At 40.3% G+C, this 118895-nt stretch overlaps 4 protein-coding genes across 5 annotated transcripts; 2 read left to right on the top strand and 2 right to left on the bottom strand.

Annotated features, from left to right (window-relative positions):
- Positions 1-7948: 7948 nt before the first annotated feature.
- On the bottom strand, positions 7949-45679 carry LOC139478847 (regulator of nonsense transcripts 1-like). The gene is made up of 25 exons (XM_071261515.1): positions 45321-45679; positions 36802-36941; positions 35457-35546; positions 34038-34247; positions 33724-33862; positions 33302-33375; positions 32471-32643; positions 31114-31212; positions 30703-30811; positions 30326-30533; positions 29780-29926; positions 28070-28158; positions 27418-27532; positions 26929-27072; positions 23576-23789; positions 23135-23252; positions 22396-22552; positions 21971-22113; positions 21553-21595; positions 20757-20888; positions 20295-20367; positions 17830-17988; positions 13512-13654; positions 11034-11150; positions 7949-10713 (listed from the first exon to the last, which is right to left on the bottom strand). The coding sequence occupies exons 1-25, from the start codon at positions 45507-45509 to the stop codon at positions 10594-10596; spliced, it is 3345 nt and encodes a 1114-aa protein (XP_071117616.1). The 5' UTR covers positions 45510-45679; the 3' UTR covers positions 7949-10593.
- Positions 45680-45770: 91 nt separating this feature from the next.
- LOC139478833 (poly(A) RNA polymerase GLD2-like) lies at positions 45771-74240 on the top strand. Of its 2 annotated transcripts, none has more exons than XM_071261496.1 (13): positions 45771-45853; positions 47340-47829; positions 51504-51666; positions 53257-53371; positions 58455-58546; positions 58985-59048; positions 59690-59756; positions 60552-60628; positions 62390-62518; positions 64257-64303; positions 65195-65328; positions 70439-70548; positions 70805-74240. In XM_071261496.1, the coding sequence occupies exons 2-13, from the start codon at positions 47366-47368 to the stop codon at positions 70942-70944; spliced, it is 1602 nt and encodes a 533-aa protein (XP_071117597.1). In that variant the 5' UTR covers positions 45771-45853; positions 47340-47365; the 3' UTR covers positions 70945-74240. The 2 variants fall into 2 exon arrangements, with proteins under 2 accessions (XP_071117597.1, XP_071117607.1); XM_071261506.1 differs by having other exon boundaries at positions 45779-45799.
- A 3204-nt stretch (positions 74241-77444) lies between these two features.
- On the top strand, positions 77445-86348 carry LOC139464992 (TM2 domain-containing protein 3-like). The gene is made up of 5 exons (XM_071246655.1): positions 77445-77544; positions 82095-82345; positions 83793-83964; positions 84639-84714; positions 85233-86348. The coding sequence occupies exons 1-5, from the start codon at positions 77460-77462 to the stop codon at positions 85396-85398; spliced, it is 750 nt and encodes a 249-aa protein (XP_071102756.1). The 5' UTR covers positions 77445-77459; the 3' UTR covers positions 85399-86348.
- Positions 86349-86601: 253 nt separating this feature from the next.
- Positions 86602-106311, bottom strand: LOC139464985 (AP-5 complex subunit beta-1-like). The gene is made up of 25 exons (XM_071246644.1): positions 106177-106311; positions 105607-105698; positions 103925-104051; positions 103594-103722; positions 102968-103080; positions 102206-102254; positions 101318-101482; positions 100237-100311; positions 99873-100010; positions 98993-99140; positions 97569-97725; positions 95901-95990; positions 95030-95165; positions 94471-94606; positions 93983-94089; positions 93757-93829; positions 92607-92673; positions 92350-92402; positions 91463-91533; positions 90846-90924; positions 90189-90218; positions 89863-89926; positions 88988-89164; positions 87682-87764; positions 86602-87533 (listed from the first exon to the last, which is right to left on the bottom strand). Exons 1-25 carry the CDS (start codon positions 106309-106311, stop codon positions 87382-87384), a joined length of 2646 nt encoding a protein of 881 aa, XP_071102745.1. The 3' UTR covers positions 86602-87381.
- Positions 106312-118895: the final 12584 nt, after the last annotated feature.

The raw sequence follows: 118895 nt of genomic DNA, 5'->3' as shown, positions 1-118895 counted from the left end.
CTCTTTGTCAGTCTGTAATGTTCGTCATGTCTGGATCATATCTCTAAAACTAATAGGTATTCTATCATGAAACTTTGCACAGGTTGCTAAGACCAGGTTGTCAACTGGTAGTGCCTTTTGCTATGTGGGGATTTATAGTATTTATATTTTTTACGTTTCTATGTCAACAAGTTATGAATGTAACAGAAGGGAAATGTTTAGTGTAAACATATATATCTTTATTTCTATGAAGCTGCAACATATAAGATTTCATGAGTTTAATGTGAAAGTACGTTAACTATTGATAACTACAGTTGGTAATGCAACAGATAACAGCATAACCATGGAACAACAGTGGGACATCCACTAACTCTTTGCTTAATATATTTGCTTCAAAAAAGTCCTGACATACAAATACAAAGTTCCGAATCCCAGATCCATGGTCTTGTATGGACAGGCAGATTGTATAGGAATACTCTCATTAGTTGGACAGATCACTCTTGCTGTAACAATCAGATGATTTGGTTGCTTTTTCAAGTTTGTGGGTTACGGGGTAATTTGTGATCTTCAGATGCCTCTTATATAATTTCAGCAACAGGCTCATCAAAGACGGCTTACTTTAAATTTTATGAAAATGACAGTGTGACCCATTACTCAGGCATCTATGCATATGCTAATGAGTGATTGGATATGAAGTATGTGCAACAGCTCTCCAGTCATTGAATGTTGCTGAAACTCAAGGGTCAGTGGAGCCAACCTTTTGCAGTGAGCATGTTTCTCTCTGGGACAAGCAGTTGAAGCTGGTGATTAATACACTCTTATTGTGTCAATGTGGTTACCTTGTGCTTCACAGGCATGTTTACGTATTTAACTGCCAAACAAAAGTTCCAACAAAAGTTCCAACAAAATGTTAGTTTAAAGACAGAGTTATTGTTTAGGAACAAAATGTTACTGTTTCAAAGTCAGTGTACACAAACATTTAACATGTCGGTAATTTTGGTAGAGACAAAAATTATCATTTCCATGGTTTTATTATCCCCCGCCCAACGAAGTTGGCGGGGGATATAGAAACGGACTCTGTCCGTCCGTCACGTTTCGTTTCCGGAGCATAACTCCTAAACCGTTCAATATTTTTTCATCAAACTTTGCAGGTCTGTCAGGTACTTGCTGAACTGGTGCCTTTTGCTATTGAGAAATTTTAGAAACATTTATTTTCTATGTTTGCAAAGAGATGGACTTAGGTTCCAAACTCATCTTTTTTTTTATAATTTCCATGACAAGTTCCACCTCGGTTAAAAAAGGTTAGGGTTTGTTTAGATTTAATTATGTCATAAATTCTGCAACAAGGGCGAGGGATATAGCCACGTTAGTGGGAAACTCTGTGTTAACTTTGTACATCTACTTCATGACCAAATTTGAAAACAATCTTCAGGATTCAGTTAATCAATGTCCAAGAAAATGAAGTGATCTGATACCCCTGCAGATGGAGTATGTTCAGACTAGAAAGGTGGTTACCTGCATAAAACAGAATCTGACCAATCGCCACTGAATGACTTGATACATAACATGTCAACACATGCCGATCCATACCTTAGATGTGCAAGAAGAGCACATGCACTCCTAATTTCAAAAGCGACTATTGTAAATAAATTGTCAAAGGAAAAGTTCAGCAAGGTTTCCAAGGAAGGTTGTCGGCCAAAAAATCTAAATTATCTACTACTACTTGTACTGCTAATAAAGATAGAATGAAGGGGAAAGTGACTGAACCTGGTGTGGAACCCACCAGATAGACAGGCTTGGGTCTCCCCTATTGATAAGAGATCACGTTGCCCATCCCACCCTCCCATATTGATAAAGGCTATGATGGATCCTCTAGGCTTCAGAGAAGCAATGGAATACCATCCGATGCTACGATTCCCCTTTAACCTAGATGAGTTAAACAAATAAGATCACTTCATCCGTAACAGCAATAATTGACAAAGGTTTTAATTTCTCAGGAGTTATTGCATTTAAAAAAATAGTCTCTCAAAATGAGGATATGAGTTAATCTACCTGAATATCTGTTGATAAATCGTATGACAGGCCATCATCTTGGATTATGAGAATAGAAGGGTCATCAGCAGGCGCGTGAATCTTGGAGATCCACGTCTCGCCACACTTATCATATGGAAGGTCATGTGTTACGGGCAACCTATCGCAGCCAGCATGGGAATATATACCATTCTTAAATTAGACATCATCATGATGCCAGAGGTGTACAGAGATTATATCAAGACTGGTTTGTGGTGACAGCTCAGATGATGTTACATAGACAACTCAAAACGACAGATCCATGTAATCACAGTTCACCCCACTTCCTAAGGAATGGAATCTATTCCAGAGGTTGCATAAATGACTACATGGCCAAATGACTACATGGCCAAGGAAATTATGGACTATACCATATGTATACCATATGTCCTACACAAACAAGGCGACGTCTATGAGGTCGAGCGTCCTCCTGGAGAGCTGATGGTCTGTGTTCGATCCCTGGCTGCGTCATTCCAAAAGACCTTAAAAGATGGTACTAGTAACTTTGGCTCGGCATTAAGGGTCTTAACCAAGGATTGGTCGGCTTGGAGTTGGTATACTGTGTCTAAATGGGGTATTCATATGAAACTGTGGCATGGTATTACTGTGGGCTAGAATCCAGGCTAGTACAAGCAGACATACACGCACGCACGAACACGTGCGTGCGTGCATGCATGCATGCAAGTCGCTATATAAGTGAAATAATCTTGGATGCAGCGTTAAACCCCATTTCACCTCACCTCACAAACAAGGCTGTAACAAAAGCAGAGGAATTCCACATTCCAGATTACACCCAATCGAACATTTATGGGATGCACTGGATAAACAACTGCGAGGACGTCAGAAACAACCACAGAACCTCGGATAGTTGGCACAAGCACAAGTTGGTGAACATTCACCAGGCCACAATTCCATCAGTTTTGAATCCAGTGGTGGTCATACAAGATATTGAAAACATGACCTTCACCTTGTAAATATACTGTTCCATGTGTGCCATATGGAACCTAGATCAATGACAATGATGTGTGCCAGTTTTGAACAATCGTTACTATCTGTTGATTGTTTATATGTTGTGCAAAATATACGCTTTTCCGTTTCATTTCTTGGAGAGTATAGATCCTCTATGCACAACATAAGACCGCCTGCCGTCTATCTACAAGAGAGACTACAAAACTCATGGTGCTCCTTTCCCACTACATCCTACTATCATACTGCGATACTGTCAAGAAGATCAATGCCAGGATGCTGGTACATATGACTAACATGTTGAACATCAGCTTTTACATCAACTGGTTTGATGCAGGCATTTGTCACGTCATCCCTCTGACGAAACAAAGCACAAGTCTACCCTTAGCCACCCAAGCCAACATGACCCTGAAACCAGGTTGGATTCAAACATTCATATCCTGAAGAATCAGGACGACCTCCTGTCAGCGCAGATATGGATGTTGGCACAGCTCTTGCTCAAGCAATGGAATCATTTTATACAGCAGGTACGTCATATTCTCCCGGAGACGCTGAAGAGAATTATGTTGTCACAGCCTATTACAGCCAAACAGGTCTTCAAGAGCAGACTTAAAGCCATCAAGGAGGACATCACCAGGGCAACCAACCAGAGTTTCCAGTAGTCTGCCATGAGCATGGCGTCAAATTCAGAAGCGACCGGCAGACTACCAGAGTCAGTGAGATCCTCTCAAGAGAATATTAACTGTCAAAGCAAGAGAATAACCAGTCTAGATTATCCACCCACAAAGATTCCATTTAGCGTAAAAGGCAATATAGCTGTGAAAATTATATGAATGGAACACTAAAAATCAGTGATGACACTTGGTGTTTGCGAAAATAGTAAGCATGTCTTGACCTACCGGTAGCTCTCGCATTCACACAATTTGCATAAAAAAGTAAGTACTTATTGCCTGACGCAGCACAGTAGTACACAAACCGGAAAAGTTCTCAATGAACCAGAAAATCAAGTGACATGATGTTAATTTTGAATTACGTCTGCTGTGCACAAGTTAAGACACGTGATGCGGGGTGTGATTCTTTTCGTGCCCCAGTCTGGAAGGATAGTTCTTCACGTCCCAAGGCCAGAGTCTCCAAGAACGAGCAGCCATTTACACACAGCGTTGCAGAGACTCATCAAAAGTTCAGCACATCTATCCAAATCCTGTCTCACGGACATCGATACAAGATTACCAATATTCAAAAGAACGCCAATCCCGGGTCATGTCGGAGGTCATCTGATGCAGTGTGCTGAAAATTGGGTAGCAATCACAGACAATGCCTGGCAGCTCAAAGTCTTTTGATTCATCCAAGCTTCTAGACAAGGGAATCATAAGCACATAAGAAAAATCAGATACCACCTCCGGATTATAATCACCAGTCTTCCTGGTTCCAAGATGAAATACATTGGAAATGAGCATGAAAATCGATTTGGATCGACAAGGATTATCGGGTTTGGGCTCAGAGATTCGAAATGGAGTCGGTCACGAAATTAAGAACGCCGTCAGACGAAGCGATTGGTTGATAAATCATCAAGGTTACCATCACAACCTACAATTTGCAGTCCATGGGCAGAGGTACTAGTATCTGTTCAATGCTCTACCGTTCAGCGCCATGCCTGTTCACCAGGATGTATTGGGTTTGCTCATCTAAAGCTAGTAAGGCTACATGGCTACATCGACGACTTCCTTTTGGCTGATCAGGACAAGTTGCAGATCAAGCAAAGTCTCCCTCATCCAACTTCGAGCGCACCTGGTTTTCCTGGTTCTCCCCGACAAGTCATCGGTAGTACCCAGTCAAGACGCTGTCCTCCTCCCCACCAAAGAGTGAGGGAGCACGGTTTCTACGCCGTTTTAAGCAATATTCCAACAATATCATGGTGGGGGACACCAGAAATAGGCTTCACACATTGTACCCATGACAGGATCCAAACCCAGTCCTCGACATGACGAGCGAACGCTTTAACCACTTAATACAGAATTTGTTGTACAGTATCACGAAGGGGACATTTTCATCTCACATTTTTTTTAAGATTTAAAGCTGTGATCCAGATTTTTTTATGAAAAAAAAAGAAAAACACCTTCCAACGCAATTATATTTTTGAAGTCTGAAGCATCATTATTTTTTTCAGGATTTATTCAGGACAATTTATTTATTTTCAATGAAATCACTGCCCCCACAATGCTAAATTACTAATAGCTTCAAGAAAAACAAGTTTCCTTCTTGCTATGGCCTCTTTCCAGGGTGTCAGAACCACACACCATTGATAATTCTCAATAACGTACGCACAAGACTGGAGTACAATAGCTTTCCAGAATTTGTTGAAAAAAAACCAGTTATCAGCATTTAGTCCCCTCGGCCATGAGCAATATACGAAACCTGCCTCAAGTAGAAGTGTTAATTATCAGGACAGGCTGCTGTGTCCGTTCAGAGCTCTGAAAATACAGTTACAGAAATCAGAGATTATTCATTTCATGCAAGCCCAAATTTCTAAGGCTACTGTGGCAGGATGGCTCAGGGTTTGTTTGTTTATTGTTTAACGCCGCACGCAGCAAGATTCCAGCGAAATGACGGCAGTCTGTAAAAAACTGAGTCTGGACAAGACATACCAGTGATTGACATCATGAGCATCGATCTACACAATAGGGATACAAGTACAAGCATCAACAAAGTCAGCGAGCCTGACCACCCAATCCTGTTAGACCTTTTACATGGGTTGCGGAAGACCTGTTCTAACCTTGATTTTCACGGGTATGGGTGGCTCAACGTCACCATGGTAGATGGCCAAGCACAAATTACTAAACCAACATGGGGAAGCTGAAGAGCTCAGGCAACACGTCTGGCTCTGGAACACAGTATCCATCGAGGAAGTGGTGGCGATGCCAGCGGAAATCCCACAATACGTTTTCTAACTTGAGTGACTTTCGAACTGAACTGGAAGGACTATACTTTCTGGGACCCATTGTATCAGCTTAGGTGCCCTTCTTTTTCGGAAATGTGCATGCGTGCGTACCCGAATAACGTCTAAACATATTTAAATATCGCCAATAGGAAAGTTTGTCATATAATAAAACCTGCGGAATATGTGGAAGGGAGATCATAAGTGTGTGTGTGTGTGTGTGTGTGTGTGTGTGTGTGTGTGTGTGTGTGTGTGTGTGTGTGTGTGTGTGTGTGTGTGTGTGTGTGTGTGTGTGTGTGTGTGTGTGTGTGTGTGTGTGTGTGTGTGTGTGTGTGTGTGTGTGTTTTTTTCCTACTACCAACTATCGGGGGATACAAGATGCCAGATCCCACCTGTCACTCTGGTGTGTATTGGCTATGATGTCACACTCACACTCTGATCTCAGGCGACTGTAAATCTTCTCCAACCCAGATCAAACACAGTTCTGGCAATGGGGTAAAAGTGGTTTTGTATTCATAGGAATTATGAAACAACAGCTACCAATGTTAATAAGAAAGAGAAATCTAGCTCTATTACGTCAGGAGTAATCACCCCAATGATCTGCATCTAGGTTGCTGATGTTGGAAAGAAGTGTTTTTCTCACCTTACGCATATGCAAGAGGCTTGTGGGGAGATTCTATTTTTACCTCAACTAGTTATGGATAGTTGACAGTGAAGGGGACTTCTGTTGAAAATCTGAAGATTTTTTGGCAGTGATGACAGCCAAAATACAGGATTTGTGGTACTGATAATAGTTGTAGTATACACCTGTGCATAAGCCTGTTGTCACTGTGGCTGCAATGCATGACCGGCTTTGAACTCAATGAACATCCTCCATCATCACCAGAATGGGCACCTTCAGATTTCCATTTCCATTCCAAAGGTACCTTCTGGGAATGATGCTTCTGAATTTGCATGTACTGGACATTTGGTTAGTAATCATAAGCATTAATGACTGTATAGTCTTGATAAAAATAAATCTTCTTACTCATTGCATTTATCACGACTTAAATCTGCACATACAACCAATTAATACTTGTTTTAAGTGTACAATGCCAGTTGTGATGTAAAAAACTTAATTCCAGACAATGATTTTCAGACAAGTCCTAAATATTGGCAGAATATGGTTCAAATTATTGTAATGATTCCACCAAAATAGTAATGGTTGCCATCTTTGCCATCTCTCATCCTTCTTCCATGTCAAGGCATTATTGTCTCATGTTCTTTATCCGAGATGCCAGGGTCAAGGGCACCTACATCTGGCCCCACTTTGCATCAATGGAATTTATGGCACCAGCATACAAAGCTGGAGGGGACTAATCATATGATTTCTTTGTGGATCAGGTCAGGAGGGCTGAATTATCACAAGTTGAATGGTTGAGGTTCACTCCTCACTGCATTCTCTTCAACCATGGGTTTTGTTGGTGATTGCAGGAGAATTACTTGTAACGGTCAGGAGGCACAGATGCACCAAACACCACTTCATCACATGAAGGCAAAGACCTTAGAGATGGAGTTTCGGAAGCTCTCACAAGCTCCTTCAATCAAAGCATCAGTGGTCTTAATACACACTCCATGCTTTCTTTTCAAAGATACCCAATGTATGATGAGGTATTTAGAGATTATAACACTTATGTTGCGACATGGATGCACGTGTGTATGGGCGACTATATAGTGCTAGCCCACTGAGATACCATGCAGCAATTCTAACATGAATACCCCACTCAGATATAAACAGTATACAGACTCAGCTGACAAAACCTTGTTTTAGACCCATAATGACGAGTGCCAGGCAGGGTAACAAGTACCATCTTTTAACATCGACTGCTGTGATGCTGCAGGGGATCGAACCCCTGACCTTCCGATCTACCACTAGACCAGGGAGGCAGTCGAATTGTATTGGATCTGTTATAGCCAGCTTCAATGGTACACAAAACACAATTCTTATTCTGCAAGCATTTCATTTATTGAGACCACAATGAACACTATTTTCACAGTACGAGACAAAAAGGAAACAAATCATGATTCTAAATCAAGTTTTACATTCATTCACTTGTTATTGTAGAAAGCAACTGCAGAGTAAGCATAACAGAATACACCATACTTCAAAAGGAGGGATACTTGCGACTGGGCAACAGCTTAAAAAAGAACCATCTGATTTGACAACGACCCAAAGGAAATTAGCTAATGATAAGGTGTGGGGACTTGCACGCGGAATACTAGGGATACATAAAATAAAAACAATATACAATATCACAATAAGCAGTAGGGATTATATATAAAGAGCATTTCATTAGATAGCCAACATCTATAAAATATGCATCTACGGTGTTTATATATTATCGAGCATATCTTTCATCATTCACTTCCAACTTGGCAGCTTATGCGCTTTCTACCCGCATTCCGATACCTTCATCAGCTGTTCTAAGAAAAAGGTGACATCAATACTTTCTACATGCATGGATTATAAATGGATTTGACATTCCCCTATCAACCATGACACATTCCTGAATAAAGCATAACAAGGTTCACTGGTCTATCAAAAAGAGCTATATCTTCCAAGATGTGCTTCTTCTACAAGATATGATTCAGAATGTCATGGCAAATCCACCCAAATCCAGCAGCATGTGACTGGGCAAAGATGAATGAATGCCAACAATTACCTACTTTCTCCTCAGTATAGAAACAGAACAGACACAGTACAACTGATAGGGTTAATGTGCTCTCTCATGCATGCTCCCTCTTCGATGCAATGTGGTAATGAGGATGTCAATGTCACGTCTATCGCAGATCTCATGTTGTTGATGTTTATCTCACAGAGGGAAGTTCTTGCTCAACTCTATTCTACAGATTGTGTTGTTAGTTGATAAAAGCTTCTTGTTCTGGTAATAACTTTTACTTTTTCCTAGTATTCAGTCTTCAGGATAGTAAACTTTTGGATTGTTCAGAAAGAAAGACCTCCTCACAAAATAGGAGCGTAGGCTTATTAGGCTAAAGATCAAAATATCATTTATTTTTTCTATTACCGAAACTTTTTAGAATAATTACACAATATATATTAAAGAATACAACATCACAATCAAAGGTACATTCTACATTACTAATGTAATACTTTCAACATTTGAATAAGCAGCTGATGACAAAGAGAACACTGTAAGTGCCTAGATTGTATCTGTATATAACATGGTAGCAATGTTTCAATGTCTCTTGACCATCAATTCCTTTTCAAACAGAAGAACTCAATTCTATAACACAGAACTAACTCGACAACAGACACTAAATCAAAAGATCTTTCGGAGTTTTTTTACATTGCAATTTACAACCAAGTTCTCATGTTTCTATTTTAACATCTTACCAGGAGTTAAACATTTGCGCTCTGATATAGCATGAAACAATGGTATGTCTGTGAAATACAAAATTGATTTGCTCGTCTTGGTCAGCAAATGACAATGTAAAGGAACCCTCTCCATAACTGTTGTATCACATGAACCTTTCTCTAAGGAGTGATTTCAGTTACCGTTTCAGGCAACAATGCAACACGTGATTGTGATCACAGTCCTGCATACCGCCTACAGGCTTTGAAGGGCTGCATAGATTATTTATGATGGGAGTCATTGATAGGGAGATGAAATACTCAAAGTTGCTTGCATTTTTTTTGTACTGCTGCAAATGACAATATCCCCAACAGACTGATGTCATGCATAAATGACAGGCATAGTATTTTATTACACCTATTAAGATTGTTACTGTTGTCTCTCTGAATGTACCCGAGCTTACTTTGTCTAGCATTGTTCTTTCAACATTCCACAGGAATAAACACGTTCTTTGCTGCATTTGGTTCTTGCCATTTTCTGACTATACTGGGAAATTCCAATATTCCTCATATTCTTACCGTTGCATCTGAGTTATGGATTAAGAAATGGAAAAAAAAGAAAGAAAAAAAAGAATCTGTTTCCTTGCAAACCGTCTAAACTGAACACTGATACCCTGTACCTAGTAACCCCAGACCTGACGGAACTGCACACCAAGTCCCAAATCACTGATAGATTAGCTAGTCTTATAAACCATACAATTGGAAAAATCATGTGGATGTAACTGAAGCATTAAGACTGTAAGTCAATCGATAAAGAAAGTTACAAACGTCCCCAGAAGCCATTAGGTTTGGTCGACAATGACAAACCAGATTTTGCTCGATTCGTTTGGGCTGCCACCATAGGATGGCACACACACAGACAAAAATGTGGCTGTTACCAGGCAGTGTCGTTCCGTATTTAGAGTGACGATATTCAGATATTGCAGTGTCCACTTCTAGCCTTGGTGTCTCCACGCGCCCCGCTTCAACCTCTCAGCGCAGTCTCCACCTCATCGCCTCTTCCTCTCTCTCGCTGCTCTCTCCCTCCACGGCCGCCGTTGTGCTTGTTCACAGTGATGACGACAGTGACGTTACAGCTGCGACTGACTGCGCCTTTCAACCGACTGGCGTATGAACGTGTACGTGCGGGTGGCGGGTTGAGGACATCAGACACTGCAGATGGTACCTGACTGACTCTTCGTCTGCTGGTCACATAGCAATACCCACCATGTTGGTGTCGACTCTTTGGCCTCTAGTTGAAGGGCCCCTGGGACAGCTGGGAAGCGTAGAACATACGATCTCCCTGGTAAGTCGAGTCCTGCGACAACATGCCGTCAGCCTGCGACTTGAAGTCCTCTGCTAAGAAGCTATCCTGAAATTGAAAAATGTCCCAAACATTGTACTGTCAGACAAGGAATTTTATTGAAGCCAATAGTTTATAGGTGAATAAGTTCCAATCAAATCAGGATTATTATGTTCTTAAATCTTGATAATTCCTACAAAAAAAACCTTTGATACTAGGCGGACATGAAAAAAGTCTTTCATTCTGGTGTTTATGATCTTCGTATGTCACATGCATGATATTCAGGGGACCGTATTTCATATCATGTTATATTGTTACTTTAGATAATAATCATAATCAACATCTTGAAGCAGTGTGTCACTGAGAAGTATGCCTGCCCATCTACTCACCTGTGACAGCTCTGCCTGCGAGAGCCCAGAGAGCCCTGGCTGACTCATCTGGAATGGCTGACTCATGGACAGATGACCCTGGGTCAGTGGGCCCTGTGAGAATGACTGTGATGCATCCTGCAAATAAGTATAGAACCTGTAAACATCATATGACTGACTACATGCAGAGGCCAGCTGTACACACAGGTTCATACACATCTTTGCGGTAAAAATCATGCAATTAGTCACCAGAAAGTTCAGACGAAACATTTCCAACATGATAATCAATACAACAGTTTTAGAGCTTGAAGCTTTCACAATACTTTCCCCCGAGAGCCCAGTTCCACAAGGAGATTGGACCCCTGAAGTCAAATGCTAGAAAGGAACCAAGGTGCCATGTTTCTCCATATAGCAAGCTACAGGAAAGTAAACAAAGCAATGAAACAAGTAACATCTATTTTTGTAAATCTTTTAAAGGGGAAGTGTACACGCAAAAATCACTTTCTTTCTTTTTCTAAACAAAACGCAATTTTAGAATTAGTTAGTATTTGTGTTTGAAAATATACACTCATTTTTTTTCACAGTGAAAGTAGGAAGCTCACAATAGTGTGAAAGTGATATGCCGTTATGAGCAGGGGTCCGGAAACCGTCATATGCGCCGGACATGTCCGATTGGGAATCTCAAATGTCCGGTCTAAAATATTGCTTACCGGACATTTAAATTTTTCTGTCCGGACATTTTAAAAAGTATTGTCCGGACATTCTTAAATTTTGACCGGACATGATCAACCGTTAGGACTGAGCAATTTCTGTCTGCAGTTGTACACAATGAAGATTATCTACACTGACAAGCTTTGTTTGTTTTGATTGCTGTAAATACATCGTACCTAGAATGATAGTCCAATCGGTCAATCACTGTAATAGGCAATAAACTGAGTTGACACTGATTAATCGAGGATTTATTACTGAGAACATCTTGTTAATTTGAGTAAAATGTATTTACAACTGTACATAAATACCTTGCATCATCGATGTACCTCATTATCCTCACAATGCTACGATACGTAACCTCAGTCAAGAAGCGAAAGCGTGACGACAGCCAGTCGACCGATGCAGATCAGTCGAGCGGATCTGTCAAACCCTCAAAGTCTGAATGATCATTTTGTAAGTCGTGGCTAACGACTTTCACTTGGTTGACATACAACGAGGATTTGCAGATTTTATTGTTTTCAGTAGCTAGTCGTATATTGAATCTTGATTGACCGCCATTTTGCTTTCTGTGACGATCGATAACAAAAATTTTTATGGTCAATAATTAAGTACAGATGAAAAAGTATTCAAATAACTACTGCTATCAACGATAGTTTAGGATTTATGATTATATTATCTGTCTTGTTTTAAATAATCTTTAGTTAAAAAAAAAAACTTTTCCCGTGAGGTCACGTGATAACCGAATATGGGATAATAGTCTCGATCCAAATGTTACAATGCGTACACTCTAGCAGACTCATGAATATTAATTAGACCGTTCACGACGTTGACAGATCGTTATTATAACAGAAACAAACGAATGTTTTCCATATATATCTAAAATGATATTATTTGTTATTAATTGCCCGGTGAATTAAACAATTTAAATTGAAACAATTCATAATTCATCATATTATGAATACGTAACAACTTGTAATTTGTGTGTAAAAAGTCGTACTAAAACACGCTGTTTGAAGGGGGCGTGGCATAAATGTAAATGTCCGATTGGGATTTAAAATTTTCCGGACCCCTGGTTATGAGGCCTTCGTTTTACGAGCGAAATGGGCCTGAGTTATCCCCCTTAGATTATGACGTAATTGGTGCCAATTCAACTGGGTCCCTGTCTATTCTCAACGCAAAAGATATCAAGGACCAGTTTGCGGTAAAACAACATGGTCTACGACACACTCCGGCGCAGTGGTGACTCAGCATAACACAATTCTGGCTGGCATCTGAGATGCTAGAATCACAAAACTGTACCTACACCACGTGAAGCGGCTCTATCAAAGCATGATGACGTCATAATGTTTATCAATTGGCACCAATGACGTCATATTGCAAGGGACATAAGCCATGGTGTTTTTGTTATGGAAATAGAACACTTGGTAAATGTGAAAAATATAAATCGTTTTAGTGCAAAAAATATGTTAATTTGATATGATGTTTTTATATTTTTGTCTATGACACTTCTATGTTAACACTTTTAATGTGGAAAAAGTACAAGAAAAAAAGGTTCATTTCCGTGTGAACTTGCCCTTTAAGGGAAGTTTGCTCCAATCAAAATTACAGCACTTGTTAAGCATGTTAAGGACTGATAATACCATTCAAGCACTTTTCAAGCATATTGTTTGAGAAAGGGCAAATTTAAGTTCTTTAAATTAACAGGGCTAAATTCATGGATTTTTCAAGTTTGTATGAACCCTGTATTTAGACAGAAGGCATGGTTGAAACACCAGCTGATGTACTGACCTGACTAGCCTGGCTCTGGGACCCGGACAAGTTGAACTGCGAGATGTTCTGCTGCATGTTGCTGTAGCGCGGCGGCTTCTGACGACGGCCTTGGTTTTGGTTCTGACCCATACGCCGTGGGGGTGGCATGCTCTTGTTTCCAGCTGGAACAAAAAGTTCACAATCTAAGCTGGGACATCAAAGTGAAAAGGCTGATTGGGTTTAGTCAGCTAGGAAGCATCTTCACGGATTATACTGATTACCTAAACAATAGGGAGCATGTACTACAATCTGACTGGTTGAGATTAAATGGGATTAAATGGGATTCAAAACCTGAAAATTTCCTGGAGTATTTACTAGGCATGAATACTTTTCTTTTCTTTCCTCTATCACCAAATTGGAAATTCCTGCCACTAGGCGTGTTGAACGAATACCACATTAAATAAGTTTGATTAATATATATCGCAGAACAACTTTGATTTGCTTATTTATTTCCACATTCTGCTCGCCTTATAACATGTTTTAAAATTTCTGGGAATCAACTTTGAACCAAAGCAACCGAGATGGCTTTCGAAATTTTTACAAACCTGTAGAGGTTATGAATTCTCTGATGAGTGAGTGAGTGAGTTGGGTTTAAGGCCAGTTTTAACAGTATTCCAGTTATATCACGGCGTGCCAGCTTAATGTGGGAGGAAAGCCCGAAGTGATGCAGGTCTCAGACGTTTACCACCTCGGTGAAACCCACAAGCACGGGTATGGTGCTGACAAACCTAGAAACATAATCAGGGCGAACCTGGATTCGAACCCACAATCATAGGTTTCTGGCGTGCCCAAGGGATGCAACCCTGCACAGCGAATCACGGCGCCTTAGACGAGTGGGCCACCCGTGCCCGAATTCTCTGATGAAATCCTCCTTGGGGCACTTATTGCATTTTCCTTGCTCAAGAAAATCTACATGACATAGTTGTAACCATTTTCCTTAATAAAAATTGTTACCACACAAAAATTTCGTCACGCCAAGGGAAGCAACCCTTACCCAAGAGTTCAATAAATTGAACCAACCTTATCGTGAGGCACCACCGTTGAGAAGCGGGGGCTAGAGACAGGGCGTGGTCGACCATATACTATGAAATTAGCCGTTACTTGTGGCTGATCATATTGGAGAGCTCGAACAAGTGATATAGGGGCGTAGATCACGAGAAACTATAACCGCACTGAGCTAGGCCAGAGGGTCTCCGAGGATTCGAGGAGTGAGTGTGCAAATATGAGTATTATCGAGTAGTAAGGAAGGACATTTTATCGACCGCAGAAAATAGAATCTGGACTGTTACTGAGCAGTATAACCGGAGGGCGGTTTAAAATCTCAAGGTTCAATCGGCTAGAGATACAGAACTTTGCCCAGTTTGAAGGACTGAATGACCAAACCGAGCACACTCGCTTGAGTGTTTGTCGAGTTGGTAATGTTTGATGAACGTGCTCGGCTGGCTCCAAATAGCCGCGGAGCAGATCTCCTCAATGGGCAGAGCCGTGGCATAGGCTTGTGACGTAGCCACTGCTCTAATCGAATGAGCCTTCAACCTGGTAGGGGGAGTCCCTGCCTTGAAGGGTGTACGAAGTACATATAGTAGACACTATCCACCTGCAGATAGTTTGTTTGCTTGCAGGTGAGCCAGCCTTCCTACCGCCATAACAGCAAAATAGTTGGTTATCCTTACGGATACGTTAGTTCTGCTGATATAGGCCTTGAAGGTCCTGCGGACATCCAAGACATGAGCATGTCTTGCAGTGGTCCCCGACGAGGAAGGTTGTGAAAGAGCAGGTAGCTCAATAGGAGCCGTCACGTGGAAGGCGTGTACGACCTTAGGACGGTAAGAATCCGGCAGCCGAATACTGCCCCTGTCCCGGTGGAAGACAGTTAGTTCTGGATCGGCTGACATTGCGTGAATGTCGCCTACCAGTCTGCAGGACGTTACCGCCACAAGGAACGCTGTCTTCCAGCTCAACAGCTGAAGAGAGAGGGACGACAGATCCCGAAAGGAAGGACCGGACAGCCAAATAAGAACGATTGACAAGTCCCAAGGGGGACTGATTCGTCGTACAGGCGGTCGGATCCTGTCCACACCTGCTAAAAAATGCTGCACTAATGGGTGCGCACCGTAAAAAGCTGCGATAGTTGTAAAGTACCCCCGGACTGTCGATGTGGCCAGGCCGTCATCTAGTCGCAACTGGAGGAACTCAAGCACGGCTACGAGATCTGCAATCCCTCTATCGACACTCCAGCATAGCACAGCAGGCCCATCTATCTTCATACTGAACGTTTGTCGAATCCCTCAGTGAAGCCAGTATTGTGTCTGCAACTTGTGCAGGAATACCGCTCTTCCGGAAGGCGATTCCTGACAGTGGCCAAGCCACCAACTGAATCCTGGGATTCGGGTGAAGGGCCCCGTTCTGGGATAGGAGGTCCGGTCGTACGGTAATAGAACAGGAGGCTGAGCCAGAAACCTGAGTATTACTGGAAACCAACTCTGCGGCGACCAAAGAGGTGCCAGGAGAGCACAAGTAGTCGCGCAGGCTGAGTGGCTAGCTGAGATAGGACCTTGGGGATCAGAGGTACTGGGAGGAATGCCCACAGAATTCTGTCCGTCCAATCTAGCTGGAAGGCGTCCGGTGCCACAGACCTCGGGTCAGGGACGTTGGTGTCTGGTGATTCACCCCAGACGCAAACAGATCCACCTGGAACGACCCCGTGGGAGATAATCCCGAATATTCCCGGGTCGAGCCTCCACTTGTGAGGAGCGAGGATCCGGCGAGACAGAGCGTCCGTCGGACGATGTCAATCCCCAGGAGATAAACAGGTATCACCCTGATATCGTGTGAGTCGCACCATAGGATGAACTGCCACGTCTCCTAGAGAAGCGACGGTGACACCGTTCCCCCCTGCTTCCGGATGTAAGTCATCGCCGTTTGGTTGTCAATCTCTAGACGAACCACTTGGCCATGAAGCAGATCCAGGAAGCGTTGGAACACCAACCTGACCGCTCTCAGTTCTAGCATATTGATATGCAGTTTGATCTCCTGCTGGGACCATAGTCCCGAGGCAGTGTTATCGTTCAGAACGCCTCCCAGCCGGAGAGTGACGCATCTGTTTGAACTGTGAGAGACGGAACGGGAGTGTCGAGGGGAAGCCCCCGGGACAGATTCCCGACCTTGGTCCACCACTGAAGGTGTGTAATGAGCCACTGAGGAGTCTCAGGATCTTCCGAGTTCACCCAAAGTCGACGGAGTGCTTGTTGAATGGGTCTCATTCTCAAGCGCGCCCGCCAAACCACATCCATTGTCGTCGACATGTTGCCCAGTAACTGGAGCCATGTACGAGCAGTGTGTCTCATGGACAGAAGAAACTTGGAAGTAACACTTCTGACCTTGACTATGCGGTCTGGTGATAGAGATACAAGTCCGCTCCAACGCGAGATGACTATGTACCTCTGTCAGTTGCGCAGCCAACTCCAAAGAGTTGGCCGGCCCCTCTCCCACTAGCTCCCTCTGTACAGCAGACAGATAAGCGGAGTGTACGGATATGCGAAGTTGTTGGCATGCATTACGGTATAGCCCTTCAAAGCAAACGTAAGTAGCCTTCAACCCTGCACCGCACATGGGAAAGGGGGGAAACCGCCGGCCCTGCTTGGCCTTCGAGCCCCGCATAGTGACAGAAGTCCAGACGCACTCGTCGACCACTGGCACCTCAAAATCACCGTCCTCTGCCAACGGCTACCGCTTAATAAGTTCGGGCAGGTTGAACTTCCTGCGGGCACCCCAAAGCAGAGGGTCGATGACCTCGTGTGTCAAGGAGGACAAGATACGGAGCCGCACCTGGGGAGCCTTGCTAGGAGCAAAGGCGTCCCCCGGAAGGCGGAACTCGGTCAGATCCTACTCGGGCATAGGCGCCGCCACCTGAGGCAGTACCTGGACAATCTTGTCCCGTAAGTGCCTCACCGAGGATGCGATGGAGAAAGTTCCCGAAGCCTCGGAGTCATCCCCTCCCTCCTCCATCCACTCCTCATCTCTCGATTCCGAGCTGACTGTAATTGACTCGTCCTCGAGAGAGTGAGCGGACGAGGTAGGAAAAGGACGCCCAAAGGCCTGGGTCTTCTCATTCCCGGGCTGCCCCCGGTCCCGAGGTGCCGGGGGTTCAAGGGAACCCACCTGGCTCTGGGCCATAGATCCGCTTATTAAGGAAAATGGTTACAACTATGTCATGTAGATTTTCTTGAGCAAGGAATCTGAAAGAGAATGATAATGTCCTGCATAATATAGTAAAATCTATACATGTAAAAAGTACCTTGTGGCATTGGTTGTGCCTGGAAGTGTTGGGGAACTTGGGGGAGGAACATGTTGACAGGGACGGGCAGACTCAGGGCTGCTCCAGTGTAGGCTCGCTCTGGTCCGATGAAGCTGAGCTGGTCGTGAGTTCTCACCACAGGCTCACGGTAGCCAACAGCTGGAACACATTAACATCATAATAAGTTTGTTTGTTTGTCCACACTCAACAATATTCCAGCTGTATGACAAGATCTGTAAATAATCTGCTTCTTTGCCTTCATCACAGGAGCATTGGATTTGGGGGAGGATCAAGATTAAGTGACGGCCATGTCCATAGCATAAGCGACGTTATTTTTTCTTTAGAATTAACATATATTCAATTATTGGGTATTTTGTTATTTTGGCCTTGTCTACTCAAGTAGGGACAATGCAGTCAGTGTAGTTTGGCCTTGTCTAATTACATGGGAACAGAACACAGGTAATCTAATTTGGCCTTGTCTACTCACATGGGAACAGAACACAGGTAATCTAGTTTGGCCTTGTCTAATTACATGGGAACAGAACACAGGTAATCTAGTTTGGCCTTGTCTACTCACATGGGAACAGAACACAGGTAATCTAATTTGGCCTTGTCTACTCACAGGGGAACAGAGCACAGGTAATCTAGTTTGGCCTTGTCTAATTACATGGGAACAGAACACAGGTAATCTAGTTTGGCCTTGTCTAATTGCATGGGAACAGAACTCAGGTAATCTAGTTTGGCCTTGTCTACTCACATGGGAACAGAACACAGGTAATCTAATTTGGCCTTGTCTACTCACAGGGGAACAGAACACAGGTAATCTAGTTTGGCCTTGTCTAAGTACATGGGAACAGAACTCAGGTAATCTAGTTTGGCCTTGTCTGATTGCATGGGAACAGAACACAGGTAATCTAGTTTGGCCGTGTCTCACCACATGGGAACAGAACACAGGTAATCTAGTTTGGCCTTGTCTACTCACATGGTAACAGAACACAGGTAATCTAGTTTGGCCTTGTCTACTCACATGGGAACAGAACATAGGTAATTTAGTTTGACCTTGTCTACTCACATGGGAACAGAACAGGTAATCTAATTTGGCCTTGTCTACTCACATGGGAACAGAACACAGGTAATCTAGTTTGGCCTTGTCTAATTACATGGGAACAGAACACAGGTAATCTAGTTTGGCCTTGTCTACTCACATGGGAACAGAACACAGGTAATCTAGTTTGGCCTTGTCTACTCACAGGGGAACAGAAAACAGGTAATCTAGTTTGGCCCTGTCTAATTACATGGGAACAGAACTCAGGTTATCTAGTTTGGCCTTGTCTACTTGCATGGGAACAGAACTCAGGTAATCTAGTTTGGCCTTGTCTACTCACATGGGAACAGAACACAGGTAATCTAATTTGGCCTTGTCTACTCACAGGGGAACAGAACACAGGTAATCTAGTTTGGCCTTGTCTAATTACATGGGAACAGAACACAGGTAATCTAGTTTGGCCTTGTCTAATTACATGGGAACAGAACACAGGTAATCTAGTTTGGCCTTGTCTCACCACATGGGAACAGAACACAGGTAATCTAGTTTGGCCTTGTCTACTCACATGGTAACAGAACACAGGTAATCTAGTTTGGCCTTGTCTACTCACATGGGAACAGAACACAGGTAATCTAGTTTGGCCTTGTCTAATTACATGGGAACAGAACACAGGTAATCTAGTTTGGCCTTGTCTAATTACATGAGAACAGAACACAGGTAATCTAGTTTGGCCTTGTCTACTCACATGGGAACAGAATACATGTAATCTAGTTTGGCCTTGTCTAATTACATGGGAACAGAACACAGGTAATCTAGTTTGGCCTTGTATAATTACATGGGAACAGAACACAGGTAATCTAGTTTGGCCTTGTCTAATTACATGAGAACAGAACACAGGTAATCCAGTTTGGCCTTGTCTACTCACATGGGAACAGAACACAGGTAATCTAGTTTGACCTTGTCTACTCACATGGGAACAGAACACAGGTAATCTAGTTTGGCCTTGTCTACTCACATGGGAACAGAACACAGGTAATCTAGTTTGACCTTGTCTACTCACATGGGAACAGAACACAGGTAATCTAGTTTGGCCTTGTCTACTCACATGGGGACAGAACACAGGTAATCTAGTTTGGCCTTGTCTACTCACATGGGAACAGAACACAGGTAATCTAGTTTGACCTTGTCTACTCACATGGGAACAGAACACAGGTAATCTAGTTTGGCCTTGTCTACTCACATGGGGACAGAACACAGGTAATCTAGTTTGGCCTTGTCTACTCACATGGGGACAGAACACAGGTAATCTAGTTTGACCTTGTCTACTCACATGGGAACAGAACACAGGTAATCTAGTTTGGCCTTGTCTACTCACATGGGAACAGAACACAGGTAATCTAGTTTGACCTTGTCTACTCACATCTGTCATAGATGCTGCCTGGGATCAGCACCTCTCTTGCATCAAACATGGTGTTGCTCATGAACCTGCCTCCCTGTAAACCAAACAATCATCAGTTCTAGAGGTCTTATAAAAATAGTACACACACTTCTGAAAAAAAATAAATGTCATTATCTCTAACAACTAATAAAGTCAGAGAACCAATTTTCTAGAGTAGCATGCAACCCAGATGTAGGGAGCATCAACTGAGTGTTTATCATATTGTTCTGCAGTTGGCAGTATTCCAGCAATATCATAGCTGCTGATGACAAGATCACACACTCATCCAGGTCACAAGTATTAACCTCTTAATTATGATTGGTCAGTTTGAATGACAAGCATAGTGAAAGAATACAAACATTCCAGGTTGCAAACAGCAGTGAAACACATTACAAACACATTAATCTAGACTAATTTATGTTAATTAATAAATGTTCAACTTACAGGATTAGCAGTGTTGACGAGTTTGCGTGGCTTGCTAAACTGGATAAGGCTCTCCTTCAGGTTGTTCAGGGGGCCTTCCACCAGACACTTCTGTTCCTTGAAGTACGTCAACAGGTGGTTCCACAGGGTTTGCTGTGAAAGATTATATTTACATATTACACACCTTGCTAGACATAATACTAACTTTAATTACACATATATTTTGAAATAATAATAACAAAAGTTTGCCACTAACGTGGCTATATCCCTAGCCCTTGTTGCAGAATTTATGACATAATTAAATCTAAACAAACCCTAACCTTTTCTAACCGAGGTGGAACTTGTCATGGAAATTGTAAAAAAAAAAGATGAGTTTGGAACCTAAGTCCATCTTGTTGACATGGAAACGTAAAAAATAAATATTTCTAAAATTTCTAAATAGCAAAAGGCACCAGTTCACCATGTACCTGACAGACCTGCAAAGTTTGATGCAAAAATATTGAACGGTTTATGAGTTATGCTCCGGAACCAAACCCTACCCTCACAGAACCTGTCCATCTTGTTGCCATGGAAACGTAAAGAATAAAAATTTCTAAAATTTCTAAATAGCAAAAGGCACCAGTTCAGACAGTTCAGTTCAGTTCCTGACAGACCTGCAAAAATTCATGAAAAAATATTGAACGGTTTATGAGTTATGCTCCGGAAACGAAATGTGACGGACGGACGGACGGAATATGTGACCAGAGCTTTCTTCTTTGACTGATCATGGACAAGTGAAGAGAAGAGATCCTTCAATAATTATAAAGAGATAGCTTACCTTTGATAGCACTTTGGGGTTACCAACAATAATGATGCCGTATCTGAAACACACATGCAAAATATAAACAGTGGGAGGTTCGGGAAGTTTTCTACTTATTGTGTCCAAAACCAATGTCACTAAAATCAGACCTTAGTGCTCACTTCCACTACACAAAAATATGAGGACTTCCCATTATAGGTCACACCAGAAAGACCTTTAGTGAACTCTGAACGAACACTGAAATATAATTAAATGAAATGAAACAGAAAGATGACATTAAACAATCAGAAAGTAGCTTTAAGCTTTACAGCGGTTTCAAACTAACGACTTTTATTTCAGACTACAATCAAAAGGGTGTTGGGAACTAGATCCTCAATCTGACACATGAATCAAAGTAAGCCAATATAACAAAACTAAACTATCTGTGAGGTCCTACCTGGCTCTTGTAAGAGCAACATTGAGACGCCTTGGGTCATTCAAGAATCCAATCCCTTGGTGTTCGTTGGATCGGACACAAGACAGCACAATGAAATCCTTCTCTCGGCCCTGGAAAGCATCAACGCTTGCCACCTCAATTTCCTGAAACAAAGAATCACACATTTGAATTATTATCTCCTTACCAATGTGTAGCTTGCATTCAGCAGATATCTAATTGGAATAAAACAGTTGTTGACTTGAAGAAATCCAGACAGTTTCCACGCTTGAAAGCCGATTGAACAACATTTTTCAACCAATGAGATTATATTACAACACAAGATCTACTGATACATGCTATAAATATTACAAGTTCAAGAATGGGAGTTCTGTCCTAGCACAGAGATTCCTTTGTAGAAGCTAATGGTGGTGTGGTGTTGGAGCTACCTGGTAGAGCTTCTTGTTGAGGGCTCCACTGTACTGCATGTACTGGACCAGGTACGCCCGCTGGCCTTCATATGGGGTGATGATACCGATCTGCTCAGGCTTGATCCCAGACCGCAGAAACCGTGTCGTCAGCTTTTCAACATTAGCAGCCTCAGTTCTAGGGAATAACATTCATATATATTATTTTCAGAAATGATATTTAGAAATGTATTTTGAAATATACTGAGAATTTTTAGTTTCAGTAAATTATGGTTATAGCTGTGAAAATGCAATAGCTATATAGCATGAGTGCTGTTAATTGCTCTGAATATTCATAATGATAAGCAGAGGTATCACATGGATCATTCATTGATTGTCATTGTTTTACATACCATAAAAAATTTCTTTACATAACACAACTCGGGGATTGCTCAAGTCTCAATGCTACTTAGTCTGCTATGTCACATCACATTATTGTTCAGAACAATAGGATATGACATCATCCAGTGTTCTAAATGTCACAAATTGATGACATTACCTCACCTGAATAATTGGTTTGCTTCAGTGAAGTTTCCCTCTCAATAGTGTTGACACTGCATATATTTTTAATGCCTTTCTTACACTAACACTAACGTATAGAATAATCAACTTGTTATACCTTGTTGTTTGCTGGTTATTCAATAATTATTCGATTTAAGTGCTCCAGCACTCTCTAACTTGTACACAAATGATTTAATGAGTGAACGTGTAGAATAAGAACCTGTTGAGGTAGGATGTTCCAGAGCTTGAAATCTCTTCCTGGCCAGATGTACAGTAGAAGAACATTGGCTTGTCTGGCTGCGGGTAGGGGAAATCGAGGTTCTTCCTGCTACGCTCAGCTGGGAGGAAAATAACTTGCTTTAGTCAAGAAAAACTCCTTTAAAAGATCAACCAAACCTATCTATATCAGCTGCTCCACTGAACCACAAAGTTTCTTATTTCACCTGATGAGATGGACCCGCGATAAAAAAGATGGATCAGAAAAATAGTAAACCAGTTTTATGAATTCTTCTCTGCCATTAGACACAAGGACAGTCATATTAACAAGAAAGAAGTGAGCAAAGCTCACATACCCCCATTATCCCTGCTGGTCAACAACAAATAGTAAATAGTTAATTAATGAAATATAACTGTTGCTTTAAGTCAGAGGAACTACACTTACCTGCGGTGACTCCATTCTGCAGTGAGCCCTCGTAGAAGATGTTGGAGGGGAAGGCGCTGAGTGCGGGGTGCATACGGTACTGGACCTGCAGTCTGATGGGTCTGATGCCGAGGACAACCAGTCTCTCAAACAGGGACTGAGATAGACCAGCTCGTGCTGCTTTCTTGCACATCACGACTGGACCCAACTGGCAGTGGTCGCCTACCAGGATAAGCTGAATACATACAAGTAGAGAGCTGCAGTTGTATTGCAAGAAAAAAATATCAGCTCTATTAGCTGTTATTGTGAATTTCATAACCATAGAGGTCTTTGGCTCCCGGGAAGGTACAGGTTAGAATTGGTCTTTAGAAACCGATGCTGATGAGTGGAATAATCCTGAGTATGGTGTTAAACACCAAACAAGCAAATGTGTGTGGAGTCCAGCAATGTGCATTAGGGCAAGGTCATTAGATCATGTAACACAAACATCTTACCCTACCAATTAACAGATTTCAAGTTTTCAGCACTGTGACTTCCCTGTTGACAGCTTAGTACATGACTTCCTTGTGGACACCCTAGTATATGATTCCCTTGTGGACACCCTAGTATATGATTCCCCTGTGGACACCGTAGTATATGACTTCCTTGTCGACACCCTAGTATATGATTCCCCTGTGGACACCCTAGTATATGATTCCCTTGTGGACACCCTAGTATATGATTCCCCTGTGGACACCCTAGTATATGGTTCCCCTGTGGACACCCTAGTATATGATTCCCCTATGGACACCCTAGTATATGATTCCCCTATGGACACCCTAGTATATGATTCCCTTGTGGACACCCTTGTATATGATTCCCCTGTGGACACCCTAGTATATGATTCCCCTGAGAACACCCTAGTATATGATTCCCCTGTGGACATCCTAGTATATGATTCCCCTGTGGACACCCTAGTATATGATTCCCTTGTGGACACCCTAGTATATGATTCCCTTGTGGACATCCTAGTATATGATTCCCCTGTGGACACCCTAGTATATGATTCCCCTGTGGACACCCTAGTATATGATTCCCCTGAGAACACCCTAGTATATGATTCCCCTGTGGACACCGTAGTATATGACTTCCTTGTCGACATCCTAGTATATGATTCCCCTGTGGACACCCTAGTATATGATTCCCCTGAGAACACCCTAGTATATGATTCCCCTGTGGACATCCTAGTATATGATTCCCCTGTGGACACCCTAGTATATGATTCCCCTGAGAACACCCTAGTATATGATTCCCCTGTGGACACCGTAGTATATGACTTCCTTGTCGACACCCTAGTATATGATTCCCCTGTGGACACCCTAGTATATGATTCCCCTGTGGACACCCTAGTATATGATTCCCTTGTGGACACCCTAGTATATGATTCCCTTGTGGACATCCTAGTATATGATTCCCCTGTGGACACCCTAGTATATGATTCCCCTGTGGACACCCTAGTATATGATTCCCCTGAGAACACCCTAGTATATGATTCCCCTGTGGACACTGTAGTATATGACTTCCTTGTCGACACCCTAGTATATGATTCCCCTGTGGACACCCTAGTATATGATTCCCCTGAGAACACCCTAGTATATGATTCCCCTGTGGACATCCTAGTATATGATTCCCCTGTGGACACCCTAGTATATGATTCCCCTGAGAACACCCTAGTATATGATTCCCCTGTGGACATCCTAGTATATGATTCCCCTGTGGACACCCTAGTATATGATTCCCCTGTGGACACCCTAGTATATGATTCCCCTGAGAACACCCTAGTATATGATTCCCCTGTGGACATCCTAGTATATGATTCCCCTGTGGACACCCTAGTATATGATTCCCCTGTGGACACCCTAGTATATGATTCCCCTGTGGACATCCTAGTATATGATTCCCCTGTGGACACCCTAGTATATGATTCCCTTGTGGACACCCTAGTATATGATTCCCCTGTGGACACCCTAGTATATGATTCCCCTGTGGACACCCTAGTATATGATTCCCCTATGGACACCCTAGTATATGATTCCCCTATGGACACCCTAGTATATGATTCCCTTGTGGACACCCTTGTATATGATTCCCCTGTGGACACCCTAGTATATGATTCCCCTGAGAACACCCTAGTATATGTCCCCTGTGGACACCCCAGCATATGATTCCCCTGTGGACACCCTAGTATATGATTCCCTTGTGGACACCCTAGTATATGATTCCCTTGTGGACATCCTAGTATATGATTCCCCTGTGGACACCCTAGTATATGATTCCCCTGTGGACACCCTAGTATATGATTCCCCTGAGAACACCCTAGTATATGATTCCCCTGTGGACACCGTAGTATATGACTTCCTTGTCGACATCCTAGTATATGATTCCCCTGTGGACACCCTAGTATATGATTCCCCTGAGAACACCCTAGTATATGATTCCCCTGTGGACATCCTAGTATATGATTCCCCTGTGGACACCCTAGTATATGATTCCCCTGAGAACACCCTAGTATATGATTCCCCTGTGGACACCGTAGTATATGACTTCCTTGTCGACACCGTAGTATATGATTCCCCTGTGGACACCCTAGTATATGATTCCCCTGTGGACACCCTAGTATATGATTCCCTTGTGGACACCCTAGTATATGATTCCCTTGTGGACATCCTAGTATATGATTCCCCTGTGGACACCCTAGTATATGATTCCCCTGTGGACACCCTAGTATATGATTCCCCTGAGAACACCCTAGTATATGATTCCCCTGTGGACACTGTAGTATATGACTTCCTTGTCGACACCCTAGTATATGATTCCCCTGTGGACACCCTAGTATATGATTCCCTTGTGGACACCCTAGTATATGATTCCCCTGTGGACACCCTAGTATATGGTTCCCCTGTGGACACCCTAGTATATGATTCCCCTATGGACACCCTAGTATATGATTCCCCTATGGACACCCTAGTATATGATTCCCTTGTGGACACCCTTGTATATGATTCCCCTGTGGACACCCTAGTATATGATTCCCCTGAGAACACCCTAGTATATGTCCCCTGTGGACACCCCAGCATATGATTCCCCTGTGGACACCCTAGTATATGATTCCCCTGTGGACATCCTAGTATATGATTCCCTTGTGGACACCCTAGTATATGATTCCCCTGTGGACACCCTAGTATATGATTCCCCTGTGGACACCCCAGCATATGTGACCCACATGAGGACACCCTAGTATATGATTCCCCTGTGGACACCCTAGTATATGATTCCCCTGTGGACACCCCAGCATATGTGACCCACATGTGGACATCCTAGTATATGTAATTCACCTGTCGACATCCTAATATGACAGGGATCATACACTCTGGTTCTGTGGCTTGTGTGCTCTCATCAATCAGCACAGATCGGAACTGCATCTTGGCGAGGCGGGGATCACCAGCTCCCACACACGTGCAGCAGATCACATCAGCAGCCTGACAGGAAGCAAGCAATGATGAGATTACAACAAGTGCAACGGCAGCACAATCTTTGGCCTGTAGGCACAGGTCATTCTGCAGTTCCCTTCTTATTATGTTTATCAATCAGTTCAATGATCATGGTGGGAGGTACAACCTAAGGCCCTGTCCATCAAACAATAACAAACATGGTAGTTGTGATCTAACTATCACAATTCAGGGGCTAACCATCATCTTATGCCAACAAATGATACCTTTCATTTCTGATATGATTACCCTACTTACAGAGACTATGTTGAGGTTTCACACTGGACACAAATTACAACGTCTAGAAGGAGACAAATACAAAAATAATGAAGTTACCTGCAGTAGCTCCTTCTCACACTGTTTCTTGAGGGCACGATACCTCTTCTCATCCTGGGAGGACAACTCTCCTGTCTCATCCTTCAGCTGCTGCAGCTTCTGCAGCTCGGGCACACTGAAAACAGAAACAATGTCTTGTTAAATATTATGATGAAACATGTCAGTTCTAAATTTTTCAAAAGCTTTTTTTACAAGGCTCCCATCCTAAATGCAATCTAAAATGTACGCCTTGGGCCCGTCTTAGTTATGGATTCAGGAACACTAGACTTTGACAGGAGCAGACGATCATTGATCTGACTAAACTGACTAAAAATAGACCATTCACAAATTGTTTTCTCTGAAGTTGACAGATTTCAACAGCAAAAAGATCAAACCATAAAAAGATGCATTTATTTTTACTTGATTTGGGGATTGTGTAAATTCAAGGACATTTTCAAGACAATCCCCAGAATTCAAGACCTGTTTCAAACCTGTGGCTTCTCAGGCCCAGACCTGATTATGCAATGGTCATCATGACTTACATGTACTCAGTGAGTTAATATTACTTTACAATGTTGCAGGCTTTCTGCTGTTACAGCTCTTTCTTGGACAGTTTAGTTTTTCTGAAGCTGTCTAGTCCTCTACAGCGCCATGCTTGTGCATGCTGTCTCACCTTTCCATGTTCCTGATCTGATTGTGGAGAGCCAGGAAGGATACAGGTGAGTCGATGGCTTCCCTACTCTTTGCACAAAGTCGCACAACCTATATAGAAATAGAAAGTATAGTTAGTCAATCCTAATGTCTTGTGATGTTTGGAATTTAAACTGACTAACCAGGGCTCGATTTAAGGAACTTGATTTAACTTGCACCAGGAGCATATTGACATGAAAAGCAAGTTGTCCCAAACAAAACCAAGTTGCACCCTGTTCCCATAAATGTATGGTGCATTGCCGTAAAACATAATGGGAACATGCACACATAATCTTGAAGTACCCACAATTTGATGATACCAAGCTCAAATTACATGACAAATTACATGACATGACACAGGGATAAGTGATGTAGTATGGTAAATAAACTTTAGAGGTACTGAGTGTGTTCAACGATTGATTTTGTGTGGACAGGAAAGGGTCAGTCAAACGTAAATATGAAACTTTGGATGTGCACTAGTATGTTGACATATATTTTAGGTTGCATTTTCCAATAATAGGTTGCACTTGTGCATGTTTTATAAAACTAAATGGAGCCCTGCATATGAACAGACATAACACTACAGAGATCATGATAACATGATGCAAAGATTGTTGCCACATTCACTGACCGAGACATAGTCATGTGTTAATTGAGAGAAACACATATTCGACTCCAAGTCGGGTCTGATAATTTACGGTATTGACTTGAGTTACTAAAAATAGATTGGGAACAAGGCCAAAAATGAGCAGGGCTCACTAACACCCCTGACCTCGACTCAACCAGCTGAAGAACAATTTTAATATTGGAGATATATTGATGTCTTAATGTTTGAGCCGGTTTCTCTAAAAAGCACAAAATAAAAAATTGGTTGTCATTAAAAACTCTGAAATTCTTTTAAATGTTCAACAGTACATGTGTTCAATAATACATTTGAAAGAGAAAGTAACATTTGACACCGCTACCATCACACATATCTTGGAACTGCACCTGTTAACAACGTTAATTGCGAAAACAATCGATGCAGTAGTTTTCAACTAATAAGTTGCACAACTTTCTGAGAAAATCAACATATTAAAATCAACAAAGCATGGAAACTGTTCACAACATTTGAAGAGAATCCAAACAGTAGTTTTAAAGTAATGGTTTGCACAAATGTTTAAGTAAAAATATTCTAAGTAAAAAAATGAAAAATAGCTGCACTTCTTTCAGACATTCCAAATACTGAAATCAAACTTCACAATGTACCTACCTCTCCTATTGGTATAGAAAGTGTTCACCAAGTTTGAAAAGAATCTATGCAGTAGTTTTCAAGACATAGGTCGCGCACAAAAATGTCTTCAAAATGATGGCTGGATGGAATTCCTTGGTATAACTATAATATACCCCTGCCCTTGTAGGTCAGGGGTGTAATTTATCAGAAGTGGTATTCCCCAAACCTTAGTCAATCAGATGTACCCGATTGTTGAAACCTCCTTACATAATTGCTAACAGTTTGATATGTTTCATTGAATTTGTCTCTCTATTATATGACAAAAAAAACCATTTTAAACAATCATCAACTTCATATGAGGTCAATAGCTGTTTATGGACTTGATAGAAGCAATGTCCATGAAAACAGGAAATGATCTCGTATATTACATAGATGGCTTCTTCAGTGTTTTTTAAAGCATATAAGATCTAGTGGATGTACCTTGAGCCCTGTGCGATGAATCTTTTCAGTCAACTGATCCACGGCAATGTTGGAAGGGGCACATACCAGGACGGGACCATTGTTTTGCTTCACAAGGTGGTACACAATTGTAGCTGATGTCACTGTCTTGCCAGTTCCAGGGGGGCCCTTCAAAACACACACGCAACACGGGATAATTGTAGTTGTTTCTTTGTTTGTTGTTTAACTCTGCATTCAGCAATATTCCATCTGTATGACGGTGGTCTGTAAATAATGGAATCTGGACCAGACAATCCAGTGACTGATATCATGAGCATCAATCCACGAAATTGGGATACCGTGACATGCACCATCCAAGTCAGTGAGCATGACCATCCAAACTCGTTAGTTGCCTCTTACGACAAGCATAACTTGCCTTAAGCATGGTCCAGACTCGACTAATTACAGACCAACATCATAAGCTGAAATATTGTTGAGTGCGGCGTTAAACAAACAAAACAATATCAAAGGGTAACTATGAATTAAGCCTGGTACAGCAACAGGTTTGTCTGCCTAGTGACCCTCTACCTGGATAAGGCTGGTGGGTCTCTGCAACACAGTCTTCACAGCATACACCTGGGAGTGGTTCAGCTCGGGCAGGCCTGGGGCGGAGAAACGCTTGGGCAGCTGACACTTGAGTACCACATCCTCCACCTCATGACCGAGCAGCTTGTGGTAGATGTAGCCCCACACCGACGTCTCATCTACGGCAAATGTCTTCAGCGCTGCCTGCATCCTGCATGAGAGCAAATACAAATATTAAACTGCACTACTGAAACCATTCAGACATTGAATTCAGCATTAGTTGAGATTTTTATAATCTCTTTCGAAATCAAATAGTTGACTTGGGTTATATTTATATCAGGGAAACATCAGAAGCAAGCACAGAAACCAAAATATGTTACCTGTCAAAAGATGTTGACTTCCACACAAAATCCACCACAAAGTTATGAGTACACTCTGTAGGTACGCCTGCATTGCTCTTTAGTTCTATTGCAACTTCATCGCTGTAATCTGGAGTCAATGTAAGGAAATGCCAGCACAGAATGGGGGAACCTCCCTTGTCAATTCGTAACCTTCTTTCGAGGAAAAATGATTGAAAGAAGAATACTTGTCCCTTGCCTGCTGGCCCAAAGCAAACTGACTGATGTCAAAGGTTTTCTTCGGGCAAACAGAAATGGCTTATTTTTTATTTTTTGCCTACACGTTACCATAATTCTGTCCAAGAAGATACAAGTCTTTTTCTTTGCCTTATTGAAAAGGTCCTTGAAACCATTTCAGGTTTCTATAATGATTTTGTTTTAATACAAGGATACTGTCTGGTATCTTTATGACATGGCCAACACCAGACCATGGTTTGTGCAGTTCTCCGATGTAACGTAGCCGTAACTCGTCTCCATGCATCAGTTTCATCTCTGGAAGATATAGGTAAAACAAAATGATAAAGACAATCACATAATAAAAAACAAGACAAAAAGTGAGCAGGGCTCACTAATACCCACGACTTCCACTCCAACATATTTCTAAGTTCAAAACAAAGAAAAAATGCTTATCAAAATCTAACTTTGCACTGCACCTTGCCTATTGGTATAGAAACTGTATTAATTAGAAAAGAACCTGTGAAGTTGTTTTCAAGTTACAGGTTGCACAAATGTTGAAGTAAATTTTTTTCAATAACTTCACAACATGAAAAACATATTGTTTCAGAAAATGCATGTATCGAAATCAAACTTTGCACTGCACCTCTCCTATTAGTGTGGAAGCTGTTCCCTAAATTGGAAAGGAATCCATGCTGTAGTTTTCAAGTTTAGGATCTCATAATTGTTTAAGTAAAAAAATTGAATAAAAAGCTGATCTTTTTCAGAAAATCCAAGTATTGAAATTAAACTTAACACTATCCTATGGGTATAAAAAGTGTTCACCAAGTATGAAAAGTACCAGTGAAGCAGTTTTCAAGTTATAGGTCACACAAAAAATGTCCTCGGGAATGAGTGAGTGAGTGAGTTGGGTTTAACGCCACTTTTAACAGTATTCCAATTATAACGCGGCGTGTCAGCTTAATGTGGGAGGAAAGCCCGAAGTGATGCAGGTCTCGCATCACCATAGAAGTTAACATTTATAAAAAAATTTAAAAAATTTCCTCTCAATCATTGTCTGAAGGCACTTAAAATAATATGTGCAGTCATCACTTCGAAATGCAGATTTGCCATAACTACAATATTCGAAGTATGCATGACAATACATTATGGACAGAAAACACAAAAGAGATCAACTAAGAGTGTATTTCAAGTTTAAGGGATCACAGCAAGCATGAAATTTGGTGCTCTTCTATAGCCGACTATGACATCTTATTTTCAGTGCAACAATGAGCGGTGTGATGTTATTATAGTGATATGCGGTTATAAACTTAACCATGTTAGGCTTGATTAATATTCTTTAGATGTGCCCACTATTATTGCTATGCTGCACACTTTCATTTCCTGTTTTATATGCGAGTAAAATATAATGATGTTAATATGGTTAACAAACAATGTTTGAGCATACACAGTTTCAGTTACAAATTCAATATAGCATGGTTAAATCAGTTGGTAACCCAGCTTCTACACTGTAAAACACGGTAAGTATACATACAATCTAGATCAACACACACCAGTTGAAGATTGATTATCTCACCGTCATTGGCGGAGGACATGTGAAAGTATGCAATCCTCTTCTTGTTGAGGCCGACATCCCAGCGCGCCACAATGTTATCTTGTGTCTGTGACTCCTTCAGTTTCTTGTCATAGTCGGCTTCATGCTTCACCAGCGGACCGAAGATGTTCTGATACTGGTATGCATCATCGTACCTGTCACAGGAATGATGTCAAACAATATTTGTAAAATGAATGGCAGTGTAACCGGCAATTTGAAAATCTTCCTGACTGCACATAAATACTTTTCTTTGCATGTTATTTTTTTCTCAATCACAAATTTGAAAAACATCCAAATGACTTCAGTTGTTTCCTTACACACTCTGCCAATCCTCAATAACATCCGCAAATCAGAAAATACATACTGTTTATCTGAAGAATGTCAGAAAACACAGCACATTTTTTGGTTGGAGTAGCCAAACAACCCTGTAGGTAGCACAAGCAAGCTGTCACGGTAAGACACAGTCAGGCAGGCTACACATTGTAATCTTATCATTAGTCAGCTGTCGTAATCATGGAGCAATGAGGACCAATTACCTTCTGGGATACACACGTCAACAATAAAACATGTTTTTGTGCAAGGCATTTTAGACATGTTAGATTTCTGCAGGAGACAACATTTTAACAATTCAAACCAGTTTACAGTAGAGCGAAACCTCAATAATCCAGACAGGACATTTCCCAGTGAAGTAATCTGGATTAACATATTTCTAGATTATTGAGTACAACGATCCATTTGTATAAAATAGATAGTCCCAGCTATCACCCTGCAGCCGGAAACATCAGCGGGTCACTGTATGTCATCACAACTCACCTGAGAAGTACCTGCTGTGGTTCTTCATCTACTCCTGGTTTCTCAAGATCTTCCAGTTTTGCATCTGGGTTTTCCTGAGATAAATACACAACCGATATTACATACCATTCCATGAAATCAAATCACATGTTATACTGAATTATGTCACCATATTAATATCATGACTTCCTTTTTTTATTGGGAGGCCTTACCTTGAACTTTTGAACACACAATTTAATTGGGCAAGTGGAAGTTTAATAGTTTCTTCAAATGTATTTGTTGAAGATTTATTTTTGATGACATCACAAAGCTGATGTCTTGGCCAGCACATGCAAAAGACACTTTTGTCCTAAATGACAGTATTTTTAATGACATTACTGCATCAGTTCACTGGGAAGACTCCTATATTGTATGGAGGTGGAAGCCGTGCAAGTGGGTTGTACCTTCCACAGCTCCTCCAGCTTGTTGATCTGCTGGGCCGATATCTGCCTGGCTCGCATCTGGTCCTGGTCGGAGGGCACCTTCACCAGCCAGGACAGGAACTGCCGGTCTTGTATCAGTGGTTGCCACTGGCTGGGATCCCTTCAACACAGTAAACATATCTTCATTAAGTCTATTCACATTAACAGCAATCTTCAAAATTATTATTAAACACACCAAATCAAAACAGTAACGAATGATTTTTGAACTATGCAACCTTTTATTAACACCTAGTAAGAAACTTATTTTTTAAGACAAGAATTGCTGTTTAACTGACCAGTTCATGTCCTTGAGATTGCTGAGGGTAGCACAAGGATGACGACACAGCAGGACGACAACGGAGTCGGCCTTGGCTGGGATGAAGCCGAGGAGAAAGACGTTCCGACAACCACAGTTGTAACACTCAAGCACTGTCTCTCCGAGAGGGCCATCCTTGTGAAGGGTCACTTCCTTTGCCTTTGCTCGGACCAGATGGTTGATGATGTGGCTGAAATATTTGTAACATGTGCCTTCCAATATCTTCCCAAGCAGAAAGACACAAAGAAAACACTTCCACTAGGCCAGTGGAGTCTGATATGAGCAGTCTCAAAGAGGACTAGTTTGGGAAATTTGATTGAATTTGGTAGCACAAACTGTTAATGAATAACCTAATTACACAGATACAGTTCACTAGTTACAATATAGTTTTACACAGACAACAGGCTCAATAGCATAGACCCTCTTTATGTGACATATGAATTAAAATAAAAGCTCAATGCCAAGGAACAGTATGTGGAGTTTTCATTCTGCCCATAGCCCTGTTATCTCATGTTATACTTACAGTGGGTGAAGAACAAGATATTCATTGTTTCTTTATATCAAAACATGTCTGTGAGTGTACATAATGTTCACAATTCCATCACATTTTATCCCAAGGACTACAATGGACTAGTGATCTACATATAGAATACTAAACTTGCTCCCTTGTAATACCAATTTTATGAAACGAGTGAACAGTTGTGGTATCTGACGAGCGAAAGCAACTATTCACGAGTTTCATAAAATTGGTTTTACACGGGAGCAAGTTTAGTATTTTATTTATCACTTGCCATTTATAACGTTTTAGAATTATACTGTTTAGTATGAATAGGCTGACACCTACACGATCCACGGCATAGTCCAATTGAGTTTAACAGAATAATACTTCAAACACGTCAAAAATTGAAAGGTATGAGTTTAATACCATACAACGGTCCACCTTTAGATTTCACAAAATTATCGTAGGGCTAAGACTCACATACTTTAACTTAGACATACGACTGTCGTTACGCTACAATACGATCGCCTTGATGAACGGGCCTTGTACCTCAAAGTTTACAATAACATCACAATACCTGATGACGTAATTTGTGGGATTTTGTTGCAAGACCCATAGGGGAAACAATGCCATGTGACATCAGCCTAGCAACAAGGTTGCTGGGGTCATCGAGTGTGCATAAGCTCCTCTCAGTGATCTATCAACTCCACACGCAATGTCGTTGAATAAGCCAAAGGATGTTGAGAGCTTTCAATATTTGTTCATGAAACGTGTCCCGAGAGTACATAAGCACGCGTTTTGGTTTTACACAATGTGTAATACAGCTGTATGTTTATTAAACAGGTGATCTCTTCACGGGCAAGTAATAAAATTGATTGTGTCAGGGTGTGCACAACCTACCTGCCCGATGTATTTCCACGGCCATTACAGAACCACTTCTTCGTTGTGTTGCAGAACACCACACAGGCTGGGTCATGAATTCCACAATAACTGCAACAGAAACAAACACACAACTGATGGACATATTTGTCAAGTCACTGTGTTCAGAATTATGACATTTCAGACTTATGTAGTGGGTCAGTAGATAATAATAATTACCACAGTAGGACCCCTTAATTTGTACCACTGAAGTCACCATCACATTTTCTGCACTTGTTAAACACGTGAGAGGACTGTGCTCGGTTGTAGCTAAAAATGCTCAAACTGTTTAGAAGCAAAAAAATATAAATGCATTTCAAATCCTTCAATAGAGTTGGATGTAAGAAAGAAAAAAATTACTGGGTCCCCAGACCAAAATCCTATGGCAAAAATCTTGAATAGCCCCTGAACCCCATTAAACATCTTACAGAGTCTTTGCATATATGACAGCGGTCTGTAAATAATTGAGTCTGGACCAGACAATCCAGTGATTGACATCATGAGCATCAATCCAAGCAATTGGGATTCGATGACATGCATCAACCAAGTCACCAAGCCTGAACACCGATCCCGTTAGTTTAACGGCAAGCATGCATTGCTGAAAACCTATTCTAGCCCAGATCTTCAAGGGTCTATTATGCTTGTGATTGAGCATTATTTACAAATTAAAACAAATAGATGGGAATACTATTTTACAATCCTTTCTGAGTTGTATGTAGCAATTCTACATACTGTATTCCCATTGAATTCGAAAAAAAAAAAGGCCCATTGGAACGGTTAATATTTATTTTTATTTTAGAAAGAAGAAATCATGTAAAAGACAGGACATGACAAGAGAGGTAATTCGTCCTGGTAAACCTGCGTGCAACTGTGGGCAACTTTGCAACCATTGTAACCAATGTCCTTAGGTGAGGTGAGATGAAATGGGGTTTAACACAGCGTCCAAGATTATTGCACTTGTATAGCGATCCCTGTGTATGCATGCGGACTAATAACTAATGTCCGCACTAATGCCAATTTATAGTGCTAGCCCACTGAGATACCACGCCGCAGTTTAACATGAACAGTTTAACAGTATACTGACTGCAAGCCCACCAGTCCTTGTTTTAGCCCCTAAATGCTGAGCGCCAAACAGGATAATAAGTAACATCTTTTAACGTCTTTTGGTATGGGGCTGGGGATTGAACCCTTGGGGTCCTAGAAGTGTTACATACTATTTGTATACCACTTAAATATTTAACATTATGATGACTTATACAAGAACCCCCTGAATACACATACCAAATAGACAACGACAAAAGTAAACATTTCTGCTCGGCTAACTTACGCGCATGCATATTTTGGGAGATCTTTCATATAAAACTGTTCCTCTTCTTCCTCCTCAAAGTTGAGCTCCCCCACGCCCTGGGTGATCCCCGTGATTCCTCCATCAATCCCATTCTGCAGCGGGCCATCAATACCATTCACCTGAAATTGTAAACAACACGTTACCTACAGTGTCACAATACATGCAGACAGTTAACTTTAGCGAACATACTAAATTAATATATCAATGACTGGATTACAAAATTGTAATTTGACAAGGAATAACTCACATCTAATCATTTAAAATTTCAACATACGCACTCAACAGGAATGGCAAACATACCACTTCACTGAAGTCACCATTTCAGCCCTTGATTAATACATGTACCAAGTTTGCATGAAAAATGTTGAATAGTTTTTTAGTTTAGCTCCGGCAACGACACCTACCTCAGTTTCAGCTAAGTCTTAACTTGTTTCCATGGTAACAGGGAAAAATCTAATTTTAAACAATTCCTAAACAGCAAAAGGTACAACTTCAGCCTCGGTTAATACATGTACCAGGTTTGGATGAAAAGTTTTTCACTGTTTTCATGGTATGCTCCGAAAACAACACCTATCCCCACCCTTTTGAGCTTAAGTCCAAATCGTTTCCATGGGAATCGAGAAAAACAAAAATGTCAGAAATGCGCAAATAGCAAAAGACACCAATTCTGGATCTGTTTGATATATCTGCCAAGCTTTGTTGAACGAGACTGAGCAGTTTTTTAGTAACGCTCCGGACACAAAATGATTATGGACGGACAGACTGACGAGGCATTGACTATATCTCCCCGCATTATGTGCCAGGTGATGGATTACAAAGGATAACCATGTAAATGGTTTTGGTTGTGGAATATTTTTGTCTGTCTAATAAAATGGTGACTGAGTGAAGGAACATGGCTTAACTCTCTATCCACCTATCCTCACCCTTTTGAGCTTAAGTCTAAATCGTTTCCAAGGGAATCGAGAAAAACAAAAATGTCAGAAATGGGCAAATAGCAAAAGACACCAATTCTGGATCTGTTTGATATATCTTCAAGCTTTGTTGAACGAGACTGCGCATTGCTTAACTCATATCAGGAATATTTTTTCTTTCTCAAAAAATATAAGTGTCAAAAATATATACATTCAACAGTCCTCATCATGGTCAATAGACTGATCAGTTTGATAAGAAAAAACATTATTATGGCTATCTTGTTTGTGATGTGTCTCATCCTGACTCAAGTGTCATATTACATCTCTAGCCTTAAGAAGTATGGAAGCCAACAGTAAATATAATGTTACAACCAGTTTTCTTTTCAATAACGTCAGGGATTTATCTATATTGATTCTGAGGCCGATATTGAACACCAAGTCTGCAGCAAATGTCAGCACATATTCCCAAGTTGGAATTACAGCAGTGTTCCCATTTACAAGTAATAACCATTTTCTTACCGGTAAAATTAAGCTTGGACCAGTAAATTCATGTGACTGCCAGTCCATGTGGACAGGCAGGGAAAATACTTGAAATAGTAAAAAAGAAGATAAAATTGTGACAATAATTCTGTCCATGATGTGTAGATCAATTAAGTTTCTTCTCAGAGATGATTCCATTGAAAATGATGTTGAAAGAATTAAAACCAGGTAATTTTCATGTTTTTTCATGTGTTGAAAGTGGTGACTGAAAAGAATTATGGGGACTGATAATTTTTAGATGTTTTGGCTTTGTAGAAGCGACTTGTATTACACTCATACCAGTAACAGGACCAACAAGAGTCATCAGAAGATGAAAACTCTGCTCGACTCCCGCAAATCATCTAACTGTTCCAATTTGACGAGAGAATTTGTATCTTATCTGTCTGTCTGTATACAACAGTAGTTACTGAGCTATCAAAACAAAACCATGGAATAGTGATTTAGGAACTTTGTATTTCTGTGTCAGGTACACACTACTATGAACAGAGTCAAAATCAAACAATTAAATAAAAACAAAATTAATTCTAAAAATCCCTTAACCATGTTAATAGCAACAGGCACCACCAGTTGACAACCTGGTCTTTGTGTGTGCAAAGTGTCATGAAAGAATACCTATCAGTTTGAGAGATATAGTCCGGCCAAACACACCTATCACTATGAACAGTCAAAGTCAAACGTGTCACCATGGAAACAGGAAAAAAGTATTTTTAAAAATAATCCTAAACAGCCAAAGGTACCACTTCACCACCACTAATACATGTACCAAGTTTGGATGAAAAATGTTGAAAAGTTTTTTAGTTCTGTTTGCGGAACAACAACTACCTCCATTTCAGCTAAGCCCAACTTGTTTCCATGGAAACAGGGAAAAATCTAATTTTGAACAGCAAAAGGCACAACTTCAGGCCTTGTTTAATACATGTACCAGGTTTGGATGAAATGTCTGTCACAGTTTTCAAGTTGTGCTCCGGAAACAACACCTTCCCAGCGTTAGAAACTAACAGTTTTCGTCCACTGGTCATTATAATGATAACAGATAGCAAAACCCTTAAAAATGGCAATTTTCTACTAGTCCTTATGATACCTTTACCATTGGACAGTTTGGCAAGGACTATACGACTAGTGCCAATTTATAACCCAGCTTCCCTGCATTTTGAGACTATTCTTTCCATGAAAATCAAGAAAAACGAAAATGCCTAAAATCCACAAATAGCAAAATGGCACCACTTCAGTTTGATACATCTGCCAAGTTTTGTAGAAAGATTCACCATTCTTATGAGACTAAGTACAAATTGTTTCCATGGAAATCAAGGAAACTAAAAATCCATAAATAGCAAAAGGCACCACTTCAGGATCCGTTTGATAAAATATTGAACGGTTTTCGAGTTGTGCTCTGGAAACGAAATGATTATGGACAGACAGACAGACGAGGTCCACCCAAACAAGATAGTAAAAACAACATTTTAGTAATAGTATGCAAATCATGACATACTGAAAGCTAGCTACTGCAACACATAACTACATGAAATAAACAAGAGTCATCCGATGATGACATATCCACCCAACGTGGCATGTCGGTAAACTGTGTGTACCTTCAAATAACAAACTGCACAACTAGTGAACATGATTGATATGTGCAAAAAATTAAGTGAATCGCTGTCTCATGGTTTAGAAGATATGCTCCAGATGAGGACATTACCCTAAGTTCATCAATTTTCAATTTAAATTGAAAAAAAGAAAAAAAAGGAAAAAATCTGTTAATAGCAAAGGCACCACTATATAACCTGCTCCGGACAAGAGCAGTACCCTCAAATTTCCTAAGTTCATCATATTTCCATGGAAACAACAAAAATAAAAAATTCTAAAAATCTCTAAATAGCAAATGGCACTTCCACTGAGCCTGATTGGTAAGTGTACCAAATTTTGTGAAGCTAAGTTGTACGGTTAAGGAAATATGCTCCGGACAAGAGCAGTACCCTCAAATTTCCTAAGTTCATCATATTTCCATGGAAACAACAAAAATAAAAAAATCTAAAAATCTCTAAATAGCCAAAGGCACTACTACTGCGCCTGATTGGTAAGTGAAGTTTTGTGAAGCTACGTTGTACGGTTTAGGAACTATGCTCCGGACAAACAATGATTACAGACGGACAGACGGACATACTGATGGCTATATCCCCCCGTCATCATATGTCGGGCTGATAAAAAGAGACGCTATAAGAGGTACTAATAATAGTGTACCATTAAATGTATACTGAACATGCTGAATGTTATGTGAGTACATTCAACATGTCAACGGTGACAAAATTCACCTACATCAAACAATAAGTGTCTACAGATATCTAATCACGCATTTTGTCATTTACAGTCAACAGGTAACAGTGAGAAATTGCTGCAATATTATTATAAAGAGATTACTACTCTGGAGTGTGGTATCTACCAGTACCACACTGATTTTACATAAAGAGTCTTACATACAAGTGTTCATGAATTCTGATAAAAGGTTTGTATCATACGCGTATAGGAATATTTATAGTATCCATGTCATTCTGTTTGTGACATTAGCCGATGGTCCTGAAGTTCAATCAAATGTCTCTTATTCAGCATCTTTCCGAGTCAAGTGAACTGACTGTAAAAGTCCTGTTTCCACCCTTGCCTGGAATTTCCAGGCTCACTCGAAGTGCCACCAGTGACTATTACGAGTTGTGTCCCTGCTATGTCCTTCCTACAGACCAATCAGATTCCACCTCTCAAATCACTTGCATTTGCTTCAAACAAAATGGCGACACCCAGTCAAGATGATCATGATGATCTGATCGATAATCTAAATCTATATTGTGATAAAACAGGTCTTACTTCGCGAAGAAATGATTTGGAAAATATCTGTTGACGCCGATTTGACAATACACATGCTTTGCAAATACTGCAATTGACTGAAACTCACAGCAGTTTATGAGCCAGATGTCAATTTCATTACATGATTTTGATTGGACTATGCATAGACTCATAAGTCCAGCCAAATATAACACCACAATTCTAGGCTAGTTCGGCAAGGGTGGAAACTTGACTTTTACTGTCAGTTAACTCCCTTGCTCATTCAGTTTTGTAAGCTTAGCTTGTGATAGCCAAGATGTCTGGAGGTAAATCTGCTACATAAGGAGATGCAGATGGACAAGTTTGGGCAAGAGGATTCAAAACGTTCTGCTGCTGACTCAGTTTGACAGCTTGAAACAAAAAACAATAACAATAGAAACCAATCATAGCCAATGATTGATTGCTTGGAACCATTCTCAATACAAACAATTATCAATGATAAATGAAAACTGATTACCAACGCAAGTACTGTCGGACACAGCACATATTAATTTTCTGGCCTTTAATGCTAAGTGTTAAATATATTGTTTACCAATTGTACCAATAAAGAAATACCTGATTAACAAAGGTTTTACTACCAGTCTGAATACCTTTGATTTGAAAAGGATCGACAGCAACAAGGAGAAAAGGATGATTTACCAGGAGTGAAATCCACTTTAAAATGCAGTTGTGAAAAGAAAAAGATAAATGACATATTGTTATCATTTTGTTCATCTGTCACAACATGGTATGGTTGGTTTAATATAGGTGTTGCATGGTCATACTGTTTCTAAATTCACAACACTTTTACATGAAAATGTGTTTTATCGAATGTGCTTGGATGGTGTAGGCCACCAGCCAAATTGGCATGATTACTGGGTAGTAAGAGAGTTGTTCTTTTGATATATGATACTGATAATTGTCTTTCCTTAATAATCACAAGCGGCGAAAATCAATTCATGGTGATGCACAAAAAAAATATGACAACCAAGTCATAATATCCCCCGCAAAGGTAAAAACTTGTCGTGAATATATATAAAAAACTTGATGCCATGGAAACTCGAAAGATATATTTAAATAAAATCCCAAACTATTAAAAGGCACAAGTTCACAACTAGACCTATCTATGTGCCAAGTTTGGTGATGAAATATAGTATGTTTTTCAAGACCTGCTCTGGAAAGAGCACCACCTCCATTTTCACCCTAAGTCAAAGGTTTTGCCCAAACCCCGAAAACTATATTTTAAAAAAATCCTGAACTATCACGATACCACCAGTTCACCACTAGATCTTTGTACCAAATATGGTAGGTTTTTCAAGAACTGCTCCGGAGAAGACATCTTGCCAGAGGTAGAATCTAACATTTTTAGACCATTAGTCATTATAATGATAACATATAGCAAAACGCTTAAAATGGCAAATTTCTACTAGTCCTTTTGATACCTTAATTATTGGGCATGGGCATACAAGCATGGGTATGGAACTGAGAATCCTTATTTATAAAAGTTGTAATCAGGATGAATGTGGGATTCAAACCCCTGAACATGGAATTCTGGTATGCCTAAGAAATGCAGATCTACACCGTGAATTGATTTGTCTGAGTGAGACTGCAGAGGACTGTAGAATTCAACGAGAATCAGGTCATCACATTAGTTAGTGCCACTATGCACAGATCATATCAGGAAATCATGTCACAACAAAATAAAACACTGTTTTCTGTTTGTTGTTTATGCCGCACTCAGCAATATTCCAGCTATATGACGACAGTCTCTAAATAATTGAGTCTGGGCCAGACGGTCCATGGATTGACATCATGAGCATAGATCTCCACATTTAGGATACGATGACATGCATCAACCTAGTCAGTGAGCCTGATTACTCGATCACGTAAGTTGCCTCTTACAACAAGCATAGTTTGCTGAAGACCAATTCTAACCTGGATCTTCACAGTTGCTCTCTGTTGTAGATACCATCAATTAGAATATATATATGCCACTATACCATGTACATGTGTCCTATGTGTGAACGCCGATGTAATGTCTCTATCAGTACATGTACAAGTTACTACAGAGCAGGTAAACAACTTCCTATTTTTTCCTAGTGTGAGAACTGATAAGTGTCATCAAGGCCTACTGACAATGTGACCTTATAAAGTCTGTCAACGGGGTCACGTCAAGGCATTTAGTTGTATTCTCTCTGGTCTGTGCCAAAACCTTTTGAGGCTATCATGACTAGTACAGTGTTCATTCAAGCTGCTGAAACTGTAGGGCCCTTTGGCCAAAACAATGACAAAGGTGGGACCATTTAAATGTAGTAAGTACAGAGAGAGCAACTTTTATTGGACGGTTAGAAGATAAAGCTAGGACAATAAAGTGACAGCAAGCCTGACAGTATAAGTGACACTTGTTACTGTGCTTGCTCATCTCCAAAATCAGAAATGGTTTCCAGGATTTCCTTTTGGTACTCAATAAAATTAAGCTTGATTAAATCACCATTTAACTGTTGATTATCAGACAAGAGGATAGGGAGCTATATAAAAAAAGCCAATCAACATCATCAAACAGCCTGTTTCATCATTGTTCATGTTTCAGATACCGGCAATGGGTACATCCTTGAACACTTAACAACAAAGGTCTTAACAGTGACACTTTTTTCCCCTTGATCTAATTTTGCAGTTAAAGTTGTCATACAACTGTATGGAAATGAGTTCCTAACATTTCGAATACACGTCTTTTCTGTTGCAATGGTATGCTATGTTTACGATACTAGATCAATTTATATTTCAAACCATGCGCCCAACTACAGCACTTAGTTCATAATGTTTGAATTGCAATTGAAATACATGTGGTCATGAAGTGATGCCATCACTTTGAATGAACACTGCAGTCCAAACTTGTTTTTCACAGTTTCAGCATCATTTTCTCACAGTTTCAGGATATATTGGGCAAGAAGAATTTCCATACAAAACTCTTAGTCAGTGGTCACATTCTGCTTTTCAGGTCTCCATAAATTTGTAACAGAGGGCGACAAAGGATTCAGTAACCTAGTTCATTGCTAGATAGATGTCAAAGCATGTTACACCTTTACTTTATAAGCTTTGATGAACATTAAAAAGTCTATCCCGATAAAGCTGATAAGTGAGAGTTCTTATCTTGGCTGTGGCAAGTACTCACAAAACATGGTGAGTTCACCTACTTTATGAATAACTGCAAAATAATTGTATCTTGGAGATAAACAGGTATAGTGCTTGTGGCCCTCTGCAGTGCACTCGCCCTTTGAAGTTTGATTTGTACTATGGAAGTACAGTTATTTCTGTCTGCAACTTTAGCCACTAGTCCGAAGCCTGAATCTAGTAAAATTCTGTTAGTCTAGTAAGATCAGCTAATAAACATGATATGATAAATAAAATCTACTGAAAATGATGCTTAGAGCCAAGCTCTGGCTAATGGACTCAAGGTTTTGACAAAGACTGTTATTTTACTAATCACTTCACATTCATACCAGGTATAATTAGGAAACTTTGAATGACCATTTACATATATTGTCCATACTGACAAAGTTGTTTGTGTTGTAACAGAAATGCATGTCAAAACCACATGCTTTCTAAATTATTAAATATGCAAATGCGAGGGATTTTTTACGCTGCAGTCAGCAATATTCCATCAATATCATGTTGGCCTGTAAAATCAAGTCTAGGTCTGGTAACCTAGTGGTTGATAGTATGAGTAACAATCGACACTGATGCATACATGCACAATTTTCACCTATTTAGGCGGGTCATAATTAGATTGAACTGCAGAAACAGTTTATGGCAACTGTAGAATTTTGCAAAATATATACAACAATATGGAAATAATGCAGTTAATCTATTCAAATAAACTTTCTAACCATGACAACACCAATAAACAAACAGGAACCCACATTGAAATACTAAGCCAACTGCGAACCGAAAATAGGTCATAACGAAAATAGAGCTGATAAGCAATATGTGTTGGCGACTCATTAGCAAAAGACATTCAGACTTATTTATATTTTCGTTTATAAATGATTAGGCACGTCGGAATAAAATGGTATGACTAACACTTTGGCAAACATGTGGGCGTGCTACTTCCCAAACCCGTTTCTTAAAACGTGATTGACCCGGACTTGCACCTGAGAATGGGAAATACACGTGGTTGCGAAAATTCTCTAAATTTACCTGGCCTTGGCTCTGACTTTGCCCCCCATCAAGCTGAGAGGCTTGAGTTTGAGACTGGGTCTGGGATGGAAGGGTAAAATCTGTAAAGTCGAAGTCGGATCCTTGAGTATCTGCGCCCAGAAGGTCGGTTTCTTCGGTATCCAGGAAAGTCAAAGTTTGCGAGCTTGGCCCATACGCATCTACGCTCATTTCTGATATTACAAATACCGTACACGACTACACTGATAATTAAACACCTTAAGTGTCTATCTTTCGCTTGTCACATGTTAAGGTCAACGGTAAAAACTGGAAGGTTGTGTAAAACTGAAAAATTCGTTGAAATGCAACCCTTCACGCCATTTCGTTCTTTAGCAGCTGACGTCAGGAAGTAAGCGGAAATGATGACGAAGTTCACATTAGCCCGAAATCTGATTACGTTTAACTCACAAGGGAGTTAACTCACCAAGCACACGTGAACTTCAATTGGTGCAAGATCGAAAGTTGGTGAACACATTCAATTTCTGTTTCATTAACAACCTGTGGCGTCTAAACGGGTATGGTATGGGTTCCGATCAGTAATAAAATCCTGTACTGCACTTTTAAATAGTTCACCACATGTCATTGTTTTCCTTGCTGTAGATCGAAATAGTTTGGGTGAGACCGATAGGAAGATCTCACTTGGACATTTCTTACTATTAAAGCTGCTGCATTTAGTAATGAGAACTGTTTGTCAAAACTTGTAGGAGAAAGTAATTATTGATATCTACTGATAAGGATAGATGTGAAACTGACAGAATGTAAAGGGGAAGTTTTTATCACAGGACTGATAAATGCCAGAACCAAAATATTGGTTTGCCTAACATTTTTGGTTGGGTTGAATTTGATCATGATTACGATCAAAGTTGTATTTGTCAGCTAGATCCTCTATGTAACAAAATTGCAACATCCTCAAATTTATGTACACAAACACCTTTGCCAAAATAAAATAAAAATGATTGGTTATGTTGATAAATCAGAAGTGAAATGTATTGATTCAGCATAAACATTTAGGCCAAAACATTTAGATGACTGCATTTCTAGTTATTACAATATTAACAAGCAATTTACAGAAAACAGTAGCCATCTTGGTTGATTTAAAGAGTATAGGGAGGTAATGACTTACAAGTTATAGACACCATTCAGTTACAAATGCTTGCAGCTTTGATCAACAAAATGAAATAGAAGAGTTTGTTTGAATAGTTACACTATTTTTTGTAAATATATATATATTCTTTGTTTCAATTGATACTGTTATATACATGTAAGTGTACAGTTATTAAATTTGTTTGAAGTTTTTGGCATTTATGGAAAGACTTGGTTGGTATGTCATGTCTTTGATACCAGGATAAGTCTTGTAAATGTACAAAGGTTTTTTCGAAAGCCTTTTGAAAGAATGTAGTTTACTTGTGAAAATGTACAGTCCTTGCATGCATTAAACTTAGAGCAAATACTTACACATTTGTAAAGAAAATCATATATGTGAATGTCAGTTTAAGTTCAGTCAATCTGAAAAAGTAACCTAAAAGTTTAGTTTCTGTACATTCAGAATGAAAGACAAGATGCTTGTTACGTATACATTATTGACAACTGTTGTCAGTATTACTTGTGTCCCTCAAGCATTCGGCCGCCTCCGTGGTCTAATGGTAGAGCGTCCGCCTGGAGAGAGGAAGGTCCGGGGTCCGATCCCTGGCCATTCGTATCAAAAGACGTTAAAAGATGTCTGTCTGGCATCCTGTCTGGCGCTCGGCATTAAGGGGCTAAAACAAGTACTAGTACAAGCAGCCACACAAACACACACACGTACATGCATGTCGCTATGTAAGTGCAATAATCTTGGACGCGACGTTAACCCAATTTCACCTCACCTCATCCCTCAAGCATTCATGAAAAGAGATGTCTTGAAACCGTGCACTTCAGATTTTTACTTTTCTGTTAGCAGCTCCCAACCTAAGGCAATGAATGTATGAATTGATTCTTCATTCAGATCTATTCGTGTTCCAGACTTTCACGATGAGTGTTTCCTGAGGATGGTTCTCACACAAAGTGTGAAGCATGTTGACTGTTTCCTCCGTCTTACCTCCAAGATAACTAGTGATGTCACAAGGTTAACCAGTCTAATCACAGAAACTCTCAACAACATCTCCTTGTTGGTAGTAATGTATAGGCCAGCAGCCATTTTGCATCCTGATTTCATTGCACAGCTTCAAAGAAGTGGACAGTATCCACCCAACCTCTTCGTCCCAGTCCTCAACTTCCCTTTCCAGCCCCAGATCTTAGCCAACCCTGCTGGCTTCATCAATCCCGTTACCTTGCCCGTCCAGAGAAATGATGCTGCTGATTTGAGAGAGAAGATACGTACTGATATACTGCGGAAGCTCAAGCACGAGGGAAGCGAGAGTCCTCGGTTACTGTCACCTGACTTTGCAACTGACAGTCTAGATGGTGTGACAATGTTTAAAGCTGCAAGGAATGATAATGTTGCACATAACAGGTAAATGTCCTGTTTTTATTAACATTATATATGTGAGCTTATGTAATGTACTTCTGTTCTTTGTTCACCATGTAATTGTGGTAAAATTTGTTTATCTGGAGCTGAATGTATGTTACTCTACCGTTTATCTGGAGCTGACTGCATGTTTATCTACCATTTTTAGCTGTAGCTGACTATGTTTATCTACCGTTTATCTGGACCTGCCTGTATGTTACTCCACGGTTTATCTGGAGCTGACTGAATGTTCCTCCTTCATTTATCTGGAGCTGATTGTATGTTTATCTACCGTTTATCTGGAGCTGACTGAAGGTTACTCTTCCATTTATATGGAGCTGACTTAATGTTTATACTCTCCCTTTTATCTGGAGCTGCCTCTATGTTACTCTCCCATATATCTGGAGCTGACTCAATGTCACTCTACCGTTTATCTGGAGCTGACTTAATGTTACTCTTCCATTTATCTGGAGCTGATTGTATGTTTATCTACCGTTTATCTGGAGCTGACTTAATGTTACTCTACCGTTTATCTGGAGCTGACTGAATATTACTCTACCATATATCTGGAGCTGACGGAATGTTTATCTACCGTTTATCTGGAGCTGACTTAATGTTACTCTACCGAGCTGACGGAATGTTTATCTACCGTTGATCTGGAACTGACTTATGTAACTCTGCTGTTTATTTGGAGCTGACTTAATGTTACTCTGCTGTTTATCTGGAGCTGACTTAATGTTACTCTACCGTTTATCTGGAGCTGCCTGTATGTTTATCTACCGTTTATTTGGAGCTGACTGAATGTTACTCTTCCATATATCTGGAGCTGACTGTATGTTACTTTACCGTTTATCTGGAGCTGACTGAATTTTGCTCTACCGTTTATTTGGAGCTGACTTAATGTTACTCTACCGTTTATCTGGAGCTGACTTAATGTTCCTCTACTGTTTATCTGGAGCTGCCTGTATGTTTATCTACTGTTTATCTGGAGCTGACTGAATGTTTATCTACCGTATATCTGGAGCTGACTGAATATTACTCTACCATTTATCTGGAGCTGACTGTATGTTTATCTACTGTTTATCTGGAGCTGACTGAATGTTACTCTTCCATTTATCTGGAGCTGACTGTATGTTACTCTACCATTGATCTGGAGCTGACTTATGTTACTCTGCTGTTTATCTGGAGCTGACTGTATGTTACTCTACCGTTTATCTGGAGCTGACTGTATGTTACTCTACCGTTGATCTGGAGCTGACTTATGTTACTCTGCTGTTTATCTGGAGCTGACTGTATGTTACTCTACCGTTTATCTGGAGCTGACTGTATGTTACTCTACCGTTGATCTGGAGCTGACTTATGTTACTCTGCTGTTTATCTGGAGCTGACTGTATGTTACTCTACCATTTATCTGGAGCTGACTGAATGTTTATCTACTGTTTATCTGGAGCTGACTGAATATTACTCTACCATTTATCTGGAGCTGACTGTATGTTACTCTACCATTTATCTGGAGCTGACTGAATGTTACTCTACCATTTATCTGGAGCTGACTGTATGTTTATCTACTGTTTATCTGGAGCTGACTGAATGTTACTCTTTCAGAGCTGAATGTATGTCAGCCTCTGTATATACTGTAAAATACATATATGAGGGTTGGTGTGGGTAATTTGGGTACTTTGGTTGGGTGGGTGATGAATAGGACCCAGGTACCGACAGGACTACACAGACCCAGGTACAGACAGGACTACACAGACACAGGTACCAACGGGACTACACAGACCCAGGTACCGACAGGACTACACAGACCCAGGTACCGACAGGACTACACAGACCCAGGTACCGACAGGACTACTCAGACCCAGGTACCGACAGGACTACACAGACCCAGGTACCGACAGGACTACACAGACCCAGGTACCGACAGGACTACACGGACCCAGATACCGACAGGACTACACAGACCCAGGTACCGACAGGACTACACAGAGCCATGGGGGCCAACAGGACTACAAGGACCCAGGTACCGACAGGACTACACAGACCCAGGTACCGACAGGACTACACAGACCCAGGTACCAACAGGACTACACAGAGCCATGGGGGCCAACAGGACTACACGGACCCAGGTACGGATAGGGCTACACAGACCCAGGTACCGACAGGACAACACAGACCCAGGTACCGACAGGACTACACAGACCCAGGTACCGACAGGACAACACAGACCCAGGTACCGACAGGACTACACAGACCCAGGTACCGACAGGACTACACAGACCCAGGTACCAACAGGACTACACAGACCCAGGTATCAACAGGACTACACAGACCCAGGTATCAACAGGACTACACAGACCCAGGTATCAACAGGACTACACAGACCCAGGTACCGACAGGACTACACAGAGCCATGGGGGCCAACAGGACTACACAGATCCAGGTACCAACAGCACCACACAGACCCAGGTACCGACAGGACAACACAGACCCAGGTACCGACAGGACTACACAGACCCAGGTACCGACAGGACTACAAGGACCCAGGTACCAACAGGACTACACAGACCCAGATACCGACAGGACTACACAGACCCAGATACCGACAGGACTACACGGACCCAGGTACAGACAGGACCACACAGCCCCAGGTACCGACAGGACAACACAGACCCAGGTACCGACAGGAGTACAAGGACCCAGGTACCGACAGGACTACAAGGACCCAGGTACCGACAGGACAACACAGACCCAGATACCGACAGGACTACACAGACCCAGATACCGACAGGACTATACAGACCCAGGTACCGACAGGACTACAAGGACCCAGGTACCAACAGGACTACACAGACCCAGGTACCGACAGGACTACACAGACCCAGGTACCGACAGGACTACACAGACCCAGGTACCGATAGGACTACACAGACCCAGGTACCGACAGGACTACACAGACCCAGATACCGACAGGACTACACAGACCCAGGTACCGACAGGACTACACAGACCCAGGTACCGACAGGACTACACAGACCCAGGTACCGACAGGACTACACAGAGCCATGGGGGCCAACAGGACTACACGGACCCAGGTACCGACAGGACTACACAGACCCAGGTGCCGACAGGACTACATATTTGGTTATAGGATATATGATATGACAAAAATGATCTGCGACTTCTGCAATGTTACACTATAAGTCCCGATGTTATATTTGGGATAACACTTTCTTAGTAAAGTACAGATTCTCGTTCTTTTTTGTAACATCGGTTACATTTGACCACTTTCCAAATGGCATTGTGTATTCATAGCTTTCGGCCATGGGAGCCATGCCAATTTACATTTGTCAGAGGGGTCTTCAAAGTATGTGATCTAGACTACCAGTTGTCAGACTTTCATTTTTGTGGAAGCCTCGGTGGCTGAGAGGGTTAGATCGCTGACTTTGTGTGCTGGCAATTAGGTGCCTCACTCTGGCAAGTGTGGGTTCGAATCCCGGACGGGACTGTACTATCCCGAATCTGTACTATACTAAGAAAGTGTTATCCCAAATATAACATCGGTTACATTTGACCACTTTCTAAATGGCATTGTGAATCTACAGTGGGTACGCAGGTAGTAAATTTGGACTCATCCCAACCCTAGCATATACCCAGGTCCTTCAATTTAATATTTCCAGGTCTAACAGCAGTAAGGAGAACCCTGGGATGAAGCGACCTCGGAGTGGGTCACGGTTTGAGACGCCAAAGAAACCCCGCATGGGAAAGCCTGGGGAGAAGGGTTTTCCTACAGGTATTCAGTGGTCCATTCCTCAAGCTATTGCCCCGACAGGAGCAGAGAGGGTAGGTACAACTTCATCACCTTTGGCTTTGTTGTCTGAAACTAGGTCTCTACTCCCCACCCCTAATCCAAGCAAATAGTCACAATCATTGTCCAAACACGAAGACAAAATACTAAAGATTTGTAATGCAAATTGAGTATTCTGCCACAGAATATTATGTAGTAACCTCCAAGGAAGGTATTTGTGAAGTTTTGTTCACCAAGAATGTATATGACTGATGTTAGAGGATGTGATCCCCCAAAATGCAAGCACATGTGTATCCTCTTGTGTGATGAGAAGGAAAGGTAGGGCTCAATGACAGATAACTCTGATTGGTAACCAAGAGCAACAAGATGGGCCCTAAGTCTAGAAGAGTCAAGTTTTGGGTTCTGTGTTATATGATCAGATTGTAGAAGGAACTTTGTTGTTTCAGGATAAGTACCAGGGGTCCGGAAACCGTCATATGCGCCGGACATGTCCGATTGGGAATCTCAAATGTCCGGTCTAAAATATTGCTTACCGGACATTTAAATTTTTCTGTCCGGACATTCTTAAATTTTGACCGGACATGATCAACAGTTGGGACTGAGCAATTTCTGTCTGCAGTTGTAACACAAAGAAGATTATCTACACTGACAAGCTTTGTTTGTTTTGATTGCTGTAAATACATCGTACCTAGAATGATAGTCCAATCGGTCAATCACTGTAATAGGCAATAAACTGAGTTGACACTGATTAACCGAGGATTTATTACTGAGAACATCTTGTTGATTTGAGTAAAATGTGTTTACAACTGTACATAAATACCTTGCATCATCGATGTACCTCATTATCCTCACAATGCTACGATACGTAACCTCAGTCAAGAAGCGAAAGCGTGACGACAGCCAGTCGACCGATGCAGATCAGTCGAGCGGATCTGCCAAACCCTCAAAGTCTGAGTGATCATTTTGTAAGTCGTGGCTAACGACTTTCACTTGGTTGACATACAACGAGGATTTGCAGATTTTATTGTTTTCAGTAGCTAGTCGTATATTGAATCTTGATTGACCGCCATTTTGCTTTCTCGGACAATCGATATCAAATTTTTTTATGGTCAATAATTAAGTACAGATGAAAAAGTATTCAAATAACTACTGCTATCAACGATAGTTTAGGATTTATGATTATTTTATCTGTCTTGTTTTTAAATAATCTTTAGTTTAAAAAAAACAACTTTTCCCGTGAGGTCACGTGATAACCAAATATGGGATAATAGTCTCGATCCAAATGTTACAACGCGTACACTTGAGCAGACTCATGAATATTAATTAGACCGTTCACAACGTTGACAGATCGTTATTATAACAGAAACAAACGTATGTTTTCCATATATATCTAAAATGATATTATTTGTTATTAATTGTCCGGTGAATTAAAAAATTTAAATTGAAACAATTCATAATTCATCATATTATGAATACGTAACAACTTGTAATTTGTGTGTAAAAAGTCGTACTAAAACACGCTGTTTGAAGGGGGCGTGGCAAAAATGTAAATGTCCGATTGGGATTTTAATTTTTCCGGACCCCTGATAAGTACACTCATGTCATGAATATCCAAATTGTTCCAGATATCGGAGTCTATATGGCAGTATTTCCTGCAGACTCAGCAGACAGAAGACATCTACCAGGCTAAAGTACGACTGAGAAATGCCCTGTATGCTGTGTTTCAGGGTGTCTTTCCATGTAAGTATGGGTGTTTGCGAGAGTACATATGAGAAGTGCCTGTATGCTGGGTTTCAGGAAGTCTCTCTTGAACAGACTGTTTCATCTGGGGGCTTGGTACATCCCCAAAATAGAATAATGTTTTAAGTTATCCTGCATTACTCCTTAATGCATTTACTGCTCGTTCTTGACACAGAGAAAGAGCTTGTGAGAGTTCTAGCTGAAGAAGTTGCTCCAACTAGTTGTGTGGCTAACCCTATCACACAGCTCCATGACAAGACCTGGTTTTGAGTCCCAGCATATGTTCTTGAATCCTTTGAGTGTTTTCAACACTATCTGTATTCTCTGTATTGCTTGATATTGCAAATTTATTGTTGTACCCTAGTGATATTATTGTTATTAAACTGCTGTTTTTTAGCGGTGATTATAAACCCACATGGCTGGGATAAATGATTATAGCATACATAATCGGGTGTGAAGACTATTTGATTACACTCTGCATTCATTGCAGAGACATGCCCCGTTGAAACAAGTGTCATGGAAATAAGTCGGGGTGGGACCCTCATCTCTAATGTCTGAATTGCACCGCTATCTGCACCCAGACCTCTAAGTGAGTGAGTTGGGTTTAATGCCGCTTTTAACAATATTCCAGTTATATCGCGGCGTGTCAGCTTATTGTGGGAGGAAAACCCGAAGTGATGCAGGTCTCAGGTGTTCCCCACTTCGGTGAAACCCACGAGCACGGGTATGGTGCTGACAAACCTAGAAACATAATCGGGGCGAACCGGGATTCGAACCCTCAGTCATAGGTTTCTGGCGTGCCCAAGGGACGCCCTCTGCACAGTAAATTACGCTGCCTTAGACGACTGGGCCACCCATGCCCCCCAGACCTCTAAGTGTAAAGATTGTCTGCTACTATCCCCTTCAGCTTTCTCCAAATACCTACAGGTAACTCTCTAAAGGCAGACACAGAGGACACATGGCGCAGACTACATTGAGCTCGACTCTACCTGCGCATGACCAGCTTTCCATGGCACAGGCGCTTTAGGTGCCTCTAGGATTCGGACCCTCATCCAGTCTCATTAAAATCAGATCTTAGTTCTCGCTAGCGCTAAAAAAGATCTGAGGACATCCTATTAGGGTCACGTCAGAACGACCTTTCATCCCACCAATCAAAGCGTCGCTTACCAGATCATGAAAGTGACAGTCGGAATGTGTTTTGTATTCGTGCAGCCTTGAAAATGTTAACATGGGGTATTCCGAACGACAGTTACAGCCCCTTTGACTGATTCTGTCAAAATTATCGTCTATCTCTAGCTTCCATGGGCTAAACATTTCAACAGAGGAGGCGTTGCACAGTACGTGGGAAGCACTGCCATATAAACGCAACCATATATTAGACATTCTGAAATGTTCGTTTGTTCAGTTTTCAAAATTTGAATCGAGAACTGTGTCAACATAGTTTTCAAGCGTAGTCTGAAGTGGAAGTCGCCAGGTTGAAACAAGTGCCATAAAGCTCGAGAAAGCTGCTTTCTAATTGGCTGATGTCGACTTCTTGTTCGTCATTTCTGTGGTTGGTCAAAGTTTGCTAAAGGTCGTACTGACGTGACCCGTAATGGAGTGTCCTCAGATCTTTGTTTAGAGGCAGCGAGAACTAAGATCTGATTTTAATGAGATTGGACCCTTGCCAAGCTCTCATTGACACCATCCTTCAAGGAGCCTTAATATAGGAAGGATGACTTCCCAGTCCATGGACATTGCGGATACAGCTCACACCTTGGATGACGACCTGTACCACATGACTGGCTCCAACCGCTCTGCCACCATCCGTGCCCTGGAAAATCGGCCAGCCTCCATAGAGACTGAGATCTCTTCCCCTAAAAGGACTTGGACTAGTACCACAACTTGGCTACATTCAAGCACTAGCTGGAGTGTCCACTGTACTTCCGGCTACTCAGGCTCAGGCTCCTCAGATCCAAGATCCAGGCCCACAATGCCTTGATAAGCCTAGACATCAAGGATGCGTACCTACATGTACTGATCATCCCCAACGACAGGAAATTCCTTCACTTTTTCTGAGAGGGAGTCCACTATCAATGGGCAGTGCTCCCACTTTGAATATCTTAAACCCTGTGACTATTCACTTTGCTTCGCAAAACCGATAGCCGCCTACCTCCATCTTAGAAGTGTCCAGTTTGAGGCGTACATTGATGACTCCCTCCTGAACCACCAGGACAGGTCCACCTGATCCCACACAGGGACTTCACACAGCGTCTCCTCCATCAGTTGGGCTGGATCATAAATTTCCAGAAGTTGGAGCTCATGTCATCGTATGATCCTCAATTCATCGTAGGCTGCTTTTGGACTGTGTCCTGGCTCTTCAACACCCCCGCACTCACTGCCATGGCACGCACTCCGGGGTCTCCTCACGTCGGAGCAGGAACCAACATCCTATGGAAGGTTTCAGCTCTGCCCTATCCAAATGTTTCTCGCTCCCTACATCAGGCTCCAGGACCAGTACTCCCCGACCACCTCAAGCCACATCTCAAATGATGGATGATGGAGTCGAATGTCTTAGATGGTATCTCCTTGACAGAGCTCACGGCCTCATTATACCTGTTCGTAGACGCTTCACTCCACATCAACAACTTAGAGCTTATCCTGGCTCTATTTCACTGGAAGCAGATGCTTCAACACCATATCCACAGACAACATCACTGTGATAGAGTTCCTCTGCAACCATGGGACTACCTCCTCCCAACCTCCTCCCTGTTATGGCAGATGTTCAGCCTCTTACATCTGATCGATCAACTGGACCTCCAGTTTCAGATTCAACACATCCCTGGTTGTCGCAACATCCTTGCAGATGCCCTCACTAAGCCAGACAGGGTAGCCCTACAGAATGGAAACTCCATCTGTCAAAACCTCGGCGATCCCAACATAGACCTGTTTGCCACCAGAATCTATCCGGTGCTGAGCCATATACTTATACACTTTTCCTCCTTCAGAGCTCCTTCCCAGGGTCCTTCAGAAGATCAGATCGATCCGCAACCTCGCTCTGACTGGGATAGTGCCTTGGTGGCTGGCCAGAGGCTGGTTTGTGGACCTCAGAAGAATGTGCCCCACCAACCCCTTGAACTTCCAGACCTCCCACCCTCCCTTATCCGCAAGACAGATTACATCTTCACGTCTGGTCCATCTACAAAGAGCGTTAGCGGAAGGGCTGGGGTTTGATCCCCGCCTGCGTCATACCAAAAGATGTTAAAAGATGGTACTTGTTGTTACCCTGTCTGGCGTTCAGCTTTAAGGGGCGAAAACAAGGACTGGCCGACTCGGAGTCTGTGTCTGAGTATACTGTGTCTGAGTGGGGAATTCATGTTAAACTGCAGCATGGTATCTCAGTGGGCTGGCACTATAAATCAGCATCAGTCTGGACTAGTACAAGCAACCACACACAAACACGTGCATGCACGTCACTATATGAGTGCAATCTTGGATGCGACGTTAAACCCTATTTCAACTCCGCTACAAAGAGCTTTAGGCACCAAGGGCTACTGAGCAAGGGCAGTGAAAGCCATCACCTTAGTGCACAAACCTTCCACCAGGGGCCTTTGTGATGACAAGTTGCACTCCCTTCGAGAGTTTCTCTAAGGAGAAACACCAGGATCCTGCCGCTGCGTCACCCCAATTCTTAGCAAAATACCAACTGTTCCTGTGCCACAAGCATCCCCTGAGGGGCAGTACCATCACTACCTACTTTGTGGCCCTTAACTACGTCCTGACAGTTCTGGAAGATCGAAAGTTGACCTCTCCACTCTGTGTCGTATTACAACCTCACCAAAAAGACTATCTTTCTCCTGGCTCTAGCAACAGCGGCACGAGTGACCCAACTACATGCCTTAGTTATCACCTGTGTCAGATTTGAGCACAGAACAAATGGAGCTTTTCATCTTTGGCTGTGCTGGGATTTTATCGCCAAGAATCAACTCCCAGGACAGTCGGATAGATCCTTCGATAGTGGGGATTAAAGACAAACTGGATCTCATATTATATCCTGTACTGGCCCCACGATGCTTCATCCGGCACTACAGGAATCACAGTGGAAAATGTTGTTGCCTCTTAATACCGATATCTCCAACGTGTCAGGCAGAAGTCATCCGCAACAAGATCGCCCTGTGGCTTCACGCCCTCATCCTCCAGGGCTACGAGGCCGTAAGACTGGATCCTCCGAGAGCCAACAACCCTCATGATATCCGGGCTGTAGCCTCCACCATTGCCCTCCATAGCAACTGCTCCATCTGGCGCTCAGAAACTGTCTACGCAGGCACTACCTACCAGATAGCCACTAACCGCCCCCAGGCCCCGCTGAAGCTTCCATGTGTCCGGAGCAGACCCCAGACTAGAAAGTTACATGCTGCACGCATTGTTTCGGTACGTCAGTATTGGATTTTAACTCCGTATTAATTTCATTTACTGCAATGATACCTGGACATCACGCATACTGACTCTCCCTCCCTGCCGACAGGAATGGTCGTTGCTGATTGGCTGATTGGCCGGTCTGTAGAGTCGGAAGATAACATCTGAAGGTATGCCCTCCTCCATACCGTCCGATGCAGATGCATCAAGAAGTAATGCAGGATGCTCTGTTTCAACAGTTATGTGCTGATCAGTGATGTCACTACTTCGGGGGTCCCATGTGAGCTCTGTGATAGGGTTAGCCACACAACCAGTTGGAAAATACTTCTTCAGCAAGAACTCTCACAAGCTCTTTCTCTCTCTCAATGACAAGCAGAAAATGCATTAGGTAGCAATGTAGGATGAATATACTGATATAAAAAAAAATCTAGCATTTTACTAGTTTTGTCCCAAAGAATAGTAATGTGTTTGTTATCGATAGTTGCCAGGATTCTTGTCATTGATGCTAAATGATCTTTCTGTTATTCATGTTCAGTCAAAACATTGCATGTGTTTAAGGCGCTAAAGGAACAAATATTTGTTTCAACAAAATGAACTCTCACTACTTTTTAATAGGCTCACTTACTCACTCTGCTGTGATTAATGAACACAGCAGTATCAACTGAGATATTTTTGTGTTTTCTTCCAGTTTGTGGTCTGTACATTGTTGGGTCTTCCATGAATGGTTTCGGCACAAGAAACAGTGACATGGACCTCTGCCTCATGCTGTCTATACATAATGTAGGTACATCACACGTCATTCACAGCCCTGTGTACGACCTCTCCCTCATGCTGTCTATATATAACGTAGGTACATCACACGTCATTCACAGCACTGTGTACGACCTCTCTCTCATGCTGTCTATACATAACGGAGGTACATTACACGTCATTCACAGCTCTGTGTACGACCTCTCCCTCATGCTGTCTATACATAACGGAAGTACATCACACGTCATTCACAGCACTGTGTACGACCTCTCCCTCATGCTGTCAAACATAACGTAGGTACATCACACATCATTCACAGCCCTGTGTACGACCTCTGCCTCATGCTGTCAAACATAACGTAGGTACACCACATGTCATTCACAGCTCTACCACTGTACCACTTCTACCTCATTGCCTGAAAATTCCGAAGAAGAAATTAGACTTGATATTGTGGTTGGCTGTTTTCAGATTGACCAGAGGAAGGAGGCTACAGAGATATTGTTCCTGCTACAGAAGTCGTTAAGGAATTGTTGTAAGCGACTTCAATACACGTTCTAGTTTACTAATGATGTTAAAGTTGAATCAATTCACTGATGCACAGCAACATGAAACTAAAGAAAATCTAAATGCTTCTCTTTGTCGTAATGCAGTGTTTCACAAATTGTTTTCATTATCTGCACATTGGAAAATCCACAAGCTGGTGGACAGTGGCCAGAAATCTATGATCATGGGAATGTCTTTCCTCCCACATCATCTGACACACCGTGATAAAATTGGAATACTGTTCAAAGCGGTGTTAAACCCAACTCACTCACTATTTCAGATCATGTATTTCTGTTTTCTTTAAGCAATACTAGTATTTGATTCTCAAAAGAGATGTGTAAAAAAATAAACTTTTGTTATTCTGTTTTACCCCAGGATATCAACATTACACAAAAAATTGTCACACTATTTATGGAATATTGTGAACCAACTTCACAAAGTATCTTTTCAGGCTGAGTGAAACATATCTAACAAATAGATTTCCCTGAATTCAGGGACTAAACTTCTACTTGGTGATTCCTACCTTATGTGACAGGATGTGTTGTATCTGTTTCACCAAGGTGTGGGTTCTGTATGTTTTCTGATATATCCAAGGAATGTTGAATACATGCATGTCATGTCTTCTTGCAGTCTTTGTGAAAAAGTGTCAAGTCATCAGAGCTGCTGTCCCAATTCTTCGATTCTGGGATAAATGCAGGTGATTTTTACATCAATATGATTTTCTATAAATAATAATAGTAATGTATGTACTTACATTGCACTTGCCTCCATACTCTCGGTGTATGCGCATCACGTTAACATTCTTAGCCCACTCACTGGATTAGTGTGCACTTGAGTTTCTCGATCATCTCCCTTGGGAATATACAACCCAAGCTGCCTTGTCAGGTGCTAGAAGGTTAAGTCACATTATTAACCTGGTCAGTCGATCACTGTACTCTCAATTTTCTTTCTCCTTTCCCTGGGAAATATACACACTCCTGAAGCTGCCTTGTCAGGTGCTAGAAGGTTAACAGTCACATTATTAACCTGGGCAATTGATCAGTGTGCAGTCGATTTTATTTCTCATCTCCCTGGGAAGTATACAGCGCAAACCGCCCAGAAGGTTAATAGTCACATGACCATAATTACTTGCCTTAGGAAACACCACATGTGCTACCTGTACTTTAATGTGGGGCAGGACCAAAGTCCAAAAAACTCTCTGTACATCACAGACTCTTTGTTATGAAGAGAAAGATACCTGTGGGATTTTGTTTGGTCTCAGTTGTGAATATTTGTGTTACATTTTCTGGGGCATAAAATATATATGTTTTCATCAATACACAAACAGATATGAAAAAAACTAATGCATGTTTCCAGACTATAATATTCCTGTTTTGAAACTAAAAATGATAATGTTCTTTGTGCAAACTGACTTTTTTTACTTTCTTTTGCCTGATTTTGTTCTTGCGCATGCAGTAGACATGATTGCTAAGTGTGCACTCTTATTATTCAGGGACTTTGAGTGTGATCTGAACATCAACAACGCTGTTGGAATCAGGAATACACATTTACTGAGATACTATGCAACAAGTAAGTTTATGTCATCTTCCAGAGGCAAGAGCGTCCACTAGCCTTCTGATCAAACTCGTTTCCACCCTTGCCACACCAAGCCCACTTTCCTGTGCACATATTGTTAGTCCAGTCAGAGAACGTTTCACAGAATCAACATCCACAACCATATGAAAGTGATTTACCGATGCCTGTCTTTGTTGACACAAATATGTCTGTTTCATCTTTTAAGCCCCTCAATGATTGCCTGCGTTTGTCTGTCAAGGATGAAATTGCAAATTTTCGGTATCTGATCAACTAGGTCGTCGTCTATGGTAGTTGCCATCTTTGTGAAGCCATACGATATGAGAACAGCGATCTGATTGGATATTGTGCTTTCATCACAAGGGGCACAACTTGTGTTCTATGCGAGGTGGCGCCAGGATTGATCCAAGAAAAGTGGGCTTGGTGTGGCAAGGGTAGAAACTAGGCTTTGATATAGGCTAGTGGACACTCTTGCCAGGGGAGGATGAGTTTACGTAGTTACAAAGAATTACAAAGTCTTAGAGAAAAACACTGTGATACCTTAATATTTTTTCTGCAAAACCAAAATGATTAAAAATGTGAGTTCTGAATAAAATGAAACCTTCTCCATTAGTCAATAGCAGAGTTCGAAATAAGCACCTTCCCGTGGCAGGTAGATCTCTTGGCGGACTTGTAGTTTCTAATTTGTATGGGTCCTTATAGCCAGCAGTAAACATACTTGTCCATTTATTTGTCAAGTTAAGCTGCAGCTTTTTAAATGAGGGCTTAAAGAATTTAGTCAGGTCCTGCATGTTCTAAAGTCTGTGGGTCCTGAAGGCAGTTTGGCAGTTGTTTTTATTTCGAACACTGCTCATAACCCGTAGTGGGCCTCTTTTGTGTGGAAGCCTCAATCTCTTCCAGGTGATACTTGATGACATATTGACTATAAATTATTGAGGCTAACATAAATTCATTGATTGATTCTGTTCCAAATTTTTCAGAAATTTGTGGCGGGAGATATTTTTATATAGCGTTCCGTCTGTCCGTCCTTCCGTCCCTCCATCCTTCCGTCCGAGCTTTTGTACGGCCCATAACTTTTTAACCATGCACCCTAGCCTCACCAAACGTGCCACACCCATTTACCACAATGAGTACTTGTGCCTTTTGCTAGTTTGAAGCTTCTGAATTTTTTAATTTTTGCTGTTTCCATGGACACATTAAGAAACATCAAGAATGTATGTTGTGCTAAGCATTGATTATCCCACACTAGATTGAAATATATTTGCCAAAACATGTGTTCAGTTCAAACATAATGCATCCTCATGGGGGTTACAAAGGAAAGGGCAGTTCCTCTGACTTAAAGCAACGGGTATATTTCATTAATTACAAACTATTTACTATTTGTTGTTGACCAGCAGGGATAATGGGGATATGTGAGCTTTGCTCACTTCTTTCTTGTTTTTATGATGTTTTCATTTTGAAGAGGTTTGGAGCGCAAATTTTTCAACTCATCTTTGTACATGATCTATTGATGGATTTGCTGTGGTAACCATATCTCTGTGCTGATCCCTATAAACAATTTTGATTTTGACTTGTCGCTACACAGGAGTTTCAGACAGTTTCTTAGTGTTTTCCTAATCGATTCATGATCCAAATCTGCATCTACATAAGACACTGTCCTTGACTGTGAAGCAATGTGTTTTTTCTGTCTTACATTAGCTGTTTCAAAAATCATCAAATCCAATGAGTGTTTTTGAGGAGTGTGATGTATGTTTGCAGTGGACTGGCGGGTACGCCCCTTGATGCTGTACATCAAGTTTTGGGCCAGATTCCATGACATAAATGATGCAAGGAAGAAGACGATATCCAGCTACTCATTAGGCCTCATGCTGATACACTATTTACAGGGTGAGATGGTTGTTGTAATCTACAGATGCGGACTTAAAAATACCTCTTAAAATATTCTGACTGAATTTGGTTTGGACTTTATTTGATAACACTTGTATGTCTTCCAGTCTTATAAGTTCAGTTTCTCGTAATATGCAGTGGAAGCATTATAAGTTGTAGCAGAATCACAAGGGGTTCATGGGGTTTTATGAGTTCCTTGTTACGTTTAATAAACCCTAATGCAGGATGCATAAAACCCCATGTACCCCCGTGATCCTGCTACAACAAAGTTATCTTACCATCATGTTTTAATATGACATTGTAAAAGAAAAATTCAAAATTGATAGAGAACAGCTGTTCAATTGAGCAGAGGTTAGCTTGTTTTGTGTCACATGACTTCCATTGTGGCTTTTTGCTTCGAAGAGGTGTATGGGATTTATTCTACCTCTCAGAGATCCACGTGTAGTCTGACTTGCTCGTGGCTGGGTATGAGACATTTATTCCCCCTGAGAATTCTTTTCCCTCCATGGCGTACACAGCAAACTACGGTTATTGCGAACTCAGAGGGACCACTAATTTTAGTTTGTAATAACCATAGTTCGTTATAAGCATATATACATCATATATACAACAAATGGCCAGGACTAAAAATAAGTTTGTTGTATTTGTCAGTTCGTTATTAGCGTGTACGTTATAAATGCAGTTTACTGTACATAGTATTTGATCAGGATCAAGTAAGATGGACCAATCAAATCTCATCATTCTGTCATGGAGGTATGATAAAGGTTCTTGTGTCTCTTAAAGGGCAAGTTCACACGGAAATGAACCTTTTTTTCTTGTACTTTTTCCACATTAAAAGTATTAACATAGAAGTGTCATAGACAAAAATATAAAAACATCATATTTAATTAACATATTTTTTGCACTAAAACGATTTATATTTTTCACATTTTCCAAGTGTTCTATTTCCATAACAAAAACACCATGGCTTATGTCCCTTGCAATATGACGTCATTGGTGCCAATTGATAAACATTATGACGTCATCATGCTTTGTTAGAGCCGCTTCACGTGGTGTAGGTACAGTTTTGTGATTCTAGCATCTCAGATGCCAGCCAGAATTGTGTTATGCTGAGTCACCACTGCGCCGGAGTGTGCCGTAGACCATGTTGTTTTACCGGAAACTGGTCCTTGATATCTTTTGCGTTGAGAATAGACGGGGACCCAGTTGAATTGGCACCAATTACGTCATAATCTAAGGGGGATAACTCAGGCCTATTTTGCTCGTAAAACGAAGGCCTCATAACGGCACATCACTTTCACACTATTGTGAGCTTCCTACTTTCACTGTGAAAAAAAATGAGTGTATATTTTCAAACACAGATACTAACTAATTCTAAAATTGCGTTTTGTTTAGAAAAAGAAAGAAAGTGATTTTTGCGTGTACACTTCCCCTTTAAGTCTTCTCCACTACCATGTAGTAATACTGCTGAAAGATGTTTGCTCGTCTTTATTAGGACAATTTAGCTTCAAATCGAAAGGATTTATTCTAACTCTTTAAAAGAAAAAAAAACAGGGGCAGTTATTGACTAGAGCGCCAAATTCACACTTTGATGATTTGATTCTTAGTCTGTCACTGTTGGCTACACTGCTTCATATTAGTAATAGACTGACTTAAATATGTGGTTGTTGGATACAAAACAGTTTGAGTTGCACTGTGAACACAAACACATACCATCAGTTTGAACTTGATGTTTCAGTTGGCTGTAATCCCCCAGTGCTGCCCTGTCTCCAGACACAGTTCCCAGTAAGTGGCACAAGCCATTTACATTTTCATTGAAATGTGACAATGTCTATATGGAGAAAGGTTTTTTGAAAATTGATCATAAGAACAAATCAAACTACCTTGTCTCACAAGTTGATATCTTGTACCACCTAGTACCTGGATATCTTGTACCACCCAATACCTGGAAATCTTGTACCACCTAGTACTTGGATACCTTGTACCACCCAATACCTGGATATCTTGTACCACCTAGTACCTGGATATCTTGTACCACCTAGTACCTGGATATCTTTTGCCACCCAATACCTGGAAATCTTGTACAACCTAGGATCTGGATATATTGTACAACCAAGTACCTGGATATCTTGTACCACCCAGTACCTGGATATCTTGTACCACCCAGTACCTGGATATCTTGTACCACCCAGTACCTGGATATCTTGTACCACCGGGTACCTGGATATCTTGTACCATCCAGTACCTGGATATCTTGTACCAACCAATACCTGGATATCTTGTACCACCCAGTACCTGGATATCTTGTACCACCCAATACCTGGATATCTTGTGCCACCCAGTACCTGGATATCTTGTACCACCCAGTAGCTGGATATCTTGTACCACCCAGTACCTGGATATCTTGTACCACCCAGTACCTGGATATCTTGTACCACCCAGTACCTGGATATCTTGTACCACCCAGTACATGGATATGTTATACCACCCAGTACCCAGGTGTCTTGTATTACCCTGGCCTTGACTATCTTGAACTACCCAGTACCTGATTGTTGCATTCCCCCAGATGATGTTAATTAAGTTCTGTTTGGGTTCATTTCGGAAGGGAATTTTCCCTGTTCTTTGACCAGGGTCTGTATGATTCTGAATGTGACAGTACATATTCCTTCTTGGCAGAAAACATTCCAACCTGATGCAGACATCCGGGAACTGAAACTGAATGAGAAACTGCCATTGACGGAGACGCAAAACAAAGATTCTCTCGGAGATCTCTTCCTTGGCTTTCTAGAATACTATTCCTTCAAATTCAAGTAAGCATTGACAAGTGTAAAACATCATAAACTGACAAAGTGATCAGGCCATCACTATTTGTGGATGACCTTGTTTTATGTTACCTCAATACTTTTGGTGTCTGATATAATTCTGAATTTGACCATGGACTGAGGGCTTACCCTGGGGATGTTATCATTTAATATTTTGTATCAAACATTTCTGAGCAACAGTTTGGCTTAAAGTTGGATTTGTAAATTGCCATTGCCCTATTAATGAATTGTAAGTTTTTAAACTTATCTCACACTATGCATTTTTCCTTCTTTCGATCCTATGTTTCCAGCTTCTGAAAAACAATTCACCGAAACACATCCCAGCATCACCATGGTTTCCAACCAAACAAATGGGTCACGCACTGTAATCCCGAGTGTAGCGACCTACAGGACCAGATCATGTGAATACCCCTGCCACATCATTCTCTTTCTCATCACCACACTGTGGAGACATGCTGAGAATACATTCTTTTGTGTACTGAACCTTGCAACAACATTGTATGGACTTTGCAGTATTGTTTGAGGGAAGATGAGCACGGATCAGAAATATCTCACGGCCTGTCTTAACTGTAGAACTACCTTTTCGACTTCAGACCCTCACGACAAAGCTGTGGTTTGAATACCAACAAAGTTGTTCCCTTTGTGCCCATCTTACTGAAGACTCCTTCAACATTTATCTATGCAAGTGCCTCAAACGCGAAATTGATCAACACTCAAAATCAAAAGACTCGGAAAGTGGACCGTCTTCTGGGAAAAAATCTAGCTGGTTACAAAGGTCAAACCACCTCTGGAATCCACCTTGTCTGCCCTATCGATGGCTGATGACCGTTTAGGATTGGATGATTTCTCACAAATTGCGACCACACTGTGCCCGTTCAACAGTCCATTCCTAAAATGTCCTGGTCCGCGCCTCAGTCGGTACAATCAGCTACAATGGACGTTCGCAGTTTTCTCTCCTCTATCAATTCGTCTAAGTACGTTTCAACTAAACCTCTGTCGACACTGTTATCGCTCCTCGATCACCTGTTGCTCCTTTGCTAGTGATGATCATCCAAAGATACTGACACTCCTCCATCGACAGTGACAAATACGATTTCACCTGGGACTGGTTGAACGGGTTCATCCCCTACTAAGGATTGACAGACATTGATCTCACTCTACTTTCAAGGGTCACTGTTCCAAGAACAGTTGTTCCAGTCTACTCATTGCTCTCAGGATTGACGGTTGGAGGATCGATCCTGTCAGGATCAACGCTTGCGCACGAAAGCTACAGACTTGGCTGAGCGCTCTCTGTCCTCAAGTTACTCAGATCAACGTCGTCAATAAGATCTTTCTCTCTCCCATCATCGACAGTACTTTCGTACTTAGTATCATTCTCAGTACAGTGATTATGGAGAACACCCACACGGTTGTGACAGCTACCGCCTGTGTATGGACCTGTATCCACACTGGCGTGGCTACCCATGTGCTTCGTCTTATCCAGACTTCCACACCAGTGTTGACTTCTATTGCTCTCCTCTTCAGGCTCAGCCCTTGGATCACCATCGCCAGGATGAGCCTAAACGTCCCCTTCTTCGCGTAGACATTCCTCTCCGCTGGATGCTCGTGTGGATCACCACTTACTTAGTGGTTCCCAGTTGTCATCTCCACCTCTGGTTCATGTACATCCTACCCTCTGCCACCTCCTCCTCCGATGAACCCTCCTGCCACCTGCCTCCTTGGGCCATTGCAACCAGGATAATGTTCTGGCCCTGAAGCTAGGATTAATCCTACAGGCTATGATTTCTGCCTTCCAGAATCGCTCCAGACTGCCAGTGGTACCTCTTCTTGGCATTTTGACTTGCTGCCATGTCAACACCCCTTCGTTGACATGTCGAGAGTGGGTTTGGGAGCACACTTCCGCCATCTGCAGCCTCGAGTTCATGGTGGACATTTTGGCGGTGTCCCATTGAGCAGAACTCCTTCGTGTGTCCCACCTCATGATCCAGTTGGACATTCTGTTGGTCGTTTGGTATATTAACAAGATGGGCTCCAGGATGTCAGCCCTGCTGCTGTTGATTGACTTCTTCTGGCTGATCGACTCCACCAACATTCAGGTTTGAGCGAGACACATTCCCAGCATCAGTAACAGCATAGCCGACTCCCTATCCCAAACCAACCGACCATCTCCAAGGAAATGGCGTCTCCACCTGATGATCTTCCAGTGGAACTGCCAATTTCAGCTCAGGCAGACCTAAACCTTTTTTAAAACCAGATTCAATGCTCCACTGTCCTTCAATAAGCGGCATCCACCAGCCTCCTGAAACTGATTTTGGTTGCGCGGTATTGGCTAACTCGTGGTTGGTACACAACGTTGGTACAACTCGCAGAAAGAAAGTTCTACTGTCTTCCACTGCAGGACGATCTTCTCGTTCAGCCTCGCTCCTCAATGCTCCACCCGTCACCAGAAAACCTGCATCTTTGTGTCTGCCACATCTACAGGGGCCCCTTGTCGCCAAAGGGTATGCAAGGAAAGAAGCCAATACCATCACAGATGCTCACTGTTCCTCTACTAAGATCCTCTATGACCACAAATGGAAAGGGTTTGAGGCCTACTATTGACATCACAAAGCCCACCACTGCTTATCTGCAACAGATCACTCACTGCCTCCATCATTTATGATCTTCCTGGAAGCCAAAAGGTCGACTTTCCACTATCTATCTTGCTACGATCAACTCCGTCATCACTACTACAACTGGGTCAAAGATATTGACGGTTGCTGAGCTACAGTCCCTCATTCAGTCTTTCAAGTTGGCGGACCAGTCCGCCCATTTCTGAGCGCCAGCTGAGGATCTCAATGTCATTCTCCATCTTTTGACTTTGCCTGCGTATGAACCGCTTGCTGACAAGGATTTGAGTCCATCACCTTCAAAACCTTCTTTCTCCTTGCCCTTGCAACTGCTGCATTCTCTGGATGTTGACAGGTTTCAGAAAGGGAAGGTTTTTCTGGGGTTTCGCTGGGATTATTGGTATCACTTGTGTTGTAGAGGCTAAAGTTCATGTAACGATGTCATACGTGAAAACACATAACACGTGTCACAGTCAAGTCTTGTTAATCCGACACTCGTTAATCTGACAATCAGCTTTATCTGACACTAATGATGGGAACCGATTAAATCAGTGTTATTTAGACCCGTTAATCCGATAGTCTCGCATTCCGAATCCGACACACCTAATTTGCAACGAATTACCGAAATCACTCATTAATCAGTCTCATTAATTCGACACAAGTGATCAGCGTATTCCGTGGTCATCTGCCCGCGAGTACACAGCCCGTGTTTTGATGCGAGATGAGTCGGCTGGTAGCTGCATATTTCAAAGGCTGCAGAGATAAACTTGCTTAACAATAAACAATTAATGCTTTAAATAAACAAAACAGGATTAATCACATGCTCAGATTGCCTCAATCTCATTAAAATCAGATACAAGTTTTCGCTATCGCCGAGGACATCATATTACGGGACACGTCAGAACAACCTTTCACGAACTATGACCGACCAATGAAATGACTAACAAGAAGTCAACAGTAACCACTTAGAAAGCAGCTTTTCTCCCGGTTGTAGTCTACTGCAGGCTAGGGTATCTGTGCCCGACCATGCAACCCTGGGATAGATGCATAATGTGAGATAGGATAATTTTAAACAAATTGTATTGCTTATCTCTCTCACTTCCGAATAGGTAGTGGAAACATCCTGTGCTGTGTTCCCGGAGAACAGAGAAAACATCTCGGCCAAACCTCCTACATCTTCACTTTTCAAGCTCCATGTATGGATCAAATTAAAAACAGCTTCATTAAACGAGTTTATTCCATCAGAGGAGCTAAGGCTGTCTCCTTACAGATCAACGAGGCATCTTTAGGGTGAATTGAACTTACCAAAGTCACTGAACTGTCAGCCATACTCAAATCTTTCAGACTTGAGGACCAACAGAAAAAATTTAGAGCCCCAGCCCCAGCCCTAGCCCCAGCCCTAGCCCCATATAGTACCGCAACACTTAACCAGTGATGCTTATGAACCGCTCTATCAGGTGTACTTCGAACACCAAACACAGAAAACCCTGTTTCTTCTGGCGCTTGCCACAGCAGCCAGGATGTCTAAGATCCATGTAATAGATTTCAATCGCATTAGATTTGTTCTCAAACAACAATTTCATTCTGGATGAGAGCTGTCATACAGAGCAGCTGGTTTGAATCCTCCATCAGCTTCCAACCCTCATGAAGTAAGAGCTATTCCATCAATCATGGAAGGCTGCTTTTGGAAATCTGATACAGTCTTCGCCAATCACTACCTCAGAGATTTACCTACAGAAGATGTAGCAGGCATTCATCAATTTGGACTGCTTGTGATTGCACAGCAACTCACGAAGCCTACCAGAAGATCAAAATTACACTCGCCCACAAAACATGTCGACTCGTAAATCAGCACATGAGTGATAACAATTATGTTTAAGATTATCTATCTTTTCTTAACACTATAATCGTTCAAGGCAGGCACGATCTTGAAAAATCTTCGCAAACCTTACAAAATCCATAAAATCTAAAAAGATTTTCATCCATTATTGCTGCTCACCAAAAAATGATGAAAATACATTTACTCCAAAAAATACCTACTTTTACAATAAATTGTATATGTATATACTTATCCTATCTCACACACTATATGCCTTCCCTTCTATCCACACATCATAGCACCTCTAGCCTGTTGGCTCTGCGAAAGAGAATGATGTGTAAAGTCCATACAATGTTGGTGGGAAATCCAGCGAATTAAAAAATGTACCCTCTGAAGTCAGTGCATGTCTTCACAGTGTGTGGAAAGAGAATGATGCACGGGATTAGGTCGCTATGCACGGGATTACAGTGCGTGACCCATTTGTTTGTGTGGCAGCCCTGGTGGGATGTGTTCGGGTGAATTGTTTCTTAGAAGCTGGAAACTTTGTTCAAGCACGTTTCCACAGAGGACTGAAAGAAGAAGAATCAAATGCATACTGTTAGATAGCGTTATAAGTATTTTAATCTACAATATATTGTAAAACTTACAATTATTATGTTCTTGTTTCCAGTTTTGATGCAGATGCTATAAGTATTCGACTAGGTGCACGGGTACCGAGGGGTGTGATGATCAAACAGACAACAGACAACCAGAGGCAGTGGAAGTGTCTTTGTATTGAAGGTGACATCACTACACCTGCTTATTGATTCCCATGTGCTCAATATATCCCTAATTGAATTGTGTGAAGAAGCAAAAACTATAATTGTATCAGTCAGTTTGTTTGTTATATTCTTTTTCATTATATCAGAAACTTGAAATGTTTATTGGTGAGATATTTTTAGGAGAAATTTTGTTACATTAATACATGTTCATTAAAAGTATCCTTTGCTGTAGACTCGATGTCATTTTGTTTTTGAAATAATTATTTCTTTTCCAGAGCCATTTGACAGGTCAAACACAGCAAGGTCTGTGTATGATGAATTCACCTTTCAAAGAGTCCAGCGTGTTTTCAGGAACAGCTTCTTCAGATTACGAAAGACAAATGACATTGAGTCCATCACCAGTGTACCATTCTGAGGTCCTGGATGTGCAGACGCTGCAGCCGACCTCAACAGCTGGTACAGTGATGGGGCTGGAGGCCATCACAACACCTCCCCATCTCAGGGTCCTTCACGGACATACGTGCATGTGGTGGTAGGAACGAGGACTGGAGAATCTCCCCAGTATTCCTAACCCTACTGACGCTGCTCTCTGCAGCTTCCAGACTGTTGACTAGATGGCATATGGGCCACTTGTTTTGATTCATAATTGTGATCATTATCAGTATGAATTTCTGATGGCTTTTCATTGAAGCAGACAAAGCTCCTGGACACAAGCACATGCTTCAAGTTAGGTGTGCAATATTATTTATGTGTGTGCATAATTTGGGATTTTGAGTCCCAAATGTACAGTAATGACAACGGAAAAGGACCTTGTGACAATGGAAAAGTGCCCTTCTTGTTCAGAATTAATGCCAGTCAAACCCCAGTCAGTGTGTAGTCCCTCTGTTATGATGTGGTCACAGGAGTGACTGGTGTCACATTAGTAACTGTCTGATCTCAGGGTATAAGCTGTCTTTGTGTTGTATCAGTGAATTCCCTGTCAGATCCTCCTGTGCGCGCTTGGTTTCGCAGTCGACTTCATCTCTCGTATGTGGTCCCAAGTGATGTGACGTATGTTTGGAAGGGAGAAATATGTCAAGAGGTCTGCTGGCTGCTGAAGTCTGTGTGAATGTGTGGAGACCTTGAGTGACTCTCTGTGGAATTATTCCTGTCAGTGGTGGATTCTCCATAAGTTGGACCAGAGATGGTGTAGGGAGGGTGTTTGACTCCTTATTTTCAGGGAACTTTCCATCCAAAATGATAAAAACATTAAACACTTTTTTATAACAACACAGTGGATATCATTTTTTTCAGCGCAACATTCATTGTCCTAACTGTTTTGATTATTCATACAATAAAACAAACACATCGTATGAAGGATTTTTCTGTTTGTCGCTTTGGACAATCTGAATGTCAGTCAGTGCATGTTCTGGTATTTTCAAACTATTGGAATAATTTACTAGTAAGTTATGAAAAGATGTAAGTTTCGCTGCAGGCTGTGATGAACAACAACCATGACACTGTTAGCAATGGTTCCTACATGTTAGCAACTAGAAGATTATAGAAAATGGCAGGCAAATCTAGATTATCTCTTTATTTACAATGTTGAGTTGTTCGAAATGCTTGAATAATTATTTAAACTGGAGATAAAAACAGACATTGTTTACTATGGGAAGTAACAGTGTAAAGCATTGTGTATATCCCAAAAAATAGATGAATATGACATATACGTTAGTGTTCATTGTGATGTAGAGATGGGTATGTAGCATCTGTGTAGGTGAGGAAGTGGAGTGAAACGTGATTCAACCGTAGGGGATCTATCTGATTATTTTGCAAATGATTGCAAGGAAGCTCGGTCACCAGTGATTACAATAATATGGCCCTCAACTTTGTCTTTCAAGTTTACCCTTCACAACCTTGTATGCATATAAAGAGAAGATCTGGATGGGATGATGAAAATCGGAGGTCAGGGTCATATCAATGTGATGTTTAACAATTCTTCAGTAAAAGGTGTCTTGCCCTGATACCAGTTTTGCTAGAGTATTGATGACAGTTGTGTAAAGCCATACTCACTCACTCACTCACTCACTCTCCTTCAGTTTCTGTCATGTTTTTCACAAATGTCAAAGGTTGAATTAACTGTCGATGACCTCACTCAAACATTTTGCAAAAAGGACCTTTGAACAAAATAATTAATGAAGTATTGATATAAGTTGAATACAGCTATAGACTCATCGGTCACCTTAAACATCTCTGATATGGTAGGCAGTCTTCTAGTCATAATTCTTGAGCAGTCTGATGGTAAGTGGCATGAATCAAGAATCTTTGTTTCAGTTCCCTTAAAAAAATCACTTGTTTTTATTTCATGACGTTTGTGGACTTTGTATTCTATGCAAAGTGTATGTAAGACTATTCTTTTGTACCATTTTGTTTGTTTGTTTGTTTGTTGTTTCACGCCGCACTCAGCAATATTCCAGCTATATGATGGCGGTCTGTAAATAATCAAGTCTGGACCAGTGATTGACATCATGAACATCGATCTACACAAATGGGATGCGATGACATGCATCAAACAAGTCAGTGAGCCTGACCACCTGATCCCTGTCAGCGTTCAGGGCTAGTGGATATATAGAAGACTTTGTCCTGTTGTTTCCTTACAAAGACTATGAGGCCATGACTAAGTGCTAATTATTTTGGGTTTTGGTGCCAATTGTGTTCCAGGAAATGGAGAATGTTTATAATGATGCTTCAGGTTTGTGGAATAGGTCTCCATGGTAAACTCTGCATCAGTGCAGGTGTGCATTGGTAGTGATATAACTGCATCCTGACGCCATCTTATAACTAATATTTCTGACTTGGCTGTACACAACAATCATTCCTTGTTTGTAATGACAATAGATGAAAGAAATTCTGTAAAATTAGAACTGTATAACCATCATTACAATGGCTTATAATAAGCATAATATTTATTAAACAAACGAGTGAAGTGTGAAGTGATATGTTCCTTTGCCGTGTGGCTGTAAGATTGATCCGTAGATGCCTAAACCCAAAGCAGTCTCAGGGAATTTGTGTACTTTCTACAAGCTTTGAAATCACCCACGTATTGTCTGAAGTACAAAGTGCCACTTGCTTAGCTCAAAATCATTAGACATGGCTCAACTTATGTTGAGTAGCATATTTTTTCATGTCAGTTAAGTTTTTTTATCTACATTAATGATGCTAGTACCATGGAAGAAAAGACATAACTTTCTCAAGGTTTGAAATCGTACTTAAGGATTTCTGGAAGAAGTTGAATCGTGTGACTTAAACACACACCATACAATAATGAACCGTTCCAATCCAACAATAGGGAATTAGTCTTAATTCCTATCTCATAATATATGAATACAATTAAAATATGAAGACAACTACGGTGTTCCCTAAACTGTTACACTGATGCCAGTTAACCAACCACGTCATTGGCAGCTGGTCTGGTCATGTATGACACTGACCTCAGGGAACTTAAAAATCAAAAAGACAAAAAAAAAAAGAGTATGAAAATCGTCTCATTGTAAAAATATTGTGATGTTCATGTTTTCATAGTTTATGAATTGACTGTTTTAGGACAATTTTACATTGTGGAAGTAAATATGCTTTTTAAGATCATTAACTTTCATTGGATTAATGAAAATGTGCATACATTTTGTTCCAGACCAACACATTAATGTACATTAAAATGTCAGACATTGTGATATGTATGATGATTCATGTGAAATAAAAAATATAAACAAATAAGGATTGATTTGATTTTTTTGTCATTAAGATGGAACATCTCTGTTAAATCCCTCTTGAACCCAGATTCTTCAAGATGGTGATTTTTGTTTGTCACAGCCATGTGATCCAGGTTAGAATAGGTCTCCAGCAACTCATGCTTGCCTTAACAGGCGACTATGCTTGTACAAGATGACTAGCAGGACTGGGTGGTCAGGCTCGCTGACTTGTTTGATGCATGTCTTCGTATCCCAATTGTGGAGATCAATGCGCATGATATCAATCACTGGATTGTCTGGTCTAAACTTCATTATGTACAGACCAAGCTGGAATATTGCTGAGTGCGGCGTCAAACAAACAGCGCCATGCTCAACTTTATGAAAGTCATAAATGTGCACAACCTGTTATCTTTGCTGAAATATACATATCCCAGTGGGGTTTCTTTGTAAAAATGGTTACAGGCCGGCAAAGCCACATTTCGAAAATAGATAGCCCAAATTGATGTGGCTCTCGCGGCAATGGTTATGGTTGCGTGATTGTATAATGTGGCTCTCGCGGTTATGCAGTCAAAACATGCTTTGTGATTCTAACAGGTTACCGTATATAACGAAACAAGTCTTGTTTTCTCATTTTCTATTCAACAAGGATAACATATTCATCAAAACTTTACATTGATGAATATGAATAGCATATGAATATCATAATGCAGATGAAGGAGGTCGCCCACGTGGTCAGCAAATTCCATCTCACTCAGGTGTGGGTTCAGGAGCTGGATCTTGAGGGACGCAATACGTGCATCGATTGTCTTGTACTTCTTTCTTCGTGAAGGTTCTGATCACTGGTGTGAGAGTCTCAGGACTGCAACCTCTTTGAGTGACTGCTCTCGCTGAAATAGCTTCACTACCTCGTAGATGTTCGGGTGGCACTTCTTGGCACGTTTCTTTATCTTGTTGTGCAACCCTTCCAGGTGATTGTTGGTACGGTGGCCTTGGTTTTCGAAATGGTTCCAAATCTCTGGCATGAAGGCCCCCCCTTGAACCCAACAGGTTGTCACGTAGTCCATGAAGGCAGTCACTTTAGGGCCAGCAGGAGAGTCAGCAATGGCATCAACCCACACATCATCCACTTTGTCACGAGGTACTAGAGGGAGGGCAGCAGCTCTTGTCACCAGCTTCTTCACCTCCTCATCTTCCTTATAGTCCAACACCAGACCTTCTTTCTGCACCCTCCTCCAGATACATTGGGTGAAGTGAAAGAAACACCCTCTAACTAATGTCCCAGGAAATACCTCAGTCACGGCATTGTGAGCTGCACGTTCAAAGTCCAACTGAATTGTAAGTGGGGCAAACTCTAGACCTCCTCTACTAGCAAAATCGCATAGGTACTGAAACATGTTGACATAACTTTTGTTCGATTGGACAACAAACAGTAAACTAATGGAAACATATGGCCAAACACCTCAGCATGTAAACAATAAATCTGATCAAACAACTTGGGACAGGCATAAGATGTACCATCTTAAAATACAATGTCTGCAGTACACAAATGTTCAATGTTCTTGTCTGTAGTGAAGATGATGATGTCGTCACTAACACGGTGTAGGAACTGGTCGCCTCCCTCAGTCTGGGAGTACCGCGCTTAGTAATTTAAATGTGGGACACTCATATAAAGGTATCGGTAATCGGATTAATTAATTACCCGCTAGAATAGGCGAAATGCACTCAGCTGAAAATGTGGCTTTACCGGCAATAGCCATTTCTGAAATGTGGCTCTCCCGGCTAGACACCGTAAAAATATATACCCAGCAACCTAAGATGGTTGTAAGAGACAATGGTAATAAATGCGTCAGGTGGTCAGGCTTGGCGACTTGGTTGATTGGGTATCACCGTACCCCGTCAGCCTGGATTGTTGCTCACATTATCGATCACTGGATTGTCTGAAGCAGACACAATTATTGGCATGCTGCCGTCATACAGCTGGAAACACTGTTTTCAGCAGTGTTAATCCCAACATGCTTACCTGGGGTGGCCTAACATCGTGAGCCTGTTCTAGGCAGGAGTACATGATGTACCCTAGCTTGCATGTGTGGAATGTACACAAGATGTATTAAAATTGCACACAACAATTTCACTTTAATCCTGTTATTACCATCAGTCATACTTCTGTGTAGTTATACATACAGTGCGCCAACAACATAGTGCCAAAATATCACTCAGATCTGATTAAACCAGGTCACTTCGCTCTTGTCAACAATGGAAATTGAAAATTGTTTGGTTTCTTGTCATATACATCTGTGAAGAATAAAAATGGCCAACCCATGCTTGCTGTAACAGGCGACTATGCAAGTCGTAAAGAGGCGTCTCACTGACTTGGTTGATGCATGTCATATCACAATTACGTTGATCGATACTCATGATGTCAATCACTGGATTGTCTGGTCAAGATTTGATTATTTACAGACCGCTGTCATATAGCTGGAATATTAGTGAGTTTGGCTTTAATATGACGTGCAAACTGCATTAAAATGTAATTCTTCTGATGGAACTACGAATGTCTCCAAATTTGGCGACATTCAAACATCTGATAACTCATTGTCATTGTGTTTGTATGCCATTTGAGCATGCCATTTGTGTGTGGAGTGTACATCGACCTACAATATGTGTTGTATAACTATTACACATATACACTGACATAGATTACATGTTAATTGTTACATTCATGCACACTGACATTGTGACTGTGAATGTATGTACTAGTACATAACTGAAACAACAGACTGCTTGGTCACAGAGCCTGTACTGAAAGACAACGCGCAATGTACACACTGAAGAGATATAATGAAACACTGCCAAAATGTTTCCACATTGTAACATTTAAAGAAATATTCCTTGTAAGATATATATGAAATTTATTTTGTTTTTCTTCAAGATGAAAGAATACAATTCTGCCAGACTAGATAAATTCACTAAACATCCTACTAAAATATTACATTACTTTTGATTTTCGTATTTTTCACATTATCAGGTTTGGTCCGGTGATGAATGAATACAATTCTGTCAGACTACATAAATTCGCTAAACATCCTACTAAAATGTTACATTACGTTTGATTTTCGTATTTTTCACATTATCAGGTTTGGTCCGGTGATATCCACTCTGCTGAACGTGTTCCGCATTTCAAGTACTTCCGGTGTTTTTAGTTATGGTGATCGTTAGAATTCCATGGAACACTTTGCTTTTCGTGTTGTTGACAGTGTTTTTCGATGGCTTGGACACAAGTATCGGCGGTTAGTATTTTGAAGTTGTTATTTCAACAAAAGTCTGTCTCGCTTAGGTAATCTTTATGTACCAGAGACATGACACATACCATCTAAAAGTTTGATCCGAACACGGCTTCTCATTGTCACTCTTGTGTCATTTGGAGCATTCAACATTGCGATTAGAGTATGTTATTGGACAACAATGCAGTTTACCGAGCGCAGCTTATATATATGTGGCTCTCGCTTCACAGATGTCGCGTGCCCCTTTGATCCTTTGGGTTAGGGTGGTAGCCAAAAGCCGCGATGGGGTCCTACAGTCAAGACATGACATGACCCTTTTAGGAACCCCATCGCGGCTCTCGGCTAGGTTACCACCAACTCTATTCTTAGCCCTTGGATCCACTTTCCGATCAAGCTCTCCATTACGATTATGAGGGTTAGGTACCCTTCTGATCAAATACCCTTTCATGATCCGAAAGCCGGTTGAGAAGAACAGCAGAATACCAAATTGAATGACATGGTAGTCTAAAATATTTGCATTGGCTGTCATATGTCAGGAATGTTGTCTAACCATGCTACCTAACATATCACACATTGTACAGTCTGTGTCAATAATCCTTGTGTCGACTCTCCTAAACATGATTAAATTGCATCATTACCAGTATATTTTAGTGTTAATTTAGGATACTAATAGTAATATCAGCTGAGCCTATATCTGTACAATGAGACATCATCAGAGACCATGTGAAGATTCCGGGGTAGAATAGGTCTTCAGCAACCCATGCTTGACGTAAAAGGGTACTATGCTTGTCGTAAAAGGTGACTAACAGGATCGGGTGGTCAGGCTCGCTGACTTGGTTAATGCGTGTCATCGATCCCAATTGCATGGATCGATGCTCATGATATTTATCACTGGATTGTCTGGTTCAGACTCTATTATTTACAGACCGCCATCATATAGCAGGAATATTGCTGGGTGTGGTGTTAAACAACAAACCAACCAACCAACCATATACCGACGGAAAGGCCTTGGGGCTTGTTGGAGGCTGATCAATGCTGCAAGACCAAATGACATTTTCATGCAGGACTGTGCGAGATTATAAATTTATATGAGAGGGTTCGTAAATTGACTAATCAGTTGTCCAACCCTTTACATATTTATAAACATTGAGTTATGTTAGTTTTCTTGATTTGTTAAAGGACAATTTTAACTAATAAGTAACTATATGTATACATTGACATTTCTGCTAATTAACGAACGGAAACATCATACCATATCACATCTTACAAAAAGAGAAAATAGCGGCCTGTGAGAAATTCACAATTTATCCATTTTCAAATACAAATTACTCCATTAATATGAAACAAAGTCCTTAGTTACTGGAATCATTTGGATGATATATTATGATGTATATATATATAATTAAATTTTCATTGTGTTCATTGAAATTCCTGTATTCTGATTAGCTGAATTGGTCACGTGTTATTGCATTCATTTCCCAATGAATGTAAAAAATTAAGCCACGCTCACCGAGGCGCACTACTTTTATTACTGCGGAATGCCGGGGAATCCCAATATTACAGTCGAGGGAATTCCCTTTCTGCTCACGTGTATCGTCATACACAGGACATTTAGCGACTTTCATGCAAAACCGAAGGCCTAAAATGAATGAAACAGCAAATGTGCAGGCTCGCTTGCCTGTTTTTTTCCCGCGCGCCTCGGTTCAACTTTCATGTCTTCGGGTTTTATTTCTAACCAGCATTTTTCTAACTGTGTTTTACCGTAATCAGGGAAGTAATGTTTAAATCTGGCGGTAACTGACCATGTTATTTGAAACAGTCGCCTTCTCCCAGACATATTTCTTCCGGTTCATTACAGTCTGACTGTTGCAGTTCTTTTTGCCTCTTGCCTTAATTGACAGGTCAAATGAACATTGTTTTGATTCTACTCTTCGTTGATTGGCTAATGACTGTGTAGCCGTGTCAAGTTATGTGCATTAATTTAACCATCACCTGATTCATGTCACGGAACTGTATGTATTCCTAAACCTGGAATGTTTATCAATCTCGTCATTTTTGTCTGTTTTGATGTATACAACTGTTTTGGGTTAAATTATTGTAGATAATCATGTTTTACGTTGTCAAATTTAATTATAAGCATTGACTGTGTAATTGTTTCGGTTCGTTGAGGTATGAATCGAAAAACCGATGTGCAAACTTTTGTAAGAATTCACTACACGGATTCACACAGTTGCACATTGGTTTTTTGATTCATACCTCAATGAACAGAAAAAAATACTCACTCAATCCTTAAATAATGTATTTCGTTAATTATTTGGGTGTTTTGTAAAGGACGTCTATCAGAAAGAATCACTAAAATGATTACCTCATTACTTTTGTTGACCACACTTCATTATGCTACATCTTGAAGTACATGTATCCTGGTTAAACATGGTTATAATTAACAAAAAGTAGATTTAACATTCGATCATTATTTTGTGCATAAAAGTCATATTTATTGTAGTTTGACTATTCTTTTCGCGATAGAATTAGCAAAAATGTGGGAAGGATCTAATGGTGACCTGTCATTGTAAAAAGTAAAACAATTCATCTGTATATCCAAGTGCTACACTAGTTATTATTAATAATTTATATTATTAATTTAAAAAGCATGAACTAAAGTAACCCGATATTGGAATACACCATTGCTTGAAAAATAATGGTTACAGTTCAACATGTTCAAAATACCTTTATGTTATGTTTTGGGGAATTTGTAACCGAGTCACTGGTGGAGGCGGGAGAAAATGTGTGTACAGCTGATTGCTATTTCCGGCATAGTTTACGAGACAAATACACACAGTATTCTTAATCTCTGCATATGTTTTATCGCAATTTTTAAATTTTCATCTTGCATTTGACCAAGTTTGTTATCTATCTTCTGTTTGTTCCCCTGAAGTGATACTATGTAGTTTTTGACTGTGCTTATCCTAATACTCAAAATATATCAGTGTAACGTGCATGTGCGCTTGAGGAAAGTGAAGGGAATTAACTCTCAGCATTCAAGCACTGCGTAAGATTGTTTACTAGAATATGGAAGCCCTCAGATAAGAGCATCTCCGCATGTGTCGTGCATCTTGCCTGCTGCCAGTAGAAAAGATGCAGGACATCTCAATGTATCAATTACACTCATGGCACAGCAGTGATCGTTTGTGATAATCTACTGCTGAGGCCCGTCCTCGGTGTATGGTCTCTGACATTATCATTGATTATCATTGATTGTACTGAACTATGGCTAAAGTCACATGTCACCTTGCATATCAAGGAACTCTAAATTGATCATGTCTATGTTGTTACCACTATGCCTCTATGATTCATGAATATCAATGAAATAATAGACACATGTAACTTTGTCTGAATGAAAATTTAATGCAAGTGACATGTATCCTGACTTTGATGATTAGGTGATCAGATATGTAGCAAGACATCAATTCAATCAACCGACTTTTTTGTGAACAAGTCTCCATGTGAAAGTGGGTTGACTAGTATAGCCTACAGTATATTAGCCCAAAGATATTAAAAGAGGTTTTACATATTCTAGCAAAGAACAATCTCATTTAAAATCAGATCTTAGTTCTCGCTATCACCTATCAAAGATATGAGGGCATCCCATTATGGGTCACGCCAGAACGACCTTTCATCCAACCAATCAAAGCGTCGCTTACCAGATCATGAAAGTGACAGTCGAAATTTGTTTTTCTAATCATGCAACCTCAAAAACGTTAACACAGGGTATTCCGAACAACAGTTACGACCCATACGACTGATTCTGTCGATATTGTCGTCTATCTCTCGCTTCCGTAGGATAAACATTTGAACGGAGGAGGCGTTGCACAGAAGGTGGGAAGCACTGCCATAAAATCTCAACCATATATTAGACATTCCGGAATGTTTGTTTGTTCAGTTTTCAAAATTTTATTCAAGAACTGTCAACATATTTTTCAAGCATACTCTGAAATGGAAGTCACCAGGTTGAAACGAGTGCTGTAAAGCTCGAGAAAGCTGCTTTCTAATTGGCTGATGTGGACTTCTTGTTAGTCAATTTCAGTGGTCGGTCTAAGGTTTTTCTGACGTGACCCGTAATGGGATGTCCTCAGATCTTTGTTTTGCAGCAGCGAGAACTTAGATCTGATTTTAATGAGATTGAGCAAAGAAATGTATAGTGGAATGTTCAGGCAAAGGCCTGTGATGCTCACTGCTACAGGAATGCTGATGACAGATCTGTGCATGTTGAACCAAGCTGTCATAGTACTGTGTCTGGTGACATGCCTGAACAAAATAACACCAGTACCACATTATAAACACCTTTTAATGACCATGGTTACTTCGAGGGTCATAAGATTTCATACACATGAAAATAATCGGATATGTAACATGTCAAATGAACATATGTACATATATTTCTGTGTATATTCCAAATTTGTTTAACCTTATTGAGATATACAATGAAACTATTTTGATCCCCATTCAAAGGTTGATATTATGGATTGAATTATACATATTTGACTGCTTTTATTCAGGTCAAAACACACCAGTGACACATGGCAGTACCATTGAGCTACCATCTTCAACTCCAGTAGGCTCTACTGCTACAAGCCAGTCTGCTGAGACTAGAAATTTACAGAGCACAGAAAATCCTCATGATATGTGCCCAAGCGGTGTTGATTGCCACAAGCTGGGAGGAGCATGCATCAAGTGCAACTTTTCTACTTGTGAATATGGGAAGATCAGTACTGCAGAGTGTGTCGCAGTTGAGAACATAACTTGCAATGTAAGTTGTTTGTGGATCAGCTATTGATATGTTTTACCACAACTATATCTGATGTAGTCCCACTGTGTATCAAGGGCTCATCAACTTCATGTGAATTTATTTGTTTTCAGTTTCCTAAACTGATGATACAGAATCCATTTCAAATAAATGATACAATGTCTTCAAAACTGTTTATGAGATTTCTCTTCAGCATGTTTGGAAGATTAGATGCGGAGTTTATTTTGCAATATTTTAAGAATCTGTCTTAAATAATATTGTCTAATAATTGATTTTAAATGTTATGACTATTACATATCCACAAACAGGGCCATTCATCTGCTTTAAGGAACGTACCAGCCAGTGGCTCTTACATTTGGTTTTCTTACTGTTGGTAAAACCCATCTTGTTTATCAAATCAGATGCAAGTTGAACCAACTAATATACTAAGTACATCAGTCTGTGAAGTATTTATTAAATTTACTTTTGACACAAACAACATAAAGACACCAGAATACAAGACAAACTGCATATGTTTTATGCAGGGGTGTTGACATTGTGTCACTGAGTGATCTTGTTCTTGACATCAAACTTGGAAAGATGGTCACAGTCACTGTGAGTTTTTTTTGCTCACTTCTGACATTATTGAAAGAGGAAAGTAGTCAAGGTCGTACACCTTGTGTCTCCCCTAGGACATGCTTCAACCAAGTCAGCCTCACCAACCGATCCCATTGGTTGATGCATGTCATCGTATCCCTAGGACATGCTTCAACCAAGTCAGCCTGACCACTCGATCCCATTGGTTAATGCATGTCATCGTATCCCTAGGACATGCTTCAAACAAGTCAGCCTGACCACTCGATCCCATTGGTTAATGCATGTCATCATATCCCTAGGACATGCTTCAACCAAGTCAGCCTGACCACTCGATCCCATTGGTTGATGCATGTCTTGTATCGCTTGGACATGCTTCAACCAAGTCAGCCTGACCACTCAATCCCATTGGTTGATGCATGTCTTGTATCGCTTGGACATGCTTCAACCAAGTCAGCCTGACCACCCAAATATAACATTTGTTACATTTGACCACTTTCTAAATGGCATTGTGTATTCATAGCTTTCTGCCATGGGAGCCGTGCCAATTTACACTTGTCAGAGGGGTACTCAAAGTACGTGATCTAGACTACCAGTTGTTAGACTTTCATTTTTGTGGAAGCTTCGGTAGCTGAGTGGGTTAGATCGCTGACTTTATGTGCTGGCGATTAGGTGCTTCACTCTGGCAAGAGTGTGTTCGAATCCCGGACGGGACTCAACCTAAAATAAGTACGAGAATCTGTACTTTACTAAGAAAGTGTTATTCCAAATATAACATTTGTTACATTTGACCACTTTCTAAATGGCCTTGTGTATTCATACCATTTTATCATGTTTTTCACTCACTCATATTTATTTTACAATGTTGTATATATAGGGAGAAAGAACATTCCAGCGACAATACCATTGTCGTTACTGCTACCAGCTGGACCCCTTGTTGTACAAGTGCAATGCCTCAGCCTGCCCCATTAACACCCCTCGCAAGACCTGGCCAGCAAGACCCTTCTACACTGCCCTGTGTACTGCCAAGGATGAGATCCTTTGTCTCGGTAGGTTGGCATCACTTTTGTTTAAAATGATTCTTGGATGTTGAAATGGGGATAAATTTCAGTTCGAATGTTGATAAAAAAAAATTCACAAAACGGTGGGGTCACGATCGGATGGTGTGCTACGATTCGTATCCCAATATCATATTTCGCAAGTTGATATTCTTTCTTTTCGCAGGTGAATCACAACCCTGAGTCATTTATTAAATTTCAGAGATCAAAGATAGAGGGCACTGTAAATGTTATCCTAGTTATGTCCAGCCATGAAATACTAGAGAACCTGCATTAGCTGGTGGTTGAACAGTTTATTATTCACGTTTTTGCACTTGTGATGTAATGTACTGTATGTATCGCATTACATGGGTCGCAAGTCAGTGTATTGTATCATGGGCCTGGTATTGTAATACAAAACTGTATCCACCAATAGAGTCTGTCCAGTGAAGATTTGTTTGTATAGACCTTGTTCCTTTTGCAATCCAGGCTTTAAAACAATTAAGTACATAAACTATGATCTATGATCATGATTATAAAGGAAAACTCATCATGTCTGTGAATGTAGTAGAACAAAAACAACTGTGATCATTTGCAAGCTTTCATGTGAAGCTTTGCCTATCAGGCTATTTGACATTCTTTGACTTCGAATTGGAAAAGTTCCAACTCTCTTGTCTTGGTTGCAGGTTCCAGGAGGTTTTATCGTCAGCAGGACTGTAACTGGACAAGTGGCTACAAGTGGTCCACTGCACTTATCTTGAGGTACCTGATCATGGTCTAAGAGAAGATATTCATGTTCAACTGCGGCATGTAATCTCAGTGGGCTAGCACTATAAAATCTGCATTAGTCAGAACTAGTAGCATCTCTCTCTCTCTCTCTCTCTCTCTCAGTTGTTCTCAAGTTCTAGTTATAAGTGAAAAAAAGAAAAGTAGCTGCATTTTTTCAGAAAATCCAAATACGGTAAACTGTGGTTATAAGAAACTCAAAGAGCCCTCTAAATTTAGTTCATTATAACCATAGTTTGTTATAAACATATATATAGCAAATGGACGTGACAAAAAAACCCAGTTCTTTCTATCCGTCAGTTCGTTAAGAGCGTGTTCATTATGAACTTGAGTTTACTGTATTGCAATCAAACTTCCCACTCCACCCCTCCTTTTGGTATAGAAAGTGAAAAAATGTCCTTGAACATCTTAGGTTGAGGTATAATAACTAAAGTACATGTTTTAAAAGTATGAGCAGCTTGTATAGTAGTAACTCATGTCCTTCTTCTTTCCAGCATTACTCTTGGAGGTTTCGGAGCAGATCGGTTCTATCTTGGTTTGTGGAGGGAAGGCATTGGCAAACTATTTAGTTTTGGTGGACTTGGAGTGTGGACACTTGTGGATGTCATCTTGATAGCTGTGGGCTATGTGGGGCCTGCTGATGGATCATTGTATATATAGTCATGAGATCATTAGCATTGTACATTTCATCATCAGTCAGTCATGGAAGTTCTATTGTGTCGTTTTACTTGAAGGCGTTTCATTTTAATTCCTCATCAACTGATGTCAGATGTTCACCATCATTAAGTTTCTGGAGAGTGGTTAAGACATTTCAGTTGGTGAAAATTTAGTACAGTACTTTTTGAACATATAAATTTGGACTTTTTTCCACCTCTTGGGGGTAAATTGTTTTATTGCTATTATTGTTGTTTATAGATGTCTTTTTTTTTTTGCCAATGAACTCAAAAGTGAAATAACATATCATTACAATATCCTGTGTTTCATGAAATAATTTATCATACTTTGTACATTTCATAAGGCCAATGCTGTTATATTGGACAGTCTGTTGTATATAATATTATACAATAGATATAAATTGTTATTATAGTGTTAAATTTTCAGTTCCATGAATTCCAGTCAATGAAGAAATCTCATGGAACTGGCTCTTTGCCAGCTACCATTTATTCATTGCTAATTTTCCATGTTTCCAAAAAAGAGTCGTCATTATGTTAGTTCTTTAGGGCCACACCTTATTATTTATTTTTCACCTGATGATTTGACACACTGGCGCCAATAACTACATTAAGAAAATAATTATTAAAATAAAAATGATTTTGATTTTTCCAACCATTGTTTTACTTTCCCAATCCATCAAAGATAATTATACAACTATGAAAATATATTTTTTCCCAATATATCAACCACCCCAAACAACTGTATGACAAATAACATAAGAAAATATTGAGCTGTAACCATGAAACAATTATTTTTAGTTTTATTTCAATCTCTCCTAGGTAATTGGTTAGCAAAGAATCTGTAAACAATAAAATATTAATGGTGTGGCCTTAGGAATACACATTGTATGTGAATTGTGTGAGAGAGGGTATGTTTGAGAGTATCTTGAAGTATAAAGAAATAAATCTATTTCAGTGTTGTTTGTCGTGTGTCAAGAATAACGGTTGTATCGGACAGCCCAGACACAATGAATAGGACCAGCTGCTATCTTATGAATTATATCTGTAAATGATAGCTGATATATACTTTATACTTACGCGTTGTGAAACAATGTCAGGGACACGGTACCTATTGAAGGTCACATGAACATGTCAATATGATATTGCTTACACTTTTATTATATAACAAATTTGATCAATCTTTGACATTCAAATTAAAGACAAAGCTCTGGGCTTATTAATATATGAAACAGACAATGTTGTAGAAAATATTATTTATATCTTGGAATGCCTTCAAGAAGATCAATACATCAGTTCAACCTACATACATGTTACATTCTTTACATATCACAGCACCTTTGATTAAATTGCACATGTCACATTTTATACCTCAGGCAAAAATATTCATATTATCATAATGATAATACAATAAAGAAACACAATCAATATACAGCAATATGTTTAAGAAACTGCTGATTCAATTTTCACATGATCAAATCAATAATCCTTTACCCACTTCAGTTGTGTCCTTACATCTGGGTTTGGACAGAGAAGGTGAGTGTGTAGGCCTTCGCCTATTGTAGCAACATTCCAGCCACATGAGGGCTGGGGTATACCAGAAAGGGGCTTCACGCATTACCCAAGTGAGGAATTGAACCTGGTGTGACAAGTGAATGCCTTAACCACCTGGCTACCCAATGCCCTACAACAACAAAATATTCAACTTTTTTTGTTCTAAACAAAATGAGAGAGCACCCAAATGTGACATTCAGAAACTAAAGGGAAATAACTTGTTAAAGGTGAACTTCAATGTCTGAAAATCAGTTTTTGTTAAATTTCTTAACCTAAATCCAGTGGTGGCAATACATGTGTATGGCCTCCTTAAACCATGTCTTGGTTAACTCAAAAGGAAGATCATTTTGCATATGTTAGGTAAACTTGTAGCTTCAAGATTACAATGTTCTCACAACTTAATTTGACCATAGGTACTCTATGAATCAAGCTGGGCCAGGTATTCATTAACATGAGGGAGTATTTTCCAGTAATCAGTTGCTATGGAAACCACTAAGTTATCTTGTCTCTCATGAACCTTGAACAGCAGATGATATCTGGCAGGTAGAAAGATGAGATACGATGTTTTATCTGCAAATTAAATCAAAAGAATTATTCCAAAATGACACAACAACAGCAAGCTCTTAAAAATACTTTCCAACAATTTTCACCTGATGTTCATGTTCTTAACACTGCTGTGTGTAATGTAAACCTAACTGATGGCAATAGATATACTGACCAGGTCCAAGCCGGAACCTGTCCCATTCCTGATGTAATTTCTTCAGAGGACATGACACTATCTTCACTGACTGCAGGCCTTCCCTGCAAACATCATGAATAGAAGAAAAAGATGTGTAATAATTCCCTTTCTGATTCAATACTTTGTCATAAGAATATCATTCAAATCTCGCAACCTTCTTCAGGCCCTGATATGATCCAGGCGTCCATGTCATATTGTACAACAAATGAACATTAAGTGAAGTTTTTGTTTGTTTGTTTGTCTTGTTGTTAAACTCTGCACTCATCAATATTCTAGCTATATGGCGGCAGATAATGTCAATAATCAAGTCTGGCCCAGAAAATCCAGTGATTGACATCATGAGCTTTGATCTACAAAATTGGGATACGATGACATGCAATAACCAAGTCAGTGAGCCTGACCACCCGATCCTATTAGTTGCCTCTTATGACAAGCATAGTTGCCTTTTATGGCAAGTATGGGTTGTTGAATCTTCACGGGTCCAGTGAGTGAAGTGATACAGTGATACAGGGTAACTACCAACTAAATGCATCCCAACAGTTACCCCTTGTAGGTATTCCAGAACAGCTTCCCAGAACACCCACATACCAGCCGAATATATTTTGGATCAGATGGTTACAATGTGTGACCTTGCTGATTGTGTGCCATCATAGTTTGACAGCATGGATTGTATTTCATGTTATCAATCACTGTATCATTAACAGACTGAGGTGATACAGCTACTATGATGTACCTATGAATTATATGAGGCATACTGTGTGTGTCATAGAGCCCACATAGAGACTGTGATATGGCTAGTTAATGCATTTTCAATGGGCGATCAACATCGACAAGGGTGGTAAGAAACTGGAGTTGCGTCCCATAGTGCATCTTCTGCTTAAAGTTTAATGTGACACAGTCATAAAAAAAAGGTGAAAATGTATTGCATGGACTTGCAAATAAATATATTTTACAATCTCATGTAATGGGATAAGATTAAAGATTATAATATCGCAGTTTATGTGTTACACCCCATATCGACCCACGACCCATATATTAGCCCTCTGGGATTCCGCACTTTGGCTAGTATTGGGGTCTCTGGGTTGATATGAAAACTGTCATTTAGTAACTTCCAAATGATGTTTTAGATCCTGAGATTAGTTCTTGTTCTCACCATTAGTGGCTACTTTTAAATTATAGCGAGAATACATTTCCAACATCACATACGTCTCTGCTCGAACTAGGATCCAGCTACCTTAAACACTATTGTACCACAAACCAAAATGTGAGTGAATTCTCAACTCACCGAGGATCTGAACAGCCAGTAATGTGATCCCAGAGGCTGGAGAAGAACAATGACTTGTTCTGTTCCTCGAGTCCAACATGTTTCCAGGGGTAAGGCAGGAGCAAGTCCTCGAAGCTGATGTCTGTGGTGGGCAGTCTACAGTAGTACGTGTCATTCTTGTACGAGGCAAACATAGCACTGAAAGTACATGCAAATATGTACAGACCTCCAAAATCTATTACAGGCAATATATGAATCAAACACCAACTAATTTTTCAATACCCCTGTATATCTAAATTTTTATATAAAACAACTTTTAAAAATAGTATATTCTGACACTTTATGTACGTTTGAAAAATAATGAAATCGGTGTACAGACAATGAATATTAAAAGATCAGTACAGATGGTTGGTCTTTGTGCAGTGTCAAAAACATGCTACTTTGAGGTCAGAATGTTTGGTGGAAAAAATGCTGTTAAACATATGTTCTCATAAACATCTGGTGACGTCATCCTATTGTTCTCCAGTAGGGTTAAATCTCATAAACAGGGATGTTATAATATCTCCAGGATTTTATTAATACACCTTCCATTTTGATTGTAACACATAATTATTTCTCGGTAGTAATTTATTTTACATTTTAACACAATGTAATGAAATGTAACATCAAATGACATATGTTTTCTTTATATTCTAGAGGATCAAACACGCAGCCTTTGTGTCTGAGCCCAGTGAGTCCCAATAGGCTACAGAGGTGATGAAAAATCACAATGCTTTTAAGAATTTATGATATTTAAAACCCTTATCCTTGGGATAAAACCTTGGGCTGATGGTAAAGGAATATCAACTATTCATAGGTTCACCATACAAAAACATTAAACACTGTGGTATGAATACCTTGTGTCAAAGCTAGCAGGGTCTGGTAAGGTTGGTTGTAGTTCTACACTGAGCTGTTTTGTGTCTGGAAAATTGAAACTCAATGATCTATGAACATGATGAAGCCAAGATAAATAAAAGTGGTTAAGTCTTTGTTTCTATTGCATAATGAGTACTGTTGCTAAATAATACTTTTGTTTGTTGCAGGTTTGATAATTTAAAGATGCTTTATGTTTTTTACAGCCAGTCTATAATCAGTAAGATTAAAGAGATATTGATAGTCACTTTTACTTGTACATATTACAACCATAACAACTGAAGATGGACAAGCATGATCATCAACTCACCATGTCTGTTCATGAAAGCCACATGTATATCTGAAATTTAATGAAAAGACAAAGTCATCTACATCCTTTGCTCTCATAAAGATATGCATAAAATCACAAAATGTATGTCATATCCCTCAAAACAAAATCGATAAATCCTGAAGCTGTGTGTACAACCGATATTATTACTGATGGATAAACCAAGTGATTCCCTCTATTCTTGAAATGCTTTCTTTTCCTTCCAATGACATAAGTTAGTAATTTTAATAGCAATGTAACAAATAATTTCAAAATTAACTCTAATGTCTGAAGAGCAAAATGCATCTGTTCAATGCATGCATGATACATAACAACAAATATTGACTGGTTTATGACTTGTGCTGGGAACTGAAAAGTGATGGTCAGACTGATATCATAAAAAATAAAAAACTATGTATTCCTGTCGAAAGCTGGTCTCATATGCAGATGATTTTGCAGGGCATGACAGATCAGTGAAACACTGGATTTTAGGTGTAGGGGAGATGTGTACTTCCTTAGTTAAATAGAAGGCATCTGAATGTCTTTTAGTGTGACGAGTACAGGGATCACACCACCGATCCTCCACTGTCCATGCTGAATGTCAGCTCTACTTATTAACCATTGAGGTGGTTGTGATGGGAGAGAAGGAGAGAGGCAAACCTTTGTGTTGTCTGTAGACGTTGCTGGTATCGACCTTGATGGACAAAGCGTGGAGTGTGTCAAACTGGCTCATCTGTAGCTGAAACAAGATCACATTCTTCCAGCATGTGTTCAACATCAGCTTTTGTTATCTTTTTCGATATTTCCTGGTATAACTAAAGCTAATATGTAAATGACATTTAAATCAGATGTTTGGTCAAAGAGTTTTTGTTTGAATGAAATAATGACAACTGTTTCTATTTATTTCATAGTCACAATTTCTCTTGGATTGATGAGAACATCTTACACTTATTATCGATGACTGTATGAGACAAAGATGTAAACTTAATGTGATTAAGTGTTCATCAATTTCATACGTCTTTTGTTCATGTAGCGAATAGAAATGATAAGGCTTAAATAACTTTAGAAAACAAAACAAAACAAAGAAACATATTTTGAAGAATAAATAACATATTTGTTGCTGCCTGAATGAACTGATTTCATCAGTCAGGATCCAATATCATTAAAATCAGATCTTTGATAAACAAAGATCTGAGGACATCAATTATGAGTCATGACAGAACTATGATCTGATTTTAATGAGACTGGTCCTGACCCTTTGACTGGCCTCAACCTACCACTTGTAGACTGTGTCTGATCTGCAGTGAGACTGTCAGGGTATCTAACCACTGGTAGTAACTTGACACATCTGAAACACAACACAATGATAAAAAGAAAAAATCAACTTCGATCAGTTATTTTAGCATTAATTTCTGCCCACTAAAAACCCAATAATACCCACAAACCTGAAAATACATGTTTAATGACATAGTAAATACACACATTGTCTACTCGTACTCAAATACAATGGAGGATGTCATAAGCTTCCATGACAACTGAACCAGCCAGGTTTGCAGAAAACTCAAAACAAGAGTCATCAGGAAGATGACATATCCCCCACCCCTCGCCCTGGTGTGATGCAATTCGTAAATGGAGCTTGGCTACTCATACCCACTTTTGGTTCATTTGGATACCTTCAGTTCAATAAAGAAATAAATAATGCTGTTCAAATTTTTTCAAAATTCCAAATCATCAAAAGGCACAGTTCAACAATAGACTGATCTGTACAGCAAGTTTCATCCTGATATATTCAATGGTTTTGGAGTTCTGCTCTGGAAACGAGCACTACATTTTCAGTGAAGTCCAACTTATTGTCATGCAACAAAAATAAAAAAAATAAATTAATAAAATTCCCAAATCACTAACCTCATTTTCAGTATAAATCCAAATTGTCATGAAAAAATGCTGCCATGTTGAGTGCCTCATTCTCAACTTATCAACCACAGAATTCATGCACGTGAGAAGTCCACAAAATATCCAAAATTAGAACACTTTTAATGTTTGGGGCACAGATGCCATATGGTTTACAATCTGATAGTTTTGAGTGTAGTTTTATAGCACGGGCATCAAAAGTTTTACTTCAATGCATATCAAACTGTCATCTAAATATGTCAGTTTCACTTACCACTGCTGAAGGTGAAACTGGTTTCACTTTTGAATTCAGGCAGTAGGCCTAGCCTGTAAGAAATCATAGAATCTGAGCAACATTCATCCATCACATACAAAGTAAGATGTTAATATGGCTGTTATAATGGCTGTCACATGACATCATGATCAGTGTAACTTCATCCTTAGTATACCAGTAACATACCAGTATATATTTACACAAGACATTAACATGGGCCTCTGAAAGCAACTGAAAAAAGAACACGATGTCAATACCTCTCCCACTGGAATATTGGCTGTTTCACCTGGTGTAGTTCTGTCCTCATGGGTGTGTTCATTGACCCTGGAACAAAGATCCTGACAATAACACACATCCACACCTTATCTTCACTGATCACATGGTACAACTGCACAATCACTGGGCCAGTTGAAAACTTTCATAAATTTCTGACTGTTAACAATTCTTAAACCTGTCTGGAAACATACTTTTAACATTGGCAATGTTGTGTTTCTCAAGTTGGTTAATTCAGTAAAATTAATAATGGTCTTGTCAAAGTATTCTCAAAACCAGTCTTCTTTCAATGCCAGTTATACAGAGAATCTCACCCAAATGTCTTCAGACATCAAATATATCTAGACAAGCTGATAAAAGTTACAAATATTTGAGGCTTGTCGAAGATATTACATTTTTATCAACAAGTCTTGATATATTTGAGCTTGGAACACATGAGGGTGTGATCTGTTTATCATCCCAAATCATTCGTCCAACTTTTTGGGTGTGTAAAGAGTAATATACAGTGTTTTGAGTGTAAGAGTACAACTACAGCTTCAGTGGCAGAGAGATTAATGATGTCATTTGATTGTGACGTCATGGTAATCGATCATGTCACAATGGACTGCAAAGCATCGTGATGCAATTAACTGTAGTTGCTTGTTCTCACACAAGCCATATCTGGGGGTATCAGTGGCCCAGTCGTTGAGATGCTGCAATTTCACAGATGGATGCAATGACAGTGGGTTTTCATCACGGTTCCATCTGATGTTTGACCCCATGTTTCCAGGTTTGTCAGAACCATACACATGCTCGTGGGTTTCACCGAAGTGGTAAATGTCCGAGACCTGCATCACTTCGGGCTATCCTCCCACACTAAACTGAAAAGCTGTGTATTACCCGAAAAACTGTTCAAAGCGGCGTTAAACCCATCTCACTCACTTACTCAGCCGAGCCAGATCTCATGTGGAAGCCAGTTATAGATGATAAATTACATACATATTATGAAAATTGAATCCTCAGACATCATTTACATGTGATAATAATTAATTGGCACTTTTTAAGCATGGTTATATTGAGGATTCATCCCTATTGTTTGGACTGATGCGAGGCTGATACCAAGATCCACACTCCAGCCGAGGAATTCCGACTCACCAGGCAGCAGTGAGGAGAAGGTCTGTTCTGTCACACGGCCGCCCTGCATGGCATCACTCAATACATCCCGGATCTGCAATAGCAGAATGTGACACTTTAACACCATCAGATCAATGATGTACAGCTAATGTTTGAAAGATGATAACCATGTGTCATACATAATGACCAGGTTTGTCTTCCTGAGAGATAACTAAACGTAACATGGATGTGATAACACATTGTTCACCTTCTTGTCAGCAGCCCCAGTGAGGAGAGCATAGTAGAATCTGGCCTTGTCCTGAATGTCAATGTCCAAGAAGTGTCGCATGGTTTCATGGAGCAAGTCGCCAAGTTCTGTGGAGATGCAAGATGGTCATAGGACTTACACAATATTGTTAGAATATCTGCAATGAAGAAACTGATTTTCTGATTTCAACAAACTGTAAGGTTCAGGGAGCTGGGTTTCACCATCTTCCCGAGGCATGGGATTTAACTGACTATAAATGTCCAGTTTCCACCTTTCTCCAACTAGGCTGGAATAATGGAGTCATATTTTGGCTGGACTAACGAATCTATGCATAGTCAGATCAAAATCGCGTAAAGAAATCGACATCTGGTTTGTCAACTGCCGTGCAATTTTCAGCAGTTTGCAGGATTTTACAAAGAATGCATACCGTCAATTTATATTTGCCTGCCCTTTAATACAGGTACTGAGTGGTAATATAAATATATTACCCGTGAAGATTCCTTCTGTGGGATGGTTCAGCAGTACACTTCTAACAACAGCCAGGATAGCATTGCCAAGGTGCCAGCTGCACTGGTCCAAACTAACAGCCCGCTCCGCCACAGACAGGAGGTACGTCATTGTAGGCTGCAGAGGAAACAGCTGATTGAGAAAACATGTCAAACTACACGTATGTCCTTGTTAGAAAGAAAGTTTCAACTGCTGTCAATCACACTAGAATCTTTTGATGCAGCCCTTATATAATCAGCATATACCTTATTTCAGGCATTCTTAAAATCAGAACAAATATGCTGTTTTATGAGCTTTAAACAGTACTTTCACTACAAAATTGGACTAACAAGAAAACCAAAATCCATAATTCTTTCAAACAGGTCTTAAAATAATACTGTCAATATGAATTTTTCCTGCTCATTTCTTTTCTTTTGCGTCGACACCATAAAGGGAGACAATTATTTCCCACATTTGCTCATGTAGCTGTTGTTACAGTTTATTGTGTTTAAACATATTCAGTTATAAGTTATCTTAAACATGTTAAATGAAAGTACTTACAAGTGGGCTGATATCTGCCTCTTTAGCTGATGTCTTCAGGACAAGGAGGTAGAACTGAAACTGTCTGAGAACATCTTCGGCAGGCGATGACAGTACTTGCTTGTGTAGGGAGGACAGGATATTCAAGTACACCACACTGGAAAGACAAACATTCGACATGACGTACAACTCAACAGCTGATTATGGGATTCCATTTCCAAACTATCTCGTTGTCAGAACAGCTAGGCAAAACCCAGTTCTCAATGTGGGGGCAACTTTCTGTTTTGATGCTAAATGCTATTAGGAATATTTACGATGCATAACAGATAAATCTGACTGACCACATAGGAACTTGTAATTTGTAATAGAAATAGGTAACTTGTATGTAACTACAAAATAGAGAACATGGTACAATAGTTTACCCGGTACTCTAATCAAAGAATTTTGAACTTAGATATTTTGCCGATTGCAGACTTGTGACTCTCATAAGACTATGTTAAAGAATGCATATAGGTGTTTGTAGTGTTACAATCCCTCTGGACCTTTTACCTACAAATACATGTTAGCATTAAGTCAATCATAACTCCATAGACTTACAACAGTCCTAGTCAAGGACCAATCCAGCATTTTTAAAAGGGAGGGGTCCAAAATATCAAAATCGTCTCTCAGTCAAGTTTACTGCCAACAATATACTACATTTGGTTTTCAAAAGAGGGAGGGGGGTTTTGACTCCCTGGATTCCCTCCGGATCGGCCTGCTAGTGCTATGATGGCTTTGTTGAGTGGAAGATTAGTACGATGGGACTAAGCTTCACAAATAGCCATAAAGCAAATTCTTTTTTCCTTTAAACAGTTGTTAAGAAAGTCCAGTGTTATGTGACAGCGTGACATACGTGTCTGCAGCCTGGTCTCGCACACACTGCAGGAAGTTAAGCACCAGGGGGATCAGCCTCGGGTAGCTGCTCAGTACTGTCTGGCAGATTCTGAAACATAGCAGGTTTTTTTCAACATTAGCAAGGAGCGTCAGAGTGGCTCACTTGTCATGCCAAAGGTCTTGGTTTGATTCCTGTAATGGGAACAATGTGTGAAGCCCATGTTTGGTATCCCAATCCATGAGTGAGTGAGTATGGTTTTACACCGCTTTTAGCAATATTCCAGCAATATCACAGCGGGGGACACCAGAAATGGGCTTCACACATTGTACCCATGTCAGGAATCGAACCCGGGTCTTTGGCATAAAATAAGGCTTTGCTTTCACTCAACGATGATGGTGGTTATGCCAACCACTTCAGGAATGGTAGAACAAATGAGTAAATGGGTTTTGGGAATACAAAAACTGTGCACTATTTCAACCCTACAAAGTTGCCATATTATAGGCCTGGAGACATAAGAGTGATTTTAAACTTTTGGACAACGAAAAACATGCCATGACATAAACTCAATACTTTAATTAAGGAGAGTAAAACTAGTTAAAAATAGCGCCATTGTAGTTCACCTGGATAAGTCAACAGTCTCAAATGTCACAAGAGAAAATTTCTGAGATAATTTAAGAGCATTACGGTACATTTTGTGCAGAAGTGGCTGAGCAGCAGCTTTAAAGAGGCTTTTCAATATTGATTACTGCTGGAAGCATATGATTGTTCAGCTCCATTGGTTAACTTGCTTCTGAGGAGATGCATTCTGAGAGAATTTAGGAATATGGTTAAATTCCCATGGTCAAATAAAAGTCAAAATTACAAATACAGAACATATGTGTTGAGGTCCACTGCCAATGATACACACACCACATTTCATGACAGTCTGAAACAAATGTTAGATTAACAGCAATGTGAAGTTCCAGTTTGCAGTATGGTCAAAGTGCAAAGGTCCAATCAAGGGAAAACTTTAAAATATCACAAAAAAGGGAACATATATTATTATGTTGAGCCCCACTGCTAACTACTCACATACCAAATTTCATTACAGTTAGAACGAAAATGTCCTAGTAATGGTTATGAATAGTATTTTCAATATGGCTGCCCTGTTGGTCATATATACAATTGGGTTAAAACCTCAAGAGAAACTTGGGGTGTCATCATTGGTGAAGTTTCAGTTTCATTCGTCCAGTGGTTTCTGAGGAGAAATGTTTACAATACACAGACACAAAAGAAACAAGCCACGACATGAGCTCACTTGACTTTCAGTCAGTTGAGCTAAATATCATTCAACTTCTAAAACATTGTAGAGGTATGTGAAACTTTGTTTGCGTCGCATTCCATAAACAAAATCTGCACTGCATATAAATTAAATAGATGTTTTCACTGAAAGTTGTGAATATAATGGATTTGAATAAAACCAACTGCACATACAACATTGAGTCTGAGTCTGAGCATTCTCTTTTGGGAAATTAAATTTCGTAAAGCTCAGTCATGTCCTTAGTAGTAAAAATTATTAAAATGATTGCTTAAGGATGCTAGTGGACAAGAAAATAAAACAGTAACCATCTAACTTTAAAGTGAGAGTGAAAGAATATATTCATTACAATTTCACATATATGCAAGTTTAAGAAACAGAGTACCTACTTGATGATATTTGTGGCTATATCCGGTGAGCAGTGTTTGGCCTGGATGTTGTAGAGACAGCGGTATAGTGAGACAGCCACCTTGTGTTCACCAGTACAAACAGTCAACTTCTTTAAGTAAGTGAGGCTAGACAGCAGGAGGGACAGCTCCTCGGAACCTGACAGTGTAACAAGGTCTCACAGACTTACATGGGCACAGGATTAAATTATCCTTACTTTGAAATCCCTCAGGAATCAGAAGATGTCAAAGAAAAGCATTGATTTATTCAATGGTGGTAAATAAAGAAGCCACTCCGGGGCAAGAGAGATATGACCAGTTATCAACAAATTGCCTGTCTCAGTCTTCTGCGTAGGCATAATATCCCATAGGGAGCCTGACATCTGACAGCGGCAAAACAATGAATAACACATGAAGGGATATGTGCAAGACAGCTCAAGATGAGAAACAGTGACTGGACAGAAAAAGGCTACAAATATTTTACAGATAAGGTTCAAACTTTTGTCACTTCCCTGGAACAAAACCAAAAGCCAGCTCTTATGAGTGAGTGAGTTGGGTTTAACGCCGCTTTTAACAGTATTCCAGTTATATCACGGCGTGTCAGCTTAATGTGGGAGGAAAGCCCGAAGTGATGCAGGTCTCAGACGTTTACCACTTCGGTGAAACCCACGAGCGCGGGTATGGTGCTAACAAACCTAGAAACATAATCGGGGCGAACCGGGATTCGAACCCACAATCATAGGTTTCTGGCGTGCCCAAGGGATGCAACTCTGCACAGCGAATCGCGGCGCCTTAGACGACTGGGCCACCCGTGCCCCCCAGCTCTTATGTATTACATGTACTTGATTTACAAATTTTGATTAACAAGAGGTTTGATTGAAACAAAATACAAATTAAACTCTTAAACCTCTTGACCAGTAAGGTGAAATATAGAAAACAAGTCAAAGGGTTCCTCCTGTTCCTATTTAGTTTTATTTTAAAAGAAAACAGAAGAATGTTTTTTATTCATTTTATTTATTTTATTCCAAATTTGTGAAATCTCGGGATGAGCTCTGAATGAAGAACGGTAGAAAGGCTCTGTAGCTCACTGAATTATGGTGTCATATAAGGCGGATTGGTATAATGTGTGAAGTCTTAGAAACACCAGAGCTGAAATCATTCATACAAAGTTTAGCTATGTGGGCCTTGTAGTGTCAGAGATGAACAAATTGTAACAGCTAACACTGGACGAACTACTGGTTGGGCAACTGGAGGATGGACAACTCACCACAACATGAGTTCACTTGACCTTCAGTCAAGAAGTCCAAACACAAAAATACTGATGAACATCCCAACTTGCCTGTTACAATTTGAAAAGATATCAAAGGCTTTGTGATTATTTTCTCGTATCATGTATGTGAATTGCTGTGGTGAACAGCAGTGTATACCTGTGTCTGCCTGAAGTTGGGTGCAGATGTTCAGGGCGGTCACCTTCCCAACATGGAGGTCGACTGAGTCAAACACTGATGGCAGCAGCCTCCACGACAGCTTTTCTCTCACGTGACCCATAACAGTGCTGTCTTCCTCATCCTCCAGCTGCAAGGGACCAACCACATACAACACTTGTTGGTCAAAGGAATGTTCTTATCCAGGATACATGGGTATCTTGGCATCTGTCAACACTTAATATTTTACAGGAATCCAACTTCTATATAACTTCTATACAACTTTCCAAGCAGAAACTTGATACACCGTTGAAAATAGTTGGGACATATGCCCACCTTATTGAGAATGCTAGCTGGGTTGAAAACATTTGAATTTTCAGAATATAACGGCCATTTATATATAAATATAATGTATACATATGTGTGTGTGTGTGTGTGGTGTATTTTGGTGGGTGGGTGTTTGAGTGGGAGGAAGAGAATATCAGTGTGTGTGTGTGTGTGTGTGTGTGTGTGTGTGTGTGTGTGTGTGTGTGTGTGTGTGTGTGTGTGTGTGTTATTTTGGTGGGTGGGTGTTGGTGTGGGAGGAAGAGAGAATCAGGGGGTGACATAAAATGTGACAGTCTCCAGGGGAGTGTCATCTTATGATGGACATTTTATAATAAAACATGAAGTGTTTTTTAATGGGGAGGGTCATCCAAAGTATGACAAGCACGAGTGGAGGGTCATTATTTACAGCACACTAGTGCGTCAAAAACCTCTGACATTCTCATTACTTTGGAGTTACATTAATTTCATGACAATAGTACATCATATAAAGGCTTTATCCTGTTACACAGTCAATCCCAAAGGATCTTTTAAGAAACTCTTCTGTAGGAAATCCTACCAGGCAGTATCCTTTCAACCACTGAAGAAATATGAGCCTGTGGGCAGGACTTATGGATTTTTGATTGACAGCTGTCACTAGCCTCGTCATCAGTAATTTCTCCTCAGAAGATGTCAGGATCTCCCCTGAGTACTCTCTCTGAAACACACATCACAGCCAACATCAAAACAATAAAACAATCAAAGTGACACAAATAAAATTATTCAACAAATGATTAACTGTCAATCTGACAAGGCGACATCTATTTCAATTTAGTGACGTCACATGGAAAATTATTCATAAGTGTCTTAATTTGAGTAGATTCTATTTGCTATAAGTATTGCTATAAACAATTTGAAGGATTGAAACGGACAACGAGTCTCACCTGTAGATAGAGAACAATGTGCATAAGGCAAGGGTCCTGAGTGGCCATATGGTGAAGCATTAGAGGTTTAAAAATCTGAAAACATAAATGATACATGATAATCTTACATTTGACATATCTAACAAGGACTGTAAACATAGAGCCACCTGTATCATGGAGAAATAATGGTGGCCATGTTTTAATTTGGGATCGTTCATACAAAATTTCAGCTCCATAGGCCTTGTATTTTTAGATGTCAAAAATGCAGAAGTTAACTAAGAACAATGGGCAATGTGCCATGACATAAGTTCATTTGATTTTCATTGAAGAAATAAGCAATAAGTAGGAGTTGTTTATCCTAAATAGAACACTGCAAGGGGAGTAAACCATGAGGGGTGCACGCAGCTCCTCATGGTTTATTCTCGTTTACTTCTTATCTAAGATATCAATATTATTTACAGCCTCTTTAAGGATGTCAGGAAAACATACATGTAAAAGGTAAAATGCAGTGTTGGACAAGTCCATTTTATGAACAGGGAGGCTAAGTTAGGTATTTCACGGATATTCTCACAATTTTCAGGGCGATAGTATGTACCTTTTCCCCTAATACAGATTGCAATATCTCGCCCACTATCAGATGTGATTGGTCGGATATAGCGTTTATCTGTTGCCCAGCTACATCCATGGGGAACAACTCACCAGACACTACCCTCTAAAAAATAACCTTGTCCAATCTACACGCCATCAAGTTGTGAGCGCATGTGCGAATCTCCAGAAATGATGTCATGATAGAACGATTTTTTATCGTGAAATAAACAATACTTAGTTCTTCATTGATTTTTGCGATTTATCGCATTGGTATCTTATATATGTTTATACATATCAGAATTGGACAGGGTCATCATTTTCAGTCGAACTAGACACATTGACCATATCAGTCATCATAATCATGAATGCTAAATTTAATTTTGAAATGACATTTGTATAAGTCTGTATCATTTATTTTAGTGAATTCATTGTAGAATGTACATATCATCCTATTGCTGAATGTTGATGCTCTATAATAGAATGTCTCCCTACAAGGCCGTCAAAGCCGACATACTGTTGGTGAGATGCTGGGAGAGTTCTGTACAATGCCAGACAGTGAGGCGAGGATGTCCCACAGCCCTGCCGGGGTGAAGATGGTGCTGTGGTCCATGATGAAGGAGACAGCTGACAGCGTGTCACCAGGGCCACCTGAAACAGACACCATCCTCTCCATGCTGGCCTGAAACAGACATGTGCAATAGACATGAACATACCTGTCAGTCATATCTGCATAAGAGTTCGTCAAATAAAAACAATGTCAGGTAGTCAATGAGACCCTGTGCTACAGCAAAATCACCGAAGCTGAAGAGTGAGAGAGTGAGTGAGTGTGTGAGTGAGTGAGTGAGAGTGATTAGGGTTCAATGCCTCTTTGCGCAGTACAATGTAATAGTTTTATCCCAGTGTGTCAGCTTAATGTGGGAGAAACCCCGAAGTGATGTAGGCCTCAGACGTTTACCTCTTTGGCGCTACCAAACCTATAAGCATAATCGGGGCGAAGAAGGATTTGAACCCACAATCGTAGGTTTCCAGCATACTCAAGTGACGCAACTCCACACAGCTAAATGCAGTGCCTTAAATGACTGGGCCCCCTTATGCTGAAGAATCTACTGTTAGACATATAAAAAGAGTACTATTTCACACATATAAACTGATATACGCTGCCTTTCATTCTGTAAAACCATGTTAAACACGTTTGGGCTAAACAATGTAAGGTGACTAACAATTCATGTTTTCAATTATCCATTTGGACAATCACAATGTAAAATATTAATGGGACTGATTGATGACTACTCGTATTTGACTAGTGGACCCATGTATTGGTCAAAACATGTACACATGTATACTGATCTGTTGAATAGTCCAGCTTGATTTACTGTGCTGTAACAGTTTGAAAGAACCTTACCCTCTGACTAGTATCTGGGGTAATAGGACTTTCAGGTACACCAATATCACTGAAAATATAAGTAAAATTAAAAGAAAAATGTTCAAAATTATTTTTGTGTAGCCAGCAATGTCCAGATTTAGGTCTACTCATTAAGATTGTGTGCAACTGTGTACTATAACATAGGCTCACTGAGAACCTGGATACAATCAACATATTCCACAGAACATTCTTGTGAACCGAATTCAAAATCTTTTATATTCAGTGTCTGCTAAATATAAAATTAGTTTCAAAATGATATGAGGGGCGGTCGGGTAGCCTAGTGGTTAAAAGCGTTAGCTCTTCACGCCGAAGACCTTGGTTTGATTCCCGACATGGGTACAATGTGTGAAGCCCATTTCTGGTGTCCCCCGCCGTGATATTGCTAGAATATTGCTAAAAGCGGCGTAAAACCATACTTACTCACTCGAAATGATATGAAGTTAGAGAAGATGATTTTAACATGATTTAGGGCTTTTGTAACATGACTTGGTTTGCAGATATTTTCATGAAAAACCTTTGGGAGAATTGAGAACATAATTGAAAACAATTAAACAAAATTATTTCATGTTTCCTGAAATTCTCATCAGTGAGGTCAAATAAGGTCCTACTTTGAATTTCAATTCAAACGTTTGTTAAACTTTGTATACAAATAAAAGCTAGGGTTTATAATCATTTAGATAATATGTCAATATCCAATGACACCATCATATCACTACCCCTACAGAGAGATGAGTCACACACCCTGCCACGTGGTAGAGCACAGTTGTTAGGAGTGTCACATAGTCCTGACACACATCAGACCGGTCCTGCTTCACTGCCTGAACAAGTCGATCTCGCCACCGCCACATTACACCCTGAAAAAAAATTTGCTATAACCTCAAACATTTCTCTAGACAACAGCATAGGACAAAACTGGAATGGAGTGATACATGAAAACAGAGACCTTGTTTCTGTAATGGCTGGGTTAAACCATCCTTGAATTACTGTTGATTCTCCAAAATCTAATCTTCAATTTCTGCAAGGCAGACATTGTAGTTAATCGTGATGTGATAATAATTTAAGCCATGTGTGGGTTGGGGGGAGAGATGGTATGGCATTGAGGTTTGCTCCTGTAGTACTTGAAAATTTGGACCCCCTAAATCTTTAACTTTTAGTGCAATGACAAGGACCCTGTAACTTTCATACTAAATATGAGACACTGCACATATTTAGCATAAAGCTTCACTAATATTTTAGTTTTAATTATTTGTAATTATACTGGTACCTCCATTTTCATGACTACCACACCCATAAAGCATGACCGTGAGACCCCGGGACTCAAATAGAAGAGCCCAGGTAAATAAATTATTTCTACTTTGGCTCCTCACCGGTGAGGTCAGCTCCAGCTGAACCATACACTGACATGCCACAGCCCTCAGTCTCCTGTTGCCGACATCATTCACTCTGGCAGCTATACTCCACAGGATTTCTATCAGTGATGCAGCTGGATCAGTTGGCTGAAATCATATAAGTATTAGTTGTTTCGAACACCTAACAAAAAAAGGCATCAAATTTGTCATACGACAATTATTATAGGTGTTGTTGATATTACTTTCAATAATTGGAAAATGTACTTCCAAATTTATATCATTTATACTAAATGTTTTATTCCAGTGTTAAATAATCATGACAGATTCAGTTCAATAAATGAAATCTTACAATATTCTCACTGCTGACTAACAATGTTGTCACAGTGATGAGAAGCTGTGTGAGAAAGTTGGTGCTGTCATCTCGACTCTCATATTGACGGAAGATGCCAAACAGATTGGAAGCAACCTCATCTATACTGAAAACATGGTAAAAGGCATACTGTATTCGACATAATAAACGCCCCGCTCTAATAAGAGCCCCCTATTTCTAATTTTGAGAGCACCCTGGCACTTATTATGTCAAATACGGTAATAATTACAAACAATTAGCCATCATGCATGAGCATCATTATGATCATGATATTTTACTGAATTAACATCCGAGGGAAACATTTTCATTTAACAGTTTCAAAACTTATGGGGACTAAAAATCTGGAGCTCACTTTCGGTCTAGATTTAGGCATTGTCATTAGTTGTTTGTGTCAAAATGAGATATTGACTGTAGTGTATGTGTTTAGAGTAATCAACAATAAGATGCAATATACATTATTATAAGTCTAAGTCAAAGTTGTTGCCATGGAAACTCGAAAACATTTTTTTTTAAAATCCCAAACTATCAAAAGGCACCAGTTCACCACTAGACCTATCTATGTGCCAAGTTTGGTTAAGATACCGCTCATGGTTTTTGTGTTCTGCTCCGGAAACGAAATGTGACGGACGGCACCCATTCCTATATCCCTCTTCCACTTCATGGCGTGGGATAATAAAATTTGAGCTCACAGACAAAGTTTGTTCTGAATGACTATAATCCAAATAATCTGAAATATGTCCCATATTTGTTAGGTCTCTCATCGGTCTGTGTCTAGTTTCCCAATGGCCCTTGTCTAGTCTCCATTGGCCTCTACATTTCCATTGACCCATTATCATAGTAAATTAGCAGGGTATTAAACTCCCAAAAATTTCAGCCAGACCACAGGACTGGCTAGCCGAAATACTTGCCAGCCGTGACCAAAACCTGCCTGCCCACTATAATCATATGTTTCTCAGGATAATTTAATTAAAAATATGAAAACTGATTGCTTGTAGCATAAGCACATCACTAAATGTTAGGCTGTCTAAAAGCTAACGGGGTTTCTTTTTGGTTACATTTTTTCATTCATCTTTACATCTGAATTAATGCTTATCATTGGGAAATATTTAGAATATTTTCACCTATGAAATATAACCCGACCGTTGGGCAGGGGGATTTGAAAATCTCTCAGCCCGAGTTGAAATCAACCCGTCTCGGACAGTGGGGCAGGCAGGTATTTCGAACACTGAAATTAGGGTATAATGTGATGCTCAAATATGCATCAAGTATGCACAAAAGTTGAGACAGGGCACTGAAAAACAATACACTGTGTCCAGAGGGACACACAATAATATTCCTTGTACCTACAACACACCAAGAGCTGTAATTATAGAAACACCCAGTACATTACACTATTTCATTACTTTACAGAACCCTCATAATGCCTGCAAGGACCCTACAACTAATTGTTGTATAATGTATCTTCTTTTGTAATTGTTTGCAGTGGTGTATAAGAGTTGAGTAGGGGGTATATGGGGGTTTCATTCCTTCCAAATGTAATGTTGGATATCATGGGTTAGCATTTGGTAGTCACAGAGGCCATGTATATATGCTTCCAGTTATCAATGCAACATGAGGAAGGGTACCATGGCAACACACAAGTCTCCCAATTCACTAATCACCTCTTTGCGTCCAGAACATCACCCCCACAATCTTCAAGCACCCTCAGGAATTCTGTTTTTATTCCAATATCCACTGCATCTTCCACCATCAACTGTGAAGACATAACCAATGTAGCTGCATTACATTAATCTACAATTCACACTGCCATCAGCATCATCAGCAACGTTTATATTGATAATTAAATTATAGTCTATGGGCTCCGGCTCTGTGTGTAGCAGTTTCCCATGAAGGTCTATACTAAAATATGCTGAATCAAACATTTAGACCTGTGTTCTGCTAACCTGACCCAGTAACATAGAGAATTTCCTTCATACGCTATTTGTACATATCTTTTGAATAATCGTGAACTCCGTTCCAAAATTCATGTTCATGCAAAAAGACCTGACACTGTCATTGATAAATGCCTGACACTAATGTGACAAAATAGACCGTATTAAAAACAGCAATGATCAGCTGACACTGCTAGTCGTTATAAGGAGGTGGAACTCGGCGAGGGTCTCGAGCCAATCACTCAGGACCGAGAAATACTGAATAAGAAGTTTCCAAGACGACTTATCCCAAAATCTCACTTTAAGCATTTGAAAAACAAAGTTTTCATCTTCAATCAACTTTTCAGTCGTTCCCTGTGAAACATGCTGTCTGATACTGGCGACTATTTGCCTGATATCGCCCAAAGCAGACGAGGAAATACGTCTAGCAGACATCTTCAGCGTGAAGGTATGGAAGTAACATGGGAGCAGTCATTGTGTTATACTTTGGGGAGTAATCCGTGTCTAAAACTACAATGTACATGACAAGTTAGCTTAATAATCTCAATGATCTCAGGGAAACCAACAATTACATTTTGATTTCAGTGTTTTACCAGTTACATTCACAAATTATACGATTCCCGGATTTCCACATTGGTTGGTGTGTAAGGTTGAATCGTCTGTAAGTTACATGTTGTCAAATCAAACATAACGATAGTATGTTTAACCCATCATTAGAATGCTTTGGACGTAGGGTTCGTGTTTGTGGGCATTATTTAAGACGTATGTGGCAATGGTAGTCGATATTACCTTCCCCGGGACAAAAACAAGTACGTTCCATCATACACAATCAAGGTGTTTTGGGCGGGGAATGTGTTTTGATAAATGGTTTCTTGCCTATCCTCAAAACAAAGTAACCAGACATCTTTAACTGAACATATTCTGAATAGAGACATAAACATTAATGTAGACATAAATAAACATTGAATTAAATGAAAATGATCACGACAGACAACGTTTAAAATAGCACAAAAATCAGACATTGTAATCACAATATAAGGAAATACATACCCAATGGGGAAACATTATTTTCTAACTATCTGTATACCTGTCTTTGTAAAATAACTATTTACATAGAGACTGGGTATTTTAATCCTGGAACTGTCTGATTATGTTGGATATAGCTGCGTGTCAGTTACCCGTGTTATGAATAGTGATTATTTAGGCTGCCATATAAACATTCACTGTTGTCCCGTCAGTCCCACAGAGAGACAATTTGCGAAGAACCGCCACTCGTACTTGTTCCCGCAGCGATATAGCTGTAATATTGCTAATATTTCCCTCACTTTCGAGGCGCGGATAATGCTTTTATGAAAAGAAGTGATTCATTTTATGATTCACTTTATAATCGCAAGGTAACATATACAGTTGCCGCCAAGCAGTTTCCGTTTGGTGGTCGTATCATTATATTTGTAAATAGAATGTATGTGAGAAAGATATTGTATGCCCTGAACAAGACTATGTTAGAGCATTAAAATGAGATAAAGACCACTGCGGTAAGTACTTGTTTCTTAGATTTTCGTATATAGGGCAAATAAACATAAAATGGTATTCATCTTCGACAAAACTGTCACAGAATGGGCATAGTCTTAGGGATTTCTCAATAGATGAAAATCTCCCTATGTTAATTTTGAGATCATTCAGGCCAAGTCTAAACCGAGTAATGATGTTACGAAAATTCCTGTACCGTAAGTTTGATAAATAAGATTCTGGTTCAAGCAATGACTTGAAGTGGCGATACGTATCATATCTTGAACTTACGTAAATATCTGAATGCCATTTCTGATGAAACATATCAATGACACGCATGCGAAAGTACTTAATGAAAACATTTGCGTTACCAATTGTATGCGACAGCCAAATGAAACCAAAGCCATATGTAAAAAGCAAAGTACGTATACAAGAAGCCCATGTGTTCTTTTGAAGACTATCGAGGTGTACAAGTATGTTGTAGGCTTTCTTAGGTAAATGGTGTTCAGGCATAATTATTATTTTACCCCAATACTTCAAACAACGAGTGTTAGATATAATGTACAATGGGAATCTCCCACATTCTCCATAAACCATATTACTTGGTGTTGACATACCAACATTCAAAAACCTTTTACAAGCGAGGAGATTAACCTTTTCAAATGTATAGAACTCTTTACAACCCCATATCTCAGACCCATATAGTAAAACTGGTTGTATTTGAGAATCAATTAATTTAAGATACATTTTCGGTGAAATAACTCCAAGCTTAGAGATAACAGAGTGAACTTGTAACAGAGCTTTCTTTGCTCTGTTTGTGAGATTAATTACAGACATATTCACATTCAGTGTATGGGTAAACAATATGCCAAGGTATTTGTATTCATTCACAACATTAATACATTTACCTTAAAAAACACATTTCTCTCTTGCGGCCACTCGACCACTTCTACGAAATATAACAATATCTGTTTTATCAAGATTAACAATAAGTTTCCATTTATCTGAATATTGCCAAAGAAAGTCAAGCTGCTTCTGTAGACCAATCATAGTACTAGACATCAAAATCACATCATCTGCAAAAAGTAGCATGAAAAGTTCTAATATGTCAGGGAAGAGCTGGACGCCATGTCTACCAGACTGCATGATATCAACATATAACTCATTTATAAAAAATGTGAAAAGTATAGGACTCAAAACACATCCTTGGCGTAAGCCTATCGGACAATAAAAAAGTCACTTTTTTTATCACCATAGCGAACACATGGTTTTACATCTGCATCCATTGATTTAACAATGGCAAGCATTTTGGCCCCTTAACCATTATTTTTGATGATAGCACGAGCTTAAAAAACATAGTGGGTATATTGCAAAACCGTTTCCACTACCAGAGTTCTGAAATTCAGCGATACCACTGGACAAGGGACGGGCCATGAAGCGGTAGACCACGTGTGACCAGCCCACAGCGAAACCGCTTTCTGACTGGTACGTCATCGGCCTTGACGGGATGCAAGATGCAGTGTCAAGACGATTATATGCTGCAGGAATTCCGTCCAACAGACCCCATCCCGGTATGGCACTGGCCATCAGCACCGAAATAGACGCCAGTGGTCTCGAGCTGTACGACGTTGGCAGCGACGTGATTGGTCAAGGGTGCTGTTCAGCGACGATAGCAATGTCAGCTTCCTGGTGGTCAGATGGGTGTGTATCGATGGAGAGATCACATTCTCTAGGATGCACTCAAGAGATTCACCCTTATGGAGGCGGTGGCTTCGTGGCGTGATTTATGGTGAAAGGAAGACACGTATTGTCATCATCCGGGGACATTTCACGCTGAACGTTACAGGAATATCTTTCTGCAGCCAGTTATTTCCCTTTCTCAGGAGATACTGTTCCAACAGAACAATGACAGGCCCCCCACATTGCTCGAACAATCCAGGACTTGCACAACATCAATAACGCACCGGTGTTGCCCTGACCGACATGCTCACCCGACCTCTCACCGGTGTTGCCCTGGCCGACATGCTCACCCGACCTCTCACCGGTCATCTTCCCGAGGCAAGAGAGTTAACTGACTTTAAAAGTCCAGTTTCCAACCTTGCCGAACTAGGCTGGAATTACTGGGCTTGATCTCACATCACTTGCGTTTGCTTCACACAAAATGGTGGCGCCGAGTTAGGACGATCTGATCGATAATCAAGATCTATATTGTGATAAAACGGGTCTTACATCGCGGAATGCATCAAATCACGTGAGCACCTTAATTAAAAACATGAAAAGAATTGGAAAATATCTGCTGACAACGAGTTGGCGGTGCACATGTTTTGCAAATCCTGCAATCGACCGAAATCTGCATGACACTTTACGAACCGGATTTTGATTTAGGTGCGCGATTTTGATTGGACTATGCATAGACTTGTTAGTCCAGTCAAAATATAACTCCTTAATACCAGCCTAGTTCGGCAAGGGTGGAAACTGGACTTTTCTAGTCAGTTAACTCACTTGCCTCGGGAAGATGCTCACCGGTAGAACATGTCTAGGATCATCTTGGTCCACAGATGGACAACGCCCAAACCCGCCGAACAACGAACCGTGAATATTCCGGGTTAGAATTGATCTTCAGCAACCCAAGCTTGTCGTAAGAGGCGTCTAATGGGCACAGACCCTACTATGGGTCCACTCTTACTTAAAGTAACATCAATGTGTGGCTTCCTAATTTTGTTCAAATATTATACCCGTAGGCAATGACAACGAATGACAATGACAATGACATAGCTGCTGGAACGTACGTTATTGGAGGAATAGATACCATTACCGAGGTGCTAAGGTAGCATTCAAAAGCTTTGTTATCAGCTTTCCCTCAACTGTTTTCTGTTGGGATGTCAGTAATGTTTTGCGTTTTGTTAATTCATCCCAAATGTCTTTTGGCTTGTTGTACCCTGTCCGTGACAGCTTTACGTCTCTGACCTCTGGCTCGCCGAGGCCTCTGTATCCTTGAAATTACATCTCAAATTCCTTCTTTTAATAATTTTAGATTTGTTGCATTTCATTTCGTTTTTACACACAGAAAAAAACCACATGGCTTCAATGTCACAGAAAAAGTAAATGATGACATGACATGATGACCAAAATTTATAAAATCTGTCTAAACTCCCACGCATAGTTGCTGTACATTTGGAGACGAAATACAACTGCTTGAGTTCATTCTGGAAGATCTGGAACGTTGGAATATGCTTTGTATCTTTACTTGAGAAAATAACATTTTTGCAAAGAATAATCATAAGTTTTAATGGGTCATTATACTTCTGAATTGGTATCCAAGAAAAACATGTCGTTTGGTGATATTTACTTTGATATGATCGCTGGTACTTAGCCAAAGTTCCGGAGATGTCCAGATCATTTTTAGTTTGCTGCAATCCCAAACAAGTGTTCAGTCGTTTCTTTTTTGCCAACCAGTAGTTTGCTACTCAAACAAGGGGTTTCATTTAGGCAAAACAAGAGATTTTCAAAATTATATTTCTGCTGAGGGGAGTTAGGTGTCGAAGTGAACAAGATGACATTAATGCTTCAAAAGGCGGTCAAAGGAACCTTGGATCGAGTTTAGTGTCCACTGTGGACATAGCTTAATTCTTGATTATTTTTTCATCCTATTCAAATAAGCCATGTCTTATCAATGTTTACTTTTAGCCCTGAGAAGCGTGGATAAACATCAAGTACTTGTTGTACTGCGTGCAGTCAGTGTTCAGATCCATCTAATATACAAGTTGTATCGTCTGAAAACTGTTGTATTAGGAATTCGGCATTCCCCAAATCTTTTCCTTTTATATATGCTTTATTTATGTTCATTATTCCTAGTATTTCAGCACACAGATGAATATATATGGTGAAATCGGATCTCCGGACAGCTCCCAAAGACACAAAACATATCTGTTCCATAACCATTTAGCTAATACATTTGATTGACTTCCATCGTAAAATACAGTCATCTATCTGCGAATTGCATGTCCAAAATTAAAGAAGCACAACGTTTCATCAATGAATGTCCAATTGACTGCATCGAAGGCATTTTCAAATTCAGCTTGTAGCAGTAATCCTGGTATTTGAAAAGTGTCTAAAGTAGTCTAGTAATCTCACCCATGTATCTTCCAGACCATAGGCCTTTTGGGTCTTCATCTTGCAATAAATCAAGAACTGGTTTGATTATTCGCGATGTTTTTTAAGTGATGCAACTTTATAGAACAATGATAAAAGAGAGATATGTCGCCAATTTTTCAAATATGCTTTGGTTTGCCCCCTTTGGGAATTCAGGTAATGAGACCTAGTTTCAGTGACGTTGACAATTCACCTTTCTTATATGCCATATAAGGAGATTTGATTACATATTTTCCAATATCTATCGAAAAGAATTTGTGAAATTCAGCAGTGAAACCATCAGGGCTCATTATTCAAGCATTTTTGGGCTGCAATCATATTCCAGTTCACCTTCCATTGACGAAGCTATATCATCGCTTAGTTTTGGAACCTGGGAAATTTTAACAATTCATATCATATCCTTGATATACTTGATCATACCCCATATACTAGTGCTTGATCATATCCTTTATACTTTATCATATCCTATATACTTGATCATAATCCAAATACTGGATCCTATCCTCTCTACTTGATCCCATCCTCTATACTAGTACTTGATCCCATCCTCAATACTTGATCCCATCCTCTATACTAGTACTTGATCCCATCCTCTATACTTGATCCTACCCTCAATACTTGATCGTATCCTCTATACTTGATCGTATCCTCTATACTTGATCCTATCCTCTATACTTGATCCTATCCTCTATACTAGTACTTGATCCTATCCTCTATACTTGATCCCACCCTCTATACTTGATCCTATCCTCTATACTTGATCCCATCCTCTATACTTGATCCCATCCTCTATACTTGATCCCATCCTCTATACTTGATCCTATCCTCTATACTAGTACTTGATCCCATCCTCTATACTTGATCCCATCCTCTATACTTTATCCTATCCTCTACATTTGATCCCATCCTCTATACTTGATCCTATCCTCTATACTTGATCCTATCGTCTATACTTGATCCTATCATCTGTACTTGATCCCATCCTCTATACTTGATCCCATCCTCTATACTTGATCCCATCCTCTATAATTGATCCTATCCTCTATACTAGTACTTGATCCCATCCTCTACACTTGATCCTATCCTCTATACTTGATCCCATCCTCTATACTTGATCCCATCCTCTATACTTGATCCCATCCTCTATACTTGATCCTATCCTCTATACTTGATCCCATCCTCTATACTTGATCCCATCCTCTATACTTGATCCCATCCTCTATACTTGATCCTATCCTCTATACTTGATCCCATCCTCTATACTTGATCCTATCCTCTATACTTGATCCTATCCTCTATACTTGATCCCACCCTCTATACTTGATCCTATCCTCTATACTTGATCCCATCCTCTATACTTGATCCCATCCTCTATACTTGATCCTATCCTCTATACTTGATCCCATCCTCTATACTTGATTCCATCCTCTAAACTTGATCCCATCCTCTATACTTGATCCTATCCTCTATACTTGATCCTATCCTCTATACTAGTACTTGATCCCATCCTCAATACTTGATCCCATCCTCTATACTTGATCCTATCCTCTACACTTGATCCTATCATCTATACTTGATCCCATCCTCTATACTTCATCCCATCCTCTATTCTTGATCCCATCCTCTATACTTGATCCTATCCTCTATACTAGTACTTGATCCGATCCTCTACACTTGATCCTATCCTCTACACTTGATCCTATCCTCTATACTTGATCCTATCCTCTATACTTGATCCCATCCTCTATACTTGATCCCATCCTCTATGCTTGATCGTATCCTCTATACTTGATCGTATCCTCTATACTTGATCCCATCCTCTATACTTGATCCTATCCGCTATACTTGATCCTATCCTCTATAGCCTTGATATTTATCATATTCTATGTATAACTGAAAATGTGCTGATAATGCCTGTTTATGTCCTGACAATGACTGGCATTAGTGTTGTTTATAACTTCAAACTGTCTGAAATAAATGTGGGAAATAGATTAGGGCATACATGATTAACGCCAAGAAAAACGTTGGTATTTTTTGGATCGTGAAAGGAACAAACTTATCGATTACATTTATCTGCGATTGTTCACTTTAAGAGGCAAAAGCTGGCACAGCAATGTCCGGATTTTCACAAGCCGTTAGAACAATATAGAAGAAATCAGTCAAGCAGCTAATTCACTTCCCGAGATGGGAACTCCCACCAAATATAAATTACGGAGATCAACACTTTGAGATTAACTGTAATAGAGATCAGACTGCGTCTATGATGAAAGGCGCATTCTTTGACTTTTGATCGAAATTAAATGTAGTGTTAAATAATCAATAAACATCAAACAATGAAGACGGATATTAGTTCGATCATCGGAACGTACAGCTCATAAGAACATCTCAAATTGAGGCCGTTAATTTCATGGCGAATTTGAATGCAATCACAGCATAGCTGTGCACGTGGCTATAACGCCCATTTTTTTTGGGTCAAATTGATATTCATGTTAGAGTAACTTTTCAGCTGCTTTGTCAAAATGTGATATGTTTGGAAATGAGTTTTTAAACTTGATTAAATTTAAGAAATGTAATTGCTTGAGAGTTATATTTGGAAATGTTCATTGCGACGCTGCGTTGTTCAGCTTAAGGTTTTGGGGGAGCTCCGTCTTGTACCACGCGTCATCGGAGTAGCTGATAATACATGTTAGATCTGTGGTGAAAACACAAAAGAGCAACACAGCCTGCGCACAACTAATAGCCATGTGCAGGACTAAATGCTCGGATTAGGATGCTGTAAACGGCTTCTTCAATTGCCTCTAGAAGTTTTCCGTTTGATGTTACCGATACTTATAAAATGGAAGTGGTTCTATTTATTGTTCAGCGAGTCTGAGTGGAAATTTGATCTCTCAGTAATAATTCCTGATTTTGCAAATTTCATCTAATAAATTGTTTGTTTGTAAACAGTTGGAACACTACAGGGCCCGCTAACTGCTGGAAGTTGCTGTAAAATACGTGGGAACGACGAAAGTCCTCGTTTGAGAAAGTTGGCATTATGGCACATGTAGCAAGAGAAGTGTGCACCTGTGTGGTTGTTTGGGACGACATATTCAACTGTCAGTCATGGCCTTACAACGCCAAAACTGGGCAACAGCCCAACCCACCAGGGCCCGGTTGCACAAAGCAATCTTAGCACACCTTCTTAGAGATCAGGATGTTTTTACCTTCTTGGAGATCAAGGATGTTTTCACCCTCTTGGAGATTGAAGATGTTTTCACCTTCTTAGAGATCGAGGATGGTTTCACCTTCTTTGAGATCGTGGATGTTTTCACCTTCTTAGATGACCGAGGATGTTTTCACCTTCATGGAGATCCAGGATATTTTCACCTTCTAAGAGATTGAGAGTATTCTCACCTTCTAAGAGATTGAGAGTATTCTCACCTTCTTAGAGATCGAGGATGTTTTCACCTTCTTAGAGATCGAGGATGTTTTCACCTTCTTAGAGATTGAGGATGATTTCACCTTCTTAGAGATTGAGGGTATTCTCACCTTCTTAGAGACTGAGGATGTTTTCACCTTCTTGGAGATCGAGGATATTTTCATGTTCTTTTAGACTAAGAATGTTTTCACCTACTTAGATGACTGAGGATGTTTTTACCTTCTTGGAAATCGTGGATGTTTTCATCTTCTTAGATGACCGAGGATGTTTTCACCTTCATGGAGATCCAGGATATTTTCACCTTCTAAGAGATTGAGAGTATTCTCACCTTCTTAGAGATCGAGGATGTTTTCACCTTCTTAGAGATTGAGGATGTTTTCACCTTCTTGGAGATCGAGGATGTTTTCACCTTCTTAGAGATTGAGGGTATTCTCACCTTCTTAGAGACTGAGGATGTTTTCACCTTCTTAGAGATCGTGGATGTTTTCATGTTCTTTTAGATTGAGAATGTTTTCACCTTCTTGGATGACTGAGGATGTTTTCACCTTAGATGACTGAGGATGTTTTTACCTTCTTGGAGATTGAGAATGTTTTCACCTTCTTAGAGACTGAGGATGTTTTTCACCTTCTTAGAGATCGAGGATGTTTTAACCTTCTTAGAGCCTCACGATGTTTTGATCTGTAACTAACACAGATATCTGTCTACGAATGTCTGCGGCAGACAAGGTGTTTCTTTCAACAATAATGTGATCGATATTCTATTCTATGTTCTGTGTTCTATGTTCTATGTTCACAACCAGCTGGTAAACAGCCCATTATATTCTATGTGGATGCTCGGTGCTGTCGTACACAATGCACAGTGAAGATTTATAGTAAAGTATGTACAGTCCCAAACCCGCTTTTTACAAAAAAAATTACCGACAGAGCACCGGTTTTAGCAGTTGCGGGGCCAACCATATCAATGACAATGCATCGTTTTAGCAACAATGAAGCCTCGGCATGACGTCACTTTTAGGAACTGTGTAGTATCATGACACTTTTAACAACAGTTAAACCCCGGTATAATGCCACTTTAATAGCAATTGTGGGTCTCCGACGTAATATTATGTCATATTTAGCAATAGTTAACACCGAGATGACGCCGCTTTTAGTAATGGTGGACCTATATTCTGATATCATAATTGCACGAGAGGAGCCACAAAATTACTTTTAGCAATTTTGCAGTCACACAACTACGCCGTTTTTAGCTGTGCCAGACACAAATACTACATGTACTATACTCTGGGGTAAAAGAAAACAATCCTAATGTTGTATGGTCCAAGTCGCAAAAGTTAAATAGACTGTCAAGTTCTAGTTCCTCAACATGAAATGTATATTAACATAACCGCTGTTGCGATTGAGAGCTGGTGTTCACAGTCACTGACCCAATATATCAAAAGCACAAAAACATAGATAGTTGCAACCATACATGACGCGCAACCTGAGGCACCCGTGCCCTATGCACGCAGATGGGACGCAGGAGTGAAACCTAATCCAACTTGGTCTGAACCTCAGGATACTTTGTCATTGCCTACGGGTATAGTATTTGAGCAATTATGGAGCCACACATTGATGTTACTTTAAGTAAGAGTGGACCCACCTTCACTTTAGTTTGAGCAAGTGCAGCGATACATCATAGCCCCGCTTTTAGTAGTAGTGGAGTACTATGACTCCCAGTAAGTGATGGAGCCATAAGGTAACGCGGCGTTTACGAATAGCTGAGTCCACCATAGTATGACTCACAGCCAGTGCGGTGCAGAACGCCGGTATGTGCTAAGGTTGTGTCACGTACATCATAACGGAACTGTGAGCAATGGTGAAGCCACATCTATATGATGAACATTAAAGATAGTCAAACATCAAAGGGGCATTAGGCGGCCCTTGTTGCGTGGGCGATGGTGCTCTACGGTTGTAGGCCACTGCCGATATGTTTTATTCGACCAAGCTTGGGATGTATTTATAAGGTAAACATTATCATTGGGTACGTTATCTGCTTGTAGTCGGACTGGCAACGTCAGCGTCCTCCCATCTGCTGCCTGTGATCCTCGTGTGGGTATTTAATCAATTAGTGTCAGAGAAGGTGTTTCCTATTACTCTTGATGATATATCACGTGACAGTTTATCCATAGATCCTGTTACGATAGATGTATTGGGGTCAGAAACGCTCTCTCTCTCTCTCTCTCTCTCTCTCTCTCTCTCTCTCTCTCTCTCTCTCTCTCTCACGAACTGGGGATCGGCTGTGTTATTGAATGAATGATACACTGAGAGTTCCTTCAGGGACCTCTTCGCGGAGACCTGACTGATTGCATTAGTCGTAGCCCGACAGTGAGGGCCGGTGATGATTACACTATCGAACCTAGCCTTAATCCCAGGCTGTACTGAATGATAAATCCATGGGTGTATAGTATTTTTATCCTTATTATAGGATATACACTCTTCCAAAAAACACACGCACAGGTATATTTTTAGTTAATTTATTGTAACAAATAGAGTCGAATATTTAATTTAATATCATAGATACAAATATGAAGTTTTGGAGCTCGATAGTCACCAGTCGTTGAACAAAGACATTGAAAATTGTTCATTGTCATATCACATAAGGCCACAAGGTTGCGCTGAACTCAGTATTTCGTGTGACCGCCCCGGGCAGCAATCACGGCTCTGCATGACTTGATATGTGTACGAATTATGTCCTGCGGAATTCTTCTTGCATCTCGTTGGCCAGTTGTGGGAGTGTTGGGGGAATGGTGGACGTTGAAGTGGCCTGCAATAGAAGACTGCGATTCCCCTCTTTGGATACGTCGAACTGAGTCTCGACATTTTCGAATTTGAAAAATGTTGACAATTGAATGACAAATTATTGGCTTATTTTTGCCTTTTTATAGCCACTACAACGAGTTACGAATGTCATTACTTGCACGTGCTCTTTGCTTTTCTGTGTTCCTCCATGACATTTTTTAACAAGTGTGAAAACAATGCCGTTTTAGACATTGCAAATCGACAATGGCTGCGTTTTGACGCACCGTTTGTCGAGTATCAGGCCACCAACATTTTCCAATAACATATATTCAATCTATATATCGGATTTTTCTGTGCGTTTCAGTTTTTGAAGAGTGTATACGCAGACAGTACTCCAGTCTCTTACATGGACAATTTGTTCTTATTATTTATGTAATCTAGAAATTATGATTTAAACTAATAATGTGTGCCTTAAAGACTTGTGCAAGCCTATATCGAACCCTGCGTTGTCTTCTCTACTGATCTTCGTGTCATTGTTTTTGAATGAAAAGTCAAAAGGTTCATGCCCTCCCTTCCAATATTGACCTACTTTGACGTTTTAAATAACTAATGGGAAGAATTGTTTTTCTTAAATTAGACTTGTATTCCACATTTGTAAATACCTGAGTTGACTGATTCTTAAACTAAGTATTAAAAAATATCTTGCTATGTGAATTAGGTATAGATTTGGAATGTTTACAAATATATACCCAAATTTCCATTACCCAAGCCCTGGCTGAGTGTTCAAACAACTTAAAATACTTTAGACTATCCCTAAATAACAAACCGCACTATGTGCCTGTTCGCTTAATGCATTCCGGTAAAAATAGTCTACTTGCCCGGATGTTGAAACGGAACCCTTCCCTACTGTAACCTTTGACATCCGTCGCGACCAATCGGAGCTTGGTAGTATTTCATACAGAATTAGGTTTGTAAATCTTACCCGGTTGTCAACTGAAGACGTGTGGGTAACACTAAGCTCGGTCACACATTAGCCCGGGGGTTAACGATCGGCCTCATAAACTCAACCTTCGATATGAATATGTGGGTCATATTAATGGACATTTCATTATAGACATGGTAAATGACAGCTGTCTAGTCGCGTTGACCTGTTACTCAATTT

The sequence above is a fragment of the Haliotis cracherodii genome, unplaced genomic scaffold (genome assembly GCF_022045235.1).
Source record: "Haliotis cracherodii isolate W230 unplaced genomic scaffold, xgHalCrac1.p SCAF_1, whole genome shotgun sequence".
In the NCBI taxonomy this organism is placed as follows: domain Eukaryota; kingdom Metazoa; phylum Mollusca; class Gastropoda; order Lepetellida; family Haliotidae; genus Haliotis; species Haliotis cracherodii.
Note: the sequence above shows the minus strand (reverse complement) of the source record. Positions and strands in the feature narration are given on the sequence as shown.

What these genes read in the sequence shown, in the direction of transcription:
- LOC139478847 (XM_071261515.1), bottom strand. Translation starts at nt 45,509, where the DNA reads ATGAGCGTAGATGCGTATGGGCCAAGCTCGCAAACTTTGACTTTCCTG. An exon ending in GCAGAATGGAGTCACCGCAG is followed by an intron (nt 23,253 to 23,575) that starts GTAAGTGTAGTT and finishes TTTTCCTCCCAG; the next exon opens with CTGAGCGTAGCAGGAAGAAC. An exon ending in AGGCAGCATCTATGACAGAT is followed by an intron (nt 17,989 to 20,294) that starts GTGAGTAGACAA and finishes AATGTGTTCCAG; the next exon opens with CTGTTGGCTACCGTGAGCCT.
- LOC139478833 (XM_071261496.1), top strand. Translation starts at nt 47,366, where the DNA reads ATGGTTCTCACACAAAGTGTGAAGCATGTTGACTGTTTCCTCCGTCTT. An exon ending in TACTATTCCTTCAAATTCAA is followed by an intron (nt 65,329 to 70,438) that starts GTAAGCATTGAC and finishes TCTTGTTTCCAG; the next exon opens with TTTTGATGCAGATGCTATAA. An exon ending in GAAGTGTCTTTGTATTGAAG is followed by an intron (nt 70,549 to 70,804) that starts GTGACATCACTA and finishes TTTCTTTTCCAG; the next exon opens with AGCCATTTGACAGGTCAAAC.
- LOC139464992 (XM_071246655.1), top strand. Translation starts at nt 77,460, where the DNA reads ATGGTGATCGTTAGAATTCCATGGAACACTTTGCTTTTCGTGTTGTTG. An exon ending in CTTGGACACAAGTATCGGCG is followed by an intron (nt 77,545 to 82,094) that starts GTTAGTATTTTG and finishes GCTTTTATTCAG; the next exon opens with GTCAAAACACACCAGTGACA. An exon ending in TCCACTGCACTTATCTTGAG is followed by an intron (nt 84,715 to 85,232) that starts GTACCTGATCAT and finishes TCTTCTTTCCAG; the next exon opens with CATTACTCTTGGAGGTTTCG.
- LOC139464985 (XM_071246644.1), bottom strand. Translation starts at nt 106,311, where the DNA reads ATGTCTGCTAGACGTATTTCCTCGTCTGCTTTGGGCGATATCAGGCAA. An exon ending in GTGCTCTACCACGTGGCAGG is followed by an intron (nt 102,255 to 102,967) that starts GTGTGTGACTCA and finishes TTATATTTTCAG; the next exon opens with TGATATTGGTGTACCTGAAA. An exon ending in CCTGCTAGCTTTGACACAAG is followed by an intron (nt 89,165 to 89,862) that starts GTATTCATACCA and finishes ATGTACTTTCAG; the next exon opens with TGCTATGTTTGCCTCGTACA.